At 47.0% G+C, this 144179-nt stretch overlaps 4 protein-coding genes and 1 long non-coding RNA gene across 8 annotated transcripts; 3 read left to right on the plus strand and 2 right to left on the minus strand.

Annotated features, from left to right (window-relative positions):
- Positions 1-1680: 1680 nt before the first annotated feature.
- On the minus strand, positions 1681-12036 carry UCP2 (uncoupling protein 2). Of its 2 annotated transcripts, none has more exons than XM_061564060.1 (8): positions 11767-12036; positions 9211-9354; positions 7945-8266; positions 7158-7377; positions 5571-5768; positions 5105-5206; positions 4236-4416; positions 1681-3096 (listed from the first exon to the last, which is right to left on the minus strand). In XM_061564060.1, the coding sequence occupies exons 3-8, from the start codon at positions 8068-8070 to the stop codon at positions 2982-2984; spliced, it is 942 nt and encodes a 313-aa protein (XP_061420044.1). In that variant the 5' UTR covers positions 8071-8266; positions 9211-9354; positions 11767-12036; the 3' UTR covers positions 1681-2981. The 2 variants fall into 2 exon arrangements, with proteins under 2 accessions (XP_061420044.1, XP_061420043.1); XM_061564059.1 differs by having other exon boundaries at positions 9211-9390.
- On the plus strand, positions 11832-18093 carry LOC133350069 (uncharacterized). Of its 2 annotated transcripts, XR_009756008.1 has the most exons (4): positions 11832-11971; positions 13938-14017; positions 14622-14819; positions 16160-18093. It is a non-coding gene; the product is annotated as an uncharacterized LOC133350069 (long non-coding RNA). The 2 variants fall into 2 exon arrangements; XR_009756007.1 differs by lacking the exon at positions 13938-14017 and having other exon boundaries at positions 11833-11971; positions 16160-18092.
- Positions 18094-18340: 247 nt separating this feature from the next.
- On the minus strand, positions 18341-65716 carry C2CD3 (C2 domain containing 3 centriole elongation regulator). The gene is given in 36 exon segments (XM_061564047.1): positions 18341-21364; positions 31721-31838; positions 32381-33479; positions 34849-35081; positions 36762-36992; positions 38720-38844; positions 44112-44302; positions 45155-45219; positions 46363-46501; positions 47224-47598; positions 47789-48239; positions 49621-49826; positions 50266-50361; positions 51125-51387; positions 51776-51911; positions 52525-52697; positions 53139-53331; positions 53900-54065; positions 54679-54928; positions 55417-55568; positions 56103-56458; positions 56961-57099; positions 57268-57402; positions 58015-58133; positions 58872-58987; positions 59355-59576; positions 59925-60067; positions 60166-60325; positions 61102-61199; positions 61202-61301; positions 61824-61947; positions 62056-62267; positions 62823-63058; positions 63563-63720; positions 64405-64689; positions 65583-65716. Coding segments are annotated over 36 exon segments (7434 nt in total). The 5' UTR covers positions 65614-65716; the 3' UTR covers positions 18341-21226.
- Positions 65717-67848: 2132 nt separating this feature from the next.
- On the plus strand, positions 67849-82050 carry PPME1 (protein phosphatase methylesterase 1). 2 transcript variants are annotated; one of them, XM_061564056.1, is made up of 14 exons: positions 67849-67995; positions 69906-70005; positions 70514-70606; positions 71003-71060; positions 71279-71330; positions 72035-72189; positions 72589-72679; positions 73263-73328; positions 73804-73933; positions 75406-75535; positions 75954-75998; positions 76718-76782; positions 77134-77201; positions 80200-82050. In XM_061564056.1, exons 1-14 carry the CDS (start codon positions 67901-67903, stop codon positions 80216-80218), a joined length of 1167 nt encoding a protein of 388 aa, XP_061420040.1. In that variant the 5' UTR covers positions 67849-67900; the 3' UTR covers positions 80219-82050. The 2 variants fall into 2 exon arrangements, with proteins under 2 accessions (XP_061420040.1, XP_061420042.1); XM_061564058.1 differs by having other exon boundaries at positions 73804-73927; positions 75403-75535.
- Positions 82051-84496: 2446 nt separating this feature from the next.
- Positions 84497-119416, plus strand: PDGFC (platelet derived growth factor C). Its single transcript, XM_061564052.1, has 6 exons — positions 84497-85915; positions 100958-101141; positions 103661-103847; positions 108569-110681; positions 111824-112044; positions 119157-119416. Exons 1-6 carry the CDS (start codon positions 85774-85776, stop codon positions 119265-119267), a joined length of 2958 nt encoding a protein of 985 aa, XP_061420036.1. The 5' UTR covers positions 84497-85773; the 3' UTR covers positions 119268-119416.
- Positions 119417-144179: the final 24763 nt, after the last annotated feature.

Raw genomic sequence — 144179 nt, forward strand, 5'->3', positions numbered from 1 at the left:
CCTCCCAATCAAGTCGCACGTGGAAGCGTGCCACGTGGAAGCATTTAAACGTCGTGGAGTTGTCGCGCTTGAGGTCGTTTCTGTTCACGGCATCGCCGTGCGCCGTCACCGAAACGCACCAAGGGTGGCACAGTCGGGTTTTTTTACAATCGGGTTTAATTGTCTTTTTATATTAAACCCGATCAACTGAGATTGGGAGAAATCCGGTTTAATTGGTTCTAATTGCGGCATCCGAGCAGAACTTCTCAACGATGGGCTTCATCCATTCCAAGCGAAGGAACTCACTGGCGGTGCCCACGATTGTGGAGGAGAAGCTCGTGTTCATCACCAACCTGCCCGCCGCATTCTACGACTACCCCGTGCCCGACGGCCCCCCGAGTACGATAGCAGCACCGACGAGGAAGCAGCCTAAGCCTTGGATCAGAGTTTCGTATTCATTACACCAGGTTTTAATTCCCCGAAATCGGGTTTAATTGTATTAAAGAAAAAACCCGATGCCTGCTGCTGGAAAAAATCTGTTTTTTTCACCCATGAAACGCACAATGTTCGTGAACGTTCCACCATCGCGGTTCGAACTCAGGGTCCGCCGCGTCGAAGGTTGTGCACCGCTGGGTTATGGGGGGGTTCGGTTTTTACTTTGTTAATAACTCTTTGACGAGGCTGGAGTCGGGAACGGGTTTTGAAGGCTCTCCCAGTCGCAGAGAAGCATTTGGTTAAACAAAGACATCGATAAGGCTCCAGCGAGTGTGAAGACGCGCGCAGAATCTGCATTTGATGTCACTTTGGTCGCACTTTGCATCGTTCACATCGAGGCCTCGACCCATTTGGACCGGCAGGCACATCGGCCAAGGCCCAGCTTCGTGACAACGATTGCAACTCCAGCGGTTCAACAAACTCACGCAACATCTTTTACATTTGTGGCAATGAAGATTCGGCCGACTTGTACATCTCCTCTGCATCTACATGACGAAGCTCAACATCCACGGGTGACCTCTGGTCCCTCGGTTCCGTGCCACTGGGACTGTGGTGGTCTCTGACGAAGGCTGCCAACGGAATCCGGCTCCGTTCGAAGCCTTCAAGTTCCACCGAAAATAATTTCTCATTTGTAAGTCTTTTACCATGTTAACTTAAGCCACTTCTTACCCCACCCCCCGTTGTCATGTAAAAGCGCCTTAGTTCATGAAAGGCGCTATAAAAGTTGCAATTATCATTGGCACACATCTCAAGGACTGGCGAAGCACCACCGATGCGCCATGTTTCGGCATTGCTTTAAATCGCAAACTTCATGCGAGATACAAACCATCTGCAATCGTTGGAGCAGGCCGGACAATAGAGTTCCACACAGCTGCAAGCAACGGATATCGGTAGCCTTTGTAAATCACACAAGGTGGGGGAGAAGAGCAATACGCACCGTTTGGTGTGTGTTTTAAAGTGTTCTTAGCACGAGACGCGTGGCACCCACCCCCCTCCCAAATACAATTGAACTTCTCGCTCGGGGCAGACCAACACACTGGGGAGGCCTTCAAAAGTAGTTTGACAAAAGGTCTGGCTGGACACCATGCAGTCAGGTTTTCCTCGTTACTCTTCATCATTAAATTACATGTCACGTTTGCGCGTGAAGGTGTATCACGTTGTAGTTGTGTTTGTGTGTGGCCGAAATAAGACAAGGAGCACGATCAATTGTACATTTTAAAACATGCAAGTTTCTTTAATTAAACCAACATTTTCAAAACGCCCACAGCAAGCTGTGTTGGTAAACTGAAGATGTGCGCGCACGTGTGTGTGCATAGTTTCAAAAACGTGTCAAAGCACCCAGTTAGTTTTCACGTACCATCGCAGAGAAATGAACCACAGAGAAGCACAACTCAGGCATGCACCAGGAGATAAAACACATCAGCATTCAGAACCACCACGATAAGTTATTAATGTGGAATTAAAATATCCTTCAACCCTGTCGTTTGTGGGGCCTAATGTGAACCATCCATAGAAAACACGCGCTAGTTTGAAATGTAAACGTTAAATTATAGTCGTATACCCCCCCACACGCGCGCACGCAAATAAATCAGCCATTCGAGAAAGACGTCCACCACTCTAATTGTACCAGCAGCTGTCGCCTTAAGAAAAACACATTAATTATTGCTCACTTAACCGAGCGTCCGAAATTCAGCAATCTTACAGTTTTGGTCTACTTACAATTGTGCATAAGTGATGCGGTTAGTTAAACAATGCTGTCGCAAGGTCAAAAAAACCCGGAAAAATGCTGGTCAACACATGGTTGTAAGTTCATTAAAAAGGTTGAAGCTGCTGCAAATGTGATAAAAGGCAAATTAAAATCCTCGTATGGTTAATGCCCAAAGTTTAAGCACAAAGATTCCTCAGCTGTGCAAATATCACCAGAAGACATCCTCCTAAAGTCATTTAAATAATCAATGTACTAGAACAGTTGTACTACTTACAACTGCCACTAATAAAAAAAAAGTAAATTTCGACCAGCGATCAAAGGCACAACAATTTAATAATAAAAACTCAAAGTACAGACTAAAAAAAAATAGGAAAAATAATTATTTTTGCCTGCGAAACATCCTGGAATATGCGGCAAAAGGCGTAAACGATAAAGGCAGAGCATTGGTGGAATAGGACCCTGACCTGGTCTGGGGTTTAACTCGTGAATTCTTCCTTCCACCGCAAGTCAACTTAAACTTGGCCACTTACGAGAATTAAAGAGTTTCAAAGCAAGTGTTTCACATCGACGAGCAACACAGGCAAAAAAAAACTTAATATTTGGGGAAAACATAGATCAGGGGCAGTAACGGCTGGAGCAATGAGCCCTATGAAGAAGAAGAATAATTATTGAGCAAAATTTTGCTGTGCGTAATGTTGTTCTGTCCGACGACACGTCTTGCACCACTTGGCCGCCGTTCGCGTGCTTGGTCACGTGCACGGAACGACGGACCGTTGGGGGAGCCGCACACAACCTCCTTCTAGAAGGGCATCTCCCACGACTGCTTGGCCATCATGATGCCGCGCTTGAGCTGCTCGTACGTGACGAACATCACCACGTTCCAGGAGCCCAGGCGCAGGAACGACGGCACAAACCTGCAAGCGGCGCACGCACGGAAAACGCGAGCGTCAAGCAACGCGAACCCACAGCCATGCGAGAGGAAAGGGTGAGTCGCTGCCAGATGAAGATCCAATCCCCCCCCCCCCGCCGCCGCTCCCTCCAATCATTGTGAGCCAAGAGGATCACGTGACGTGTTAAACCAATGCAAGACAAGGTGCGATCAAGAAGCAATTTGTTGATCATCATGTAGGCGATTTCTGTTAGAATATGAAAATAAAATGTTTAAGGACTAATGCTTTCATAATAAAAAAAAAAACACCTTATTCATTTGAAACACAGACCTCAACATTGGGTGTGTACATGTAATGTAAACGATGACATTTTACGAGACATATCCGAGGGTGCATCTCTCCATCCACTTTCATCGTGCTCGTAGCGGAGTATCTGACATGGAGGTCCTGCGCCCTCTTAAAATTGGTACGAAGCTTATTTAACAAGAGTGGAATTGGCATTAATGATTTAGCATCCCCCATCCCAATAAATTACATTATCTAAATACAAAGCATCAAATCTTTGTTTGTTTTGCATTGGAAAGTTTGGCTTTCTCCAGACTAAATTGAGATTGATTTATTGTTTGTTCCCAAGCCAACGTCGCACCAAATCATTTGCGCAAATTGTAAATAAATTGTTCTGTACGCACTCAATTTCATACAAGTACAATACAGCAACACCTTGGATTGCGAGCAACTTGGTCTGCGAGTGTTTTGCAAGACGAGCAATTTTTTTAAATAAATATTAATTTGATAAACGAGCGAGGTCTTGCAATACGAGTAGTACGTGTACACGCTTTGTCTGCCGAGCGTCACGTGATCACAACTGATATACGAGTGCTTTGGATTACAAAACACGTGTCCGGAACGAATTATGCTCGCAATCCAAAGTTTTACTGTAATGTGTACTTAAGAATCTAACGTGAATATTTAAGAAGTACGTGCCAACTACCTACCACTACGCCAAACGGACAAGCAATACACACAAGTGGAGACGATGGGCATACACAGGGGGCAGCCGCGCAAGCTGCGAGTTTAAGGATCACGTCACGCTACCATCGCGGCGAGGGGGCAGGTGCTGCCGATGACCCGAGACGAACCAAAAGTCCACTTGACGCTCTTACCCTTTGTAAAAAGCCATGGCTCCTTCTTTAGTCAGCATGAGGTAGGCACAGTTGAAGGCACTGGGATACCGGCCGGGGGCAGAGTTCATGTACCGCGTCTTCACCACATCCACAGGAGACGCCACAACGGTGGTGCAGAAGCCCGCTCCGAAGGCGGACACGAAGTGGCAGGGCAGGTTGTCTGCGAGAGACGGAGGAGAGGGAATCGGATTGAGATTGGCCAGGGCAGCCCGGGTGAGTGGCGCGCTTGACAAGTCAACCGGCAGGCTAAACAATAATCAAATGCAGACATGCACCTGCAAATCGGGTGTACAAAATGTGTTGGGTGCATCCTGCCGTGGACTGGGGTGTGTCCAAAAATAATAACAGAGGGTCCCGAGTCGCTCGTGTAAACATGCGAACTAACACAACGCTCGCAATACGTGCATGTGAGATTTGACAGACGATTAAATTAAAGTCACATGTCTCAGGTTAGGTTTCATGCAAACAAAATCGTACGAATAAGCTAAAAATAGATATGAATAACACATGAAGCATCAGAAGATATTCAATTGATCATTCATATCGAAATTGCAACTGCCTAAATGAGCAAATTGCATAAAATGTTTTGCCGCGTGGGAGGGGGGGGTGAAAAAAAAGAATTACACATGCTTGGCATTAATGTTCCCTTCGTGTTAAAATACGGGGATTCGGAAAATTTTAAGGGTGGCAGTTTTTTCACGGTTATGGGAGTAGTGCCCCGTCAAAACAAAAACCGGGTTGGAAGAATTAACCCTGCCCAGACCTAAGGGACGCACTGCACTGCTAGGCGTGCAACCTCTTGCGCTAGTTGGTGCATGTGTGCGTAGGTGCGTGTGGGGGGGCCTCACCAGTCAGCAGTTTGTACTTGAGGATGGTGTCCTTGATGATGTCATAGGTCACGAGCTCCGCGCAGTTCACGATGGCGTTGCGCGTGATGTTGGGGCCAGTGCCTACACGGTCACAATAAGAATAATTACACGACCGTCACGCATGGTTCGACTTAATACGACCATCTCGTTGACGAGTGCATGGGAACGTACGACGTCGTTTTTAAAAGTATTTAAACAAGGCAGATTGAACAATATTTGTTAACATTAAGAAGTCCCCGTGAAAAACCTAAGGCTTCCCCACTCCCCCAGAAGCCATCGAGGCTGAAGGGGAACGCTGCAACACGAGATTTCTCAACGGATTCTCCATCTCGCAACACGACACCGACAGCACGACTGCAAGATATTGGGAATGGAGAGACAAAGAGAGAGAGCGGGGGATGCGTTTTGTAAAGAGACGGAAGGCTGCACACGGCCGTGTATTTACCTTTCCAGAGGCCACGGACGCCCTCCTCCCGTGCGATGGTCTTGTAGGCATTGATGGTTCCGCTGTAGCGCTTGGAGGTGCCCAGCATGTTCACCTGCGCCTGGAATCGAACCTTCACCACATCGGTGGGCTGCGCAAAGGTCACGGCCATCGCGCCGGTGGTGCAGCCGGCCAGTAAGCGGCAGCCAATCCCCGCGTCTGCGATGCGCACGGAAAAAAAAAATGGAAAAAAATAAGTCAACTATGCAAAAATCACATTACAATTCAACATCAGTTTTCAAATTCCTCATTTCGAGCCAAGGTGACCTCGTCCTATCTCCAAGAACAACAGTGACCAATCTGAGATTCACATATCTATACTCAGCAGAATTCCCTAACGTATTGCATAATGTACATTTGTGTGCCAGGCAGTAATACTGTATACCCTTGCGGTATTATAAACTACTTAAACTCATTCGCGCTTTGGCAAGAGATACCTGGCAAAATGTAAAAAAAATCGTTTACAGTCTGTCAATCCACTGCTGGATGAAGGCCTCCCCACACCATATCGGTTGTAGGGCATCTCAGTCGTGGGGGTTATTTGACCATACTTCACAGCGCTGGGCAGTGCAGGTTGGCAAAGGGAACACTCGGCACCAGTTTATAAAAAAAAAATCGTTCATCGCCAATGTTAGCTACGAGCAATAATGGAACTCAGGTCACCGGGTTCATAGTGCGGTGCTTGAACAACTGCATGATCACTCCCAGTAATACAGTACAGTTATTAAAATAGACTTTAAGTGGATTATAACTATTCACAGAGTACAGTCTGAATTAGTGGTTAATGCTTACAAATGTCATATTGAATCCACGAAGACTATACAATTACATTACTTTCTCTGTAACCAGGATCGTGTCAACAAGCCTTGAAAACAGCTTACGAAGACTGTTTTTTTCCCCCAAACCGTCATGTTCCTGGAGAAAACCCATCCACACAAGGGGATATCACTCAAGCCTGCACCGATAAGCTGCTAAAAATCTACTTTCCGGTGACCACAAACTTAACATTTTCACAAGCAGGTGACCCCGTTCCATTGCCATTAATATTGAATACCAGATTATTATTTAAAACTTGTGTGTTTTTGTTTACATTGTGGTGAATGTCACACCTCGAGATACACAAATCGAAAACAATCTCCAGATTTGCGGACCAAAATAACACGGCCACAAATTTGACTCGTTTTAAGCTGGCGATCCGAAACAAGGCCGTGTGCAATTTACACGCAGGATGGTGACGATACGCGACATGCAATGCACATATTCTTCGGTTCTTTCGGTAAAGTCATGTAGATGCAGTCATGAACGTCAAGTCAAAATGCAATGCATAATTGGAGGACACCTATCTTACAGGTCACAAGCGCACCTTTTTCCGTTGACAAGTCAACCTTTGCAGGCATTGTTAATCTCATTTCCAGCCTGTTCAACGAGTTCATAATCATTTGTAGAAGGCGTTAAAGTTGCTTTAACCCATCCTTACAAATTCATTCGCGGCCACCGCCGTCCCGCAAACGATAAAAAAACCACGCAAAAGCAGCGGCGGCAGCTCACGTTCAGCGCCGTTGGTGTAGAAGTTCTTGACGGAGTCGTAGAGGCCGATGCGGACCGAGGCGAAGCTCATCTGCCGCTGCAGCCCGGCGACGAGGCCGCTGTAGAGGCTGCGCGGGCCCTCCGTGCGCACCATGGCCGCGATGGTGCCGAACACACCGCGGTATTGTACGCCAGCAGAGCGCGCCGCCCCCTCTCCGCCGCGCTGGCACTCGCCCTGGACCTGACGGCACAAACGCGGGAGATGAAGAGCCGGTCGACGTCGGAAAGACTTTATTTCGTTGACCCTGCGAGCGATTTGCCACGCGCCCAAGTGGACCGCTGGGTAATATAAAATAGAGTTGCCTCTCCTGATTCTCTCGACCAGCAGATGTTCGGCCAATCGACTTAATTTTGGCAGCACAAATTAGGATTGGTAACACGTGCATTTTAGGTATTAGGCAAATAAAGGTTTTAGGAAACCCAGTATTTACTCTACAAGCGATGGGTAAATACACCACGTAATACGAGGTTGGGGATTAAAAACCCTTCGTTCACCATGCGTCAAACCAAGTCGCCCCATAATCCAATCCCCTCGGCTGCAGTGCCTCCTGACAGACGATGCCGCTCTACCATCGTGATACTAACAACAACAACCACATTTGTTTTTCCAGTGCCATAATTTCAGACCGCGTAACGATGCCGAGGCCTCTGGCGACGGCTCAAGCGTAGGAGGCGCACGGCGACTCTCGGTTTAAGTCGACACTCCAGCAGTGCATCTGCGGTGGTGCCACAGCAGCGCACTCCGTACCTGCAGGCGGACTTTAGCCGTGTCCAGAGGGAACGTGATGAGGTCGGCAATGCACGCCGCGGTGCCGGCGCCAATGAACTTCACAGCCGCGGTCGGCGGAACATCCGTGGGCCGAAGACCAACCATTTTCCCCTCTGTGCGAGCGTGTTATGTTGACTTGCGGCGGATATTTCCAAAACGTTTTTTTCCACAAACGTGAAAAAAGCCTAATTCTGAATGTATTTTATAGCACGAAATGAGCGGAGGGTTGGTAGAGGTGGTAGTGGTGGTGGTAGCGGGACTGATGTAATGAAGATGCAGGTAGGTGTACTCTGCCCGAAATCTGGGGACAACAAAAGAAATATAGAAATAGAGTTTAATAACAATGATTTTGAAATTACGAATTCCTATATAAAAATTCTTCATTTGGAATATATTTACTCAAGAAAGCTCAATAACATTTATGACTCCACTTCAGATGAAGACAATCCCTGCTCTGGTCATATTTGTAGTAAACTCATTTTAGTTTAAGCAGCAGCCATTCAATGTAATAAAAGTTTGGGGGGGGGGGGGAAATCACAGGATTTACAAAACCTGAGAGAAAACCCGACCCTAAATCACTAAAATTTGACGTTGAAATAGGTTCCAGTAACGAGCAATAACCAAACCAGCCTTGGTCTGCAACTCCTGAAAAAGCCCGCACTGACCAGCATAGGTGAAGTATGGTCAAATGAGCCCAACGATCAACATGAAGTGGAGAGGGCTTCATCCAGCCGAGGATTTACAAAGGACAGAATCATTATATTAAACAATCGGGATAACCCTGTACATAACTACATTAACCACAAGAATCCCATTTTGGAAAACCGTAACCTACCAAGCTTATTTCGGATAAAAGCTTGGTTTTATTTATCTCTTAATTTCTCAATGGCCATGAAAAATGTTTATCCATAGAGGTGTTTTGGGCTAGATCGCGATCCAAACCAAAAACACTATTATGGACGATATTGGTCGCGAAAGCCTACGTGTTAAAATGTCTACCATTACATAACACACACACACACCACATGCTTAGTGGCTCGGGCAATTATGATACTCGCCACAAGATGACGCTAGAGCATTCGTGACTTCGCCCATGCCACAAATTAAAAGTGCTTTTCACCAAGACGCCCCGAGTACGTTGAATTGATCACGTTGCGGCAGCGACAACAGCAGCCAAGACTTGAGCCTCAAACGAAAACCACGTGGAGGAGGAGGGGTTTGGTGGTGGTGGTGGCAAGTCCTCACCTTGATGGGAAAAGGGTTCTCAGCTCATCAAGACTCCCGAAACGCGTCCCTTTCACTGTAGTGGACCGTTTGGCAGAATTCTTGGACCAGGGCTTCTTCCATAAGAGTGGTGGGGACGCGACTCTTTAAGCGCATAATACGATCCTGTTGCAGTCCGCGAAACACAGCCAGTCCGCTCCCCTGCACAAGGGGGGGGGGGGGGCGCGAAACAAGACGAAAGTTTGCGACACGCGTACAAAGTGGTGACACGCGTACACAGTGGTGACATGCAAAGCCCTTTCGCGAACCCGCTGCTGGAAGAGGGCCGCCTTTCGCATTCAGCAGTGAGGCCGATATCATAAATTGACAATGCATTAAAGTTAAAGCACAAACACATTGCCTTCATGGTCAATTCCACAGTACCCGTCAAAAATAATACATACGGTCGTATCACCGTCATCAGTTGCTCTCAGTGTGCTTTTAACGGTCAACCGAAATAAAGGTTTAGAAAAAAGAAAACCCAGGCCTTCATCCGGCAGTGGATTATAACAGTCTCGTTATAAAGCCACGTGCCATCATTTACGGTAGTTTCCACTTCGGCCAGCAACTATGGGGAGAGAGCGGTGGTCGCAGCGGTTAAACCGCACCACGCTACGATCCAAGGCCACGGCTAACATCAGTGGCGAGCGACGGATTACACGAGCCCCCCACCCCCCCCTCTGATGAATCAGCGCGGTGAAGCAAGAGATCCGAGATGAACGCCCACGACCCAACACCGTTGGTGGCGAGGCCAGGAGGAAGATCCCTCCTCCAACTTCGCAGCCACACACACACACAAATGTTTTTACCGCTGCAATATTTCATTAATTATTCCGTTCATTTGCCCGGGTGAACTTTGCGCAGTTGGGCAACAAAAACAGGCAACAACGACGACGTTGCCCAACAGCTGTTTCCATTGTGGCAGGGGCCGGCATCCAACATAACAACGAGGAGCCGTTGTGTTTTTCTCCTCTCTCATGCGGTAAAAAACCCTAAATATTTTAAGAGCCCCCAATGCACACGTGGTGAACACGAGACGGTGGTGCTTAATAAATAACACCACGAAAAAAGTCCTTAAAACAATGAGCGCACATTGACCCCTGAACTTTAGCAAGGAGGCGGTGCGTGTGGTGTGTGCGGGGAGCGGTAGTGCAGCGGTTAGCGCACTGCGCCACGAACCCGGCGACCCGAGTTCGACCAACACCCAGTGACGATTGTCTGAACCGGTCCTGGGCCTCCCCTAGGTCGACTCAGCCTCAAATGAGTACTTGGTGCGGTGTTTAAATCATCGCCACTGGGAGAGACAAAGGCGGCCGGGCGTAGTCCTGGCCACCCACCCCCTCGTGTGCCGTGCCGGCCTTTATAGGCACTGCTGCTCGCTAACAGCACTTGCCCCTACAGTCCGTGACAGGCTACACGGGGGATCTTTGTCTTTGTCTCCGTGGCGTGGCACGTTGACGACTCACGCCGGGGAGTGGCCATGCAAGTCGCGGCTCCAAGCCGGTTCCGCATTAAACAATGCGCGTGTCGAGAGATCGATAGCCAACCACACACACACACCAGTGCCCATATACAAACAAAGACCCCCAGTGTAGCCTTAACAGACTGTAGGGGAAAGTGCTGTTAGCGAGCAGCACCTATAAAGGCTGGAACGGTACACGAGGGGGGGGGGGGTGGCCAGCACCACGCCCGACCGCCTTTGTCTCTCCCAGTGGCGATGATTTAAACACCGCACCAGGTGCTCATTGGAGGCCGGGTCGACCTAGGGGAGGCCCGGTTCAGACAATCGCCAACACCGCGAGCTGGGAACCCGGGTCGCCGGGTGCGCAGCGCAGCGCGCTAAGCGCATCACCACCGCTCCCCACTCACAATCACTCGCTCGCTTGCTCCCCACTCACTATTCGAGCAGGTCTGGCAGGTCTGGCAATACGCGTACCTCTCACACAGCCCTTCGTCTTAATCCACTGCCTGTGTGTGTATACGATAGCCTCGCCATGGTGCGCGTTATCCAAGAGAGAGCGAGAGATAAAACTTCGTTCTTCGTTCCACGTGGGCTCTCCGCCTCGACACGAAGCTCACCGCGCACAGCGAGCGAGCGATACGCAAAGTCGCCAACATCGTGAACGGCGAGTTCGCGGTCACAGCACTACAGTGGCCACGTGGGCGAGCGAGCACGTGGACAACGCAAGACGAGTACAGTGCACACGACCCGGCACATTGTACTTTCAGACGTTCAGCCAACGTCGTACCAACGTCTGCACTAGGAAGAGGAGTTGGCATTGTTAGTACAACGGTCCCCATGTCCCCAGCCCCCCAGCCCACGTGTCTCCAGCCTCCCAGCCCCCCAGCCCACGTGTCCCCAGCCCCCCATGTCCCCAGCCCCCCATGTCCCCAGCCCCCCATGTCCCCAGCCCCCCATGTCCCCAGCCCCCCATGTCCCCAGCCCCCCAGCGCGTTTCTAACCCGAGCCTTGGCCAAGCCGTCCCCAACCATCGCGATCACACGCGGAGACGCCGGGCGGGCTTGGTGGTTACTCACCCGACTCGAGTTGCTGGGCGAGAAGTCCTCCTCCAGCAGGGCGCCGCTTGTGCCTGGAGACCAGCCCGGCCTATGCGAGCTGCTGCTGCTGCTGTGATGGTGGTGGTGGAAGAAGCGAGATGCCAGTGGGAAGTGTGGGAGTGCTTGACGACTTCGTCCTGTGGGGTCCTTCAGCGCAGCCGTCGCTTTTAAAGGCCGGGAAGAGGTGACGACATGGTCCCAGGTCTCCTCCCTCCGCTCACTCCCCTCCCCTCCCTCCTCTACCTCCCTCCCCTCCCTCCTCGACTTCCCTCCCCTCCACTCATCTCCACTCCTCCAGCCTCCGCACCAACCCCATCCATGCCCGTTCCTCCACGTGCCGACTTCACCGTTGACGATTCAACTGACAACGAATTCACTTTTGCGTCTTGGAATAGTAAAAGTGATGTTCCGATTTAAAGCTTTCGTGACTGCAGGGATTCATCTTCTTGGTTCTTTCGGTAAAGTCACGTAGAAGGGAAGGAATAAAATAATAAAAATAAAACTTAATAAAGCAGCCGTCTTCACCTGAAGACGGCTGCTTGCGTTGTAGCCGAAACGTCGTGAGAATTATTATATTTTATTATGTTTTATTTGTATTATTTTATTACTTCCCTTCTACGTGAATTTACCGAAAGAACCAAGAAGAAAAACGTGATGTTGTTTATTAGATTGTAAGTCGCAGGGGAGAAGATTTGGCTTTGCGTTTCTGCCGTATCGCACTCACCCGTGTTTAATGCAGGTCTCTCTTTAGTCGAAATGATTTCTCCCGTAACTTATCATTAAAAAAGATGTGTATATCTGTTAGGCGCAATGATTTATTGGACTGATCACGGCTTGAGTGAGTGGCTAGTGATATCTGAAACGCGTCTGAGCTCACCCACTCTCAACTACAAGGGTGGTGAAGTATGGTCATACAACCCCGATAATTGACCTGGCGTGGGGAGCCCTTCATCCAGCAGTGGATTGACGCAGTGGCCGTGAATTAGTATTGCATGTTTCACACAAACACGTTTCCTCCAGTGAGATTGCAACGTCTTTTCATTTTACTCAAGACCTTACACGCAATTTGATGGCCTTATGGTTTAAATATCCAAATGCAGAAATTGACGCAGGGTGTGATTGCTTAAATGAAGAATCAAGAATGATTCAAGTCAAATGTATTTGTTAATTAGCGATGTGAAATAGTCTCACCGAGCAGAGATACGTTCCTGGGTTTAATATTTAACAAGGCAAATCAAAGTCATGAACCCATACATTACCTCGCTGGTGAGACATTGACCAGCAACGTGGACATTCCAAAATGCACAAATGCGTTGCATTGTCCTGTTGTGATGATGTTTCGTGACTGCAGGGATTCATCTTCTTGGTTCTTTCGGTAAAGTCACGTAGAAGGGAAATAATAAAATAATTAAAATAAAGCATAATAAAGTAAAAAAAAGTATTATGCTTTATTTTATTTATTTTATTATTTCCCTTCTACGTGACTTTACCGAAAGAACCAAGAAGATTAGAGAGCGTTCGCAAGCTAAGGGCATCATTTGTATTACTCTTTGGTTCTTTCGGTAAAGTCACGTAGGTATAAAAAAATAAAAATCACATGTCATAAAAATTAAGCCAGAGAGAAAATTGTTCAGTGTCTCTTGCAGAACTCTTGTTTTAGACTGGCTTCGGTTGGTCTCACAAAGCCTCTTGGTATAAAATACTTTATTATTTATTGAAAATCTCCGTTTAGTCTCCATAATATGTACAGGGCGCTTAAAAATTATCACACTTCTGAGAATTGGCAACAATACCACGATGAATGTGGCCTCCGGGCTCTGGAGACCACCTGGAGAAGATTCCAGGCACGTGTTGACAACGATGACTTTTTGAAGCTATTAACATACATTTGTTTTCATGTTACAGTGTAGTATTATCCGTTAAAAATATATTTGAAGGAACCTCTATTGTGGGTGAATCAGTGGCGCGGTGGTAAGCTCACTTTCCCTATCATCCCGTCCTACTCGGCTCGATGCACGTACGGTGATTTTTAAAAATATATATAACTGATGATATCAACCGATGTATCGTTATACATCAGATGTTATGCTTCTCTCCGTCGGTAGTGTCTTCCTGGAGAGGCAGGGGTGTCATAAATATTCCATCCACAGCACCGCAGCCATCAGTGCCGCCGTCCCACATCAAAAGGCGGAGCAGAAAAGGTCCTTGCAAAGTGCGAAGCAAGCGGCAGGTTCGAAGCGATGAGTTCATCTGCGCCACGCGTGAGCCACACAGAGCTGAAACAAAACCGAACTTAGAACGGCGTCAACTACTGCGCCACCGTTCTCGCATCCCTTAACCAACTCGTGCTGACCAGCGCGGTGAAGTATATTCTTAGGTTTTTTTAGGTAAAGTCACGTAGGTAACACATTAAAATTAATACAGCTATCGTGCTGTGACGGTTCCACCTGAAGACGTAGGCTTGCGTTGCCTCCGAAACGTCGTGATTTTTATTTTATTTTTCATTTTACTTTTATAAATTTTGATTTAATTTTTTTTACCTACGTGACTTTACCGAAAAAACCTAAGAATATGAATCATTGCAGTCACGAAAGCTTCAAATCGGTGAAGTATAGTCAAGCAACGCCATGGCTGGCGCGGTGTGCGAACATCTTCATCTTAACAGTAGATTGACCAAGGGATGTACATTAGAACGACGTGGTAATTGCAGCTGTATAGTTTATCAAGTGACGCGTGCGTTTGTGTCGTTTTACAGCAATAAGCGATGGGATTTTTTAGACGATGCCTCGACCCTCCCAAGCTTTGATTCTCTGCTATTGTCCACGCATCGGCAGGCGAGAAGGCGTGGCGATGGCTTGCTGGTTGAAGACTTACGCCGGCGTGGGAACCAAAAGCAGGAGAAATGATGGAGCAAAAAAGCAATGATCGGGCACGTGTGCGTCTGCTCAGCGGATTTCGACATCACACGGCCGTGGTGGCATGGGAACGCATTCATCCAACAGTGGACCGATGATGGTGGAAAAATAACTGAGGTGTTCTTTTAAAAGCACACGTTAAGTAGAAAACAACCGAGACACGTGTGTATTGACTGCGGCGGGAGCGAGCGCGTCACGCCACGTGGCCCCCCGCATGTATTTTTGTACAAACCTCCACAGCACCGTCACGCGTGTGTCTTGCGTGCCTGTTCAAGGGGCAGTCAACAGTGTGACACTTGAATGGACAACACACACGGCTCGCTCAGGCCGCTGGAACTTGAGAATTTCTTCAAAGTAAATGTTTCTCCCGATTTTCATTTTGTGCAACTGAAACATGGCATCAGAGTGTTTGCGTGGCTTAAGACGCGCACGTGTAGAGGCTGCATGTGCCACGAGGGTTCTGTTAACTCGACTATGACGGCACTTGCAAGATCCGACCATGTCCATCCAAGGCGCTTGGCACAAATGAACCACAACACTTCGCTGATCTCGCCATAAACCATCATCACGCTCAATCCGCTCATACTCGCAGCAGCAGCAGCGGCAGCGGCGGCTTTTAGCGAAGCCATCGAGCAAAGACAAAGACGGCGGTCACCGCTTTCAGATGCGCGTCCGTCGCCGTCTGGAACGCTCTTCCTCCCGATATTCGCAAGCCATTAGAGCTATGCACTTTTTAATCTAGTTTGAAAACTCGAATTAAAACTGCGTTGTGTGTTTAGTTTGTCGTCCTCCTCCCGCACCTCCGATTAGCGCGGTTGGCTACGTACACTGTGCAAGAAGTTCAACACACATGTATACATATGAATGTCCTTTGAACATCAGTGGCAAGGACAACGATAGTGATTGCATGTGCATAAGCTAATTGGCATGCGTTACAATAAATGCACTTTAAGTTGAGGTCGTTATTCTAAAGTTAATCTCTCTGAAGACAAAGTGTTGCCATGTCAATGATGTTCTTTACGATGTAGGAGCAATATCGTTTCGCTGGAAGGGGGCTATTATGAACAGAAGTACAAAGAGACAACATTATACTGTATCACTAAATTCTTACTATGGGCCTATCCAGACAGTAACGCTTATACTGCATTATATATATAATTATGTATTTGTTAATATTGAATCATCTCCTGACAGATGTTTTACTCAAATCCCTCATTCACTTCATTTACATTGGTAACTTATGATGGTTCTTCTTGGTTCTTTCGGTAAAGTCACGTAGAAGGGAAGTAATAAAATAATAAAAATAAAACATAATAAAATAATTCTCACGACGTTCCCTTCTACGTGACTTTACCGAAAGAACCAAGAAGATGAATCCCTGCAGTCACGAAAGCTTTACATCGAAACTTATGATGGATTTGTGTTCTTCCCCTGCCCCTACTTTGTTTGTTATCCAGATTCTCCCTGGACTCGCTCTCTCATCCGGTGCCGATGACGAACTCGTTGATGTATGGAATTGAAGCCCCCACCACCCATCCCGGTTTGCTGTGGTCTTCTTGGGGCGGGCATGTTGACGGGTGAGGGCTGACCCATCATGGCTAGCTATTGGAATGTGGGAAACAACTTATGCCGACGTAAACACGTGGGCGAAACAGAACACTTAATAAAGGTGTTTATTATTTTTTATTTGGGGAGGCTGGGGGTTAGATCGCGTAAATATAAATGTCGGTTAAACCCGACACCACCCGACATAGCCAATTCGTAAGATTTGCCACGTAAACAATGTGCCAATTAGTTTACTAGTTCAGCTCACCGGTGTGTGGGAGAGTAAACCCGCATCACTTACAATTAGCAAACCAAACAGAGCACACAGATCACGGTGGAAGTTGGCCATTATAGAAACGACGCTCGGTGCATTTAGTTTAAAACTCTTTTTTTTAAACGCTGTACAACAACAAAAACACACGCAAGAGGCCATTCTCATTCAAATGCCGCCCGCCTATCACGGTCGCTCACGACTTTGCATGCCGCGAATATCCACATGAAACGGCACTGCGCGGCTATTTAAATGTAAATACTAAAAAGCGATTAGTGGCTCACTTGCAAAGAGTGTAATGTACGTAGCCAACCGTGCTAATCGGAGGTGCGCGGGAAGGACAACACATTTGAAACTCAATAACAATTTAATGATCATCAATTAGCATTTAACGATGTACTTTAACGTTGGGTTGAATGAAATATAAAATGGCTCGTCACGAATGTGCAGATTTGATGATGGCCCTGAATTAGCTCTACCCTAATGTGCAAATTGTCTGTAATCTAAGGAGGCTTGGTGGCACCGTTAACCACGGAGTCAGTTTACACACTCGACGATTTGATTAATACTACAGCTGCATTAGGGAATTCAAATCTAATAAAATACCACGTGATCATTACCAATGGCTATTGTGTGCCCCTGCCAGTGCACAACACGAACCACACATTTGGAAATACTCTTACGACAGTATTGTGTAACCACGGTACAGCAGTAATGCACTTGCCCAGAACAAAATCCCGCTGCACCTCGACTCATGTTTCAGCCAGGTTCATGCTTGGAATGTTGATTTTGTGTCGAACAAATTGGAGGGCTAAGAGGAAACCCACGCTTAGCAGGGGGGGAACAAGCGACTATAAAACTATCCAGATAGTTAACGTCTCAATGCTAATTGGCTGAGTGATGAGTCGCACAAAATAATATCTATTTTAACATTACAGAGCGTGGGGTCATGCGATTAGCCCAGCCGTCTGTGTCCCCAGTCGCCGATGCTTACACATCACACCCGGGTACTCGTTTATGGTGGAGTCTTGCCACGGGATGGTGTTACTCGTGTCGCGTCGAGTCGTAGCATGGTGAGCGAAACACCGATTCAACACGCCACGCAAACTACCCCCACATTCACGCGCATCGTGACGATGATGTGGCAACCAGCAAGCACAAGACGCGTTTGCGTGCAGTCGGGAAGGTGTGTCCACTCCCCACCAAATGGTGAAGGGCGCGGGACGTGGGTTGTTCGCTCACGACCCGCCTCATTTGAGACGCAAGCTCGGAGCTCTGGCACAAGCACGGTTCTTGAGAATGATTTCTTGCGAGACAACACGAACGAAAACATTTAGACGGGGCATTTTGACGTCAGGGCCAAAACCACTCGAACCAGATTTTCCAAACAAAAGCCACTCGGTACCAAACTTGTTTTTCTCTAAATGTTTGCGTTTCTATTTAATGTGTGTAATAGAACCTCATGGCGGGACCCCGGGGTCCCGAATAAAATCTTTAAAATGTATTTCTTTTTGGCGACTCCGTCCCACCGCGCACACAAACGCCGCGACCCGCCTGGCGCGGATCATTCTGTTGTCATGTCACGCCCAAGCGCAGCAGCGAGGACGAATGCGCAGAAGAAACACAACTTTAACACTCCGATTAGCGCGTCGTGTCGAGCTCGCCGTGATGAATATATCGCCGTGTCGTTCGCCTTCAGCAGACATACAATGACGTCGCAATGCAATTGATGCGAGAGCCGGGGGCTTATGGGACCCCGGGGTCCCGCCAGAAGGTTTAATGACGTACGTCAGTAGAATGGAACCGCTTTTAGAGATGGAATAGCTATCAGAGATGGAATGAACTACTCAGAGTAGCCATATGATTTAAACGAGTACTGTATTATCCCGAGTTTGTGAAGCAATCTGTACCGATTACATAATGCTGAAAACAGTCTGCTTAATTGGAAACAGCTGGTTAAACTGACTTTCGCCAGGTTAAATCAAGTTTCAATATCTCCCAATAACATACAGCACCTGCATTAAATGTAAAATTGAGAATTTTATTTGTTTTCAGTGCAATCACGTTTTATCCAGGACTGGATACAAAACATTTACTTTATAAATATCTGTAGGGATACTATTACATACAATGTACATCTCTGGGTACGTGAAGGAATGTGTGCTTCTAAAGCAATCAATAGATACATTTAATTTCTATTGTATTCAACTTATATAAGTATATAATTCAACTGTATAAAATATACACACAGCATAATGAATCTGGAAGATAAGAACCTATTTGGTGCAGTCTATACAATCAACAGCCACTGTTAATGCTGCCCAAAATATGTGTGCAGTTCGGCTAGATTCCAAAACATGTTTAGGGTTAAAAGTTGGCTCATGAAGGTGACATAAAACAACTTCATGGTGACATCATGCTTCAACAACTATCTTGAGAAGGAGGTTACTCTGCAGGCTGTAACATTTTGCATCTGTAGCTTTGGAGGCTTTGTACTTCTGGCCCTTAGTTTCACTCCTACAGCTTTTCTGTCCATCTACTGCTGGATGAAGGCCTCTTCATGCAGTGCAGGGAAATTTCGACCAGACTTCATCATCACGGTCAGTGCGGCTTGATGGAGGCTGGGAGTACATAGATGCGGGAGCATAGACGTACAGTCCAACAAAGGATTGTGTTGCATCCTTATCTGCTCCTAGTTTCAAGACAGGTGGCATAATTCCAGTGACTGGAATGCGGTGAAGGTGTCTCATGCCAAGCTCAAACCGATCTTGGCCAAACGATCGCCTCTCAAAACGACCGTTCCAGTGGAGCAGTGGTTGACACAACCACTGCGAAACTCATTCCGACCAATTCACTAATTTATGATTTCCTTTTATTATGCATGGTTCAGCTGCACGCGTTTAAACTGGAAAACAAGGAACAGGGTCCCAAAGGCCTCCGCCCTCGGGTTAACTTCGTTTGCATAATACACACTCATGTTTGAAAACACGACAAAAACATCGCACACAACTGAAACAAACACAAAAAAATCACTCTTAATTACAAGTGCACTTATTAATCACAAACTAGATTCGAAGCTTTCATGACTGTAAGGACTAATATTTTTGGGTTTTTTCGGTAGTCACGTAGGTAAATTTTTTTAATAAAATTAAATAAAAATCACGACGTTTCGGAGGCTTGTGTTGCCTCCGAAACGTCGTGATTTTTATTTTATTTAAAATTTTACCTACGTGACTTTACCGAAAACACCCAAGAATATAATCACAAACTCCAGCGCATTCGCGTGCTACTGCCGTCGTACACAAGTGTGGGGGGAACTGTGTTCACTCACATGTCAGGGCCGAAAAGCCCTGCCTGCCCATGTTTGGAAGTCTAATTTGTAGGTGTTGACAGGACAAAGTGCGCCATGCTCTATTTGACAGTGTTCCAGTGTATATTTTAAATGTCGATTTTTTTTCCCCATAATTCTTTAGCAGCTATATTCTTGGTTCTTTCGGTAAAGTCACGTAGAAGTGAAATAATAAAATAATATTATTATAAAAAAAATTATTTTTTTGTTTTATATTCATATTCTTTTGTTATTTCACTTCTACGTGACTTTACCGAAAGAACCAGGAATATGAATCCCTGCAGTCACGAAAGCTTTAAATCTTTAGCAGCTGATAATATTATGGACAAATATTAATCGGTGTAATCGGCTTCAAACAGAAGCATGAACCTTGTTCAAATACATCTAAATGGAAGAGAAATATTGTAAGAAAATTGCACCATATAACCGAAGGTTACGATTGGCTCAAAGGTTGTGGTTGAAACTATTCTATTTTTACATTTGGTCCCATACGTTGGAAGGTGTGGCTTTAACAAGTTCAACTATCCAGCATTGAGTTATACGTGTCTATAATGTATATAAATAGGCGCATTGCCAAGCACTGCAATACTCATGTGTATAGCAAGAGCAGGATTGTGATACCATGTATGTTAAGAATATAAACTAACATCCTGCTAGGAGGTACAGTGGTCAGAGTGCATGCGAGTTCTTATTCCTGTCAAGGGTGGATTCGGCCCTCTATCCCTGCTTGGTCAATACAATTAATTTGTGTGAAGTTAAACACTGGTTGTCCTTATGTATGTAATGTTGAACTTCTTTCACACCGTACGTAGCCAACCGTGCTGCGGAAGGACAACGAACTAAACACAAAAAGCACTTCTAAAGAATTGAGTTTTCAATTTAGGTTTAACCCGCTCTCGCCACGAGCTGTAAACACAAGATCACTCTCCATGCCCATTTTAGTGGGAAACCACTGACCATCAATTCCAATTTCTCAGTATTATCTGGAGATTGTCTATATCGCAAGATATTGCTAAAGGTATGCAAAAGTTGATAAATAATTACTCAAGTTTTTTTTTACCAGTACTGAGGACACGAGGAAAAGAGAGCTATTGCTTTTCAAGGGACATCCGATATCAGGGTGATACCTGCAATATCAATAGGCATCACGTCGGCAGACCGCCATCGAGAGAAGGGCGATCCGATACCAGCATTGCCTGCACGGCCCCAGCACCACAACCGTAATGCACGTTTAAAGTTGGCCAGACTCTCCCACAGATTTAGCTCACTGTCGAGACATCGAGACCTTTCAGCGCGACGCTGGCACGCATGTCCACTCGCAAGCACGCAGGCACGTGTGCGCACGTACGCACGCACGCACTATTCTGGCTTGGAGTAGCGGCTGGAAAAGATCTTCGCGATGCGTTGGGTTTGGTCTGGGGGAAGTGACGGTGCCAGGTGGGCTTGGAGTCGCGGAGTGCGGCGCGCGTTTGCCCCGCTTGTGCCAATCTCGCCCTCCTGTCACGCACGGGCAAGGGCAAGATCACATGGCAGACAATGCGGTTATTGATGTTGATGGCTTCGAAGTGCACATTAACGAGACGCGCGTTGCAGATGGACATTCAAAATGTCATCTGCAGCACATACTTCCGACAATATCATCAGTGACAAAGGGGCATCTCTACTCACAACTGTACTAATCAAATTGTTGAAAGTCCATCAAGACAACAAGTATCCTTCAAGCGAGACCTGTATAAATATAAACTGCCGGATAATACATCAGCAATATTGGCTCAAACAAAGCAGTAGGACAAAAACAATGCACCAACTGTAAATTGACGTAAAACTAAATGACGTTCCAAAGGAACGTTGGAAGCGAAAAACAGGACAGGGTTATAAGAGGTCAAAGTCCTCCGTCGGGCCGGGAACATTGCTGCTCTCAGCAGGCGTTGTTTGTGCAGCGCACACCCACCTACGTCTTGGGGGAGAGGGGTAGGGAGAGGGGTAGGGAGAGATGGGGCGAGGGGCCCCACTGAACGGGTGTCCCAAGTGGAATGTCCAGAGGCCCCAGGATTAGCATCTCACGAGCAGCAGTCGCGTGAATGCGGGGCCAAGACAACCAATCAGAGCACTGGGATAGGACGGGCCCCTGCTTGTCCAGTGCAAGATTTAGAAGGAAAAACAATCTCACTTGGGTGGGTGGCTGGTGGTGGTGGTGGGGAGGGGGAATTTATGGCACGGCGCTCAATTCGCGAGCAGGATTGTGTGATGAGGCCAACTGCAAGTGTCCTCCAGTTGCAGTTAATCTCTTCTGCCGTGTGAACTGCAGCGAGTGTAAAGGTGGTCATTTCCATATCTATAGCGATGCCGGGATATGGTAAATATAGTACGTAACGTGATATTTTCCGCAAAAACGTGTTCAGTCTGTTGCTACGCATATACCCTTTTGCATTATCAATGAGTCTATAATCAATGTTTTATCTCTCCAAAACAAATGTGTTACTAACCTGGAGAAAATTGCAAGAAGATTAAATAATGTTGAAGACGCAGCGTGTATATTGCACACTCTATTCATACAGTTCTATATCTGTATAACGCAAGATGAAATACACATCGGAGTCTATGTTTAGTACGTTTTCCTTTCATGCAGAAGCTGCTGCTGCTGCACAGTCTGCCCTTTGTCGGCAAATTTTCTTGACCAAGTTAGGTTTGCATAGTGGTGTGGCACAGGTGATGTTCACATTATCCGCTGTTGCCCAATAGCTGGTCACGCTATACCCATCGCACAGTAATTTTGGAAATGCATTCTTCCCATTGCGTCAGTCGTGCAAAAACCAGCCAGAGCCAGTCAGCGCCACTGGGCAGTTCGCTGTGCGGTTATAGTAGAGCCCCCCCCCCACCCGCCACAATCTGTTGGAAACCGGAACAAAGAAAATCGCAAAGTCTAAGCAGTGCCGGGCAGCTTGAAACAACAACAGGAAATGTTTCCACTTATTACGTAACATTGGACCTGTAAAGGAGACGTACATTAATTATCATGAGCGGTAAAAAAAGCTATCAGACACATTGGGCTTTTACAAGTTCTGCTTCTATATCTTGATTTGAAGCTTTCGTGACTGCAGGAATCCATACTCTTTGGTTCGTTCGGTAAAGTCGCGTAGGTAGACAAATAGAATGAAACTAAAAATGTCACGACGTTTCGATAGCAACACAAGCGGTCGTCCTCAGGCGGAAAAAATAATCTGCTTCTATATGTTTAGACTTTCCAAATAAACACATTGTGTGCCAACCAACGATACTTTGGACAACTTTGAATAATTGCAAAACATTATTGTTGCATTTTAAAAAAAATCAGTTACCATCCCGTAATTCATGTTTCAGCACCGTTACAACCACGCCCTCGAACGCTTGAGCCGTCCTGGCTTCAAGTAACACATGAAACACTCGGCGTGAAGGACTTTGACAATCACCGAACGATGCCCGTGCAAAAGTGCTCGAGGACACACATCGGGGTCAAAATATTCGAACCCGGTGGTGCATGGTCCAGCATTAATGTCAGCATCAAGTGCTTCTTGTGGGGTTTTTTTTCTCTCTCCCCCCTTGTCCTGTAATGACCTGTCTAAAACCTCGAGCCAAAAAACAAGTTCAGCCCACTCCACCGCCCCCCTCCATCACCGTTGCTTGAGGTTATATATTTATTATGTGTTCCAACAGAGCATGCAGGAAGTGCCAAGACACCCGAAGCTTCGCATCATTTACAGTGTGCAAAAACAGTAAGATTTGGTATCTTTTTTTGCGAGCTCCCCAAAAAAATATTCCAATATTGTTTTATTTTGCACGTGCTGTGTTGAATGCAGTTGTCAAACTTTATGCGGACTTCGTTCTAAATGAGCTTCGTTCCCAGAGGATTCGTTCACCGAGGTAATTACTATCTTTTGAATCGTAGATTCCTGTGAACATGCGTGGAAGGCAATATGATTTGAATGCAATTTGTATTCATCACGGCTTTAATTAAATTTGAGAATTATATGAAAGGGTCTTTCATGTCTGTTCTATCTTGGGTCACGTGCTTCGATAGTCATCTATTACAACAGCCACTAGAAAAGTTTCCACTTTACTACGCAATTAGTTTGAATGTAATTTTGTGCGTTTGCATATTTATGTACTTGTACGTTTGGAGTGTGCTGTATGTTTAATAAAATATTGCATTTTTTATTCATCAATATTGCTTTTTTCTTCTTGGTTCTTTCGGTAAAGTCACGTAGAAGGGAAGTAATAAAATAATACAAATAAAACATAATAAAATAATTCTCACGACGTTTCGGCTACAACGCAAGCAGCCGTCTTCAGGTGAAGAATGAGACACTACCATTCTTCACCTGAAGACGGCTGCTTGCGTTGTAGCCGAAACGTCGTGAGAATTATTTTATTTTATTATGTTTTATTTTTATTATTTTATTACTTCCCTTCTACGTGACTTTACCGAAAGAACCAAGAAGATGAATCCCTGCAGTCACGAAAGCTTTAAATCGAAATTTAATATTGCTTTTGATAAAAAAAAAGTTCCATCTTAGTTTCAAGTTCTCATGCCTGCTCTTTTATCATTTCACTTCCACATTTCTGTACAATGGTGCTGGGCTTGACTGTTCCAGACTGAACCTGTCTGTGCGCATCACCCAAAAAAATGCATAAGCAGCTTTACAACCGCAGCACCTCTCATCAGCACGGTTGGTTAATACCCCCAAATATATTCCGACCTGGTACTACTACATAGTAGAAATGTAAAGCATTGAAGGACATTGTTTAGGACATGATCACCATAATGAACAAACAGGGATCAATTACGGGCTCCTTTACAACTATGCTTGCTTTTCAGTTTGTGTCAATGTGCTGTTATATATGTCTGAGATACTCAAACAAATGCTTTCTATCGCTTTCAACATTCGCAGAGAATGGATAGTTGGCAGCCTGAAGGACCGTGACTATGCCAAATGCACCAGATAGCAGTTTCTCATTATTTAAGGGTACAAAGCACAACACGAGTCTCTACAAAATCAAGGATCAAATATGTTGGCTCAAGCTGCACTTGTTATTGTATTTGCATGGAAGCAACATGAGTAATGGATACTTGTGAGAACATATTGTAAAAGTACAGCATTCTATTTGCATGCACATAATGCTCACGGATGACGCGATGTACATGTTTGCATTATATATCTAAAACCATTTCAATCACAATGGTAAAGTACACCAACTAAACATGCTTTACAAAAGCATGTCTATTCCAGTATTTGCAACACACTGCACAACCCTTACATTCGGGAATCACAATAGGGAATGTTCCAGGTACTCTAGGCCACAAAAATAGCACACAATGACCTCTTATACGAAACTTTATCTCCAGTCGATTAAATAGAGTATGGTTCTATCAGCGTAACGCTGCCTTGTGTTAAAGCTGATAGGAGGGAGCTGGACAAGGTATTACGATGTGCAGCTATAAGGGGGGGGGACCCCGACCCTGCAAGTCAATGCCATGGCAATACCCCATGTACACTGAATGAAACAGTCCATGAGATGATAAAGAGATTAACAGCAAATTACAGCTGCTGAAACCATACATCAGCGCAGATGTTCTTCTCGGCAATTAAGAAGAACATCACCTAATGCAATTATGTGTATTGCGCTGTGATAAGCTCAAACTTTTAAACAACACTCCCCACACAAGAGCCTTGAATGTCCGGTAAACACATAATATGTAATTAATGAACCAAGTAGCTTTTGCTATTTTCTTTTTATACGTTACTTAAAAATGTATCCAATGGGGAAAACAGTTGGTTTTTCATTTGCTCTCGAAAATGAATGCAATGGCACTGTATAGATCCACGTATGCAAGCACTAACGTCTCATCGAAAGCACAACTTTCACAATATTGTAACTAGAGTACATTTACAACAGGGAGGCACATGGTTAACGATTAATACTGTACCCACACAGACATTATGATGATAATGAGCGTTGGGGATTCAGGAGTTCTACATTGACGAGTGTGCAACAAAGAACAGCTCATGTTTTATTTAAGCTCGAGTGCTCACACACGAAACAGGACACAGAGGGCTTGGCCGACCCCCTTCATGAAGCTGAAAGGCAAATGCTAGGTGGGTGAGACAACAAGCCGCTCTTCTGCCGGCTGGGAAACAGAGATCCCTTTTGAAAAACAACGAGTAGGCGCGGTGGTGGCGGCAGCAGCTTGCCCCTTTCAGCGATTGGTGTGCAAGGGAGGAGAGTCAAATGACGCTTGTTTTTCAGCTCTCTCGTCATGCGGGCGGATTGGGAAGGAGGGCTTCCGAAAGGGCAACGTGACGCTACAGCCCAGCCAATGGTTCTTAACCTAGTCCGGAGCAAGCAATTCTGTTGCTGGGGCAGTGTGTTAAATACACCGGTTCAAAACAGCTCCCGATGCTCACGGATAAAGGGATGTTTTTCTCTCCCGTAATGCTGCTGCCCCCCTCCCCCAAAAAACCCACAAAAGCCGTGGCAGGAGTTGGCGTTCGGGATGGGGGCATCTCTCTACACGAGTTGAATTATAGCACCAACAAGGATGAAAACATTTAATGAGGGCTCACCATAAATATACATTCGGGAAAGTCGAGTTGAAAAAAAAGCAGGTTCTTGGCCTAAAGTGACATTCCTGAACAAGCATGTAGAGTGCGATGGGGTTTAATGTTAAATGTCAGCAGCTTAAGTTGAAACAAAATTAGAATCGTACAGTAGCCGACTGGCACGGTTAAAACATTTTTGTTGCATCACCTTCCTCGTCAACGCAGGAAACCACAGCGATTCAACTGTAGAATTGTGATACAACTGCAAAGCTACATTTAAAAAAGACTGCAGCTGGGATATCCGAGTGCTTCATGAAAATGGCTTGATGGAAAAGCCACACGCAGTTATCGTAACGGGGCTCAGCTGGGGACCTTTGTGCCAACTGTTAGCGGGCAACCTTTCACCCGCATTCTCTTTGTTCAAGTGTCCACATGGACCAGCAACGTACAAGGAGCCTTGCAGGCATCTCTCGCAGCACCTATACTCGTAAACACGCTCGCAAATTTGGTGGCCTCCAGCGAACACTTCACGCTGCTCGATACTGAATGATCCGCCAGTCACTTGCGTAAATGACATGCACACACCCACATCCACACAGAGATGTGCAATTCAATGGCAGTACGAATAAGTGGCAATGATTTTAATAGGTCAATGTTTGCAGTTAACATTTCGTCAAGTGTGCATGCAGTGAAACCCCGGCAAGCTAGATTTTACACATAGACGCACCAGGTCAGCAATAAAATGTTGTTTTCTTCTTTTAAAATACAGATGAAATGCTGTAATAGAATATATAAGAAATAGTAATAGAATAGAATTGAATGCACATGCTATGTACTTCAAATGTGATGCAATGTATAACGTATAATATAAATCCACGAGAACATGTTACATTGTTCAGAATGTTTAAAATAAGTAAAGTGTAACAAATGTACTTAACAATACGTCGTTAGTGGTGGGTGATGGTGGGGAGGTGATAGGCTAAGGGTGCCTGGGGATGGGTGGGTACAATAACACACACCGTAATACATTTACAGCAACACAGATATGTATACAATGACATGTATGTATACAGTAACAGGGTAGTTTTTACATTGATAATAAATTAGTTTAGCAGCTCGCCAAACTCTTTGGTTTGCACCCAATAAGTCTGGCGACCCAAGGATTTGCTATCCAGTATTCGCGTTTATGTTTGGAACAGTTAAGCCTGTGCCCGCTATGGTGCCTTCATACTGAGAAACACTGGCTTGCAATGTGATAGGTGCATAGGTCAACAGAAAGTGGAGACCAAGTAAATTCACGTTTCTCTCCAACACTGCTTGCTACAGGAAGCTCAGATAATGACACAGTATTTGACCACATTAGGAATGGCTTTGTGACACGTGCACACATACGTGAATCCACTCACAGTATGATGCCGTGCATCATTATAATTAGTGGGGGGTTGTTGGTAATCTAATGGGGTATATCAATGTTCACGTGACAACTTTCCTCTAGGCCGCATCCGTTTTACTGGATTATTTCACAAAAATCTGATGATGCCTGCTGCGGTAACGAACGTATATTTTGATCATGATGAACACAAAGCTGCCTTGATCTTCGATTATCCAGCTACTTCCAACATTATCTTGCTGCGGTCCCGGGCCGATCCGGCAAAACCGCTCCAGATGCTGTAACCAGTCCGGCGATCGGCACGATGTGCGAGACTAGAAAAGTAGCTCAGCTTGATTTCAGTGTTCTATAATTATATACATTACATGATACACTACGTACAACTTAAACAATTAAAATACTGTACGTATATACATCACCCCACTCAGAGTCTTCGAGAAAGGAGTGGTAAGTACGGTACAGTAAATACAATAACATTTTAAAGTATAATTTGTATCTGTCTATTTGTATGTTTATTTATGGCAATTGCATACAGTAAACACATTTAAAACATACAAAAAACAACACCTAAAAAGCATGTCATACAAGAATGTGCAAAAATAAGCAATTTTAAATAATGATTATCGATTATCTAGTGTTTTTTAAAATCCGCCATGCCCCGAAGCAACCGGATAATCAATGATCTACTGTATATCGATGGTCTACTGTATATCGATGATCTATTGTATATCGATGATCTCCTGTATTTAAGTAAAATAGCGGTGAGGGTGATTCACACAGCCACATTCAGCACTCAACAAGGAGAAAAAAATAAACCGTTGCAGTAAAACCACAATATTCTGCAAAACCTTCAGTGTGGCCATAAACGAAGATTAAAGAAACGTATTATTTGGGTCTTTCGGTAAAGCCACGTAGAGAGCACAAATAAACAAAAATCACGACGTTTCGATCGCAACACAAGCAATCGTCATCAGGTGAAACATATAGCGGGAGAGCTGCTGAGAATATATTATATTGCTTGTGTTGCAATCGAAACGTTGTGATATTGTTATTATTTTTAGTATTTCTTCTATCTACATGGCTTTTACCGAAAGACCCAAAGAATATGAATTCCTGCAGTTACGAAAGCTTTAAGTCCAGATTAAACAAACGAGCCGCCAAACCCTGAATTAGATCCTTTGTCTGATGTTAATAACGTATCCAGGAGAGCCTCAATGGGTCCTTGTGGGATTTTTTTTTTCCATATATGTTTTCAGGAGGGTGCCACACTAGGATTTGTGACTATTTTGCTTAGTTGTTTGGCATGTGGGAGAAAACTGGAACACTTGGAGAGAAAACAAACTATGCATATTAGGGGTAAGACACAATGCTAACAGGTGCACCTCCTATTAGCACGGTTGGCTACGTACGATGCGAAATAAGTTCAATATACATACATGATGGCTACTGCTGTACGGTAATGTGCCGGTACCCGTGCAGTCTGAGTTGACACCACCAGGTCTTCCCAAGCAGGTCTCCCCATCCCACACACAGCCAGGCTTACGTTTACTTAACTTTTTAGGTCTGACAAAAATGTTTCACTTTCAGGGTGACTTGGTTATACTGATCCCTGAACAAAGTGAGATTTGTTTTAATTCGGGCTAAGAATAAACACGACTTTGAACGGCGAGCCAACAAGTCACGGGGAAGTATACTGGGGATACAGGATGAATGTGTTAACTTGAAATTAATTATTCGTCCCCAGCGACATCCTCTCAATGGGGCTTTCACTTGTGTTGGGACAGGAGACGCACTTCCAGAGAATCTATCACTCGTTGAAAATGTGTCTTTTACGGCAACCGCAATGTTCACATAACAGGCTCAGATGTTTCATTTCTGAACATTAATAATACAAACTTAGGATCAATTATATGGGAACTTTACAAATCACACGGGGGGGGGGGGGCGGGGGGGCAATATGTTGAATACAGGAAGGACAAGGCAGTGTGAGCATACCAAAAGTTCGTGAATATAAACAGCTGGAGTATCCATGGGGGGTCTTCAATGAATGGCCTGTGAATGTGACTACCTACCAGAATGACGAAAACTCGTTTCCAGAGCTTGGATAGGTCCCTTACAAAGATCACCGGTTGAGGGTCGCTCCTCAATTTTAAACTGTCAATGTGAATGCCCAAACTGTGTTATGTTCCCAGTAAAGGGCAGCAGAAACTGACCGCGATTATTTTATTCATGAAGGGAGCACTGTAGGCTTAAGTATGAGTTATTATGACTTAGAAATAACCCTACAGAGTAAATGTGATGCATTGTTGCCATTTGGCAGGATGAGCTATTCATAGTGTGTGTTGCTAAAGTACGAGGTTCTTGGTTGTACTCTTAATACAAACATAAGCAGTGGATTTACAAGAGTTTTTTTATTTATCGTTTGGTAGAGCGTTGACCCTGTGGTTAGCGAACTGAACCTGGTTACCTGGGTTCGAGTTTCAGCCACGGCTCACAACAGTGGCAAGTGGTATAACGACCAGCACTAACGAATCCGGTAAACTATGGTCAAACAATCCTCATGACTAATATAGTATGGGAAGGCGATCATCCAGCAGTGGATTGACTAAAAAACTTTGAATTATGATTTTCTATTCGAAGGTTAAAAAGTACAGTGTTCATATGTACAAATGTTTCAAGTTAATGTCGTCTAAGGGCCGTCAAAAATCATCCAGTGAGATGTCTGTAATTCGAGTCTAAGGGCCTTTTAAAAATCATCCAGTGAGATGTCTGTAATTCGATATCCGTGGGGTCTGGCCGATCAATGATTCATAACTTTAACCTGTGCCTTGGACTCCTAAGTCCATGACTTAAAAAAAAACGTGCAAAAGCAGCCCCCCAGATGGGCACCAAATATATCTTATCTGCAGAATTCACGGCCAAAAGCAAATCCGTGGACAGTAAGGCACGAAATTCATTATACATTTTTTTTTAGTTATGCAAATGTCAAAGAAGACTTATGATTATGATGACAAAGGTAATGGATGAAGATAAATATGCTTGTTGTCCCCCTGTCTTTGTGACCCATAATTGCCGCCGCTGTCATCACCATCGTATTCATTAATTCTCGTCTTTACCAATGGCGATTATGATGATCGACGTCTCTTTCACGACCACCAGTTACCGTTGCTGAGACAGCTTCCTAGGAAGGGCATTAGTGCGGCAGCTTTGCGGCCATGTTGTCGCATACGGTACAAACATATCTATTCTCAAACTAATGCGGGACATTTGTTTGCGGATAAACCTATCTATAGGACAGTCTGTCCACAGGAGGAAAACCACTGTTCACATCCCACATGAGTAGTAGTTATCTTGTGAACCCATGAGCGATGATAAGCCAAGCTCATACCAGTTAGGAATTTTAGCTCAACTTTTGCCCTTGAGCCGAGCTCTAACCAGTGCTCCAAATAGTTGGGAGACATGGATGTATTGGCAGCACACCGGTGCAGCATAACACACCGGTCCTTATAAAACAGCCTAAAATAAACATTTGAACTGACATTCGTCTTCCGAATGCTTCGACATCACGAGAACTGATTTTGACGCACCATTTTCTGACCGGGGTTGCGAATTGCAGTAAAATAAATAATTATTGTGAAAAGTTATATTTTTTTTATATACCGCGCATTGGTATACCGCCAATACATTCATATGTATATGTATGTTAAACACAGACTTTGGCATTTTAAAAGACATTTTATAGATTTTGAATGAACAACCCGGTTATAGAATTGGGAGACAGAAGAGAAATGAGAAAATCGGACTTGCACAAAATCATCTCTCGTACAGTCGGTAGTTTTATAACTTGCAGAGGGAGATGCGGGCGTGAGTGCCAGTCTCTCTCACCTTCCGTGCGGAGAATGCAGGGAATGCAGGGAATGCAGGGGCCAGCCTCAGTGCCCTCATTGAAGCCTCCAAGTCACGAGGTGGCAGGAAGAAGTTGGGCAGAGGCTCTGGTCCAGGGCTAGTGGCATGGCATCAAGTTAAGATAATTACTCACTTCATAGAAACTTTGGATTCTAAAGACTTGGTGGAAACAGCCAAAGCTCAAAATAGCAAACAAACTCGGCATTTCAAATGGAAAATGTTACATTACAATAGGTCAATTTTACCATTCACTTCAAAACATCAACAGTAATATTCCGATTACATTTATTACATTTCGATTTAAAGCTTTCGTGACTGCAGGGATTCATATTCTTGGTTCTTTTGGTAAAGTCACGTAGAAGGGAAATAATAAATAAAAATAAAACATTATAAAATTCTCGCGACGTTTCGATTGCAACACAAGCAATCATCACCAGGTGTGGTTTTTCTATGTGACTTTACCGAAAGAACCAAGAATACATTTATTATACTTAATACGCGAAGAACCCAATTATATTCCATTCAAATAATTAACTACGGAATAATAAAAACGGATGTCTCTTATATTGTTATGATGGTAGCGACTGATAATGGTGGAACGATGCTCTTTTAAAGATTTCTTAGCGCAATTAAGGATACACATTCAAGTCCCTTTCCTTCACTTCTTCAATTCCTTGCGCCTCCTGCTCCTCATCGGATGAGTGCTCATCACTTGCTGCTGCTCTGCGTTCTTCCCGAGAGGCTCTCTCACCGACACGTTTCTCAGTGGTTTGCTCTTGATCGCTGTGACTCGAAGAAGAACCGTGGCTCTCACGCGTGCCTTCAGATTCCCTGTGATCCGTCTCCTCATTTTCAGAAAGGGTGTTCTCAGTCTGTCGCTCCGAAATAACCGATGCAGCAGCACTCACCGAGGAGGCTGCAACATCAGCATCTGCATCAGCCCTCGCGTCATCAAACTGTTCATCGTTGATGTCCACTTCTAGCAACGCGCAGTGGTCATTGTTTTGTGAATGCATACCCTGTGATGGGATGGGCGTGTTATCATTTTCTGAACTTTCAGGCCCCAGCTCTTCCAAGCCAACAGATGCAAGTCTACTTATTTCACCATCGTCCATCACAGCAGGATCTGTGTCTATCTGTTCAAAGTCGGGCGCGGCAGTAAGAGTGGGCTGCTCAGGACTGCTTGTGTTCCTCTGCGTGCCTTCTTCCAACGGGATGAGTGAAGTGAGACTGTACTCTGCTCTGGGTCTGCCATGAGCGTGGGACTCGGGGTCGGACACGACGCTGGACCAGGGGCTCGTCTTGTCCGTGATCACCGAGATGTCGTTCAGTGTTCGTGGCTCCACGACGTGCTCGTCAAAGTCACCGTCACCGTAATCGCTTGCGCTCCCGATGACAAAATCTCTGACGCCAGTGCCAATGATGTCATCAAATCCGTCGATTTGGTGCGCGTAGTGTTCACCTCGACGGAAGTCGTCATCCTCGGCTGACAGGCTGCCAGATGCGAGCTCGGCAGCGTTTGTAAACATGCGCGCGGACATAGGTGTTTCCGCATCAAACGAGATGGGCAGCAGGTGGTCACCAATGCCCACTGGATCCCATGAATCAGCCGGCTCGTGTTCCCTGGCGGTCGTTGATCGATCAGACAGGAGGGCCGGCTCCATGCTGTCAGCATTCTCCTCGAACGCAGGCTCTTGTGCCGAAGGTGGCAGCGCCGTGCCTGCTGCACCACGCAAACCTGATTATCCATGCATGGATTAGCCTATCTAGCATTAACACACAGGCCATCTTTTTCAGTACAGCAATCGGTAATCGTACGCAAATAGGCAATGCTATTAAAATTACAAGGATGATTTACATTTTTTGGAAGTTAGCGATGACTCTAACCTATTATGACTTGTTTATGCTTACGTCTCAGGCATACAACGTCATACGTGAATGGCCTACAATAATTGGCGAGCAGCTGTGGGAATCGAAATGTCAACTCCTTGCCAACTGGCTCATGGCAAAATTTAAATCGGCAATATTCAAACTCCACCCGTCATCTTGCAATTAAGTGCAGAATGCCATTACTAATCATCAGATGCATGTAATGCAAAATGCCTTCAAGTGCACTTGAATTTAATATCAGTGAATGTTAAAAGTTAGAGCATGGTGCGGCACAATGAATGTCATTTGAAAATCCTTATTTTAACCTAAAATGTTACGCACGTCGAAAACGTCCTCAATTGGAAGTACGACTATTCGTGCTGTTGTAAACAGTCCATTTTAGGCCGCTATCCATCAACACTATCCATTGAGGCCGCTCATGCAATCACCACATTAGTACAAGTCAATTAAGAACAGTGCACCGAATGGTCATCTCACAGTGTTTGTGGAGGTCTCTTACCTGTAATGCAAGGCAACCCTGGACAATTTCTTTAATGGTCCGAACACTTGCTAAACTAAACAAATGGTACTCTAAACCAGTCCAAATTTCCCTCGCAGAAATAAACGTTGATATGCAAGTACTGGACTAGACGGCTCATTGGGTAATGGACTGCTATTTTATGTTGGTGACTAAACAGTCAATTGGCCACGGATTTGCATGTTTTCTGATCAATATGCTCTTTTATAGATATCGGTGTACTTGCAAAAATACATTTTACCCATGCCTCTTTGCGTTGACTGTTAATAAACATGAGTGCGTTTGGAGAGGGCATATCACTGGAAGGAATAATGGCTGAAGGGTCAAAGCCAGATGATGGAATGAACGCTTGCCACCATGTCGAGGAGTCCATGAGAGCGACTCATGTGCACGCATCGGATGGATCGTGGATTGTGATTTAGGACCCTTGAGAGATGGTGATGGCGTGGTGTGAACGCTGTAAACCAGCGGTAGAAAGATTATAGAAAATATGGTGATGAATATAATTGGTGTTGGTTGTGGTGATAGTCATTAACTATAATTTCAATTATATTGTCAATATGATGGTTGTTCAATGATTGGTGGTAGTATGATGTTATAAATAATGACATGTAACACATGGTAATGGTTTGAGTTACAAATGAGAATGGCGACAATTATTTATATTTGCTTATTCCTCGTAAGTAAACTAATTACTGACCGCACATGAGGCTGTTGACCTCTGACACCAGGCGACTGGACTTCTCCAGCAGCTCGTCATGCATCTCACCGCCCGTGCCCGTTGGCTCTGTGCCACCCGTGCACAGCGGGTGGCTCTGTTCCCCGACTGTTTCCTTACGGGGCCCCTCCGACTGCCTCTGCCAAGGATCCGGCACGACCGACAGCCTTTTGGTGAAGAAGCGTTGCATGTCGTCCAGCTCCCTTAGGTTCTTCCTGTAGGAAAACATGCGAGGGCGTCTTCGTTGAGGTGGGTGGCATGGTCACAGTAGTAGTTCTGGAGACACAGTGGAGAACCTAAAACTATTCATTTTTTTCATTTTACCAGGTAAGGCCCACTGGGCTATATAGCTCTTTTTCAGAAGCGACCTGGCCACAAATGATTGCTTAATGAAGTGGCTTATCATGTGGAAATTTACAGCAGCCAAATACTCTAAATGCGTGATGTTGATTCTAAATGTGAAGGGAAAAACCAAAGGACCTGGAGTAAAATCCACGTGACCACGGGGAGAACATGCAAATTCCGAATATACTGGTGTCAAGGGTCAGGATCGAAACCACGACCTGTATACCAGACCAAGTAGTGAACATCTCGCCACCGTGATGCCAACCTAAGCAAGCACTTAATTTCTGAACCCACAGAAAAACCTTGCAGTTTCAATTTGCCACAAAAAAAATGGTCGGCGTTGAATTAAATTAAAACGTCGCACGGCAGATGCAGCTACCTCCTATCAACGACGGAAATGTAATGAGAGGTCCACACTGCATACCGTGGCCACAAATCTCAAACCGTGGACCACCGTGTAACGCCACTGCCCGCTTCGATCCATTGCCCGGCAGCATTTTCAGATATTCACTAGGCTGCTCCTGAAGCCATCAACTCATTCATCCATCTCCTATTGAACATAGCAGCGTTGCTGATCAGCTCCCCACCATACGAAAAAGGAATAGAGCAGCAGCAACTCATAGTGACAAAGGTTCTGTTTGGACAAGGCAGCCTTGGCAAGAGACCGGTTCACCGCATAATGGACCGCATGAAACGTCACCACTTTGTGTAATTGGTCGCGATTTAACGAGACAGCCCCAAAACCCCTACCATACCCTCGCAATGCGATGAAATGTTGCTGGTCACGGTCGCAATTTGATTCAATATATCCTGTTATAACATTGATCAGGGGTTGTAAACAAGACATGAACACCTCCCACTCTCATTTGAGGGCTGTGATTAAAGACAACATATCCGGGGGCTGCAGGGATCATGTGAACCCACTAAATACAACAAAATGGTATGCAAGCGATTTTATAGACGAGTCATTATTGATTGATGAATCGATGGAATTACCCAGTCATTAATTGATACAGTCATCTGGCATTTTCTCTAAACAGCTGACAAAATAAATATATATGGACTGCTTGTAACCTTTCATGCAAAAACCTGATTGGTATTAAATAAATGAATAGAGCACATTACAATAAAAACTGGCAGCCTAATAAAAACCTGTTTCTTGTAACAGAACATCAATACTGTACATTTCTAAAAGGCTCATTATATATGGAAATAGGGACGAAAGGCGTTTTATATATTTTTGGTCTGGCCAAGTCACCAAAGCTCATTATTAATTACACCTGCCCAATCCTACAAGTGCTGCACATTCACTTACAGTGGTCATCTCGATTAATCCCCAATGAAAATAAGGTTCACATCCTCCACTGCGCAGATCGTGTCAGACCGTGCGGCTATTGAAAAGTGGGTGGTGCCAACCGAACAAGGGACACCCAGATCACCCGGTGCCTCGGGCAAACCTCGCAGAAATGTGACAGCCTTAAACAAACTTCCTTTCAAGCTGCCACCTTCTGCACACAAGCTTGGGCTACTGCCCTTTAGCCCGCTGCTACCTGAGGCTCTTCAGGAGGGTGGATTTCGCGGGCTCACTGGAGTCTCCACTTCCATCGCTGACGCTGCCACCGCTGCTGCCGTTGCTGCCCACGGACTCTGCATGCGTGGGACCGGATGCCTCCCCGGGCGCGCTCCCCTCTGGCTGTTGCAGAGACTGGTGGAAGCGGCGCACGTTGTCGCGGTGCTCCCGGAAGCGCGAGCGGCTTGTGCCGACGCCCGCCGCCGTTGCCCTGTGCCGCCACAGCAGCAAACAGCGCCGGCGTCGATGAGCAAATGTTTCATGAATTTACAAACAGCAATATAATGACGGTGCTCAAGCCTGTCATTCAGAAAATCGGATACAGGGCTGTTTCAGCGACACCGCTTAAATAAATAAAGAGCCATATACCAATGTGCCCAAAGAAGAGAGTTTTCAATCTGAGCTTATTACCTGCTCTGACATATGAATAATAAATATGGACACTGGCAAAGAAAATGAAATGAAAAATTAAAGTTAAAAAGTGCACAGATAAGCATGGAGAGACAGGAAGAAGAACACACGTATCACGGACAAAAATTTACATTCGAGACACCAGAATAACTATTCTGAAGGGACAAGTGGGCTTGGGCAGGAAGACACTGCTCTTGACGGGATGATGGCCCGTGGTCGAGACTGACCATGGAGCAGCAGCCAAAAAAGCACGAACAGCACACGGAGAGGGAGAGATGAGATCGGCTCGTGTGTTGGAGCTCGGTGGATGGTTGCATCATGAGACCACGAGGAATGGCTACGACTCGGGGACATCTTCATTCAGCAGTGGATGCAGCATGGCTGGCGGCGAGCGTGCCTGTGATCCAGAACTTTAGATGTGAGGGTTGGTAGATTGCACACACACTCGTGAAATACCCGACCCGTCAGCCATTATCCCTTCTTGCTAAGCGCTTTGCCCAATGCTTTTTTTTACGGTGAATAAGGTGCATAATGCTACTGGTTAGCATTTGAAATCTATCAATATATAATTTTATTTAACGTGACTGTACAGTGCCAAATATGTATTCAACGCTATGAAGCTATTAAGAACTTTAAACGCATTATTTACTACAAAGACACCATGTGTATAGCCTTTGACAGACTGTGAAGGCAAGTGCTGTTAGCGAGCACCTATGAAGGCCAGCACAGTACACGAGGGGGTGGGTGGCCAGGACCAAGCCCGACCACCTTTATCTCCCCAGTAGTGATGTTTGCACACCGCACCAAGTACTAATTTGAGGCTGAGTCGACCTATATGCTACATAACACTCCTGTACAGCATTTAACGTGTATTATACACAATACCGCTATTATATAACATTTAATCTAAATTATGAATAATTTACTATTAAACAGAATTTCAAATGTAAATCAAATAGTACGCTCCGAATGATATCCCAGCATTATGCGTTGATGTATTGGGAGTTGCTACCACGTGCTACTACTGCACACGAGTTCTCCACGCCACGCCACACACTCTCTGCACAAATTCGGCCCTGGATTCGGCACGTAGATGACTTTGATTCGTCGAATGCTTGATAGGTGCCGAAACTAAATCAAATGTTAATCTGTATTTGTCCCATTCGAAATAAACACTGATTATTGGGGTTGGGTTAGGGTTACTTATAGGACCACAGAGATTGGGAAATTGTTTCCACCGGTTCTGGTTGCTTAGCTGTTTGTCTTTGGTTTCAGACTTCTCTGAATCACTCTCTTGAGAGTGGACGAAAACCGTTGAGCATTACAAATTCTACTTTATTAGAACGTATTATTTCAAATTAAATAGAGAGAAATTGCAATGTGTCACCTTCCTCCACAAACTGGATCAATTATCTGCCACTGGCAAGATCCCAAGGTCAGTAACACAAGGGCTTAGCTCAGGGCTCAGGCAATGTCGTATTATGCAGCGCTGGGATCGTTGGCATTACATAACCACGATTTCCACACCTGTCATTGAGCGTAGCGTTTGTACTGATGTGCTGCTCAGGGAATCTGCTGATATGGCTTGGAAAGATGCTGTAGACGGCAGTTGTTTGATAATGCGGTCCTCGGGACTTTGGCTGCACTGGGACCTTGGGACACAGTGGTGCACGAAACACAACACACAATTAAACATCGGGGCAAGAAACTTAGCGAATGTTATATTCTTGGTTCTTTCGGTAAAGTCACGTAGAAGGGAAATAATAAAATAATATAAATATAAAGCAATAAAAATTATCACGACGTTTCGAGTGCAACAAAAGCAATCATCATCAGGTGTGAAATCCACAGCAAGATGACGATTGCTTGTGTTGCAGTCGAAACGTCGTGAGAATTTGTATCGTTTTATATTTATATTATTTTATTATTTCCCTTCTACCTGACTTTACCGAAAGAACCAAGAATATGAATCCCTGCAGTCACGAAAGCTTTAAATCAAAATTTAGCGCATGTTGTCGTGAATTCCATGTCCTTTGCAGAAGACAGTTTTCAATTGCATTTTTTAATTCATACTTAATGTTCGGTTGCAGGTAGATGGTTCATAAAAATGACACGTATTGTTAATTCACAGCCCTTTTGTCAAATCATTGTTGTATGGAGGCCTCCCCACACTATGTAGATAGTGGATTTTTTTTCTAGCATACTTCACCACGCTGGTTCAATGTGAGTTGGAGAAATGGGCTGTCCCACCAACGTCTTGTTCGAATATCACTCACCATTAATGTTAACCATGATCAGCGTAGGAAAATAAGTTATTGGGTTTGTAGTGTAGTGGGTGGACCACTATATTGTAATTGTATCTTATTCTGTATTATGCAACACATAATTGTGCAATGGTATGTGACGTTAATTCTAGACTGTGACGTGTTCACGTGATAACCTGCAGACTATTGCATTCACGTTTTAGAGTTTTTATTATTGCGACTTTTGCTTCCAAGATTTTAACCAAAACATTTGAAATTCACATACGGTCAAGGTACTTAAGACCTTTTTAATGCTGCAAATAACATGGCTAAACAGCTGCATATTTACATTTCAGCACTGTGGAATTACATAAAAAGCCTCAATGGATAATGCACAAAACATGAAGATACTCGAGATAAAATGAGTTTCTTTTCCCAATGAGCTAGTGCGTCCAATAGCAGGAAGATATTTGAGAAAGTTTTTCAGTCTCTTTAAAACTGCCCACAGATGACCTTGTCGTCAGCTCTTTTTGTAGGTTGCTGCCTGCTACACGCTGCCATATCAAGTCACGCTTGGTCACATTCACTTAGATGAAATAAAAGTGCTCACATATTTTAAATATATTTCATTTGGGGGGAGGGGAGACTACATTTTCAAATACTATAGAATGGGACTCAAATGTTTTGTTACGATCTAATGTTCCAATGTTTCATTCATTTTAATGGTTGTCAGTCGATGACCAAATCACCCGGAATGCTCCCCAACATCATTATTTTACAAGCTACGCAGAAATGAGCCTGGATAGTACTTGGATGGGTAACCAATGACCACAATGCACAAAGAGGTTGGCGCTTGGCAGCTCAACATGGTGGGCAGTATAGGGCAGTCCGGCAAAATCCCTGGTTGGACTTGTACTTCTGTGCTGCCACACCACCGCTCCCCACCTTCACCAACAGCACTGACCAGATAAGAGCCTTATCAAATGCATTTCTGAAAAGTATTTACGAGATGGTGGGGAAAAAGACTACCAAAAAACACTTGTTCCAAAAGCTGTTGCTCTAAATTTAGAACACTTGAAAATATGTTCTATAAATAAGAACCTCCTGTGCACAGCTTACACCTCGCTAATCTTAAGCACAGCGACCATAATCTGGATTTCCCCTCTTTTCATTCCAGCGTTCAGAATGTCATTTTATTCTATAGTGTTCAGAGTGTTGTTTATTTTCATTACAACACGGGTTTGCATGAAAGTTCCCCCCCATTGGCACTCAAGCTATTATGAACACAAATTCTCCCCTCAAACTTGCCTACAAGCGCTTCCCCAGACAGTGAAATTAAGTTCCTACCAATGCCACAAAGCCCATCTCAACACACCCTCCATGCATTAATATAACCCATTACATACGTTCTAATCATTCTCCTGAGGTACTTGGTATCTGGCGACCGTTTACACATATTAATACAACTCAAATCAGTACACCAGGTATTTACCTAAGATAGGGCCCATGCGATACACTCTTGTAATTGTTAATTATATGCTTTTGGCTAGCCATCAAACAACGAAGGTCACTGCATTGCACGCTTTCAGATGCGCTTCTGTGGCCGTCTGGAACGCTCTTTCTTCCGATATTAGGAAGCAACTGGAGCTATGCATTTTGAACTCTAGATTAAAAACGAATTTCTTTAGAACTGCTTTTGGTGTTTAGTTTGTTGTCCTTCCCCCTGTACCTCTGGTTAGCACGGTTGGCTATGAACAGTGTGAAAGAAGTTCAACATACACACATACCTACGTGCGAGTTCATAAAACACAGCTATAAATATAGGCACCTGTATCACAAGTTCCATCATGCAACATGGGCCGGCGTTGGCACATCTCTTGGAAGGATTGGAGCCATGTTGACGCAAGTACCAGCGTCACATTTCAAATGTCGAGCACGCGGTTTTTAAATGCCCTGTCTTGCCCCCTGGGCAAGCATCTGCCTCAAAGCTATCGCCAAATATGCCAAAAGTGTCCTGTGTGCAACATGATCTTTCCCCCAGTTTACCAATCAGCCTTGTCCAGATAATAGAAACACTGAATACACTTACAATTATTAAAAGGCATTACACGCATATGCGGTTTTTAGATAGCCAGCAAAAAAAGTCACCAACAGCCCTCCATAATTAGCTAAAGTTCCATATTTCCTAAAAATATAAACAATGAGAAGAGTTTAAATTATTTACAGGAGACACTGCTCTTGTAAATTAATGTTGTGGTTTTCCAAGTATATTGAAAAGGAAAAGAAAAGCCTTAACAAAATACAGTAATGGGAATAGCATCATAAACTATTTCCGATGAAAATATAATAAAACCATAATGCAACAATTAATGTCTGTTCCAATGGATTCCACCATAAAAAAATATTCTCGAGAAAATATCCGGCAAACTTACAATCAAGCGCCATATTTTGGAGCGACATGAAAGCAACGGGACTTTGTGTTATGTTCACGACAGTCAACTAACAAGTTGATGCATTTATTCCGAATTGATTTTTGTTTACATTTCAAAGCAATGGAAAATTATCCAGACTGCCTGATTTTGCTGTACATTGTGGCATATAATTAGATCTGGAATCGTTAATCAATTCTATCTGGGCTGCTACTAGTTTCCATGTACACAGTAGAGTGCTCCATCATTATATATCTGGACTGTTGCCAAGCCACTCAACCGTCCAAATCTGCTAAATGACCATGGAAAAACATGTGGCATCAACATGTATGCTCGTGTTCTACCCAAGACCACTCCTGTCCCCTTCCAGAATTAAACGGCATAATGTGCTGCGTGAAAAACAGACTACCCGCTGTTGAATTGTCATCTGTAAATATTACCCTAGTTCTGTGTTTGTATGCGGAGAGTAGGACACCGCATCTATGGAGACATATGATAGCGTGAATTAAGAGATGCAAACAAAGCATACAACTGCTCGTAAAGGTTTGCTGTCAACAACATAATTGGCCCTCTATTAAGCTTCCTTTACCAGTTTCTAAACATAAATAAATCAGGACGATGACGGTAATGAATTTACTGTGTAATAATGAACTGTGGGTATCGTGACATTTACAATGGAAGATTATCACATCAGCATGTACTACAATGGCTTACACTACTTAATGAATTGGCCCGAACACAATCATCAGTGTAAACACGTTCCTTCGGAGTGGGCAGGTAGGAACTTGGTTGGACAGCGCATTCGTGCACGACAGACACATATGCACGACAGACAGACAAATAATCCCTGGTGGGCAGTGTGGAACCTGTTGTTCCTACTTGTATAATGGAGACACATAATACTTATACACGTCATGTTAAGGCTAACCAATCTCTTTGAATAGAATCGTTTGCCTATGCATCTTGGGAATTTAACATGCAAGCACTTGCTGACCCCTATGACAATGGTCGACAGGTTTAGCTTGCATGCTAGCAAGTGTCGCCACTGCCATGGTGTGGACAGTCACAGTATCTAAAAAGATATGCCATCTGTGCTAAAGAATAACACTGCTCCAACATACAAGAACTCAGATGCAATCTATACTTTACAATGGGGCCCACCGTAGCCGTGTTTACACGAACGGCTTAGCAGTCGGACCAACTTAATCGGGTGGATGGACTCTATTGATGCAGCCAGCACACATCCCATCTGCATTGTCAACCGTCCAGGTGATGCATTTGCAGAGGAAGTTCATCACAGCAAAGCGTGATATGACCATAGCAGCTGGCATGTTCTTAGCTTTTGCAAGCAATCAAAACTATGCCAGTAAGACTGCCATATGTGGCATGGAGACATCGCAGACGTCACCAGTCTAGAAATAGTCCCTGCCCAAGTGACTACGGACGTGGTCTGGTGGGATAGTTAAGCAGGTATGGGTGTTTCACGCCGGTGAGTTTTCGTGACCTTTTCTGATATTTGTGGGTCATATAAACAAGGTTCATATGAAAAACAAATATGCTTGTTTCAAGAGTCAGTTGTAAATGACGTAAAAAATATGTATTGATAAACTGCTATAAGTAGGGTAACTGATTAAGTAATTCGGTGTAAAACACTTACTACTGTCACACTTTCTGTAAATCTCAAGGAACAGAATTGTGGGCAGTGGTTCTCAATCACAGCCAAACACTGTCGACTTTAAGAGACTTCAGAATATACTGCCAATCACTTCTGTTCAAGTCCAGCCACATGAAGTTTACACTCAGAACACATGTACGTAAAAAAACATTATTTACACACTTCGATTTAAAGCTTTCGTGACTGCAGGGATTCATCTTCTTGGTTCTTTCGGTAAGTCGCGTAGAATGGAAATAATAAAATAATAAAAATAAAACATAAACATAATAAATATTTTATAATAAATATTTTATTATGTTTTATTACTTCCATTCTACGTGACTTTACCGAAAGAACCAAGAAGATTATTTACACAATTATGCAAATAAAAAAAATATGCCAATGTTACATTTCGGCAAAGGGAGTGAACACCATTTGTACAAACGACACAAAAAACGAAACACGAACATCAATCTCGAACTGCAGGCGTGACTGTGAATTTGACACTTCATCAAATCTCGAGGAGGACGACTTATTGCACTGCCTACTATTTCTGTCAACCGCGGTGCCGCAGCGGGCAGCGCGAGGCTTACGGTATCGGCGTGCTGCCAGCGTGCAGCCCGGAGGTGAACCACGCCCTCGGTGGGCGTGACGGCCACCTTGATCTGGCCCCGGCACTGCCCATTAACGTCCACGACGTTGTACCAACCGCAAACGCTCTGAAAGCCCGAGAGCAGCGCGCTGAGGTCCACAGACGCGAATCCCAGCGCACGCTCCCCTTGACCTATGGGGACGCGTGGACAAGAGTGCGAAATTTCGACAACCGCTTAAGGGGACGGAAAACACAGAGGCCGATGTCACTACTCAAACAGCATAGCTCGCCGAAAGATTCCAAGTGCAGCAAAACTCTGAATAAATGGCCGTATGTTTACACACGAAGACAAAATGATGGAATATCATATGCATAAACAAATACAGAGTCATAGCAACACACTAAAGGTGAGCTCATTTGAAAGGAGGTGGAAGAGCCAGAGGCAACAACAACAGCCGCCATTCACCACTAAGTGGCTGTGACGTTAGCATAGCTCGTGTGCTAAACTTGGTGCACTTTGAAGCCACGTAAAGTGTTGGAGGCTCGCTGGCAAGAGGTCATGGGGCAAACCCAGGTGTTATGGGTTAAATGACTGAGAAGAGTGATAAAATGCACCACCTGTGCTCCCCACAGAGAGGGAAACACGCAGTAAGAAAGACAGAATGACAGAGACACACACAGCTGGATACGTAAACAAATAGAGGCAGAGGATGGGATGAGACACAGGGAAAGAAACACGCAGACATATTTTTTGAGGGGCCTAAAGTGGGAGCCATGTACATGTACACATGTCGCACATATCGCACATGTGTAAAAATGGCGCTGCCTTTGTCTGGTGAATGTACCGATGACTGCGCAAAATAATTTAGGGGAACACAAAGCGTGTTGGCAAAGGACATCAATACAGGCACACAGGTCGATAAGAAGGCAAGGAGTCAGATACAAAATTGAACAGGCAAGTAAATATTAATAATATAATAATATGCATTATTACACACAACACACCTTATGTTTGTTGCTAAAAACAACTCTTGATTGCCATACCTGTGCTGTGCCACACTTTGAAGACCAGACTTTGCCTGGGGTCAAGGAGAAGCTGTGTTGAGAGGCTGTCGCAACGCAGTGCAAGGAGTCGATGTTTTGGGCACAAAGGAGACATCAGACGCACAAACATTAACGCCTTAAGTGACGGAGGCAAAGCGAAACTTATTAAACTATAACGCCTGTCCCCCCCTCCACCTCGTCCCCTCCCCTTCTCTCTCCCACCTCCCTTCTCCCCTTGTATGTTAGCTATCTTCTCGCTTATCTTCCCACCCCGTATAAACTTTCACTTCTCTGCTAGAGGCTTCCCACCTGGGTGGAGCAGAGCCCCCAATCCACCCGTCTTCATCAAGCCCTGCCGTGTGGATCTCTGCCTTTAGCTTGCGGGATTTCGCCCCCCCCCCCTTCTTGTTTTGTGATCGGTGCTCTGTATCGGGTTCACGTCGAGTTGAAATGAAAGAAATTTAAAGAATTATAACTACCGCGTAGAGTTCAAGTGATGCGTGATAAATATAAAAAAATGGTGTTGATATCAGAACATGACACCATCCAGCCAAGTGGTTAGAGAGCGCCACTCACAGTGGGAAGTTTGCGAGTTAAACATTCCAGTCAGGCGTTAGTAAATTCAGCCCTTCCTTACTCTGGCGTCGGTAAAAACGAGTTCCATTTTGTGGGAAGTTAAAGACGGTCACCTTACAGACAAAATTTGCCGCAACATAAATGGGTGGATTTTCTACCACCGATTCAGGGCCGTAAACAGAAGATGAGCATCATCCTATGTTTGATGAACATGAAGATCATTTATTTTAATTACACACATAAACTATTGTTCATTCATCTCCCAGAGTATGTAGAAAAATGCATGCCACACATTATGATATCAGCAGATGCCCATGTAAAGCCCACAACACAACTGATTGACACTGTTTCTAAAAATTAATTCAAGTGACGTGCTTGGGTGCAACCATGAATTACGTATTGTTACAAATGCCCATGACTGGCCAATTCTTAAGAGTACATTGTCGTAACCTGCAATCACGTGCTGGTATGCAGGTGCGCAAGTCATCACGGGCATCATTGAGCTGTGCCAAAAGTGTGACGTAAAATAATATATTTGTAATACTTCACGTCGATTTATTTACCTTGGAAAGCCTCAACGTGCCACTTAGGCTCTGTGTACACACGAGTGTTCTCACAGCGTGGTGAGCTACCGTGTCTGAAGGTGGTGCTCCCAGACGGGCGAGCTGGAGGTGCCGACGGCTTCGGTGAACACGGGCTCCGCAGCGCCGCAAACTGCATAGGAGACGCGGAAGCTGAGCGGCGGTGCCCCCTGGCGACTCCGTGGGCTCCCTGCGAGGCATGTTCACAAAGACGAACAACACCGTCTCCGTTGAGCCACGTCACACCACATGGTTGATGGCAACTACCGACCAGCAACAACCGCCATTCGCCACTAAATGGCCGTGACGTTACCACGGCGCTTGTGCCAGGCTATGTGCACTTTAAAGCCAGCACACACACATACTTTCGTTCACTCATCTTTAACTAAGGCTAAGTCGACCTACGGATAGCCCAGGTCAGAATCGTATAGCAATCATCACCGGTATTTTGCATGGCCAGTCATTTAATCGTGATGAATAGGATTGTTACAGTACAAAAACAAGGCCCCAAGTAGAGCCTACATTGACTAAAGTGTTGTTAGCGAGCCCATTAAGGCTGGAACAGCGCACGAGCGGGTGGTGTAGCCAGCAGTGCCTGGGTTCCTCTGGCTCCTCAGTGCTCATTTTACACACCGCAAAGAATACTCATCTCAGTCTGGCCAAGCCAAGGGGTGGCCTAGGACAGGCTCAGATATTATTAGACGTGGCCAGAAATAAAACTCGGGTCACTGGGTTTGTAGCACACACAGTTTTAGACAGCCGTCACCTATCATCGTCCAACTGCACGAACGCTGAATAATTGTCACAATCATTGCACGCACAGCCAGAAAAGGCCATCATTTTAACTCCATTAAGCCAGCTGCTCTCAGTCACCCCCGTGCCTTAACTTCGCCTCCGAAAGTGTCTCCTCACCCACACAGGACAGGTGCATGGCCCGCTCGACCATGACGAGTGCCGGGAAGCTGTCGGCCGCCTCGTCCTCACTCGGAGCCGTCGTTCCACACTTTCCGATGTCTCTCTTCGCTCCGCGGCTCCTCCCTTCGCCGTCTAATTCATTGTCCCCCCGCAGATGCTTCCAGCCTGATTCGTTCGTCGCATCCCTGTCATTGTAGCCATCGTCGTCGTCCTCCTCCTCCTCGTCATCGGTGGCTTCACCGTCGGATGGGAGGGCGGCGTGACTGGTGGCATCACCCGAGACGTGTCGCCCGTCGAGGGAGCGTGTCACATGCACGCGCAGCGCCGCACCGGCCAAGTCATCGGCGCCGTACTTGAACAGCGGGTACACACCTAGGACAGCGGCAAGCCACAGGGCGGAGATGCAAGTATGCTCCTTCAATCGCGACGGCCCTCATACATGGAACATCGTCTTTTACTCCACACCTATTTCTCACTGAACCCATCGCCCACTGCTCATTCCGCGCCTCACCCACTGGCTGTGTGTTTATGCGAATTATCAGTTGCCTGGCGTCCCACTCACCGCTCACTGTGCATTTATTCTGAGTGTGCCGTTGCGGCCGCGGCGGCACAAGAGACGACAGGTCGACAAAAGCCGAACCGATCAACCGGTCCGTGTCGTGCGGACGCCGGGAGCGAGAGCCGATCTTCTGCCCGGCGCCAGATGCCCACAGCTGCAGCTCGAGCCGCTCCTCCCGCATGTACCAGCGCAGTGGGCGAGCGAGCGGCAGGCGGAACGTGCGAGCGTGGTGCAGGTCTAGAGCCGCCCCGTCTTCGCAGGAGCGCTGGGGCCTGCGTGGCCGCGAGCACACTGCCTCTGCATCGTACAGCCGGTAGCGGAGATAGCAGTGGATGTCCTCCGGGGCGGGGCGGGACGGGGCGTTGAAGTCGGGAAGGCATCTTTCTGGGAGCCAGGCCTTGGGCACGGCCACTTTGAGAGCAACGGTAGCTTCAATGAAGGCCTCCTCTGACATCTGGACATCGGACGGTATGCACAGATATAATTTGATCAGTATAGGCATGTTAACGCTTTGAATCAGCGATTAAAAGCAATCGTTATGTGAACGATGCATTGAATCGTGTGTTTAATTGAATGAGGTAGGACAAGAGAACAAAAAATAAACAATACAAACAAGACATGAAAAGTGAGAAAAACATACATTGAGCCTTCAATCAAATAATCACCCAAATTGTAGAAATTGCAATATCCCGGCATCTTCAAACTAAGCTGTATCTGCGGCAGCAGTTACATTGGAGAAACTAAGCGACATGTCTCGGACCGTGTTTGTGAATATAAGGCAGATGTGAAACACGGTAGGACCAATACTTTTGCCGAAGCTGATCATTATTTTAATGTGGCTGACTCACAGGAAATTGATTTCTCTAAGACGATGGTACTTTGCAAGCCTACTGGCTATCAACAAAGATTCGTTCATGAAGCCATCCATATACACAGACACAGAGACAATTTCAACTGAGAGGAAGGTTATAGACTCAGCAATCATTGGAAAGATGTCATCAACCACTTTGGGTCATGACTTGACTTGTGTTTTCTTGTCAATCTACCTCCACCGTCAGCAGTGTGGTGTGTGGAGCGGGGTGCAGGGATTTCTTGGCGGCCCTTTGCTGCATTGGCATTGCTGCTGCATTGGCATTGCTGCTGCATTGGCACTCGTCCACCGCCCATGCTCCTGGTGCTACGCCCATCCGCAAGCCTTTATAAACAAGTTGCCTTTAGAGACTGAATCCTTTGTCTGATGACGACCGCTTGTGTTTTGATCGAAACGTCGTGATATTTTTACTTTATTTTTATTATTTTTTATATCTACGTGGTGACTTTACCGAAATATTCATAGAATATGTAGCAATTCGTCTTATTGCTGAATGGGTTGACGTGTCGCACATGCCTTGGTTCTGGACGCAAAAATTACTGGACTCAAGGTTGTTTTTTGCTAAATTATTAGTTTTGGAGCGGCTCTCAAATATAACAAGGAATTTGACGATGAAAATATCTTAATGAGAAATTATTGAATATTGTTTCATTACTTTTATAATGCATCAAATAAAAGCAAAACCAAGTTAGAAAATATTTAGTTGTAGCTTCGCTGTATAGTACTTCAATAATGCACATGTGTTTTATACTAGTCATTTATAGTAGGTAGGTCTTTAAATCACATTGCATGGGTATGTTGCCTTTTTGGGATATAACTGGTTTATTCTGCCACAGTGGATATTTCCCATGAATTAATGAATGCTGCATGGCAATGCAGAGGAAAGAGATTCTTTAATCAAAATAAATTCTTGCACTCACTGATACCCACGTCGAATCGTGCTCGTACACAATTAATTCCTTACCGCATCACCCTCCTCCTCCTGCTCCAAGCAATGATGCTTCCATCCCAGGTACCGAGCAGCCTGGAGCACTTTCTCTCGGTCGCCTGCATGTGCAAAGGCGACGGAGAGCTCCAGGCCACCGACACACTGGTTTAGAGGGTCAGGTGCCTCCCCTCCTCCTCCATGGCCGACTCCCGCCGGGCTCACCGGGAACCAGCCATGGATTCCTACAATTCAGGAAAAAATATATAAACATTATGGAGGAAAAGTATCTTCAAGTGTGCCCAGAACAAGTTATGAGGTAACATCATCTGAGGCCATTCCATAAAGTGGCGTGATGCTCTTTGTCCATGCCATTATTGAAAGCACCAAGAGGGATTATTACACCAAAGACGATGGGCATGCAGCAAGGGTAGGGGATAGTTATATAAAGTTCTGATAAGCGTACGGAGTGCGAATAGCTAAGGGATCGGAGGGCATCAGAAGAGTGCCAAGCGTGTGCGGGGACGCGAGGGTCAGCACACAACAGACTATGCATTTGTACAGCTCTTTTTTCAATTCACTGAGGGACGAGGGCAATCCCCACGCCTTGCTTGCTGGGTCAACAACCGCTAGCTCGTTAGGTTTTTTTGCAGAAGGGAAGGGTGACGTCAGGCGGCTCCTCGCCTGAGGTGCGGGACAGGAGCGCGGCGAGAGGCACTCGCGTCACTCCCAGGACGGCTCCTCTTGCTCGGGCCGCGTCACTGGAGCGGCCGCGCGAGTCTGACACAAACACAGGCGGCGGCGGCTGCAATCAGTTACGGTGGACCCAGGCCGAGGTGTTGTGACAGGTGGATCGGCCTGCTGGACGTGAACATGGTGCCTGTAAGAAAGGCATGCACAGCGAGTAGGTTTTTCGGCAAACCCGTGCGGAGTTTTAATGTTATACGCCTATATGGAAGAATTTACTCCAGGCACCGCAGCTTTCTGTCATGACAATTACAATAAAAAGCAACTAGACTCAGCGAGGCTCTCCTGGGTAAACAAAAACAATGATAATATAGTTTTTTATCGGGAGTAATGAGGGGGAAGGGTGGCCTGGATAAAACCAAAACATAGATCGTGCAAAACATGTAAACCAGGCTATAAAAACACGTATTATTTACCGACATAATAAGGGGTGAAAACTTTTAGTCTATTTTAATTGCACCTTAAAGTAATCGCTATATTTGCCTACATGTTTGGGGACTGAACCAGACCCGTGCCGAGTGAGGAGCAGCAAATAATTAAACCAGAGCATGTGTAAATATATTTATTTATTCGCAAGCACAGAACCTGGTTAACCCACCCACGTATAATCGATAACTAACTGCTTACAACACTCAGATTCAAAGTGTTGCTGTCATTGGTAAGAGTGAAGAGCTTGAAATTCCAACTAAAAGTCAAGCACTCTAACCAGAGAAGCAACCGGCCAGATCAAAGTACCCCCCCCCTCAACCCTTTTGTCTGCCATCAAACGTAACTCTGTTCAGAAACACACAAGTACTTTGGTGCACGACGGTGAAGATGGCGTGCGCGGAGCAGAGCGTCTCGGCGAGGCTGCGGCTCTCCCCGGCCGTGCCGCGTGACACCACGTGGCACGCCACCTCGGCCCCGTGCTCAAACTCCGGGGAGAAGGAGCGCGCCACGGCACGCGTCACGTTCTCGCGACCAGCGGCCGCCACCGCGAACGACAGGCCCAGCGACACGCACGCGTTCACGCCCGCCTCCGCCGGGTAGTGCATGGACGGGTCGCGTTCCGCCGCGAGCCTGGTTTGACACGACGGGCAGACGCAGCGTCACGATCGTCGTGTGAATGCAACCAATAATTTTAAAGTTAAAATAAAAATTCAATTGACATACTACAACACGTCTTAATGTAAAGTAACTGAAAACAATGTCCGCTACGATGTGTTGAAACGGTGGAATGGCAGCCAAAGGAGAAATCATGTGCCCGAAGGGATCACCGACGGTGATGATGGATTGTGGCATCAAGTCACAGAAATATCAGAGGATAGCAATAACATGGGAGGGCCATCATGAGCCACCTGGTCACCTCCTGATGGTAGGTTTTTGATACTGCTGGGCTAAGGGTTAATGATGATTAATTTGTACCGATTTGCCTGAAGCAGATGAGGGGCTGCGTGCATCTGGTTACCTGGCGGCCGCTTGCAGGCCCATGGCTCGATGGACAGTCAGAGCGAGCGTCACAAGGTGAGGGCTCGCCCCGGGCTCGGCATGTGTGGGGCCTGTGATGGGCCTGTGTTTGTACGCCACGCTCAGCTCCAGCAAACCTGCAGGGGCAGTAGCTCTGCGTTACGCCGGACATGCCAGGCGTGTTGGTGACGCACGCTATCATTAAAGCGCTTAGCAAGCAAGGGATTTGTGGATCACGCTGATGGACAAAAATCCCAAACCCGCGGGGTGCCGAAGTCGCCAGTATATTGAGTTTTTTCTGCAGGTACACCCATTTAATTCTACGTGACTTTACCGAAAGACCCAAAGAATAACTCGTAAGATAATTTAGGCAAATGTCGCAATGCAGACCGGCCTGAAGAAGAGTCTTGAGACTCAGTGAGGCTTCCCTGTATAATATGCACATCATTATTAAACGGTACAATGCGAGCCTCTGTGCTTCTTCATTTCACACTTCAAACTAAACTAAACTTTTTATTTTACCAGGTAAGGCCCACTGAACTATACAGCTCTTTTTCAGAAGTGACCTGGCCACAAATGATAGCTCAATGAAGTGGCTTATCACGTGGAAATGTATCGCAGAAATATAACATTGGATTGATAAAAGGTGTGTACCTGCATGTTGCATATACCACATGTTAAATGAGTGCCCGTTTCTATCTACTACAGTTTTTTTTTAAGAAAAAAAAATACTCTAAAGAGTGATCTCACCCGCCGATGGATGTGGAGGGTGATGCCCGGGGGCCGTTTGTGCTTTGAGAGGCAGGGAGAAGGCCTGCGCGCCCGCCTCCCCACGCCGTTGCAGCGTCACCATGGCGCACAGCTTGGCTAGCGGCAGAGTGCCCCTAGCCACCAGCTGCTCGCGCACATTCGGGTAGTAGTACCTGCAAGGGAAGCAGAAACATGGATGCATGGCCAGACAGAACGACAAATACATGGAAAGAGATCAAAATATAGACAGGCAGCCAGTAAATCAGCCAAAAGGGTATGAGAGTGAACACGATTTCAAGAGAGTTATTAACCTGTCGTTGCCTCTTCTTTACCCTACTTTTGGCAAGCCGATCTACAGAATTGTCTCATGTATATTCACGCATACATGTGTTTTGTAAAAACGACCTTAGATTATATTGAATTCACCTGTACACAATATATATTCAAAGATAACCAGTTTAATCAGCAGCTGTAGAAAATCAAAGATCTTGGTGATGTCGCCTTAGTTCCTCGACGCATTAGCCTGACGAGCGATCCGGCTACATCACAGACCTTCCTCTCAATGCCCACATGTGAACGAAGCAAGGGGAGTCGAGGTGCAGCGCTTGTCGTACCTGCACCAGACTTCGAAGTGGATGCCCCCACCGCCCGGCGAGTCCGGGCCGCCCTGGCGCGAGCACGCTTCCAGCAGCAGCCTCTGCACAGGTTCCCCGGGCGAGGCCACCAGCGCGTGCGTCTGCGTGTCCCGGAAGACGGGGTCCGGGACGCACAGCGTTGTGGCCGTGCGGTACGCACACATGGACAGGCCTGTGCGGCGACGCAAAGGGGCAGGTGGGAACGGAACTCAAAAAGACTGCAGACAACTCTTGAGAATGTGCGTTACAATCGCGAAGCAGCATCACCCATGACACCGGCAACATTGTCACTCGATGCAAACACCGTTAATCGTTCGCTTACAACGTTATACAACGATAACATCATTACGGTTACCGTAAATTAGTGGCACCATTGCTAGTTGCCACTATTGGTACGATCATCAATTACCACTTAAGTCATCATAATTTATTACTAACATCAATTGTATTTACAATACGGCATAATCATTCGTAATATTTTGTTACCATGCCCAGTGCAAATAATTTAAAAGTAATTTTTTTACAAATTATATCAGTTTATCTCTGCTAAATGTACAGGACCATTAATTCCATCCACAAACAATATATACCATCATCAGAATCACAAACCTTTAATAATTATCATCGAATATCGACAACTTCCCAAATGGTACTCCTAATCATTATTTTTTACGACAAAAACTAGGTACGCTTTAGGCCCATGCCTGTGAAAAGAACCTTTAATGGCTAGAGTGCTTCACCTGGCTCGTCCGCGTTGGGCTGTGCAGGGAAGTGGTACTGCACGTAGCAGTCAGCCTCGCCCCACACTCCGGACTGCAGTGGGACCAGACCCCGCACGGAGCCCACGTGCACCTCAAACATGTGCTCCTCCCGCAGACCGAACTGCTCCGGCTCTTGCAACGGAACCTGGGAGTGACATTCGTATTGGGGACAGAAAATAGTCCAAGTGTAGGTCTAGTGGTGTAGCTGTCGAGTGTGCAGGCAGCACAATTGTACCGGAATGCAGGGGCCAGTGAGGGGCCCATACGCCCGACCACAAATATTGAGTAAATTGGACACAGGGTCCCAATTCATTCCTTGGCATCTGGGCCCATGCAAACCACACTACACCATAGTGCTGGTACGTACTGAACGGAACCCACAACTTGCAGGTGGTGGCATAAAAAATGCCAATATACTAAAAACTCCTGGCCAAATCCCAGTATAGTGGATTTGAAACCCTTCCAGTGTCAAATGTCATAACCTAATAAGAATACAACATACAGTGAAATTATGTCGTAGAACACTTGACATGCAACCACTGATACGCTTAAAATTATGTAAGAATATTTACGATTCCTGTATGTTGAAAAAACAATAAAGCCTATAGATGATTTAACACCATAGATTCTACATGGAACAATAAAAAGTCAGGATCTTGAATCGAACCTCACCCTGCAGTCATGAAAAGCATCAATTCTTGCGGGGAATGAGTTATTACACCGCTACTATAAACACATGAATTCGCACTGCAGCTGACCTGGGAAGAAGAAGGCTGTACTGCAGAGTCGCCCATCGAACGGGCGGCACGATAGAAAGTGGGTACGGACGTCACCTCCTCTCCCTTCAGCCGCTGCAGTGCCAACACCTGATTGGAGGAGCCCATAGCGAGCAGCGCCCGGAGCTCGCCAACACGACTCCCTGAAAACACGTCCACCACGGGCATGTACCCGTCCACGGCCACCACGGGGTACTGCGCCTCCAGCAGCAGACGCGACACGTTTGGGTCTCTGAGAGAATAGAGCAGATCAGAAAAAATGTAATCAACAAATATAAGTATGTATGTACGTATGTATGTTGAACTTATTTCGCACTGTACATAGCCAACTGTGCTAATTGGAGGTGTGGGGAAGGATAACAAACTAAACACAAAAAGCAGATCTAAGCAATTAGTTTCCAATCTAGGTTTAAAAGTGCATAACTCCAGCGGCTTCATAATATTGGAAGGAAGAGCATTCCAGACGGCCGCAGAAATGCATCTCAAAGCACGCTATGCGATGCCCGGTGCCCGTCTATGTTCGATGGCCAGACAAAAGCCACTGCGAAGATGACCAGAGTTCACGTGATGGTTTATGCAAAATCGATGTACGCCATGGAAACAGAATTCTTATTTGCGTACATGTACAGCGTCATTTTTTAGTCCACTGCTAGATGAGGATTTCTCCATGTCGTGTGGGTCGTGAGGGTTGACGTTCCAGGCGATGGCTCCGATTCTCACCTGAAAGACATGTGGAAATGATGAAGTGGAAGCTTGGCCAGACCAATGAGCTGGTCCGGTCCAGGTCCGGCCTCCTTGTTCCACACCTCGATCACCATCACGTTGTTGTTCATCCTTTCTAGCAGCTGAGGGGTCACCTGAACAGGCGATACCTGCAGCAAGACACAAACCAGCATGCAATGGCCTACTATATGATTTATAATTTAATTAAAAAAAGCCCACATTTTGTATTTAAAAAAATATATCTTAGCCACTATAAATTTCGGAACTGTATACGTTGACACACGTTAACTTCACCATGGGCTTTCACAAGGACTATAACAGGATTCTTACGTTTTCCAACCCAGCTACTAATTAAACTAGCGTGCGATTGTGGCCACATGACATGTCATACGATGCTTTAAACTCATAGTATTATGCTGTCACAGAGTGACCTTACGCCATGACATCTGCAAATGCGGCCCCTACTTTGTACCCCCTGACTCTACGGCTCTTATCTAGTGTTCATACAGCTGGCTAATATTTATTCCTTTTCTATAGCACTCGAATCTCTACCTCGTCTAGCTCACTGCACAGGCTACTTACTACAAGATCCCCCCGCCATGGGCCAAATGTGACACATGAGCTGCAGCCTGCCAGTTGCGGAGCCCTGGTCTCGAGTGAAGGATCGGGATGAAAGCACAAACCTGGGAGTAGTTAAAGAGAGGAGTGGCGCTGCTCCAGCACACGGCCGAGCGAGTCACCTCCTGGCTGCTGAACAGCTTGCACACGAGGTACGCACTGCTGGGCTCCTGCTGGGCGCTGCCCCCAGACAGCCGTGACGAGGGGCTGTACAGCCTCTTCCCATCGGCCACCAGGAGCAGGGCATGCAACAACAGAGGTGGCAAGGGCCCCTGGACATTTTCTGGTTCTTCGTAGACGTGTTCATTGTTATTGTTGTTGCTGCTCCTGCCACCGGGCTGCATGGGCTTTGTCGAAGAGTCAAACTCTGCCAACAGGCTTCGCACTGGCCCGCCTGCATCCAGGCGTTTTGCCAATGGTGCTGCAAAAAAACACCATAACAAGAAAACAGAAAATGTAACATTCAATGTGATCGTAAGTACGCTGCAATCCATAAAAGTTATTATTATGTAGATACACACCTAGGCTGGGTGTTCTAGGGCTTGCGGATTTTAGTTTGAAGTGTCGTTAATGAGAAAAAAAACTTAAATGCTTGGTAAGGTCCTCTGTCACATTATTTTGAGTGAGCATTTATATTTAAAATCAAGGGAGTGACACCACAGTGACATCACCAGTGTGCCACAAAAGCTTGCTTGAATGTGATTTTAAGTGTAAACCTCATGTCTGACAGCATGGGATACACTCAGAAGAGCTAAGCATCTACAAACGATATCTGTTTACGAGATTGCATCTTCCTTTCATGTAAATTCTATTCCAAGTGTAGGACTCAAAGAATGCACGCTTGATCTTTCATGATGACCAAAGTGTAAGCTGGGGCTGCTCATATATACAATAAGAACGCCCAATTGAACACTGGAACTGACCCTGGTGAGGCGTTGCGTCAGCAGGGCGGGCACTGGGGCCAGGGCTGCTCACAGTGTAAGCCACGTGCTTGTTTCCTCCGGCCGGTTTGCTCATCGACTGAGTGAAGTCCTTGCTGTCTGCAGCCAGTTCAATGGATACCTACAGCACACCCACCAAACAGAGGGCTTTTCAGAAGTATGACCCACGTGAGAAGGAGGGGCACAGAATAGCAAGGTGCTGCAACAAAGCGGTATTGTTCAATTAAAAGCGAGTTGGTCATATAATTGACATGCATATATGATAACGTTGAGTGCCCAAGAGCCTTACCTTTAGGGGTCCAAGGTTCAGCTCAGCCCCATCCTCACTGGGAATGGATTCCACCCCCAGGGAAGCACTCACGCTCAACTGTTCTGACTGCATGACGGTACGCAGGGGCAGGTGGGCCGTGCCTACCAGGGCCGCCTGCCAAACACGACAACAGCACACCCATTAGCACAACACATAACTGTAAGAAACTAACATTTTAGCATATCTACATGACCACGTTGTGCCAGTAGCTACAAATTTGAAGGCACACAGCGCTTTGTGCAGTCGCATGACTTCACGAAGTCTAGCATATATTATCCTAACAGCTGATTTTTTTCTTCATATTAAGATTCAAATGAGTATGTGGACATCACCAGTTATTGCACATATGTGTACACAATTGTGGCATAGCACATAGGGAGACTAATTCTTATGTTTAAATGGTATTCCCCGAGGTGCGCTCATGGAGAGATGCACGCTTTGAGATACAGGAAGAGAAGGGCATGGATTAGACAGCATTATGAAATCAAGAGATATATTGACCGTTAAGAAAAGTAAGCGTACTTGGGCAATACCCGTCGCTAGAAGAGATGATGGCCATCGAAGTGGCAGCCATTCTGAGGAATGTGTACAATAAGGATATCCACCGTGGAGATGGAGCAGTGAAATCGGCTCACGTGTAGGTGCTAGATGGATTGCTTCATACTAAGTATGCATCCTAAATAACGCTGCAAAGTCCAGAGCTCACTCCGCCGGTTGTGTCCCCACCTTTCTCTGAGTGGCGCGGCGTGCGTACACTCTGAAGAGCAGCTCCGTGTTCCACCAGTGGCGCAGCATCTCCCCGCCAAAGAACACGGGGAACACGGAGCGCTGCTGGAACCTGACCGCTGCCCCATGCGGAGAGAGCAGCACAGACAGCACGGTCGGCAACAACCACAATGCGTCACAAAAACTCCACATGAACCACCCACGGTGGGGTACATTTTGCACGTTTTCCATTTTGCATTTAATTTACAACAATGCATCACTCTAACTGAAAACGAGACACCCGCAGAGGCGTACACTAGAATATGATGCATTTTTGCATCACGTTCTATCATTTACGTAAACACCACTTGGCATTTGTTCCTAATAAAAAACACATGCTCAACAATAAGAGCCATGGCCTGAATCATAACTCGACTATATGAATGTGAAGTTTTTTTTTTGGGGGGGGAGCGGTCCGGGAATGTGTACCATTACACCTGGTACTACTACTATTGAGAAAATCTATTAACCTGTTTTTGCTTAAAGAAGGCAAATAGAAAGTATCATACAATGTGCATATCATTTACATATACACCATTTCCATACAATTAGCTCAAAACACATGTTTTAAACACAGCATTTGATGAAGAGCCCTTCGTAGAGCCCTTTGTCAATCCATTGCTGGATGAACGCCTCCCCCCCCCAGGACTGGTTCAGATATCACTCGCCACCAATGTTCGTTGTGGCCAGTAATAGAATGTGCCAGATATATAGCACAGTGCACTAGAAACTGTGCCACTGCTCCACCCCTGAGGTGAAAAATGATGATGATGAGAATAATAAAGGTATGGATGATGTTTAGTTTGCATTTCACTTACCTCCTCCAATGATTTTGCTGGATGCAACACGAGTGACCTCTGTCATCAGTGCCGTCTGCCCTGAAGCGTCCTTCACGTTTGTCGGCACCGGGAAGTGGTACTCCACAAAATATGTGCTTCAGAAAAAAGACAACAATAATTATGTTTACTTAATCATAGATGAAAACAAATGAATGGCGCATCAGCTATAATTTACAGCCTCTTGTCAATCCACGATTGGATAAAGGCCTAACCATGCCGTGTTGGTCATTGGGGTTGTTTGACCATACTTCACCCCGCTTGACAATGCGGGTAGGTGAAGGGGGAGTAGGGGGCAGAACTGGTTTCCATTTCACTCGGCAATTACACCTTTAGGCTAATTTACAGAAAATAAGAAAAAACACAAAAATTACATTATTGAATCGTGACCCTGAATCGTAACAATTCATGGAATTACGCGAGGGGGAGGGGTGTGAAATGTTCCATGCTTAAAACTTGACGAACCATTTTTTCCCAGCGGCAATGCGAGGGCGAGGGGGCTTCCCTGAGCTGCGGCCCTCAGCGTGGCGCGTGGGCGACACCGCTGCCGCCTCTCCGGGCAGGTGCAACGCTCCGACGACGACGCGGGCCAGGTGCACGCGTCCCAGTAGCGCCAGCCTGCCCGCTTCCAAATCCAAAGCCAGCTGCTGCTGCGACGGAGGCGGCTGCCGCCGGGCACCGTCGGTCCTGAGTGCGCGAACGGTGATCAGCGTTGGGAGTGGGCGGACCCGTCAGTCCGTTCAAACTGTGTTACGAGCGTCGCATCATCATGAGATGATGCAAAATATTATCCCCGACAGGGCATTATTATTGAACCACTTGGCCGGTGTTTCTTTTTCAAGGACAAGTGTAACACAAGTGAGTTATCCCTCCTAGTTGCAGCCAATTGTAAAAAATGTAAGTTAAAGATTAACTGTGGTGGTGCGAGTGCTCTTTAAATATAATGGGCCTAAATTTATGTGTTTGTGGAAAAATCACCAGTTTACTGCTATTTAATATTATCGTTAGCCTCTCATGTGCAAATGTCCCACCTACCTGGATTGCCGGAGTGATGATGGGTGGATGGGCTCCGGGGGTGGTACATCCCGGTCCACATCCCCCTGTGGGCCCTTTCCACCCAGACGCCGTGACCTGGTCTCCTCTCCAGATCCCGCTTCACTCTGGCTGCCCGAAGATCCCTGTTACAAGCACAGCCAAAGTGATGGTGAAGAGATCAATCTTTATTTCTTCTCCACAGGAAGCTGTACGAGTGTGAAGGTGTGTGTAAGAGACTTGCCAGCCCCCTGTAGAAGAGGTCTTCCAGGAGGCTCTGGTCATGCAGTGGCCCGTTGATATCACTCTCGTCCATGGGGCCTCCGCGCTCCGACAGCGGTGTGTCCGGCATCGAGCCCGTCCCGTCCCAGTAGCCCAGCGCCGATAGGTCACCCATGTCCGAGCTGGTGCACCACAAAACATCAAGCCGATCGCATTCCGGCAACACTAGCATCCATGGCTCAGCCTGGTGTGATTATATGATCCGTCGTAGAGTAGGGTTGGCAAGGGTCCTGCTGCAAGGAATTAAATGGGGCCCCACTGTCAATCGTCCCTCCTCTTTGTAGTCTGGCACTTGGGCCCCTTGAGCCTGTGGGCCCCCATTCAGTTGAACTTCCTGCACACTCAATAACTATGCCGCTGTAGGTGATCAAGCATCTCTTGTATTGCTTTACGGATCAGAAGCATCACTTAAGCAGCCACAATTGCATTTAGCAGATACATTTGTGAGGTAGACAGGTGGCTCTCTCATGTCTGAGCACTGAACCAGCACTGATACAATTCTAGGTTCGAATCTGGTTTGTCAAGTGTAATTAATTGAATGGTCTCAGCATGGTCACTGCAGAAAACTGTCACTTAATTCAGATAATCCAGCTGAGGACTAAACATTTTGATTTGATTGCCACGAAACACTTAGTATAAATAACAGGTTGCTTACGGAAGGAGCTTCGAAAGTAGTCGTGATGTAATTTTGTCTGACACGAGGTGGTGCATTGCTCATTGTGAGAGTTCAGAATTTATATGCATCTGTCTCATAATACCAATAAAATGATGGTAATGTAACTGGTAGAAAACAGAAAAAAAATTAAGTACAAAAAGACATATGTATGCATGACAGTGAGTTCATTGTGAATTTCATTCGGCATTCCCTGCTGCTTCTCTCCAGGGGGACTCCGGTTACCTTCCAAGGAGCAGCTCCACAGCTCGCATCTCCGTGTCTGCGATGGGCTCACTACGGAGCTCCGTGTCGGGTCCAACCGTAGCCCCATGACAGAGGCAGTCCTGAGAGACGGAGGTGGGAAGCCCTTGCCGCCATGTGCATGGAAGTCATCAGCATTCAACAGGTTCCTTAGCAGCTTCACTGATGGGGTAGGGGACGGCCTGTTGTCAATGACACAAAATAACGGATCAGTTTTAGTTTTTTTTAACCTATCCACGTGACTTTACCGAAAGACCCAAGCATAACAGAACAGTGTTAAGACATCATGATGATGTTATACTGTTCTATGAAAACACTGGGCAGCAAGGTTAATTCTCAAATAGACATTCAAAAGCTTTCAAAAGGGGCAGTAAAGAGGTGGACTGAGCATTAATGGGATTGCAGTTTTTTCAAGTTAATTAAATCAATGGCTACAACTACTTAGAAAACTATGTTGAAACATTATATTGCCGAAAGCACATGAAGTTCATATGTTTATGTAATGGTTCTTCCTTAAAAAAAAAATCCCAAAAATATTATCAGCTTATTGTAAACGAAGTCAACTTTTTGCATAAATGTAACTATTTCAACGTACCTTTAAAAAATAAACAATCAATATTTTTTTTGTAGTGGTGTTCGGTTCACTAAACAAAAGTTAACCAAAGTGACATTCTGATTCGTGTTTAACACTGTTGCATCTTTACCCGGAGTTGCCCGTATGTGAAAACGTCTCAGTAGGTCCCGCGTTCATAGTGGAATGGGGAGGGTCAATGTGCATGGACGACACCACCATGGCGTCCCTCAAACGTCTGCCCCGGTCCAGAAGCACTGCAGCAGAGCACAAAACAAGGATGAGCGTACTAGGGCTAACTGAACAAAGAGTGATTTGGTCATCGGCATGAATTAATTATCAGTCTATAAATTTATTGTTGTTACCAGAGATAACATCTGCTGTGTTCTGGGTCCCACCAAACTCTTCTGCCTGTTGATCCTGGTTGTAACCAAGTTGTTGATTGGCTTCGGTTGAAGAAGGCTGCTCTTTGTTGGGTGACACGAGCAGACCACTGTGCGACACTTGCTCCAAGTTGAAAGCGTCATTTCCCGTGGTGCCTTTGTGTCCACTCTGGAAGTACAGGTGGTCCTTTCCTCTGCAAACGACATGATGATGTGCGAACAATTATATTATTAGTGTCACACTCAAAAATAAACTGGATTCAACTCTACTTTACACGACGTTTTAAGTATTGTATTATAAGCTAAAGCATTACGCATTACAGTCACCATAAGCCATGTTATATTCACTGCTGAATAAAAGCCTCCCCTTGCCTCCCTATACGGTCCTTGGTACCAAAATGCTTCGCATTTTTGCGATGAGATGATCTTATCACTCTTGTCTCTGCAACGGTTGGCCTACTGGGCCTGTTCCCTGCTTTGACTGCCATTCTCACACCAGTCTCCTCCATCAGTCGTCATCCCATCTACCGATGCATCCAACCAAAATGCACTTACATTCCTTAAGAATTAATACATCTCTCGTTTGTGTTGGTTCCTTGCTCCATGCGTTTGTCTGAAATTCCAAGCATGGGTATCATGAGGGGAACGATTTTTTTTTTAAATCAAAATCAATGCATCATTGCATGGCTAATTATTACTGTTAGGCAAAGAGTGGCCCATTTTCTGATGACTACACTCAATGCGTTTACCTGGGGGTGTTTGGCAGGCTGCTTCCTGCGGACTCATGTCCACTGCTCGACTGCAACGAGAGCCTACGGGTGGATGGATCCATCTCCACGCTTGCTAAGCCGCCCTCCACGGAGGCGTGGACCAAGGAGAGAGGAGCAGACGCGTCCCCATGGTGGCCATTCACACTCATGTCCGTCGTGGGGACCGAGTTTCTGCCGTCGGATGTGTCCGCCAGAGCCTCCAGAGTCATAGAGACCTGCATGGTGACAAGCGTTGCAGAACAACAGCTGCATCACACGATTTCGTCAAGTAAAGCACTTTGGCAATATACTGCTAAGCAACAGCTTCCCCATTCCATGTGCTATGTGGGGGTTATTTGACGATACTCTGCAACGCTGGTCAGTGCAGGTGGGTGAAGGTAAAATAAGTATAACCCGTAAAAACAAAGTTTATCACTATAAATGCTTTATATGCGTGGCGGCTAGAATCCTCTCGTCCTCTGGCTTGAGATGGCTGCCACCTATGGGTCAGATGATTGCATTGCACCATTAAGCAATTGGTAATTAAATATAATATTTTTGTCCTAAAAAGTGTAAAATTTTGGGGAAAAAATTTCACGAACATTAATTGTCACGCACAACGAGTGTGGAAAATGTCAGCTCGATTGGATCACGGGAAGTGGGTTAAAAAACGACCGAAAGATTTGCACGGTCCTAAGCAAGCAAGCGAACTTAATATAAAGGATTTAAAAAAGAGATACCTGCAGCTCTCCGAGCTTATGCGACGTGGAGGAGAGGATGGGGAAGGAGCCGGAGATCGGCTGCGTGGCCGACAGCCGGGAGATGTGATTGATGTGCACGCGCCCGACAGGAAGGTGCTCCAGCTTGGCAAGCACTTCCAGTACCAGATTTCCCATGTCTGGCAAAGCCCACAGGCAGCAGGAGTCAAGAGGTTCAACAGTCAACATTCCAATAGACCAACAGAATTTTCACGGTTTCCATTTACCCTTAAAAGAGGTGTTGTTCTAGTGGCAACATCATTTTCAACCACTACCACTTCACAGCCAATAATTGATAAAAGTGACAATTTCACATAAATGACAGTATTTGATTTTTTTTGGAGTCATTTCACATACACTGCAGGTGACAGGGCATCAATTGGTACCAAGAAGGCAAATAACAATGCAACACTCTACACCCAACCACCCTGCCTCCTAAAATTCAACACATTTCCGTTATTTCACATCACTATTCAATTGTTTTCTTGTTGTAATGGCTTAATTTGTATTGCCACTAATCTCAAAAACACAAATGTGTTTTTTTCCATCCAAGGCAGAACTGGCAGGTGAACTATCTGGTCTAGGATTACATTGTAAAATGTATTACAATGTACATTTTAGATGACATGACAACACCACAGAGGCACACCTGTCCAAATTTAATTTTGACTACAGAGACATCACAGTCACCATTTGCAACCATTGAAATGTGGCTTTAGATTATTTCTTAAAAAATTATATTGCATGATAATAGACCAATCTGTGTGGGAAACTGTCCTGGCCAAATCATGCCCTCTGGTAGCATCTGACCCCACGACTCTCACCTGACAGGTAGGAAGAGAACTGCTTTGGTCCGCAGCACACGGAAAAGCGGGCGAAGCTCTGCGGCGAACGAGTGCCTCCAGCCAAGTGGGGTCTGAAGATGGTGCCGCCTGAACCCTCCCCCCACCAGCGCAAACGCACAAGCGGAGTGTGGAGCAGCGTGGAGACCCGAGGACCCGCTCCACCTGACGACCACACCAGGGCACCCACCCTGATGCGTAGGAAACATCGTGGTTGCCCTTCCACCAGCGGAGGCAGGCTGGTCGACGGGGTCACCTCGCTGGGCACTGTGGCATGGTTGGTGGTGGGGGGGGGAATACACACATTGTGCATGTTGGAAGTCTGTTGAAAGTGTTGTGGAACGTTTATGTCACTGGTTTGAAACACGCTAGATTTCGCAATTTGTGAAAATTTTGGTCAGGGAGACACCATGCGAATGTTGCCGAATTCGGGTAAAAAAAAACTTCATTTCCAGCTTGTTAATCGGCCCCAAAGCCCTGCTTTGCAAACCACTGCTTTGCAAACCACAGCGGTGTTGGCAGAATTACAGTGGTGGTGCAGTGGTTTGCACACCGCGTGGTTAACCCCCTTCATACAATTACTTCACAAAGTTACCCGAATGTGATTCCCAGCCATCCGCATTGACCAGCATGGTGAAGTATGTTCAAGCAACCCCCCCGTGACCGACACGGTGTGAGGAAGCCATCAATCCACCTCCGATTAGCGTGGTTGGCTACGTACGGTGCGAAAGAAGTCCAACACACATACATCCAGCAATTGACAAATGGCCATGAAAAATGATGACACGTCCTAGAAATGCTCATGACACACACTGCTATAATGTGTAGCCTACGTGAGGTCTACAGAATGTGCACTTTATCTACCGAAGCGCTGTAATAGATACAAGTTGACGGAAATTAACAAACAAAAAACACATTAAGACTCGTAAACGCAGCAGCTGTCTGGCGAATGACAGAAGCAATATTTAAGACGAGCGTTGCTTAAGCGCAGACACAATGGAAATACTATATACTGTAATATAACAGAGAACCACATTGCGTGCCGTAATGTGTTGCGATCGCCACCGACAACGATCACGAACGGGACCGCGAGAATGGCCTCAGCGTCTGGGGCCCGTAGCTCGGCAACGAGCGAACACACGCGGCCATCTCGACCTTACACTTCTTCGTCTTGCCCCTCTTCGTCTTCATGCTCGCAGCAACAATGAGAATAAACAACAATTAATGCGCTGAGGGTGACGAGGTTGCCTCGACTAACACACACACGCACGGCGACAACGCGTTCACATTTCCCACTGCACACGCGCGCGCCGTCGCCGTTGTTGACGGTGACCACGTGGGAGCGGCGACTCGTCAACCAATCGCACGCGACGTCGCCGTTGTTAACGGTGACCACGTGGGAGCGGCGACTCGTCAGCCAATCGCACGCGACGTCGCCGCAGAGCCCCAGCCAATGGGAGGGCTCGCACGCGTAGCACCCACGCCTATGCGTTGTAGGGATTTGAAAGAGTGTTTCGCGCCTGGGATTCGCGCGCGCAGCTTTCTGCTCCTCGTTGTTGTTGTTGTTGGCTGCGGTCGATGCAGCAACAACAACAACTATAGGTTATAGATGTGAAGCTTTCGTGACTGCAAGGATTCATACTCTTGGGTTTTTTTCGGTAAAGTCATGTAGGTAAAAAATAAAAATAATAGAAAAAAGAATAAAAATTCAATAATAACAAATAATTAAAATAATAGAAATAAAATCATAAAGCAATATTTCTATTATTTCGTAAATTTTGTCTATTTATTTAAGTATTCCCCCCTATATTGTTGCTTTATTATATTATTTATATTATTTATTATTATTTTTTATTTGTATTATCATTTATTTTTTATTATTTAAGTATTCCCCCCTATATTGTTGCTTTATTATATTATTTATATTATTTTTTATTTTTTGTATTATCATTTCTTTTTTACCTGTGTGACTTTACCGAAAAAACCTAAGAGTCACAACTATAGGGTTAGGGGCCGCCCATAAATGACGTCACACACCTGGGGGGGAGGTCAGACATTTGTGACGATGTGTAACGAGGGGGAGGGGGGTTTGAGAAATGTGACGTCACATCAAAATGCGCAACTTTAAATAAATATAGACAACACGTTCTACTTAATTAAATAGACGTTTTAATACATGTTTTCTCCTACAACATCAGAGTGCAGCGCCACATTAAATACGCACTACAATGACAATAGTTTAAAGCGATTTGAAGCATGTTTTATTTTCAAAATGGAAATATGGTTTTGGGGGGGGGGGCAAAGCTTTGTGACGTCATATTTGAGGGGGGGAGGTCTGACTTTTTATGACGCCACGTGACGAGGGGGGGGGTCAAAAATTGGCCAAAATCGCGTGACGTCATTTATGGACGGCCCTTTATAGTAACTAGGTTATTTTTTTTATTTAAAGCTTTCGTGGCTGCAGGGATTCATATTCTTGGTTCTTTCGGTAAAGTAACGTAGAAAGGAAATAATAAAAGAATAAAAATATAAAAAATACAAATTCTCACGACGTTTCGACTGCAACACAAGCAATCATCGTCAGGTGTGAAATCCACAGAAACGTGAGAATTTTGTTTTGTTTTATATTTTTACTAGCTGTACTACCCGGCTTCGCCCGGGACTTGTATCCACCACGGCCGGCCGCCTTTGTCTCCCCAGTGGCGATGTTAATACGCCACACCAGTTACTCGTTTGAGGCTGAGTCGACCTATGTGAGGTTCAAATAATCTTGATCGGTGGTGGCCATGAGCGGGAATCTAACTCGGTTCGCCGGGTTGGTAGCGCAGCGTAGCGTTAACCACTACACCCACCGCTCCTCACACACACAGACGCACACACACACAGACACACGCAGAAACACACAGACAGACACAGACAGACACAAAGACAGCACGCTAACCACTACACTACCGCTCCCCACACACCACACACGCAGACACACACACAGAACACACACACAGACAGACACACACACACAGACACACACACAGACACACACACACAGACACACACACACACAGACACACAGACATGAACGATTTTATATATATAGATTATTTTATTATTTCCCTTCCACGTGACTTTACCGAAAGAACCAAGAATACAGTCAAGTTATTATTAGTTTTTGTTTAACCCCAATAATAAGGCTTTTGTGTTGTTTTTGTTTAAGATTATTAAACACTGTCAACGTTTAAGCGTTCACGAATCCGCATCTGGTTAATTATTTAAACAGATTTAACAACGCCCACCACCAACACCACCACCATTACATTTCCCAGCACGTACAAGCGCGCCCAGCAAACGCTCGCTCGCGATTGGTCGACGGTGCGGGAGCCGTGCACCAATCAGCGCCGCCGCCGCCGCCAAAGCGCGCTGGGAAATGTAAAGAGGAGTGTACAGTGCGCAGTGGTAGGTACAGTGCGAGTGATAGGTGAAGATGTCATCCCTGCAGAAGAAGGTGCAGCTGAACCGTCTACCGCCCAGACCTCACGTCCCTGGCAGCTCTTCCTCGGCCTCGGCCGCCTCCAAGAGGTCGCTTTGCACGAGCCGCGCATCTAAAAGGAAGAGATTCAATAATAACAACATGTACTGTATACACGCGATTGTTCTAGGGGTTCTGTGGCTGGAGACGCACGGGTTGTTGACGCTTTGTTAATGCGAAAGAGGAGTCTCAGAGTCGGCGTCGTGCCACCGTAAAGGCATTTCGCACTCACGTGAGGGGTTGCACTAGAGGGCAATGATGATATGGAGCGTTGTGGGCGAAACTTTAATAAGTGTGCCTTCATTAATACTACTGCAAGTGTGCCTTCGTTCTCGTGACGAGCGTTCAAATAGTCGTATGTGACGGCCCGGCAACACTCTCTGCAAGACAAAGAGATATTTAGTTTCCCCGGGTTCCGTCTTAACGTTTGGTAGACAACACAAAGTCGTCCTGCAAGCGACGCGATCGCGTCCCTCGCTCGCTCCATGTTGTCAGTGCGTGAGATTCGGTGATTTTATCAAGCGAATGGTGCCGCTTGTTATACACTCGTGCCGGAATAACATAGACATTTAACACGTAGGCTTGTGCGAACAATTTCATCCGTAGTATAGTTTTTTTTGGGGTAAATTTACAGCGATCTAACCCCAAAAAACTTTTATGAACATTAATTCTAGATTTGAAGCTTTCGTGACTGCAAGGATTCATATTCTTAGGATTTTTCGGTAAAGTCACGTAGGTAAAAATAAAATTAATAAAAGTAAAATAAAAATAAAATTTAAATTAATAAAAGTTAAATAAAAATAAAATCTTTTTTATTTTACTTTTATTAATTTTTTACCTACGTGACTTTACCGAAAAAACCTAAGAATATTTATGAACATTGCCATTCCTCGCAAGTTGCCAGTAAACCTCACCGCCACACGCTTGCGACTCCTGCAATAACCACATCACAATTTGCGGTTGTAGACCTGGAAAGTAATCTGCAGTGCAGATGTCATTTAAAGCCCTTTTTCTAACCACTGCTGGATGAAGGACTCCCACGCCTTTGCGGGTCGTGGGGTCAATTCACCTTATCTCGTACGTTAAAGATTATGGCATGCATTTCAGCCATTCCGAGATTGGGTCTGTTGATAATGGGTTGTTGGTTGGTCACCTAGACATTGGGAGTCCCCGAATCGCTCTTCCATGCAAGAGCCATCGCGATGATGAATGATGGGAGACATGGGGGAGATTGCCACGTCTTGAGCCGCGAGACAAAAACCTGGATGAACAGCACGTTCTCAGTTTAACACGTAGTAAGTAGGCTTTCGCAACCAATATATCCATAATAAATGTTTTTTTGGGTTAGATCACGTAAATATGTAAATGTGTCACTAGACCCACCGCCACCACCCGACACAGCCAATTAGTAAGATGTCATAACATCTACCCCTCTATTTAAGGAACAAAACAGGAGGATTTATCCACAAATCTGACTGTCGCCTAATGACGCTAGTTGTAATTACTGGCGAAACGTCGTACTCGGATTGTAAATGTTGTGGTTTTGCTCTCCCAACACACCGGTGGGATGCACTAGTAACGAATTGACATGTTCTGTTTACGTGATAAAACTTACCAATTGGCTTTGTCGAGTGGTGGCGGGTTTAACGACACATTTACGCGATCTAACCCCAAAAAAACCTGTGTGATGGAGCACGTTTTCACTCGCGTGCCTGTAGAAGGCAGTATGGACATCATTGTTTTTCATGACGTGTGACGTTTGACAGTGCAGTATTATGACTTGTGTGATGTTTGAGAGTTATGTTTTCAAGGATTTTCTCCGAAAACTGAATTGTCCCAACTTGACACGCAAAGCCCATTAACCTATCCTCTGACAAGCAGGGCACGTGCTACACAAAGACCTTAGCAATGAAAGCGGGCAGGAAAATACATGGGCACGGTGTGTTGTGTGTCATTTCAGCCATGGGTTCGGCCGCAGAAGAGACTTTTCCCCGGTGTCATGGAACCTCTACTTCGAATCCATGGATGATGTGGAGGTCGGGGAAGGGGATGATAAGGGAATATCCTTTTCAATTTGCAAATTAATGAAGCCACCGACGCTTGATATTAGTTTTACATATATTTTGTTCGCGATTATTTAAATCGCTTTGGTTGAAATGATAGCATTTTGAATTGTAAGTCTTCTAACTGAAACTTAACCAAACAAAAAAAAACCCCTGTAATTCTACATGTCCTCAGCTGCCACTTCTGCCAGTTGCGGACGTTATTAATCAATTTGATAAAAAAAAAACAATCTGATGCAGATGCATTATCCATTACAATGTCACCATTTTATGGCCCCATACACTTGGATCACAATGTGTCTAATGGTTTAATGTAAGCCACTCTTTACAAGAAAGATATTGTACACCAGTGGCTTGATTAGAATTCCAGTACTATAATTGAAAAAACCAAAGTGTCTATTTTCTGTCAAAAGAGAGTGAAACAGGAACCTTTAGAGATGAGCTGCATAAACATGCTAACTATGTGTACACGTTGTTCACCTGGTATTTCCTGACCTTGCCAAACACCTTCCGAGTATACCGAAGTGGATCAGAGGGCCCTGTGCTCTTACTCTTGCACGGAGGGGGACACTCGGCACTCTCCTGGGCTGTTTTTACGGTATTACATGTGCAAGCGTGACACAGTACGGTATTTAGATAATATCTTGTACTACTAACCCTATAGCTATAACTAGACATGTAAAAATTATTGTTGATAAGCAATTCCTATGCTCACAATATAAACATGTAATAGTGCGTCTCAAATATTGTATGCTCATGCACCTTTTGGCTAATAGAATTTACAATACAATAAGAGACAAGCAATGCAAACTAGACAAATATAATGGTTTCTTGAGTTCAATCATGACCGTGAATCAAAGTAATTCTTTTTTTTCGCCAAAGCGGGTGAATTGTTGCATGCCTATTGACTACTTATGATTTTTTTTTTTATGATTACCGAGTAAAGAAAATGTCTCCTGTAAGTGCATTTAGCTGTTGAATTTGTCACCACCAGGCAGCTATTAGCAGCAACATTGAGTGCCGTGTGGTGGCTGTCGACCTTCGTGGACACGGTGAGAGCCGAAACCGCTTTCGTCACTTTTTTAGTTTCGAAATTAGCTTCTTGAAACCATTATCAAGGATCGTATATTGTGCCTTCCGACAAAATAACACTCCGTTTGCCTAACAACATCCAGTACAGAATTCATATTCTTACAACAATGTACTGGTTTTAAGTGTGAATCAAAGACGATTTGATGACGAACACAATCCGTGTGTGTGTATTTGACAGGGGACACACACGTGAACAATCCTGAGGACTTGTCAGCAGAGACGATGGCCAAGTGAGTCGAGAGCAATGCTGAGCTATACATTCCATTTATTTTTACTTATCCACAAGACAGGATTATATTAAAATATATACATTTGACCTGGCACTGCTTTGTTAAAATATGGGTAAGCTACCTGTAATTAAACCAGGTTCTGAAGTGTGATGGGTTTATGGTTTCAGCCTGGTTACGAATTAATGCACAAAAGATCATCACATTAAGTATTCACTTAATTTGCCCAAAAAATGAATTGCATGTTAGGGCAGTAAAAAAAAGGTTCTTCTCTCTTGTGCATTCCCACCAGCCATCGTACCTTCAAGCAACATGTCCTGCTCAAGCCAATTTTTCTTAAGTCAATATACTTGACTTAAAGCTACCCTAACTGCAGGAATTCATGCTAATAAATAATTTTTATATATTTTTTCTATTTACGTGACTTTACCGAAAGACCCAAATAGTCGTCAATATACTGTGTGTAACTTTATGGATTTTCTCTAATCCATACGTTACTCTGTTTCTCATTGCAATTGTGTGCAGGGTCACCATGCATATTTCCACAATATTAAGTTTTTGTTCCATTTTCTTCTGTCAATGCCCATGTTTCTGACCCATGCTATAGTACTGCAATATGCGCTTACTGAAGTGAACGACTTATCGTGAATACAGATGATGCTTACGATGAGTGTAACGTGCCGACCCGCGTGCATTCATGCTTGCAGGGATGTGGGTGCCGTGGTGGAGGCCCTGTACGGGGAGAATCCCCTCCCCGTTATCATGGTTGGGCACAGCATGGGCGGAGCCATCGCCGTCCACGCGGCCACGGCCAATGTCATCCCCACGCTTGTCGGCCTCATCGTCATTGACGTGGTGGAAGGTGGCCGCCAAACACATTGAGATCTTCTTTAATAAGGAGTTTCGGCATTATAAACATCTGTGCCATGCTTCCTTTGTGCGTGGTTTTGCTACGTGATTTGTGTTGGGATGCTCGTGGATACAACAACTTTGGTGGCTTTTGGAATCTCTCATATTTGCATGTGTTTGTTCCCATCTCCCAAAGATCTTGACTAAAAATGAAAAGCTTAACATACTTTGAAATATTGCTATTCCTCCATGCGCAATCATCATCATCATCAACATTTGTTAAAACATAATAAAGCATATCTGCTGTCGGCACAGCAAGCAGACACTACCCAAAGGTGTCTTTGAGTTGATGACCCACCATCTTAAAGGACCAGACGTTGAGAGCCTTGTGGTGTCCTCTGCTGTCAAACAGGAACGGCGATGGATGCCTTAAACAGCATGCAAAACTTTCTGCGTGGTCGACCAAAGACATTCAAGTCTGTTGAGAATGCCATTGAGTGGAGGTAAATACTCAATTTGTGCATTAACAAAAAATAGCTCAAGATATCAAATTGGGTGACCGGTGTTACTGTTGAACAAACAAGAGAGCAACCTGATTTTGGCAACAACTAGAGTTAAACTGTAACCGAAAGTTATATGTAAAGGATGTGAACAGAGGAAGAAAGTTGTTTAATGGTGTCAGTCACAATATAGTTGAGTTTATCTGCGTCTATGAACTATGTGTTTCGGAATTGTACGTAAAATATTCTCACCTAGTACTATCTTGAAATAAGCATAAGTAGGACTACTATAGAAACTATAAATGCATCTTAACTGTTTAACAATGATGAGACTAGAATATAGCTCAATGAAAACAATAACTATAATTGACAAATTCTGGAATTATAGCTCAAATGATGCTTCAATTAATAACTAGAATTAAATCGGTACACACAGCATAGAATAAGAACTCACATTCATTATTATGGAACTGGATTAACACTGCGTGCCATTGATTTTTCACACTGCTCACCCAAAGCAATCCGAATTAGCCTTGGTGTTGTATTGATGTGATGCTGATTATGATGCTTGTGCTGCTGTATGCAGTGTCAAGAGTGGCCAAATCAGGAACCTGGAGTCTGCGCGAGTCTCTATGGGTGGGCAGGTGAAAAGGTAATGGCTGTCTCCCTTTGTGTTAACTACATTCGCTGCCAAGCCCAACTCGGGAATTCCATACTTTAAGGCTCCTTAAAACACTTGTCAGAAATGTTGATGAAATTGTGTTTCACTGTACACTATCATAGTTTGAGTACCGGATATAAAATGTTTCAATTAAGATTTAGATTTTATAAACATTGTTTATTGTTAGCATTATGTTACATGTAGTTTATCAAGAAAAGGAAGGGATTTTTTTACTGGGAGCCTTTTCTTCACATCTTAAGAGAATTTATGACTTGTGGGGTTGTTCATAAGCTTGAGTCTTGTTTTACGTTATGCTGAATGGTAGTGCCTTAAGTGGTTATAGCAGTGACGTTTATTCATTACTTACAACATGGATGAATTACACAAATAGTGTGCTTAAGACTTGATATTAATCGATGCATTGCTCCACCCTTTTTACCAACTTGCTCATGTTGGTTGCTCACAGATGCGAGAGTGGGAACGCGAGTCCGTCCAAAGGAAACGGTTCGTTCTGCGAGGGCATTCGAGAGGAGGATGAGGAGGGAGACAAGGAAGAGTCCAATCACACCACACAGCCAGCATCACCACCACCACAGGTTGGCATTCAATTAAAATGATGTAATTACTCTCTGCCAAACAGTTATCTTAAATAAACCGTTCAACTGTAAGTTTGCTTTTGGAGAAAATAGTCAATTTCTCACCCATGGAACGAATTCCCTTGCTACTATATTTGTTGATTAAATATGGTTTAATTAGAATATTGGTTGACTAAAATGGAAAGTATCATTACAATAGAAATATTTATATTCAGCTCTCGTACAGGATGTGTGCAGATTTGCCGCAATTCCATGACGTGCTTTTGCTGTCTTAAACATCTTTTGCATGTCATATGCTTTTGGATTCTGGCCGGCACACAATTTCATGGCTGATTGGATTTCTCATAAAATGCAAAGAGTACTTCAAATTACAATATATATTGGCCTCAGCATTGAAATATAGTCACTTTGCAAAGCAAAAAAACAGTTTTTTTACATTTCGTGTTTTGAGACAGTCTTGCTGAAAGGTAAGATTTTCATCAGTAAATATTGTGAAATACCTTTAATGGCAAACTAGCCTAACCACTCACCTCAAAGCAGTGGGGAAATATGATCTCCGTCGGTAACTAAACCCCAACCCCTGAAAAACAACGGTGACAGCCATCCATTACAACGGCAAGGTCACAAAAGAGCCACTTGACATCACCTATTCTGGCTGGCAGGTAAAAAAAAAACAAGGCCAACCCGAAATTCAAGGGGCATAACCTTCAACCGTGTGGAAAAGACGTGCGAAAAGGTCAAAGCCAGGATCAGCTTCATACAACATGGGGGGCCAGCACTCGGACGCAATGTGCAGCAGCACTGGTGCTGATATTTTACTTGGCGAATGAATTCTGTGGCTTCAGCTTGGTCCAGCAGTACCCGCACCAAAGCTCAAAAAATGTTGAAGCCAAAGCCGCCCGAATGACTGCCAGTTTTGTTCCCACATACCTCCTCCAGAATATTTTAAGAGACACGCAACCATCTTGCCCGTACGCCCGCATCGTAGCCAACCTGAACCTACTGATTCAAAAGGACCTTCGGAACTTCCCAGTGTCAGCGGCTCCTGAGGCCATCCACTGGCTTGGCAATATCGATGTGAACATACTAACATTGCCGATCAACCCCCCACTATACGAAACAAGAAGAACATCCAATCTTTGTTTTAAAATGTATGCAACGTTAAGTCAACTTTGCCATATCGTTAAACTCAAAGGATGTTCAATACGTTTATTGTTTCGGTATAACCATGCATGTTGAGTTGTGTTTTGTGGATTTGTTTATTTTAAACACACCCAGGCTTATTAGAACGATACATCGAAATCATCGCCCCTTTCTTGCAGAATCATTCCCCAGGTTATTCTTGCAACCGAGACTATCCTGGTCTCTTTTGAGTTCTTGCCCGGTTAAGCAAAATCAACTTGGCAGTTGAACTTCAGACCTACAGATGACACCATGTTTAACCTGTGCTAATGAAACGTGTGCGTGCGCAGTCAGAGGAGGGCGCCCTGTACACGTGGCGAATTGACCTCTCGACCACGGAGCGCTTCTGGGAAGGCTGGTTCCGGGGCCTCTCCATGCTCTTCCTCTCCTGCCCGGTGCCCAAGATGCTTCTGTTGGCCGGTGCTCCTCCCATTCCAAACTTGGCAACAATCACTTAGCACAGAGGTCCTGTGGATAACTTGATTTATAGATCATTTTGAAACTTCTCACTGCTGAAATGGCCCACACCAATGAAGAATGTTAATAAACCAATTTATTCGTTAAATTAACGGTTTTGGTTCAGTAATTGAGAGCTGAGTTGGAATGAAATCTATATGACACCATGACTTCTGAGGACCAGAATTGTGTATCTCTGACTTGTATTTATTGAAAAGGCTGCTTGTACATAAATTCACAAATGTTATGATAATTTATTCTTGTGTTGTATTGCTATTCGAGTGTAACTACCAGCATCTTTAATTGGAAATGTTATTTCAGATTTTTTTTTTATTTTACCAATACATTTATTACATTTGCTACCTCCTCTACTCAAGTGCAGGTGTTGACCGCTTGGATAAAGACTTAACCATTGGGCAAATGCAAGGTAAGCACTTCATTACATACAAAATATAAACCATGAAGATAGAATTACGCAACCCAGCTTCATGCTAACTTTTACATATTAACTTTTAAGTTTTTGTTTTTAATGTGCATGAATAAGGTAATGGAATTGTCCTTTGTTCATATCTACCTAAACTTTCCTCGCCCTCTCACGATATGTTTACATCCCTCTTATTGGGAACGTGATATCTTAATAAGCAACTCAAACTCTCAAGTTGTCTCGATGACACATCTGTAACGGCACTCTCTGAAAAAAAATACTTCAATGTGAGCTTCATTTGAGGATGTTCAGTTAACACGTAATACAGTAGTCCCTCGGTTAACAGTGACATTGGTTCACGGCTTTTCGGTTAACCCTACGCCTCTCACAGTACGCCATGGTTTGGACTAACGTTGACATTTTTATTAATCGGTATGTTTACGATATGCACGCGGGTGCCAATTTCGGCCAATTCGAGCGCTCGTTAGTGGAACGGATGAACGCTTTTAACACGTAATAATTCCTATATTCCATTAACAGTTATTTTGGCTAACAGTTTTTGTGGAACGGATTAGAAAACGTTCACCGAGGGACTACTGTACGGCAACTTTACCTATCGTTTCCATCCATTGCTGGGTAAGAGCCTTGTATTTCGTGTGTCTGCCATGGCCTCACTGCTGTTACGTGCGCTGCCCTTTTTGTGACCCCAACCGTTCACGCAGGCAAGTTTCAGATGCAGGTGCTGCCGCAGTGTGGGCACGCGGTGCACGAGGACGCTCCGGACAAAGTAGGCAGAGTTTTTTCTTTTCCTCTATTCACTTTGTTTTAATTTCGTACTCAATTCAACACATTCGTCAATAGCATCGCCCTTAAAAATGGGCACGGTGTTTAATAAAAGAGACGTTTTGGGCGTTGGCCCTTCTTCATAGTACATTATGTGCAATTGTCAAGAACGTTATAGGCAGTTTTACATTGACGATTGTGTTGAGTTTTTTTCCCGTTAATTGTGCACCACTGCAAACGCAGCCGTTTCATGAAATAATTTGTTCATATTATTATTGGTTAAATAGCAAAGTATAATTTTGTAACGAGTTATTTTATATATCCACCTCTTTATTTTCTTTTTTTCCCCTTGCAGGTTGCTGATGCAATTTCAACGTTTATGCTCCGTCACCGTGTCGTGGAATCCAAAGGAGATTTTAAAGTGTAAGAACGAGCTGCATAGCTGCTGCCTCTATATCATGAGTTCTTATTTTATCATTGCTTTTGGCAACCTCTTGAATGAGCGTGTCATGTTCACCCCTCACTGTCAGATGAATAAAGACATTTTCGTAATACTGGGCCTCCTCGACTTAGCAACATTCGATTTACAAACTTTCACAGATATGAACAAACCTGCCCATATGTCCAGTTGCCTGTTCGGACCGAGATTTGTAAGTTCAACCGCTGTGCAATAGATGGCGGTGGTGGCATCTACATCTGCAGAACATGAAGAACCAGTGGCATCTCCACCGACAGGAGATTATACAACTTTTAAATCCATTCCCCGTGTTTTGAGTACATGGCGTACAACGTGTTTGGAATCGATAGTAAAGTTGAACTTACAAACAAATTGACTTACGAACAGACGTCTGGAACCTAACTTGTTCGTAAGTCGAGGATTCCATGTATGGGGTCATGTCCTAAATTCTACCATCACGTTTGTGTGCGGTTTTTTGTTCTATCTCGCTTATACAGTTATGTTCGCTAAGTGCAGCATTAGAATATTATTTGCATAAACTGCGTTTTCCATTCTCACAGGTATGATTCGATGCATGTACCATATGTGTAAGACTAGATTTTCTTTGTTGTATCATTGTTTATCCACTGATTACGTCAACTCCGATGAAGGTAGGTGCTCACCTCAAACATAAAAAGAATGCAAAATTTCTGACTACACCCATTGCACAGCAGCAGTTTTTATAAAGCTGCACCGAAATGGAATAGATCATTTCGAGTAGATGGATGAATTCTGGTTAGATGGTACTTTGCATCCAATCGGACCCAGAATCTGATCACATGGTTCTGTTCTCAAACCGAACTTACTCCCGCACGCTTAAGCCTTACTGTAGAAAGTAACAAAAAAGTCGTGCCCATAAAATTATTGATGGTTTATTGTTATGTATGTAACTTTAACTTCGAATGAATAAAAGTTTTGCTAAGTATATGTAAAAAAGGAAAAGCTGTTGTGCCCCATTGTGGCTTAATTGTCAGATGTTACGGGTGGGTGGCATGTTAATATGCATGACAAGTGAAGAATGTTGATCTTTTGAAAACATTTCCCACTGAGCCCTTATAACAGGGGAATATAAATCCCTACATTTAAATCAATCTGGAAAGCCCGGTGCTGTTTATCTGATTTACAATCACCAGGCCTATGACACAAGGCCATATTCAAAATCGTACAACGGATAGATGTGCCCCGTTGGGGATGTTCTTTGTGCGGAGGTGGAATGAGCTCACGGCGGTTTTCCAGAACGATCGGTCAACTCTCGCCAATACCCGGCAAGCGACCGTCACCCACGGACAAGCGCGCCTTGCCTGTCAATGCATGCGGTGGCGTCATCGCGCATGCCTGTGCCATCCCTAAGCAAACTATTTAACGAATGCAGTTTCAGGTGGTGGTCAACGATGCGTCATGTCCTCCTGTGCCAGACAGGAATCGGGCGTAAAAAGTCAGGGAAAAATTGATACGATTCCAAAAGCGTTCCACGGAAATGTGTTCAAAGGGATGTTCTACTTTGATCGATGAGAGGCTAACTGCTTAAATCTACGTGTAAACTAATTCTAGATTTGAAGCTTTCGTGACTGCAATGATTCATATTCTTAGGTTTTTTCGGTAAAGTCACGTAGGTAAAAAACATAAAAAAGTAATATAAAATAAAAATCACGACGTTTCGGAGGCAACGCAAGCTTCCGTCTTCAGGTGGTACCGTCACAGCCACGACAGCTGTATCAAGTAAATGAGAGATTGCAGGAGCTACCACTCCGTTTATATAATCCTTACCCCACCACCTTCTCCAACCATTATATAAACGGAGTGGTAGCTCCTGCAATCTCTCATTTACTTGATACAGCTGTCGTGGCTGTGACGGTACCACCTGAAGACGGAAGCTTGCGTTGCCTCCGAAACGTCGTGATTTTTATTTTACTTTATGTTTTTTACCTACGTGTAAACGTTTGTGTTTTTTTGGTAAATACATTTCGTAAGAGGGACGCATTTTGTGTAAGGAGGAATTTGTATGTACGTATATTTATCCACTACGTAACTCGCCAAAATGTGTTTCCGCCTATAACACTGTACCATTGTTGGTTGCAAATAAAGTTTACAAAAAATAGTGAGAAAATATTATTTGTAGACAAACACTACATTTTGGCAGAAAACGCCCCTTAAAAGGAATTATTGCTAAGCCTACGCGGACATCCCGCTAGTGTCTACATGATGTAGTATTCGTGGTTTTCACCAAAGGCACTGCAGTATATAAATTATGGTTTTAAGATTTTACAGCCCCTTCTCAATGCACTGTTGGATGAAGGCCTATAAATACATTTTCAGTCATGGGGGTTGAGACCACACACACCGAGTTGGTCCGTCCAGCTCTGCGAAGCGGTGGTTCCCAGGATCAGTTGCGCCCTGACTCCTCACTGATGTTAGCCACGGCTGGAAACGGAACTTGGGTCATGAAGTGCTGCCACCACGTATCGATTTACATTGTATTGGCAACTGCTGAAATTCCATTATTTTGACTTTTGTGGATAAAATGGTTTACAATGAGTGTGATTTGTCTTGTTAGTTTTTACGTGAGTTTTGAAGCTATTGTAAGAGGTTTCATAACTTATTTGAAATTGACATGCTACTCCAACAAGTCACAATGTAATAGTTAACAAGGCATTGTGATATTGCACGTTTAGAATTACAATGATATAAAGGGGACCACTTGGATGAGAGAACGTACCCTGGTTAAATACTTCATTTGAACTTTGAAGAAAATTAAGTTGGCTTGGGCAGAACGCATTGTTAGAAGTAATAATTGCGGCAATAGAGAACAACAATGGATTGACAGCCAAAGCAGGGAACACATTCACGTGTGAGGTGACGATAGCTTGTGGATCGGCCTTCATCCAGCAGCAGAATGATCGTGACTGTGGATGTGTTATCTTGCAGATTTTTACCGGTGTGCTGAAGCATGCGCTGCACCTTGTGCACCGAGGTTGTGTCCGGTCACCGCATCGGTTCGAGTAACTTGACTTGGTGTCGTGGCGGACGATCTTCGCATGCAGTTCTCTAAAGTCGTGTCGCTCGCCTTGCACTCACGCGCACTGCACCCCCCCCCCCCCACCCTGTGTACGTAGCTTCGTGTAATAAAAAACACACATGATCGAAGTTTAAAACTCTCGATTATTTCTGCTCACGTCGTTTAGGTTCACTTTAGGTCGTTGCTTGAGTGGTGCATACCTTTATTTGAGCACTTTGGAATGCAAGGGTTGGTGGGTCACAGATTTGTAAAACTCAGAGGTTGTGAGATGACCAAGCGAGTGGGTTCATGCTGCACCTGTTTTGCAGACATTTGAGCTTTATGCCCTCCTGTGCAGGTCTTATCCAGGTGATCACATTTCCTCCGCACAACGCATGCCCCGCCTCAAAGAGAGTAATTGACACTCGGTGAGGCAATCCTAGTTAAATGACTCATACGTTACTCTTTAGTGTATATGTTGTTATTTATTTAATCTCTTCGCCTGCTGATAGATCTGAATGTATTGTGTAAAAAAGGTGCAGTGTTCTAATGGCAAGCACCAAATCACATTTGTCCTTAATATTGTAAAGGAACCGCTTAGTGCTCAGTACTGTCGAGAGAACATCGCTACACGTGAACTCAACTTATCAACCCACCTCGTGTTTTCATCCGAGCATACTGTTTTTGTTTACGTATTGGAACATGTCCAGAAACAGGCCGTGGCAAAGTTTGACATGCAAGGAGGGACATCTGTACACCAGCGAGGGCATTAGGGTGCACATTCGTGCAGAGGCATCTGTCCCACTTGTGAAAACCAAAGCACTTGTAGCCTAAGTGCACGTCGGAAAATAGGGACGGCTTGTAAGAAGAGCAAAACGGTAACAACGGGGCATTAAGTCACAAGCAGAGGCAGGAACACAAAGCACACTTATGGGCCCCAAGGATGATATATGTGGAGGGCGTTTGTCGAGATGAAGCGCTGCTAGGCTCAAGGGCAGGCAGCCATCCCTCATTAACGGTCTTCATTTCAAGCATTCCTGCACAGTAAATCTATTATCTGCTTGTCGAGAGTGTTGCGAGATGGTGAAATGGGTGTTACATTTCAACAGCCGTTAACCTCGCAGTTCGGGCGTTCTATTTTTTCGCAGTAAGTTTAATCACTTATGTAACACCACCGTTTGTTAAGCATACCTTCTTATACATCGCCTTCGTGTGTATAGCTGCGATCACTTTACAGATGCTCTGCACGCGTTCCTCGGTAAAACATTTTATGTAGGCGTACGTTGACACTTCCATACGCGTGAATATTTTTTTTCGGTTGCAGCTGCTGTAACATTCTTCCGCGTGTTTTTCTTGGATACATTGCCCTGTCGCCTTCTGGTCAAGAATGAAATCAAGAATAGAGAAGTCAGGAAGCGTGCCGGCCTTTCCTTGGCAAAGGTGTTTGTTTTCTGTATTGCCGCTGCCTTTGTCACTGCGAGGATGTTTAGTCGACAGAGGCTGCCCGCAGAAACCTGGGAACGAAAATCTTTGTAAGGAATCCGTGAGCTGCGGTGACTTTTCTCTCGGCAATGTTTACGTGTAACGCAATCTGAAAGATGCAGTCACGCGTTTTGTTGTACAACAACGTTTTGTTTGCGTAGCGAAGCCTCTGTGTCGTACTTGGCTGACAATTAGGCTGCGGAGTAACGAGCAAGACCTAAGATGGTTTAATAAAATAAGTGTACGTGCCAACTTGTGCGCATTGTTACAAATTTGAAAATAAAGCCACATTTAAGCCATTTGTAATGTGCCTGTTGCTTGTGTGTTATAAGTAAACTGAGCGTTATATTAGGTGGAATACGTTACAACAAACACATTCCTGCGGAAGGAGCTGGTAGGAACGTTTGGTTACTCGGTCAATGGCCAGGGTCAACGGCGGCGTGGTGTATTCTGCAAATATGGCCGGCTGTGAGGGCGGGCACAAGCCGGCGTGAGTAGGTTAAACGTTGAGTTTTATAAGGGCACCACGGGGTGACCAGCCCCTCTCCACCCAGCCCCACCCAGCCCCTCCCACCGCCCACCCAGCCCCTCCCCACCCTCCCCGTCCAGCCCCTCCCCACCCCCCCTCCCCACCCAGCCCCTCCCTCCCCACTCAGCCCCTCCCTGCACGACGGACATAATAATCCCCTGTGGGCTGGTGTAACCAGGAGGTTCCTACCAGTATTGTCGCTGTTCATGAACGCTGTTCACGCCGCTTGCGTTGATCCGATTTGTATTAAGATTGAGATCTCGATGTGAGCGCACGCGTGTCACGTGGGACGTTTAACAATCATCGGGCGCGTGCAGCGTGGAACGAGTTGATTTGTGTTTGAATGGAGAGTAAATCGTTAAACACGGGGGGGGAGGGGGGGATTAAAAGAACGTAGCGGGGTTGGGAATGGGTTCGTGCGGACTGAAGTTTTCGAAATCCCTACTCTACAAATCAATGAGGAGCGGACGAAGCCAAGATCCACGACACCACAGGCGTGACCCCGACCCTCCAACCATTCAGGGGCCCTGCCCGCGTTGTAAATCTCATCAAGATCAAGAGCCTCGTCATTATTATCGGCATCAGCGACAGGCAAGCGTCCAGTCCGCGAAAGGGCAGAGCGAGCGGTGATGCGTCTAGTGGTGACGTCTCAGGTCAAGGGGCGCACAGTGACCCACACCAAGAGCTGATAATGCCAGCAGACAAGAGAAACGGCCTAACAACTGAAACGACCACCGTCATCGTCATACGTGGCTATGGGAAAAGAGGCAGTTTGGGGTCGGAGCACAGGGGTCAAATGCACGCGTTGCCCTACCGCTTAATCCTATGACCGCGAACGAACCCGGCGGCTACTGCGAGCCAAGCGAGACTTTCACTTGTGGAGTATTCACTATTCACTCTGCAGTCGTGAATATGATAATACTCCGCTAAGTGGCGCTGCTGCTGCTGATGGTTGTATTGCTGGCGATGGTTTAAATTGTAGGTGACTGAAAAAACCAAGGCCGTATGACCTTATCACAATGAACGTGCCCGGTTCCGTCAGATACAGGGAACTAAGTTTAACACGGAGGCTTTCGCGACTAATATCATCCATAATACAGGTTTTTTTGGGGGTTATATCGCGTAAATTTGTGTCGTGGTGGGCTGGTGGCGGGTTTAACGATTTTATATATATGTATTTACGCGATCTATATAAAAACAAACTTACAGGGAACTCGGCTAAGCAGGGCTTGAGTCTGAATAGCCTTGGATGGGCGACCGCCATGCCGCTACTTACAGGTGCTATAGGCTGCTTCGGGGCTGCGTTGTGAGCAGTCGAGGGCAGGACATCACAATATATTGTACTGTGATGTACATGGTGGTCCAGATGTGTCGTGGGACCCCCCCCCCTGCCCCCAATTATCTAAAGCTTAATGTTTTAAAGTAATGTTTATTTAGAACAGAAATGAATATTGAAAGTGGAAAAAAAAATTAAAGGGTCACAAGACTTGTGGACCACTCTGTAATCCCACATCCATGCGTTCCACTTTCACCCGCCCGCGCCAGCACGATGGAGGATTCTAATCAAACTACCCCGTGACCCGTACAGGCGCGCAGATGCCCTCCCTCATCCAGCAGTGGATTGATAAACAAGGGCGCTGTCCACAACAACCCTGGCCGCGATTTAAAAAAGAAGCACCGATGTCCTCAACGCCTTTGCCTGGGTTCTCATTTCTCTTGTGCCGAAGTCAACAGTCGGAGTGTATCATCTATCTCTACGCTCAAACGAGCCGACTTGGCAATAACCTGCTTACGACCCTGCTATATATGCATCGCATTCGCCTTATAGACTTCAGACAGCGCGGCGTGACGGGGGCGCGGGGGGGTGGTGATGAAGATTTATGATCTGCTCACTCCTGGGCCTCTTTGCCTACGCAGGAGACCCGCTCAGATCTGGCAAACGCGTCGGAAAATACACAGACTCGCAACACCTGTACGGACAACTCCCCCTTCAGTTCTTGTGGGGAGAAAGGGGGAAAAAAAACCCGACCCCGTCGCTGTGAGACACGGCAGTCCTGCTGCCCCATATACCCAGTCCGTCTGTGCCCTAGGGAAATGTGCCACTCATAATTGTCGCCTCCTCCATTCCATCCCACACCACCCCCGCATGCTTCCCTTCCCTCCCTCCCTCCCCTGCCTCCCCTGCAAACATCTGAAACGCCACTGCACCCCAACCATTCTCAGCTGGCGATCGGCGCTCGCCTTGCCAGAGGACTTAAAATAAGCCACAGCCGCGGCTACGGTCTAAGCTGCTGCGTCGCTTCCAAAGGGCTTGAGCTCATTTCCTTGGCCTGAGGCCAGTATATTCTTTCTGGTACGTGCGCGTGTATGTGTGCGTGAGAGAGAGAGGGGCGGAGGTTGCTCTACACAAGTCGGTCTTATTAAACTGCGGGGCCAGCACGCAGCACCGAGCATAGACCCCCAGACTGCCTTCCCCGGCTGCGTGCCTGCGAGCGACACGCTCAGGAAGGGGGCCAGACTCGACACATCGAACCGCGCGCGCGCGCACAGGGGACCAGACGGACAGACGGCACCGACCGACCGACCGATAAGCAGCCAGACGAGCAGGCGCGCTGCTCGCGGACAGCCATCTCGACACGTCGACAGAGCCGCGTGTGCAGTGGAAGGGCACAGAGAGCGCGGCGAGAGAGTCTGCAGTCGAAGCGCAGTCATCGGCGTTGTGCTTCCGCACGCACGCATCGTCTCGCTGCTCCCTCGAGCGGCCAGGGAGGGAGAGGCGGGTAGCGTTGCTCCGTATTCGCTTTTGGTTTTAACTGATCGAGTAAGGGAAAGGGGACTCGATGCGAGACAGCCACTCGGCAAAGAACAACAACGACGCTCCGTGGGTTTGAAACAACGCGCGCGCTACAGGCGGACGGAGTGGACGGGAGAGCGACAAACTTGCAGCAGCAGTAGCAGCAGTAAGCCTAGCGTCACGCAATCACAGCTCAAGCAACAACAACAGCAGTAACAACTAACGCAGCTATAACAGCAGCAGCGACGACAGCGGAGAGACGTAATTCAACGGCGATCCGCGACACTGCTGCAGGACTTTGTACGGCAACAGCAGCAGCAGAAGCAGCAGTAGCAGAAGCAGCAGCAGCAGAAGCAGCAGCAGAAGCAGCAGCAGGAGCAGCAGCAGCAGAAACAGCAGAAGCAGCAGCAGCAGAATCAGCAGCAGCAGCAAAAGCAGCAGCAGCAGCGAACGGCAGGTGTCTCCTCCCTTCAACTCGCGCGCCGCTCCGGCTGTAGCCAAGAGTGGGTCGCGCGTAAAGAGCGCAGGCACCACGTGCAGTAGCGGCTGCTGCAACAAGGACGGACTCTAAGGGGCTGTCAGAGCCCGTGGTGACGAGTCTCACTCGCCTCCAGCGCTGCCCATCGACCGTGGCGGTGTCTGCCCGCTTTGGTTGTACCCTGGTTTAGTTTCGTTCACTGTCGGTGCTCGCTGCGAGCTATGCGGAGCGGAATGTCGTCGCTTCTTTGCGCGCCACTGTTCCTGCTGCTGCTGCTCAGCCAGGGAGCGCGCCCCGGGAGTGCCGTGGGAGCTCAGTCGGAGATGCTGAAGGCGTCACGCAACGCGCCTAAGACAAGGAACGGTGAGTGGGAGCGGAGTGACACCACAGGGACACGGGGGGGGGGGGGGCACGGTGCTTCTCGCCTAGAACTACCAGGTGCGGTGTCAACAGCAGGAGCATCATGCGCACGGTTAGTAGCGGCAGGTAGCAGCAGTACCATAGTAATTCTAGTACTATGCACCATCAATATTATAATCAGGAGCAGCGGAATCACCATCGTCACAAGGCAAGATCATCGAGGGCAGTAGCAGCAGCGCCGGCATCACTCATTATGATGCAGTGCATCGTCGTCAGTGTCATCATCAGCGACGGTAGGATCACAATCACCATCGTTAGTACACGCAGAAGAGAAACATCAGCATCGGCAGCATCATCATCACTAACACCAGCACTCTCATCATACGATATATCGCCATCAGCAGGAGCAGACGCGTCTTCATTGGACAGCAACTCCATCTGCAACAGCAGCAGCAGCAGGAGTATAATCAGCGGCAGCAGTAGGTTCATCATGAAAATCATCGGTATCAGCACTATCATCATCGCCAGCGGTCAGCACGACCATCAGCTCGCAGTATGATAACGTCGCAAACTCGTCGCCTTTTTACCTGCACGGCATTTCGGATTTAGTACGGACCACGTTTAGCCTGGCGAGTCAATATGCATCGGTGCCTTGCTCAGAAAGTCAACAAGACATGGCACATGCCACGGCCTTTGACCGCTGCTGTCTGTGCGGCGTTTCCGCGATTGCGTCAAGAGCCTCCGAACTCCACGTGCATTCTCTTACGACTCTGTTGTCATCGCCTTTGCTATGCCGCTTGCTGATCATCGCCTCGCCCACACGAGTACCGATCGCTCTTCAAGGCGTGTAAGTCACCTTGTATCACCTCTACGCTGCCCAACCGCAGAATGACGGCACGCGTATCACATCCTACATGATAAAGTTCGCCGACAAACCGTCGAGACCGATGGGAGCAGTTATTGAGCCGTGCGACGGGAGTGGCGTAGCCGGAATCACGTCCGGCCGCCTTTGTCTCCCCGGTGCTGATGTTTTACACATCGCACCATGCAGTGCGGGGAACCAGAGGACGGGTTCGGACAATCGCCACTGCTACACGCGCGCAGTTGAAGTCAGCAAAGCGTTTAAGTTGCCTGCAGCAGCCCGAGGGAAATGCCTAACATTTTGCGCAATTTCACCCTCTTACAATACCCCCTTATTAAACGCAAAACCTGTTGGTCAGACTACACACACGCACTCACGTGCGTGTAGCATAACCTACACAATGCCTGGGGAAGCCTTCAGCCAGTAACAGATGGACAAAGGGCAGGACATTATGACAATATATATTTTTCTCGAGCCACGACTAATAACTGAATCTGTCTGGACCCCTCGTCTTTTGTCTTCATCAACCTGCACTGACCAGCACGGTGAAGTATGATAAAAAAACACATCCAGCAGTGGATTGATAAAGGCCTGTCAACTGCTATAATTATACGCAGTATGCAAGCTATGCTGCAGTTCCATGGGCGACAGTAGAATCAGGCAGCCAATGTGGTAGATGCCTCGCTAAACTTGTGCATGAAGTAACGGCGAATTGCATTGCACAAGACCCGCATCACCCAACCTACTAATCTGCATCATCACGAACCCCCACCGCGTCACCATCTACGACCTCGCTGTCAAGACGTTTCCTGCTTGTAGGCCTCCCCAATCCATCTCGCGCCTGCACGTGAGCCCACTTCATCGCTCCATCTCCACAGTGGGCATCTTGCTTGGGCTGTTCTCTCCCCTGGCTGACATTCTAGCACTCGTCTCGTCACCTGGCCATCGTGTCTTCTTCTAGCCACGTGTTCTGCCCAATCCCATTGACTGCTCTGAACAGATATCTCTTGCAATATAATTGACTAAGTTGTTCTTTTACACACCTTAGTATTTAGTGAAGAAAGCCAAGAGGCTCAAACGTTGAGATATCCCTTCTATTTGACTGCCGATAAAAAAACCTGTTACTATAAAAAATGTAAGCCGTCCCTTTAAGTAATTTGGCATTCATAAACACTACACAAAGGTACGGATACGTACAACTTAACATATCAAGTATGTCTTTACCGGTGATGATGCTGAAACCGGATCCCAGTTCCGTTCATTTGAGTCTATTTGGGTAAGATCCCAAAAGTATCACTTAAATATAGAGTCTATGTATGTTCACGTTAGTGCGTTTAGATAGATCATAACGGTCCTCAGTGTTACACACAATATTTCTTACTTCTCATTCAACCATTCATTTGTTTATTGGTGCTTTCACTGTGTACGAGGAAACAGCTTCTGAATGCATTCGCGACCTCGTCAGTCCTCGGTAGCTAAGCAGGTGTGAGCCTGGTTAGTACTTGGCAAGCAGATCACCAAGGCTTTCCAGCTGGCGTAGAACTCGGGGCTGTGAGGAGGTGACCATCAGATGGCAGTGCTGCGTGCCACCAGTCTTGGGCGGCTCGTGGGCTTTGTTCTGGGCTCTTCAGTTTCCTCTCATCTAAAGCCAAACACCCACGAGTGGAATTGGCTAAACATCCCAATGCAGGACCCCACCTGAAAAGTCATATTGAGTTACATTGTTTACCGATGAAACAAATAATGTCTTTTGGTTGCAATGTCACGCACATACACACACACACCTAATTTGCTATCAGAGTATCTTTTCACATTTTCCAAGTAAATGCAGTGCAGAAACTATTTATAAGAAAATGTGACCTTGCGTAATCTATTTACATACACACTGTGCAGCGCCGAGGAAACTATTTACGGTACATTATATATATACACACACGGTGAAGATGGTCACTTCCAAGGTAATGTAATTTTACAGCAATACACAAAGGACCTGCCAGTCACCGAATGTAACATCGTTAGAATGTGCGATTGTACAGCGCGTAAAGTTTATCTCCGTGAGTCGGCAATTCAGAAAATATTTTCGCACCGTGCGTGTCGCGCCGAGTCTCAACTACGGCTACAGGCTAACTCGCCACGTGCCTTTCACCGGTCTACCGATGAGCCAGAATATATTGAGTGAGAAGAAGAATCCCCGATTCTAGGAACGAAATGCCATTGGGGGTCATTCTCGTCCACAAAGCCATCAGACAGCGCTGCGGATTGACTGACACGTACACCATCACCTGATGCCTGCAGGGTGCAGGGGGCCGCCGAGTAGGGAGAGTGGTTACAGACTGGGTGGGGATTCCTCCCTCCCCAAGTGTCAGCTACCAAGACTGGGACTGGTGGTGTGGGGGGTGGTGGTGAGGAGGGCGGGTGAAGAACCTGAGAGAATGAGTCTCCAGGAACCCTCAACTGTCTCATTTAACGTCAGCAGCGCTGTAAAAAAAATCCAAAAGTAAAACAAATGCAGCCTCCCATCAGTTCATTGTAACGAACACGACGACGGGAAATATGAGAATCACATTGCAAGGGAAGTGTTGTGGAGGGGGCTCGCTGGAATAACAACGTGCGACTGAAACGTGATGCAGCAACAGCAGCAGCACTTGCTAGCACACAATGCTTCTCGGATCGTGCTCATGTTGCGTGCGTGACCGTTTAACAATGCATTTTAACAACCTTAACCCTACACCCCCCCCCCCCCCCCCCTCCCAAAGAACATGTGTATATAGATATACCATGATGAAGGTCGTGGGTTGTAGTTGCTGTATATATTTTTTTTCACTTATTTTATCCAGGACAGCCACACCGAGTCGTGCGACCCATTTTCAGGAAAGGTCTTGGTCTTTATTTTTGAGATCTTTTTTCAGCAAATTTCACGAGTGTTCATACGAGTGGGAGGAAACGGGGTCACCCCGAGACAATCCTCGCACGCGAGGAGGCAGCAATGTATCGCCGTGCCGCCTTCTCGTTTCGAGCCAGGGTATGGTACCTCGACGCCCATGGGAAGGGAGTTTCACAACGTTTGTAGCGATCCAACAATCATCGCTGCCTCCAAAGCGCTCGGTTACAGGACACGTGTGTTTAGACACGACTGCCCGGCTATTGGCCGATGTAGGTCACGTAAACTCGTCATGTGCAATACATGTGAATCGAATGAACATAGCATAGTGATTCGGTTACTATTCTCACTGCTTGGCATACAAGCAAGGCCTGCATCAGCGGTACAGCTAGCAATTAGCAGGCAGTGCAGTTGAACCGGGGCCCACAGGCCAGAGCTGTCCAGCCATTGGGTACCTGGAGAGAGCGGAAATTATTTTCGTGCGTCAGGGCCCATGCCAGCCCCGGCTACACCAATGCCCGTCCCCCAACTGAAAACAACCACCGCGTTTGTAATTTTCACACCATGTCACAATGACACACACAAAAGCCAAAGATACACAGTGAGAGAGAAAAAAGGCGTACAGATTCTGGCAGCAGCAGCAGCACATTCTCATTCTATTCTTTATTGCATTCCATAAACAACATTTTTATAGATGAACGTATGTGCCTGTTCTCACATAGGAATTTTAACAGCGTAGCTTAATGGTTAAGTTGAGTGCCTTCACGTTGGTAAAATACATGCGCTGAACACTTTTATCATCGTTCGCTCGCTATTTTGTTTTTGTTGACGCAAGTTCGCCTCCCAGCTATAAATTCTTGGTTGTGACTTAATAGCGCTTAGGGTCTTCCTCCTCCCCCCTCCCTCTTTTCCCGAGCAAGTTCATGCTGCGATTCCAAGCTCTGCCCCTTCACCCGTCACCCCTCCCCATCCCTCTTCATCTCTTCCTTCCGATATTAGGAATCCTCCGAAGCTATGCACTTTTAAATCGAGATTAAGAACTCATTTTTTTAGAGCTGCTTTTTTTGTTGTTGAGTTTGTTGTCCTTCCCCCACGCCTCTGATTAGCACAGTTGGCTACGTACGGGGCAAAATAAGTTCAACATACATAAGTACATACAGACGCAGGCTACAGCAATATCAGCGATGTAACTTTCGAGTGTGCAGGCGGTGCAACTGCGCCAGGGCCCACAGGCCAGGAGGCCCAGGTGCCAGGTTATGAAGAAGAGGAGATCTTCTTGGTTCTTTCGGTAAAGTCACGTAGAAGGGAGATAATCAACTAATGAAAATAAAACATAATAAAATAATACAATTCTCATTATGTTTTATATTTTAATTATTTTATTATTGCCCTTCCTACGTGACTTTACCGAAAGAACCAAGAAGATGAATCCCTGCAGTCACGAAAGCTTTACATCGAAAAAAGAAGGGGAGAATTACACAGGGGGCTCCATTTCATTCCTCGCACCAGGGCCAATGGTTACCACGCCGTGTCACTGAGCAATGTGTGTGTACTTATCGTAGACATTACTTATATCCGTTATCAATATACGTAGACAGATGCGACTGAGTTATTGTGTGGAAATTCTAGTAACGTTCCAGAAGGGTAATACTGATTAAATTTGGCTCAGATTTATAAACAAATATACGCTCATAATTAAATATATCCCAAAAGCAAGATTTACTCATTTGTACCTCCCCCAAAAATATGGCCCTCAAGCTGATTGGTTTCACTGATATGGGGCGAGATCAGCCGAAAGAAACACGACACGTGGACGAAACTGATCACTGGTGAATCAAGTAATTCGCCTGCCCCGCAGAGTGGCGCTTATATAATTCGACATAAAGGCAAAGCACCGCAACCCGGGTGCTCTAACGGATGTATGGCTCGCCCGATGGCAAAGCCATTTAGCAAAGGGCACACACGCACGCTGCTTTGTTGGGAAGAGGCCACAATGCGTGGCCAAAGAATGCAACTTGGACAGATGGATGCACGCTGTACAGTGTGTATGTGTGTGTGTGCACAGAACCATGCCACCATGACCATTGGAGTAGCTATTGAGAGTGTAGGTCATGCAACTGGATCAGGGCCCACAGGCTGGAGAGGCCTAAGGGTCTTCCATTGTATTCCTTGCACCAGGGCACATGCCAATCACGCTGCACCACACTAGCACACCACATCTCAATTCTATTGCATGTGGATGTAATGCTGGTCACCGGTAAGGGTAGTTTTGCCTGATTTCCATTGGCTTCAGGGTCATAACAATTGCAACAAAAGTATCAGAGAAATCGAGTGATCATATTTCTGATGTCACATTTTGATTCGGCATCCTTCCAAACCTCCAATAGCAAAGCTCCGCAGGGCCAAGTTCAAAAATGAAACAGTAAAACTTTTAGGAAATATGTTGGCTTTTGAATTTCTCGAGTCATAAGCAAAGGCTCAACTACATGAGGAATGTTTGGCTTTCTAAGCCCTTCCAGAACATCGTTAGAGTGTCTATCAGTCACAACAACCACCACGCAAGAGCACGAAGACTGTCAGTGAGGCTTTGGGTTCAATTCCCAGCCAAGGTGGATTTAGCTTCTGAATAAAATGATATCATCATCATGAGCAGGGAGATCAACGATAGCATCAATCGTCAGACTACCATCATCACCACCCGGGGCAGCATCAGAGACAGCCGAAGAATAATCCAGCATCATCAGTAGCAGTATCACCATGTCATTGTGGTTACTATTTGAGCACCAATTTGTGAAACGACACTGCCTGGCTTGCAGTCAGCAGTTGCTTGTTCCATGGATATACAGCATTGCCTCCCCCGCCAAAGGAATGTGGAATTTCTACCAGTGGTTGAAGACCAGCAAGAGATGATCATCGCTGGACGTGAGTTTGAGCATAAGGTGACTCGCTAATCTTATAGACCCATGACATTAGCAAAGGCGTATCATTGATAATAGTGGTTTTTTTCAGCCTGCGCCTTAACAATGCTGAGTTATAAGAATAGGTTATAAAAATGTTCCCTGCTGAGTTAGCATTGCCTAACCATTTCATTCAACCTTAATCCGTTCTGCAATGACAGTGCTGATCGTCTGAAGTTTATTTTCAACCGAAACCTTTGTCCCATTACACGGTGGCATTTCATTGGCACCATTAAGTAATGCTAAGTAATGCCCTCGCTATCAATATACTGCGCTGTTGTACAACAAAGTGTGCTCATGCCCACGTGAACTGCGAGGACAGAGGTTGTGGTCTATTGCCATTGGCTTAGCCCTTGCACACACACATGCAGTATTCTCGTCTGCTTATACCCACTCACAGGTAAAGCTTTACTATACACAGGCATAGTCGTCGTAGCTCTACTGTAGACACGGAAAGATCGTATATGTAACCATTTAGACTGTTATGTCATCAGAATCGGCTAATAATGAGCACACCAGAACGGATACTAAGTTGAGGCTGAGTCGACCCACGCGAGGCTTATGCCAAATACAGATACCGGTGTTGAACAATATGCAGAGCCTGGGTCAGACTTGGTTGGCTGGGATCTTAACCAGACTGCACCACATAATGCACATCTATAAATACATATGTACACCATACAGAGATGTATTTAGTCTGTATTTGCTTAACAACATCCACGTTCACACAAAACACGTGTACTTACACGCACGGCATTTCTTTTGTGTTCTTAATTGGCAAGTGTTTCCACTTGCAGAAATGTATGCTGCACCGTGCACATGCTTGTGGTCGCATATAAATAGCCCAACGTTGTTATTGCCCAACGCTTTGGGTTGTGGATGCTGCCGGTGCTATGTAGTTCATTAAACCCCTGGCTGATGTGCGCTAAAATAAACAGAGACAAAAGGTCTGCACCTCCACATTAAGATTACATTTAAACGTAGCCTATCAGCCTTATGGACCAGTGTTTTCCAGCAGCAGCAGCAGCAAAAACCCTCATCAGCAGTGTTGCTAATTGCACAAATACTGCTCGGTTGCCTGATGTTATAAGGAAAAAGCCCTCCACGAACACCGGATGGAGCAATCAAAACAAAACTTTGTCTTTCAGTTATTTTTTTTCAGTTGAGAGATTGTAGCTAAATAATCCGTGGATGTTTTAGCATTTCGGTGTCAAAGTGCTTCCCCATACAAATGCACTTATTTCCCAGTCATAGCCCGAAGCCACCGGTGGAAATGCCACATTTCTTTGCTGTGGCCGAGGCTTTGCATAAGATAAGTGCCCGTCAAGTGACAGGTGGTAATGGTGCATCATGAAGTCAAGAGGGGGGGGGGGGTTGCTTGGACATTCATTCCATTTGTTGGGAGGGGGGAGGGATTTATACATCTAGAAAATACACTTTAATTCCACTGTGTAATCTGAAGAAGTTACACATTATTTAACAAAACTTGACTTGTCTAAAATAAAAACTTACACTGCCAAAGCAAAACTTTTGTTTCGCTCCTTTGCAGAACGTGATTAACAGGCAATTCACACCAATGCTTATGGACCATATTCATTTGACACTTGTTGCCGTCTCAAAGACACGGTTCCATGGAAACCCGGATTTCTAATTGGCTTCACGAATTAAAGGGGCACTCTAGCACGAGGAGGACACTGCTTTATAAAAGCCGAGAGCTACGGACGCGCGCATAGCGGAGTGTCAAATTTAGAAGGACACAATATGCGGTGCCACATTACAGGCGGTGGGTTGCAGTGAGAGATGGGGGGTGTGGGGGTGGCAGCCGCTGGTGGCAGATGCTCTGGCACAGGAGCTGTCAAAACTTTGACCCCCCCCCCCCCCCCCGCAGGGCAAAACGACGAAGCCTCTAATGATTGTGTAATGGACACCCAAGAGCCGTGGTGGCAGCCGCCCTCCTTATTTTATCTGCGGGTGCCCTGTCCACACGTGGCCAGGCAGCGTGTGTTTTCGACGCCTCGGTGTTGCACGCGAGCAGGAGGGGGAGAAGGCTCAACACTGCTTATATTTAGTATCTGATTGCGAGCGAGTGTCTGTCCAGGCGCTAATTCTAACCGTCTTCCCGATGGGCTACAGCCACAAAACGTTCAGTTCAGATTTGTTTTGGAGGGTGCGCCTGAGTCCAAAAGATGCCACCGTTTCTGAATTGAACTCATGCAGGGGGTCACCGAAAAAGTTAAATTCTACATTTCAAAAAAGCATCACGTTACTTTAGCCGATAGAAATATGACTGCGCTTGTCCCGACATCGCTATCGGAAGACGATCTGGAATAAAGGCCCTTGTAGCCACTAAGTCAGTTTATTTTATTTACATTTTCAGTGATTCAACAATTACTTTAACTCTTCAGGAAATATACACACGAGTTTGTGAACAATAATGAACAAATACAGTGATTAAAATGTCGTTTGAAAGGAGGAGTCCATTTTCGGACCTTAATTCATAGCATCCCATTGAAGAATCTCCTTTTGAGAGAGATCGCACAAATCCATTCTCGGCATGCTGCCAGAGTGTAATGATTGGCACACCGCACTCACAATCCAGAGGTCACCAGTTTGGTCCCTCAATGCAGCAAACATCGGGCAAGTTTCTCAAATCTCCCAGCCTATGTCCAGCCAGCGGTACAACTGGGACACCACGGTTGGTCTATCGGCAGGTTGCGTATAGTGGGGTGAAGTGTGGGTACTCCCTACCTCTTGCAAAATGTCTGGCCAGTAGTATAGAAGAGTAGGCCAAACACACCCTCGAGTGAAGGCCCTTCTGCCAGCAGCGGTGTGAGTAAAGCAATTGCAAAGATGCGCCTTTACACCCAACCTTGATTCTGCATAGTTTCTACAACAATAAAAACAACGGCACTTTTGTTGACAATGTTCCCTGCAGTCTTTCAAGTGCTCTGCGTATGTGCTGCAACATCGCTAAAGGAAATGCTACAAAACAATATTTATTGCATGATTATGCGCTAAAATAATAACAAGAATGATAAACAGGGAAAGGTTTATTTAATTGTCAAACAAAATAACATTCACATCCATCAACCAATGGGCCTGCTTCTAGCTAAATGTTATATTTATATTTACCACGAGGTTTGCCTGCCTTATTTACGTTTCATAAATTACATCGTAATAACTATAGTGATAAGTATAACTAATAGTATTAACTTCTTAAGTCTGCAAGCATTGGTATAGGGACAAGTGCCGTTTCCGTAATCATTAAGCAATGTCTGCGGAAATTCACCACAACACAGGGAATTCAAGACGCGATGACTTCACCACTCTGGAGTAAGCCATTGCATGCCAGTATCATAGTTCAGTGGGACTCTTTCAAATTCCCTGCCACTACAAAGCGAGAAGAATGGTTTTTACATAGTAATCACAATCCTGCGAATGAATCGGTGATTTTAATGGACTTTCACCTGGGAAAGTGATACAAATACAATGAATATTCGTTTTTTGCATGACATCAAAATGCAGCCGCACCTAAAGACGCAACCGCATCTCGGGGCATATCAATCAGGCGAATAAAGTCAGCAATGTGGGAACAGTACTTGACTATTCAAGCATTAAAGTATCATTTTGTATTACACGGTTGGAATGACTGCGGGCAGTGTCAATGTCAAGTTCTTGTGGTTGGAAATTTCACTGAGCACGAGTTTCCAAAATGTGTCTCGACTCGTGGTCAACTGCAATGGAATTATTTTTTTTGTGTGTTCAGTTCTGGGCGTTGTAAGGCGGCACGACAGACGGGGGGGAGGAGGAGGAGGAGGGGGCGGCGGGGAGCCCCCAGGGGGAGGTGAGCGGGGAAGTTGGGGGGTGGGGTGGTGAAGGGGGCTCACAGAAATAACAAAACGCGATGGTTTTTTTAGTTTAAAGTTAGAAATAAAATGTGATTTTTAACTGCGCATAGCCTAACGGTGTAACACCCCCAATTCACTCTTCAACCTCGCGTACAAGGGACCGGCCCACACGATTGGGAAAGCAGGCTCTTCTTTTTGTTTAAAACTTCACTTCTCTCTACTCCTATTTTCTATTTGTTCTTGAGGAAATGCGACAAAAAGCTTAAAAGTGCACACAGAATCAGAGACACAATGAACACTGTACTTGAATTTACGCCGCGAGACGGGGAGCGGAAAACACGTGGCAACGCGAATCGGAGAGCGCACACGCACAGCGCGTATTGGACTCGATGGGCAGCGAGCGGGCTTTGGGCACGACAATTGGATGCAATGGGTGGGGGGGGGGTTACGGCCAGTGGGCGAGACTGGCGACAGATTAGCAGGGAAATGCGACCCGACTACCATCAAGACAACCACCACGACGACAGAGTTGACACTGATGAACCGTGCAATCGATGGACCGTGGCATCGCAGGGGCGTGACGGATGCAAGCGGCGTGGCGATATCTTCATCCGGCAACGGATAGACGATGTCTGATGACAATGGCTGTTGTATGATCAGCACGGTGCATGCGTTTGTAGCTCTCGAATAACCAAACTGCGTGTCGGCGCTGGGGCTTTCAGTGCCTCGTTCTCAATCACACAGACAAAAAGTTCACCTACCTACCTGCTGCTCGTTTAAGTGAGGAGGAGGAGTAGGAGGCGTCAAAGTGTTAAGTGAGAAGGAGGAGGCGTCAGAGTGTTTAAGTGCAGTTTCCTCAAGGAACCGAGCGTCTGGGGCGGCTCCCCAGCGTACAGACGACAGCTTCAAGTGGCAACATCCACACCCACATCGCGAATTGAGGATTCCCATTAATCGCGAGCCACCCATCGAGGCGGGAGGGGGGGCCTCATCAATCAGCAGCTGGAAGCAACAACGCCGAGTCGATAATAATAGGGGGTTTTCCCCCTTTTTCTGGCAACAAAACTGAAACCTTTTTACAAGGATTCATGTCTGCCTTAACCACAATACTTGTTTGCATTTGACTGCAAGTATTGTGGTTAATGTAGACACGAATTCTTGTTAGAATGTTTCAGTTTTGTTGCCAGAAAAAAGGGGAAAAAAAGCATATCATTATATTTTGGTACTGGCAAAGGGGGTCTCACGCCGCGTCGATCGAGGGGGCACCAAATGCTTGCTGCTGCTGCCGCCGCTGAGTGCCACCGCGTTCCTGATCCCGCGGATCTCGGAGCCGCGGCCGAGTCGGTCCGCCTGCCTGCAGCGTGCCAAGCCGTCAGTGGCGCCTCGCTCGACACGTGCCAAACACAGGGCAGAGTCTCTGCGCAGCCAGCCTCCACCGTGTGGGGGGGGTGGAGTGACGGAGTCTTCGTGATGAGACCCGCACCGCTGCGGACGCCGCGCGTTTGTCGACGACCGGATAAGTTCAGCGGACGTCTCTGTGAATATGTGAGCACGCCTGTTGGACTTCTTTCGCGCCGTACGGAGCCAGCCGTGCTCGTCGGAGTTGTGCGGGGGGGGGGGGACAACAAACTAAGAATTTAAAGAGACAGAGAGATAAAAAAAGCAGTTTTTAAGGAAATGCGTTTTCAATTTAGAATGTTCGAGGACTACACGTGGCCACTGGGGATGCTATCGCTGATTGAATGAAAACGCAACTGCGGCCGCCCACCGCAGAGAAAACATCGACGGAACATTCGTGACTTGGACGTTGTCAAATATGAGCGTTACATGAGCATACGGCACGCGTGGCGCACTCACGAGGCTGGCCGGCCCCGAGACGCCGCCGGCACCGTCCCACGCCGCGTTGGGGCACTCCGGTTTGCTCGGGGAGAAAGGCGCGGCTGAAAGTGCGTCTGTTTGCATGCTTGCTGTGTACCCAAGTGATTTTACAGCCTCTTTGTTCATCCACTGCTGGATGAAGGTTTTCCCCACGCTATGACGGTCACGGGGGGGGGGGGGGGGGAGGTCCACAGGGCTATTTGATGATATTTCACCGGACGAGTTTGTGTTGGGGGGGGGGGGGCTCAGGATCGGTGAAGATGGCACAAACGACCGCAGCTTACCGAGTTCTGAGTGCAGCGTGCCAGCCACCGTGCCACTGCTCCATCAGTTCATTCCCACACGGTTCATTTTATCACACGCTACGATTTTGTTGTTATCTTAACGATTGCGTTGGGTGTTTTTTTACACCTAAGTTACAATGTGCTTTGTCTGTTTTACAAGCCTGGTGGACCTATCAAAAGAGACTTTTGTCTCAAACGGCTTTCACCTGGTAGTGAAGTCCCCTTGTGCACTGGACGCGTTCCTTCTCAGCTTGTCGAGGCTTCAGGGAACATCGGTGCCGTGTTTCGCGATCTTTAAACAAAAATCCTCATTCCAATTGCGTTCGGAGTCCACTGCTGCCCGATACACATGGCGCACTCAGCTGCGCTGCCGTCCCAAGGCAGGGCCGCTACATCTGCGCAGGTGTGCAATGATTTAATTTGAGACGTTTTTGTGGCTGTTAAAGGGGCGACACGCTGAATGTTCCTCATTCCTTTACGCCGAGATTTTGCCAGCAGCCCCAATAATGTTTGTAGATGCAATATTCCTCGTCGCTGTTGTGGCCGTTTAAATTATTCTTGTATCACCGACATGCCCGGGTTGTTATTAAACTGATCTTCTCGACTTTCTTTTCGATTTAAAGCTTTCGTGACTGCAGGGATTCATCTTCTTGGTTCTTTCGGTAAAGTCACGTGGAAGGGAAATAATAAAATAATAAAAATAAACATTATAAAATAATTCTCACGACGTTTCGGCCACAACGCAAGCAGCCATCCTCAGGCTAAGGGGGGGGGGGGTTGTGATAGACAGACCTGTTCTTCACCCGAGGACGGCTGCTTGCGTTGTGGCCGAAACGTCGTGAGAATTATTTTATGATGTTTTATTTTTATTATTTTAGTTTTTCCCTTCTCGACTTTCCTTTTATCGTTTTTCCTTCGCACGGTGTGCGAAATCCAACTTCGCTTCGCTTGACAGGGAAGGCAGCGTGGAAGAAGGAGCAGGAGTAAAAGAAGTAGACGAAGAAAATCAACCCCCCCCACACACAATTTTTTCAACAACATAAAAAAATCACTAAAGACATGCAGGGATTTCATTTGAACCAAACAGGCACGATGCCAGCAGACTTGTGTGGTATGCGCGTGTGTATAGTCTTGTCTTCGAACGTGGCATCACTATAAGTGCTGGGAATCTTGAGGGACTTAAGCCATATTTAATTTCAAGTAAGTGAATGTGGCAGCAGCGACGGAGAAAATATGTGGCGCCCCGGAATTAATTGGCGAATGTGGTTTTATCATCGGTTTAGTAACAGAGTTTGGTAGAGTACCACAAATCTCCCCCCCCCTTTAGTCAGTTCATTTTGACGGTCTCCCAGTTTTAAAGGGATACGGCACAAAATCAAAAAGACAAATAGGCCCTCATGCTGTCGATACCAACCTTTGCTGTGGAGCCTCGGGATGTCCGACTTGAGTTTGAAGTTTCGATAAATGGGACGGGGTTTTAAAATCTCGCGTCAGACCCTCTCTCAAAGTGCCATCATGATGGCACCGCATTAACTAGATAGAAACCCTCAGCGATTGCATGAATTGTCACAATTCAGTATTGTGGTTCGATTAAAGTATTTATTTTCGTAAAATTGTTACTGTCTTTTTGTATAGTTTCTCAGTTTCTATATCCCACCTGTACAATTGTATTTGCTGCATTACCCTTCATATATAAAACATTAGCATATCATTCGTTTCTCTGTTATGCATTGCAAATAATGGATTTCTTGCACGCAAAATTCGATGCGCGTATCCCAAGCGTGATAAGCAATTTTAGTCGATGGATTGATTCGTTATCACACACCTAGAACTAACATTGTTGAAATGCATGGTGGTTGGGGATCACAGGAGAGTGCCACAATATGACTCTTGACCTTAACTTTAAAGCCTTTTTTTCTAATAATCTCGGCTTCAAACACGGGTCAGAGAGTCTGGGACACACAGCCTAGGGACGTATTGATAAGATAACACATTTATTGTGGTGGAGTGGTTAGCACACACTGCACTATAAACCGAGAGACCTTGGTTCATTCCCCGCAACAAGGATAACATCGGCGTTGAGCAACATCTATGCGGGCCCTGAGGCCATTTCTTCGCCAACCCGCACAGAGGAGCAGCGTGGCAAAGCATGGCCAAACCAAACCCCCACGGCCGACACGGGCGCGGGCTTCGTCCATCGGTGGATTGACGAGGGCGCTGTGAACACGTTGCCTTGCTGTAGATCTTTAAGCCCTCTCTGTTGTCTGCGCTGCGTCTCCCTTTTAAGTGACGCGCTGTTTTGTTGTTGTTGTTGTTGTTTGTGCCGTCGCTACAGATGGTGTAGCCGAGGAGACGGTGTACGTGCTGGGCGACGGATTCCTGCAGAGCCCTCGCTTCCCGTTGGGCTACCCGCGCGGCTTGGCCCTGCAGTGGCGGCTCCTGGCCAAGGCTGGCGCACGAATTCAGCTCGGATTCGACGAGAGATTCGGTCTGGAGGAGCCCGAGCACGGCGTGTGCAAGTACGGACGGCGCCGGAGATCCCAAGGGGGCGGCCTTCTCTGTCGCCTCTTCATGCCCTCTCATTGTTTAGGGAGCCGATGGGATACTCAGTGCAATGCCCAAGGAGTGTTATGTTCATCCTGACGTCTGTCAGTCTGTTTGTTTGCTCGTCAATCCATCTGTCGGTGAACACCCCATACGTTTTCACTAAAACTACAAACCCCCTAAAACATTCGCTGCAACATTCAATACAGTTCGCCAAGAAACGGTGCTCATGTCTGTGAGGTTTATGGGCAACATTGGCTTTGAAATTGAATTAAGAAAATATGTAAACATTTCACGTTATGCTGCATGCCAGTGCCATTTGTATTCACGTGTTAGAGGGCATTTGCCAGTGCGTGCACTGCTATTAATTGGTGCAAGCGCACGAGAAATGCATTGCGAAACGAAGGCTCCCTTAACTCCCTGGCTCGCCAGTTTGTTGCAGAACAGATTGTGTGGCTCAGTCGCTAGTGCCGAGCCTGGGACCGCCGCTCTGAGTATGGAGGTAGCTGCAGGTGCTCTGCACTGTGTCTAGTGGCCTGCAGCATCGAACAATTAAAGCGTAAATATCTACGTCTTAGTTTATCGTTTAAAAGCAAATCAGCCAAGGCACACAAAAAAACAACTCGATGTTTTTGAGGCACCCGGCCAGGGGTGCCTTGCCAGAGAGAGGGTCTCAGAATGACACTGCCCCCCCCCCCCCCACTATTTAACAATACGTAACATTGTTGACATCTGAATTGTGGCATCGCAAAAGAGCCCCCCAGCCCCCGCTCTCCTCTCCAGTGTTCGTTGTCACGTGCTTAAGCAGAGTGCCCTCTCGCTCCGTCCCAGCTGCCCCTCTGGAGGCGAACTGGGCCTCAGGGCAGAATTCGGAAGTGGGCCCTATGCCAATTGGCAGGATCTTTTGCCTCCATTCAGCAGTGGCGGGAGAATGGCAGATGGATAATCCGGCAATACGTTGTTTTTATTTTTGCGTCGTGTGTTTTGACTGCACGCTGAGTGCCACGAGTGACTTTCGTCACCACCGTGGCCGCACAGCTCGCTCTGCCCATCCGCCAGTCATCGCCATCGCCACGACAATGGGGAACGGCAGCTGGCGGCAAACAAACTGTAAAGCCCCAGTTGTCGCGTTGGCGTTCGGGGACAAGGCGTGGGTTCGGGTCGGCAACCGGTGTCGTATTGGGACAGCGAGCGGGAGGAGCTCGGAGGGTGGCAACGGGGAGAGTAATGGGATCAGGGCCGAGGTATAGTGTGGGGAACGAACGGCATCAGATGCAGTCCTCCGATTACAGGGGGGTGGGGGGGGCTTCACTCCGTGCCTCTATATGGCCCTAAGTGCGCATGCCAGGGCAAAGGGCAACAAGGGGCACTCGCAAAAAAACACCGCCGGGGGCAGGTGGGACAGAGAGCACGGGAGCCGGGTGCACGCCATCTGTAGCGGACGTGCGGCCGCACGGGCGTGGTTCACGAGGGTCCCACGGCTCGCTCGTTTGTTTTGTCAGCGTAAAGCAAAGGGGGGTCCCTCCCCCCCACCCCGTCCCGAACCACTCACCCTGCCCGGGATCGAGCGACGGGAGCTCAGTCCGCGCCACGGCCGAGCGACTCGCCGAGGAGGGATATCATCCCCCCCGGCCGCGCAGCATGGAGCCCCGTGGGCCAGATTTGGCAACGCAGAGATTTTGTTGGAGGATCTGGCAAACCATTGGGTTACCCACCGCTAAAATTTTCTTAGAGCAAACAGCAACAAATGTAGCGACTTTCAAGGACGATGGCATTATGTACACTTAGGAGCAATTCCTGCCATATTCTGCATCAAGAGTCCTGTACCAATTTACTGTATGTGTTTAATACGTGATGCATTGTCGAGTGACAGTTTTGAAGACTTCAGAAGATTTATCGAGCAACACCTAGTGGCTTGGTTGGGTCCAATTTAAGGAGTTTGCATCACTGGCAGTCGCGTAGCTATCCAGAGTGCAGATGGTGCAACTGTGCCTGGGCCCATGGGTCAGAGGTGTCGAGGAGCTAAGCCACAAAAAGAATTGGGCAAAATTGGACAGGGAGCTCCATGTTATTCCTAGCACTTCATCCCAACCACACTACCCCACTGCATGACACCCAGTGTGTTTTTTTATTATTTTCACACGGCATTTGCAAACCAAAACGAACGAGTTTCTAAAAACACACGTTGAGTTTCTAACGCTATTCTGTGGTGTCTGGGGTCGTCCGATGGATTCCATTCCGAAAGAAGTGAGCATCGGGCACCAATGATCAGTGATGCAAGCGGTGTAACGCACTTTAGCGTAGTCACAGTCAGGCGACTCCTCGATTCGCCGCTGGCGGGAGGCAGCCGCACCATCCCACGTGCAGCCCTAACACGGCTAGCGTGCAGTCCCCGGCTCACACGGTGGAGTGAATGTACGCACGTATTGTGGAACTTATCACGCACCGTACGGAGCCAACCGTGCTAAATGTTGTGGGCGTGCCGGGCGCGCAGGTACGACTACGTGGAGGTGGAGGACGTGGCGGACGGCGCCAGCAGCGTGCGGGGCCGGTGGTGCGGGGCCAAGGCGCCCAGCGGCAAGCAGATCTCCAAGTCGAACCAGTTGCTCGTGCGCTTTCGCTCCGACGAGTACTTCCCCGCCAAGCCGGGATTCCGCCTCTACTACTCGTCCGTGGACACGGTGGGTGCGCCGCTCGCTAAGCCGCTGCCGCCACCACTCGCTCGCCGAAGAGACGGAACGTTTGGCTGGGGGGGTGGGGGGTGGGGGGGTGAGCGTTACATTTCTCACGTGAATATTTTTTGCGGCCCACCGGTAGACGGGAGTAGGCACGTGACTTGTAGCCGCAAGTGGAGCGAGTGGTACATCTGATGTGGTGTTCTGTGTGCGGGAGTAGAACAAAAACTATTCTGGATCACCGACTTGGACAGAAGTCCTGGTGACGGCACTCAAGGAAGGAGCTCGTGGATGGCGTAGGAAGCCACTTTTAGTCATCGATATCGAAGCCATACACAAAAGTATGGTGATGTCATGTGACATGCATGGTATGATGATGATGATGATAAGATCACGTCTATCTTATCCTAATGAGATTTATATAGAGTCTTTACAAAGGTGCTTTACAGAAATGATAAAATTGTACATAGCAAGATAATAATTCGAAATTAAGAATTGAGTCATTGTAAGTGGTGGTGTATTTGTTATACAGTAAAACTAGAGGGATTGATAAGGAGGTGTTGGTATAGGCCTGGTCGGAGTTGGGGAGCGACAGAAAGCCGGGGGGGGGGGTCATGATCACACCCTTTTGCCACCTAGAAATGCCCCCTTGCATGTATGATCATTGTTAATCATACAGGGTGTCCACGAGGTGTGGACCAATGCGTCCATCAATCATCGATTGTCTGGCAAGAACCGGCGTTTCTCGACACGTGTGCGTCTTCTCTGTAACGGGGTTCGCGTGAACCCCCCCTGCAGCTAACGGAGGCACCAGAGCTCACCACGTGCCCGCCGCAATAGTTACATTTTAATCGAATTGTAAAAAAAAAAAAAATGCGGCTCACCGTTATTGGCGGCAGCATCACCCTCGTGGATTGGGTCGAGTGCGAGCCATGCTTTGTGTCCGAGGAGGTGCGGGTGGCCGATTGTCTCTCTGTTTGACGGTCCGGCATGGCTGGCCAGCGGCACGCGAAGCTGTCAGAACATCCGTGGGCTAATTTAATAACAGCGCTTGGGCCGCTGTGGTTTAATTCGGTCCAGGAGGTAGAGCCAGCTTAGATTTTATGATCATACTCTAGGGTACGGCTATGCAAAAGGCCCTTTTTCATAATAAGTATGTAAATATATAATGAATGACCTCAGCCTTTTTTCGGAATGCCTTCATATTTATAACCACGATTTACAGCCTTTGTAAATACACTTGCTCGTCAAACAACCCGCCGTATCGGTCACAGGTGTTGTTTGGCCAGAGCTCACCATGCTGGCGAGTCCGGGTCGGTGAAGGAGGTAACCAGGTTCGGTTCACTCTGCCAGTGGTGTTAGCCGTGGCCACGAATCAAACTCGGGCGGCAGGGTCAACAGCGCCAGGTATACCAATGGTACATTTCTTTACCCAAAACACTGACCATGAATATTAATGAACGTTACTATACGTTAATCTTACTACCAAACGTTACTATTTTTCAAATGTTATCCTGTGCGGTGTTGCAGTGGTTGGAAGGAATTACTCATCACCCCTCTAGGGTTTTTAAATAAATAGCAATTCGTGGGACGTCAGCTACATTTTCCCCGTTGATGCGCTTACCGCCACTATAGGAATGGGAAGTTATCCCCACTGGCTCAACGCCGTAAACACGAGAGGAGTTCTGCCCCCATGCTTATTTGAGAGGCTGGATTTTACTGGCAGGAACCTCCTGGTTACACCAGCCCACAGGGGATTATTGTGTCCGTCGTGCAGGGAGGGGCTGGGTGGGGAGGATGGGGAGGGGCTGGGTGGGGAGGGTGGGGCTGGGTGGGGAGGGGCTGGGTGGGAGGGGTGGGGGTGGGAGGGGAGGGGCTGGTCACCCCGTGGTGCCCTTATAAAACTCAACGTTTAACCTACTCACGCTGGCTTGTGCCCGCCCTCACAGTCGGACATATTTGCAGAATACACCACGCCGCCGTTGACCCTGGCCATTGACCGAGCAACCCAACGTTCCTACCAGCTCCCTCCGCAGGAATGTGTTTAACTTGGAACAGTTCTTGAATTTAAACGGTCAGGAATTATTATCATCATCATCCTTAGCCACGATCTGTCCACCGTTGTATAAAGGCATCTCCATATTGTCACTTCGCAGAGTCCTGCAATACTTTTTGTGTTTAGTTTGTTGTCCTTTCCCCGCACCTCTGATTAGCGCGGTTGACTACGTACGGTGCGAAAGAAGTTCAACACACATACATTCCATAATCCATCTCACTGCAGCACATGAACCGATGTCATCACCCCTTGCGGAGATCATCCTCAAAGGTGTGCTCCCTTTATTGACTGCCATCCCATCACCGGCCATCATCCATCGGCCATCATCCGTGCTAGCCATGATGTGTCCTGCCCAGGATCACTCAACTTTTATGAACGCTCAGTGTGATCTAACCAATCTGTGCTTGTCCTCTGACGCTCGTCTTCCTATCTCCGTCCCAAAAATGCAATTCCCAGCATGCATGTCTGTCCACGCACCTTTCGACTTCTGTTCCACCTCCCGCAGTGCCTGTGCTTCCGACCACCCATCCCCGGCGACACGCAGATTATAAACGCCGAAGGTTACGTTCGCCACGCGGAATGCTTATTCGTCGTTAAAACGCAATTCACCAACGCGGCCGGGCACGGATGGACCCCCGACGTGTACACTTGCGTGCGCACGACGTCTATATTTGATGCTGCGGCACACTTCGGATGCCTTTCCAAATAGGCACTGAGCGCAGTTTTTGCACTGTTCAGCGTTATTGCTGTTGCACAGTTCCCTTGGCAGGGGACGTGGCGCCGAATAACCCACCGTATAATTAGTCACGACGAGGAAGCTCAGGCCACTTGTTGCCGCAGAGGCCATTTAAAAAAAATCAATATGGTCTGACGCCGTCGACTTAACATTAAATGATGATAATAATCGCAATGAACGATGATGCGTTGGCTGGAGTTGTAACGATTTGGAGGCGAGCCGCGTAGAGCATGGCCTCCGCGGAAACGCCTCCGTGTTGTTTTGATTTATTTCGCCTAATGAGTACTGACAAGAAAGCGTGGCTACCGGTTGGTTGGCGGACCAAACAAAGCCCTGAATGGAATCACCGAGGAGAGGCAAAACATTTGTGTTGGCCATTCCTCAGAACGTTCCCCCCTTCCGTCTTTTTTAACGGCGGCTCTCAACGGAAGCGCAACGGCGCACTCGGCTAAAATGAATTCCGGTCGAGGGGTGACTCAGAGGCTGCCCGAGCACCTGTGTCAGAGCAGTCGCAACTCGCTCCGACGGAGAGAGCATGGCCTCCGAAGGCGGTCGGATCATCCACGATTAAAAGCGACTTGTCAACTGGACAGAGTCGTTTTTCGCATTTCGTGACGTGGTCATCGTGAAACCTGGCAAAAGAAAATCACGTTCATACTCCTAATTATATCCAGACCCTGATGAACAACATGTATTAAATAGATGAATATCATGCAATGCGTGCACATTTATACATGTAAATAAAAAAAAAAGGACTGAAACGCAGCGGATATTCCTTAGAGCTGTCGAGCAGAGAGTACGTGACGATGCTTTTGAGTCGTTGATGAGAGTCAATTCGTATTATGATACACGCGTAGAGTCCGCCGCGTGGTGGAATCGATTGTTTACCACTTACGCAAATTGCACGGCACGATAATGTTACTTGGGACGGTGCAGTAAAAAATGAGACCCAAAATAAATTACACGCAAATCAAATTGTAACTCTATATCGTGGGGAGAGGGTAGCGTGTGAAATCCAATGTTGCACATGAGGCACCCATTGAACAGAGTCCAGAAGTAGTTCTGTGATGTCATCATCTGGGGGCTGTTCCCTGACACAGAGTAATGCTCAGCTGGCTGTTGTTATCATCCCAGAGGGGTGTTTCTTCATTTCATGGCTTGACTCCATTGCACGCAATTTGGATACCATCCAATCTGGATATAGCTAATGACAAAGCCAATAAAAACACGTATGCAAGTTAGAGACATCGTATTGACCATTAATGAAGGCAAGTGAGGCTTCGGCAGGACACGCCCGCTGGAATCAGAATCCGAATATTGATTCATACTGGAGGAATACTATGAGCTTTAAAGCTCTGTTTCACAGATGTTCAGTCAGAGCAGGGTCTGAAAGTTGCAACAGCAAACAGTATGAACACACGCTAGGAGTGCAAAGTATACGAAAAGAAAGCAAATCACTAAAAAGCCCACAGAGCTATTAGATTATTTATCAGAAGCGACCAGGCCACAAGTGATAGCTCAACGAAGTGGCTTATCATGTGGAAATATATCGCAGCCAAATAATCTAATTGATCTAAATGCATGTTTCTAAATGTGGAGGGGAAAAAACAGAGGACCTGGAGAAAAAATCCACGCAACCAAATATACAGCAGGCATCAGGGCCGGGATCGAACCCACACCCTCCTGCATGGCTGGTGGTCGAGATGATCGACGGAATGAAAGCCAAAATCAAGAACATGCCCATAAGAACGCCCACTGCAGAGATGAATTGATGAAATACGCTTGCATGCAGGTGCCAGATGGATTGTATTTCATCGTAGGGCAGCGCAAGATCGCGGCGTCTGGGAGAGGCCCTTATCCAGCCGCGGATAGATCACAACCGACGCTGATGATAACGACGAAAGCTCACACAACGTACAAATCGGTTTCCTGCAGGAGCTGTCTGGCGGCACAGGCCTGGCGGTGGGGACCCTACACAGAGGACCCGTCGGCACCGGCACGGCCTCCGACTCCGCCACCGGCGCCATGCTGCCGATCGGCACCGCGCCGCTAACCGGGGTCCGCGGCGCGGCCCTGCCTCCGGACGCCGGTGCCGCCGCGGCGGCGACGGGGACGCTGGCGGCGAGGGGCGCGGTGCTCGCCGCTCACCACGCGGGGCAGACGCAATTGGGCGCCGGCAGCCCCTTGGCCGCGGCGGCGTCGGCGCCGTCCGGAGGAGGGGCCGCCGGCACGGGTTCGCAGCGGCGTCTCGCCGACAAGCCGGCCGAACCGCCGGCGGGCACGGGTTCCCACCCACAGCAGACGCTCGGAGCGAGGGTCCCCGCGGGGATGCTCTCCGGCGGCACGGTCGGCACGGTTCTGCCGCAGCGAGCGGTCGACAGGCCGGAAGAGGCGACGGGAGTTACGGGGACGCAGTCGCATCATCAGCGTACGCCAACGCACGCAGCGAGGGTTCCCGTGGGAACGCACGCCGGTGGCACCGGCGCCCACCGCGCCGCCGATAGGCCGGAAGATGCAACGGGAGGCACGGGAGGGCACTCGCATCGCCAGGGCTCGCAGACGCAAGGCGCCGGGGTGCCGGTGGGAACCCACCTCGGCGGCACCTTCGCCGTCGGTTCCCACCGTCACGTCGAGAAGTCGGCAGAAACTCCCACCGGGAGCACGGCGGTGCAGGCGCACGGAGCGAGGCTCCCCGTGGGCACACACTCGGCGTGGTCCGCGGGTTCCCACCGCGTCGCCGACAAGCCAGAAGACGCGTTGGGAAGCGCAGGGTCGCAGTCGCATCCGATGAGGCAGAGGCTTGTCGTGGGCACGCACGCGGCCGGCACGGCCGGCACCGGCTCGCACGCTGCCGGCTCGCACGCGGCCGGCACGACCGGCACCGGCTCGCACGCGGCCGGCTCACACGCTCCCATCGACAAGGCGGTGGTGGCGGAAGTGCCGCCAGAAAGCACGGGCACGCAGCCGCACCACAGCACGTACACGTACCGGGCCAGGCACCCGGCGGGAACGCACGTGAGCGGCGTCAGCAGCAGCAGCGTCAGCCGCGGCGTCGGCTCAGAATCCGAGAAGTCGGCTGGCACCGGCGCTGGCTTGCCGGTGCATGGGATGGCGAAACTGCCCGTGGCCACGCTCGCGAGTGGGACGCAGCACCGTGTCGCGGATCGGCCGGCCGAGGCGACGCCAGGAACTCACGGCGGGGACGCTCACCACACCGCCGTGGGCGCCAGGCAGCCCGGCGGCGGCGCGGGCCTGCAGAACGTGAGCAAGCACCTCGCCGACATGCACGCCCAGAAGCGCGCGCACGAGCACGGCAAGCTCGGCACCGGCAGCGTCGCGGGCGGGGACAAGCACACGGCGGAAGCGGCCAAGCACCCCATGAGCACCCTGGAGGAGGAGAAGCCCCACGTGGGCAGCAAGCAGCACGGTGCCGACGCCGCTCTGGCGGTTGGAACGCGAGCCAAGGAGCTGGCCGTTTCTGCCAGCACGCACCAGGATGGGGAGCACCAGCACCAGCAGCATCACCAGCATCACCAGCAGCACCAGCAGCACCAGCAGCACCAGCAGCAGCAGCACCAGCAGCAGTATCAACACCAACACAAGTCGCACCAGTCGCAACAGCATCAGCAGCATCACCAGCAGCATCATCACCAGCAGCAGCAGCAGCAACCACAGACGGCGCTCAGCAGGGTTCCCGTCGGGACGTCGCTAAGTGCGGAGACGCACGTCCCGGCGCGACACGGGCACCAGGCGGACGCGCTCCCTGCCGCCACCGCGTACTCCCTGGGCACGCACGGCGGGGCCGGTGCCGCCGGTGGGGCCGCTGGTGCCGCGGGCTCAGCGGCGCCCGGGGCACCGGGGACCCTGGGCCCTCCGCTGGCGAGCTCCGCCATGGAGGTGCTTTCGCACACGCTGTCCGCGTTCGAGACGCTGGAGGACATGGTGAAGTTCCTGGAGCCCGAGTCGTGGCAGGTGGAGCTCGACAGGCTGGCCTTCTCGGTCCCGCAGGCTCGCGGGAGGAGCTCGGCTCACGGCCGCCGCTGGAACGGTAAGGATGGCGAAGCTGCCCCCACACCCCCTACCCCCTACTGATATCATCCAACTTGTGACAGAGTGTTTGGTGCCCAGTGGAGTGCCGAGGCCCCCCCCCCCCCCCCCCCCCGACACTGGCTCTGATACCAAACCCGACCGCATCTGCGCCGACGGTTTAAATTGACTGCAAAAGCTTTGGGTGCTTCGGTTGTTTGCATTCACGAGGCTCAAATATCGATGGTCGGGCACAAATTGTTTGCGGCCTACATGCAACACATTCCAGTGCCACGTTAGTAACGGGCGAAGGGACTTTGTTTTCTGTCGCCTTTAGGGTCACACACTCCACAGGAGGGACATTGCTTGGCTCACTGATGATAGGGATCGTGTATTTGTGAGTGTTCAGCATACAAATTTGGGGACCAAATTTAAACATTTACATTTTAGGAATCTTTCGGTGATCATAATACACGCCACTATATACCGAGTACTTTATTCCCTTCAAGAACGTCATTTAATCTGACATCAGCCCATTACGAGGTTTATTTTTCCGTGTGTGTTGCACCCAAACTAGCAGAAATAAAAAAAAGCATCTCTAAGTACTCGGACAGCTTTGGTGGTGTCCTCAGTTTATCTCGACTCGAGACAGAATGGACAACGTGTACGACCGCTCGCAGAGATGAGACAAAGGCACCGTGTGACTAATCAAAGGCCTGAGGGAATTCACAAACTTGCGATTGCCGTCTTGGTACACGCCAGCCGCGATTTATTTAATACTCTAAACCACATTCACATCTCGCTGAAAAGGCCGAAACACGGCAAATATTTATACAAATTTACCAAAACGTAAATCATACCCATGGTCTGTCAACCAAACCAGCGACCGTGCCCGAGCTTTTGCGGCCGTCTGGAACGCTCTTTCTTCCGCTATTAGGAAGCCACTTGGAGTTGTGCACTTTTCAATCTTCGCTGATAACCAATATCTTTAGGACTGCTTTTTGTGCGTTAGTTGGTCATCCTTCTCCCCGGCACCTCCGATTAGTGCGGTTGGCTACGTACGGCGCGAAACAAGTTCAAGCACATACATAACTGCGTCGGCACACACGTGCGCCGGCCACCGTGCACTGACACCGCCTCGACGCGGGGCGACTGCTCTCGCAGGGGAACTCAACCTGAACCGCCTGCGGGAGGAGGTGCGCCTCTACAGCTGCACGCCGCGCAACTACTCGGTGTCGCTGCGCGAGGAGCTGGGCCGCACCGACACCGTCTTCTGGCCGAGCTGCGTGCTCGTGCGCCGCTGCGGAGGGAACTGCGCCTGCTGCGCCCACAACTGCACGCAGTGCCGCTGCAAGGCCACGCGCACGGCACGCAAGGTGCACGAGGTAACCAGCGCCCGGTGGTGCGCGCGGGTTGTGGGGGCTCTGAGGTTGCAGGGGTCGGGGGGAGGGCACGCGCAGATGACCGGTTTGTTTTGCTGCGTTTGGCCACACGGATATATTATACTCGTTACGTACACATAGTAAAACTAAATTAAAACTACTTTACTATGGGAACCTCATTTGCCATCATCTGGTCCAACTCATGTGAGACTAGGCTCTAAGGAAAGCTGTTTCAGGTGTGGACCAATCAACTTCAAGGACAGTGCACATTATCAGAGTTATGTCTTTTGTTTGTATTTATGACTGCAGGTATTGCGGTCTATGCAAACATGACTCCTTGTAAAAAAGGTGTCAGTTTTGTTGCCAGATAGAAGGGTAAACAACCGAAAACTACTTTATTTATATTTTTTTAGTAGGTAAGGCCCACTGAGCTATGTAGCTCTTTTTCAGAAGCGACCTGGCCACAAATGATAGCTCAACGAAGTGGCTTGTCACGTGGAAACTTATAGCAGCTAAATACTCTAAACGCGTGATGTTGAATCCAAATGTGGAGGGAAAACCCGGAGAACCTGGAGAAAAATCCACTTTGACCACAGGGAGAGAGGCATGCAAACTCCAAATATACAGGTGCCAGGGTTGTGGTCGAACCCACGACCTCCTGCCCCCAAGTAAGTTAATGAATTGTCATGAATAGGGCTTGCTGTCCTGTGTTGTTCAGCAACCCACGTGCCAGGCAGTCGCTTTACCACCAAGCGTTGTTCTCCTCACTATATCCTGAACCACGGGGGAGCTGCTCGCTGGTGACCCGATTGGGATTCCCCTTCATGGCCAACATCAGCAGCACGTGATATCGGAACCGGTCTTGGGCACACCCCCCCCCCTCCCCCCACCAAAATGACCATCGTGGTGAAGCGTGGTCGACTACTCCCATGACGAACACGAACAGGGCCTGGGGAGATCTTCTTCCAGCAGCGAACCGAAACCTTAAATATTTGCGTGTCTGCCGAGTCTAAATATAACCTTCTCTAAGAATCGCTGCATTTGAGGGTCAAGTGTTCTAGGAATTATCCAAAAATGATTTTCCTCGCCGTGCAGCTTCCCCGTGCCGTGTTGAATTTTGCTGTCAAGGCTGGCCTCATGTTAAGCTCTTATCTTCCACGCGACTAATCCGTTGCAGAGTGGACTGGCGTTACAAAGCCAACCGTTCCCAGCCAAATATTTAGGGTCATTTCACAAGCCTCGGGAAAAACAAAACAAGCTAACCCTGGAGAGTGCCGCCGCATGCAGAGCCACAGCTGAAACTTTAATTGGTCAAGGCCAGCTTGCACCGTGCGGATTTAGACAGAAGAGAAAAAAAGATACATTTAAAATAACAAGCACGCGATGTGAAAGGGCCGGCTGCAAGAATTTGTGTTTTCAAGTGCACGGGTGACTCCAATTGGTACAAAAGCTGAACGTGGCATACGGCCAAATCACACGGGTTGACGTGTGTAACAAACACTGACAGCTACACAAACATGGAGAAATGCACGCTTAGTTCATACCAAGACATGGTAAGAGGAACAATTTCATACATAGACTTTCAGGACCGATATTATAATTCATAACTAATTTCTTTGGGTGAGATCATGTCGATATAATGTGGATGTATGTATATGTATGTTGAACTTCTTTAGCAAGGTACGTAGCCAACCGTGTTAATCAGAGGTGCGAAATATAAAATGATAAAACACATATGAGCAAATGTATAAGTATATATAAATATAGATACATTTGAAAAATTACAAACCGACACCATTTAACCCAAAATTAAGTAATTATGGACCTGTGAGCGGAACGCACGACTTCGAGAAGTGGTTCACAACCTGCAGCCTGCAGGCCACACGTGACCACCTGCAGGCCACACGTGACCACCTGCAGGCCACACGTGACCACCTGCCGTGCCGTGGGGGGGAGGGGAGCGGAGAGTGGAATTGTGGCAGATTCCATTTCGTTCTTGCGCAAAACGACGTTATTTTGTTTTAGATTTGAAGCTTTCGTGACTGCAAGGATTCATATTCTTAAGGTTTTTTCGGTAAAGTCACGTAGGTAAAACATTAAAATGAATAAAAGTAAAAAAAAAATAACGACGTTTCGGAGGCAACACAAGCTTCCGTCTTCAGGTGGAACCGTCACAGCCACGACAGCTGTATCAAGTAAATGAGAGATTGCAGGAGCTACCACTCCGTTTATATAATGGTTGGAGAGGGGGGGGGGGGAAAGGGCCAAGTAAAGCACACTTTACTATTTTGCACTCCGCGACGTTTCCACAGATTATTTTCCGGGCATCGAGAAGACGGTTGGGAACCCACTGGCTTAGAGAACGTACGCGCAGATTTTAAAGTCATCGATGAAATCTGTTAGGAGAAGTAAAGAGGGATTCGGCAGGACACGCCGCTCCGTGAGATGATGGGCGATGGTCAAGGGCTAAATGACGGTGGCATCCGAACGGAGGGAACGCACCCAAGAGGGCGTCCAACGGGGGCGGTGAATCTTCAGAATCGGCTCGCGTGCAGGCTTTTGGGTCGCTTGGCAAATGGTCGGATTCAGGGATTATGGCACCGTCTTGAGGGCGCCTTCGTCCAACAGCGGATTGATCAAAGCCGACGGTGGCGATGTTGGATTTTGCGGTGGGTGGCTGGGTGGGTAGGTGGGGGGGGGAGGGAGTCTGATGGGAAAAGCCGCGTGCCGTTCGGCCTCGTTGGGCCGATCACCTGGGGGGTTAGAGCTATGCGAGGCGTGTGCAGCTGCTTGTTGTATAACCGCGAGAGGCAACGGAATGTGTAGCCCTGCAACTGCAAAAAAAATTTTGATGGAAAAAAAAGAGAGACGGAGGGAGGGGAGGGAGGGGAGGGCGGGGAGGGAGGGAGTGAGAGTTCGGAGCAAGTGAAAAGGAGAACAAACATGTTGTAAAATATCTGCGTGTGTGTGTGTGCGCGCGAGTGCGTGCCTGTAGGTAAGGTGCAGAGGTTGGGAGCAATGGGAGACAGGGCCAATACAATTTAAGTCTCTTCCAAATTGCTGTAAAAAAATATTTCTAACGCGTTATTTATAGCAAGATAATCACAGCCACAATAAAAAACTGTCCGAAAACATTGCCTCGTTTTTACGTGGCGCATTTTGTGTGTGGGGGCGGGGGGTCACATAATTTGTTTTGGGAAATCCCTGAAACTAAACAAACAGCTGACTTCACAAGTGAACTCACGCCACTGCTATAAGTGTAATATTAATATAACTACCTGAACCGATTATAACATGGGCCAAACATCACGACACATTAAATACGTCAATTGAGGATTAAACAATTAGCTTGTTACAGCTGTTGAGGGGTGGAACTGTATAGGTGTGGAGGGTGAGGAGTGTGGGAGAAAATCCCAAGCAACTGGAGCCTCGGGGACAAAGCATCGCAGACGATGCCCGTGTCGCGATCAAGTTTGAGTGGCTGTGAATTCCGATGGAGAAAGTCCATTGTCTGGCACAGACATCACTGACGCCACCTTGATGGAGCTGCCGTAGACGACTGCTCGGTACCCTCGAAGTACATTGCACTTGGACCGTGATCATCATCACCATCGATGTCCATGATCATTGATTGATTATTGATGTCGATCATCATCATCATCATCATCGATGTCCATGATCATCATCATCGATGTCCATGATCATCATCATCATCATCGATGACCATGATCATTGATTGATTGATCATTGATGTCGATCATCATCATCATCATCATTGATGTCCATGATGATCATCATCATCATTGATGTCCATGATGATCATCATCGATGTCCATGATCATTGATTGATTGATCATTGATGTCGAATTATCATCATCGTCCATGTCCATCATCATCGATGTCCCCCAAGGCTTAAATCGTCACCTAGGAGAGCTCTGTGTGTCTTGCCACTCGGATCACTTGTTCACATCTCACGTTGTTTGGCCTTCACGAAAATAAAATCATCGCTCTCCTCTGCAAATGATTATTCCACATGCGGAAGGCACTGCGAGCCAAGGCAGGGCAGGATGGGGGTTTTACCATATTCCTCTGGAATGTTTTAACTGTAAGCATCCTTCAGTTGTATCACAAACAAGAGGATTTTAAAAAAATGTGAATGAATAACAAAGCTAATCTACCGATGTGAAATGTGTGATCCTTCTTAAAGAGCTACAAGGTGGACAGCTCATTGCCCTACTGGATCATTGAATGCATCTGTGTGGCGCGATGAAATGTTACCTCCCCCCACACGCTCGGTGGGTTTCTCCAGCTTTTCTGCTTTCATTCCACATGCCAAACACCTAGAAATGGATTTGGCCCAACATCCCAAATGCAGGCGTGCAGGAAGAAGAGTTAACGAGACTCAGCGAGGCGACTATCTTAGGTGAATAGTCAACGTTGCAGATGCGGCCCTGCACATTTTTTCCCCACGCCACTGCTGGGAGAAGGTCCTCTTGAAGATTCGTTGCCCTACTTCTCCTCCACACCTGGCCAGACGTTTTCGGAAAAGACCGGCAATACCCACAATTTACCAACACACACACACACACCACCTGCAAATCAACTGCGGCGGTAACCCGTTTACACCGCTGCGCAGAGGCAGAGGGCTTCAGGGAAACTTGGCCAGTTGTTTTTAAGCGGCACGCCGGCAGATCGGACCGGCGACCTCTCTCGTTGCAATGTCCAGCGTGGCAACCGTTCCACCAGGGAAGCATCCCTCGCGGGTAAATTAATTGGCCTCGAGAGAACGATTGTTTACCCGCCGTATCGTAGCGCCGCTGCATCGACGCCAGCCGATGGAATCTGCAAACACCCTCGTGGGGGGGCGAGCGAAATCTGTTGGGGTCCAAGATGCTAAAAGTGTCACAGCGACCAAGCATCGGCGTTATCTTACCGCATCAACCTTGAGCGTCTTGTCAGTGTCTTTGGATCGAAACGAGGCATACGTGGGTCGCTGTGCACCTTTAATATCCTGTCCACAAAAGTGCACTATTCAACCCTCTACTGTAAACAGAAATGTATTATCCCAAGATGAAAGATGAAGAATACCCCCCCCCCCCACACGCAACAGTTTGGATAGTTTGGGGCAAGTGCTGTTGGTGAGCATATATTAGTGCTGGAATGGTTGCGTGCATGAGCGGTGTGTGGGCCTGCACCACGCACACCCAGACACCGTTTGTTTACTCAACGCTCCTGGTGACCACACCACCGCACCAGCTACTCAGCTGACACCAGCTGGGGGAAGGTAGGCTGGATGATTCGGGAACCACGTGCTCCTGATACTGCACATGGCCAAGAACAAAAACCTCGGTCTCCAGGGTCGAGGCACGACTGGGAGCGAGCCGCAATTCAGGCCACAACACACCAGCCAATGTTGTCTCCCCAGTGCTGATGTTTCCACGATGTGCCCGGTACTTATTTGAAACTCAGCTGACTTAGAGGGGAAGGCCCAGGGATCGGTTCAGATGTCACGCGCCACGTAAGTTGGCAGTAGCTGCGAATCAAGACTTGGGCGGCAGTGTCCGTCATGCATCGCATTCGGCAATGCACTCCTGTCCCCCATGCACACGGACACACACACACATAAAACATAATGTTCGTGCAGAAACAATAAATCCTACTACGCACCCTCTTTGGAAAACACATTTCGAGGGCTGACTTCGGTTTCACATATTTCATCCAACCACATTTGTTCCACCGCAGTATGCTGAATTGGAATAGGCGGCTAGACGGTGGAGATTTAATATCGAACTTATGCGCAGATGAAACGGAGAAATTTAATCTGTTCCTGTCAATAAAGTTGGTGTGGGAAGGCTTTAGATTAAGGCCGTTTTAGCGCTGCACACAAAGTGTGACCAAAGGTGTTATTTCATGTGTGCGCGCGCGTGTGCGTGTGTATGTGCGTGTGCACGTGCGTGTGCGTGAGGAGTGATGGTGCATAAGCTCATGCTACGTCCTACAATTCCGGTGCTGCGAGTTCGATTCCTGGCCATGGATAAACATGAACGGAAAGTGGCATCTTCATCTGCTTGAAGCATGTCCTAGGCCCACTCGGCCTTCTATGATAATTAATCTGGTGCAGCGAGTGAAGATCAGCGCAAGGGAGGCATCGGCATTTTGTCGTAGCGCTGGCCATGACAACTTCCCCGGGTACCACGTCAACCTTGATAGGTGCTTGTTAACAGCGCTTTTCACCACATTCTTGATGGCTAAACAGAAGGGATTTGATGGTGTAGCTCAGTGGTCATTGTTTGCTTCCTCTGTATCAGCATCCTAGAATCGATTCCTGGCTATGCATAACATTTTTCCTGAACGAATAATAACGAAAAAATATATAAAACATGAGGCCTGAACATTCTCAGGAGCTTGCATAGGGTAACTTACCCAGGTTAACCTTGCCTAGGTTAACTCAGCCTAAAGGTAAATGGGAGTGAATTGTTTTGGCCAGACCCCTTTGCGTGCAGTGCTGACCAAAGTGGAATAATGTTCTCACGAACAGCAGAGGCTAAAAGCAGATCTTTATTTTTGTGCTTATGTGTGTGCGAGTTTGTATGTGTGCTTATACGTGGATTGTGTTGTTATTGGGAGCAGTGGCCCAGTTGGCAGTGAACTGTGCTACAAATCCAGCCACCTGAGTTTTATTGCCGGCCATGGATAACAGCATTGGCACGTCAGGGTGTATGAAGCGGTCATGGGTCTCCCCTAGGTCTACTCAGGCCTAGCCGATTACCTTGGACAGAGTGTAGACGTCAAGACTGCCGAGACAACAGTGGCCAGGCCAAGTGCTGGGTCATGTCACCGCCTCGAGCACGATACGAGCCTTAGCTGATGTTCTCTAATTACTCCGGTGGTCTCGGAGGCGAGACACGTGACACCTCTGTTGGAGACCCGCCCGTCTACTGTGTGGCAGCTGTGCGATCTGGCAGAGGGTAGAACATGTTGGCGAGGCGTGGTGGCATCAACGGCTTTTGTCTTGATGACATCTTGATCTTGAAGGAATATTTAACTGTGTCCATGTGTGTTGCACGTGCGTGCGTGTGTGTGTGCACGTGGTGGTGGTGGTGGTGCCGTCGTAGGTCTTGCAGATAAAGGCGTGGAGAGGAAGCTTCCACAAGAACCTGACGGACGTGCACCTGGAGCACCACGAGGCGTGCCAGTGCACCTGTGCCAACGGGGTCAACGGATAAATCGTGACCAAGTCACCCACAAACGAATAATAATCGCACTTATGGCTGCACCACAACCAACAGCGACAACAGCAGCGACGACGACGACAGCAGCAGCAGCAGCGCAATCCAGCAGTCACAGCCTCAATGCCAAAGACAATTTGTCAGCAATTTCCCCACGTGCATCGAGCAGCAGCCTTCAAACAATACAAACAGCAGCAGCACCGCCACTGACAGCAACGCCACTGCGCTTCTCGTGCAAAGCACAACAGCCCAGACCAACCACGACCCACCCCTGCCCTCACCCCCGACAAGCACAAGCAACCCAATCAGGACTGAATCTAGTGCCGACAACGGCACGAACAACAAGTCGTGGTATCCAAGAGTGGGAGCCGTGGGGCTGGGGAGGGGGCACGCGCCGCCAGCCGCGTCTACCGGCGCCCTGCCAAATTGGTCACGCAGACCCAGGCCACTTAGCTGGGGCTACGACGACAAAAGGACCTGTTTAAGGACAAGAAACTGCGGCGGCTCCCCACCCACCTCTTCCTCCTCCACCCCACAATTTCCCCCCTGCCCCCTCAACACCGCTGTTCCTCTCCCACCACAGGGCACGGCTGCTCAGAAAAGACTCAAGTCAGCAGCAATTGATTGCACAAACTCGGCGAACTTTTACTTGCCAAAGGAATGGCGCGCGTCACGCAACGGAGAGGGCCTGAAAAGGAAAAAAAGCCCCAAGGGCATCGTCGTTTTATCATGTTAAAGGGCTCCTCTGGACGGTTAACGGCGATGCCGTTCAAGGCAGAGCTTTCCAGCAGGACACGCAAAGCCCCTCCTGGGGGGGGGGGGGGTGAAGGGTGGTGCTGGGGGTTGAGAGTGGTTGAGAGAGAGAGACGCGTGCGGATTGGTGGTCGTGCCGCAGAAAAGCGCAGAAGTGGCACAGATATATTAAATAACCGCTCCCCCACCCACCACCACCAACCAAACATACAAAATTAAATCCTTAAAACAATTTCTACGCGTGCCTGAAGGCCTCCCTGGCTGGGCCTGTGACCGACGCTGGAGGATTATGTTGTTTGGGATGAGTGCCCCATTCGCTGGAGCTACCCCTGGGCACCTGCCATGCCACATTTGTTATCTTTCGTTTTTCTCTCCTCCCTCCCACATCGCTCAAAATCGCACTTGAGGCTTCTCTCCGCGTTTACAAAATGTTTTGTTTCCTCGTCCTTCTCCCGGAACGGGCTGTGTGAATGGTCCAGAGAGAGGCAGGGAGGGAGAGAGGGAGAACAAAAAAAGGGGGGGGGGCGATTGAAGAGAATTGAAAAAGAAACAGAAAATGACACTAAAAAAATTGCGTGTTGAAAAGAGGGACGAGAAAGCTGCTGGTGTTTATATATTTTTTTTTTGTGTTTCTGGTTTATGAAAGCAATTCACGTTGGCCTATTTGCTCACTCCTGGCTTTTAAAGCACTGCTTTACAGAAGGCGATGCTTTAAAAGCCAAAGAGGAGAATTCTTTGCATCGCCAAGGCGCTTCCTCCTCTTTGCCGTGCGCCGATGCTACGCTCGGTCGAAAGACGCAACAGCAAGGAAGCGAAACAAAACGTCAAAGCACTTAAATATGTTCCTTGCAATATACCACGATACCCGTGCAGTACACGAGAGTAGTCAAGGGCAAATTTAGGTTTAAAAAAATGTGCAGTAAGGATACGTTAATTTTGGGGAGAGAGATATTGAGACTCATGGAAAAAAAAGGACATCACGGTAATAATTCCCAAACTTTATATAAAAAAGAATGTGCTTGTTTGAGATTTGTACCATTTCAAGACAACAAGTTTTGTAAAAAAAAATAAAGGTATGGTGCCCCACTACTGTCTTATTTTAAGACATTTTCACCGCCCGTAGAGTAATAATTCTTCGTCTATGTACTTAATTTATATGATGTAGGTGCTGTTTTCTTGTAAATATTACATAAATGATAGTGTTAAGGGCATTTATGCTGTTTTTGTATTATCGTAATTAATTATTTTGAATGGGCAAGGCTCTTGAAGGCCGATCGCCGTTCATTTTGGTTTCGATTGTGAGCGCAGCGAAAGACGCCTGGGATGAAAACATCGTTTTGCCCGCATTCTTTCTAGATGCCAGCAGTGCCATTTTCCCTTCAGGCCCGAGACTCTGGTTTATTGCAATATGTACGCGCTTCGTGAACGATAACAAAACCACACTGCACGCCATCCTCGAAACTCAAGAAAGCAAATTTAAGAGCAGCGATTCATCGCACTCTGCCCTCTAATTGTTCCAAGGGAACACGGTTCAAACGTCGGTGGCGGGCAATGCATTATGATTGTCTCAAGTTAATTGTACATTTTACTTTACGGTCCATTTAACGGTTAACTTTAGCCACGGAGGAACGAGCGGCGTAAGAAACCGAAGTGGTCTCCGAGTTTAAAACAAAACACATGCTCCTCAATCCACACAGGCGCGCAACAAAAGGAGCATTTTTTAAAGGAATTCTTGAGCGACCATACGAAAATTTTTGCAGTTTTTTATTTAAATAAAAGGCTGCCCAATGCCCGCTATTATCGTCGTTGGCTTCAGTTTGACTCCGCTTGACTCCTCGATTCCAATTTTATAAAGGAAACCAGGCAAGCCGCTGATGTTTTGTAACGGCCCTTGTGACTGAGAGTGATTGTTGGATGTTGGATGAGGGGGGGGGCAATGCCCATGGGTGCACCAGGGGGCATTGCGAGGGCAACAAGTGTCACAGTGAATATCTCACGCGATTACGAGTGACATTGGACGATGCCAGAAACAGGCTGTATCCCTCCGTGGGAAGCGCGCTGATGATCATTAACAGAGGGGGGGGGGGGTTATTTTGCTTTTCCACAGATTATCATCGATCCGTTGCGTAAGCCGATGTATTTTTTTTGACGTCGTCTTTTTAAATTAAACGCACACCTGTTTTTTGTACACCACTGCCCCGTATTTCTGCAACAAATAAACAACAACGAAAAAAAATACTTTCTTTTATGAAATTTTTTGTTGTTGTCCAGGAAAAGTGTAAAAGTTTGGCTCTCTGCGTTGGTTGGTTTTCTCCCGCTATTTTTTTTTGTTCCGTATTTAAACCAAGAAGCATTATGGAAAATAATAAAACGAAACGTTTTAAACACCGGCAAATGCGACCTTACCACGGTGTCATTCTTGTGTTTGATGCGCGAAGTCCCGTCGCGTCTACCCCCCCCCCCCCGCGCCAACATTTTTTCATTTTTTGACAAATCACACCAAAGTCCTTCCACAAATATTTATCTGGCAAATATCCAAGCTATTCCTAGAACGGCACTCTGGCATGAGGTGAGATTATAAATAAAGTACTCTTTGTTCTCCTAATTACCCTGATTGTTCTGAAAAGGAAGCCCTCAATTTACTGCGCGCAAACCCCCACGATCAATCCCCGCGCGTCTCTATTTTCTACTCCGAGGCCACGGGTGGCCCTTCACCGGCAGATCAAGCAAATCGGCACGTCCCGGGAGGGTCGGCCCCGCTACGTTCACGTTGAAAGCCCGTGCCAATTAGGCCCTCTTATTCTGCCGTTTCGCTCCCTGCCACGTTGGTAGTGCCCCCCGCCCCCCACGCCACTGTGAGCGTCCTCGACATCGAGCATCCCAGCCTCGCCCTTCCCTTGCAAGTTCAGTCCGAGCAACAAAGACCGGCACCGCCCAGTGAGGCGGAGGAGGGGGGTCCCCGTGTAAACGCGTCTCGGAAACACGCAGAACCGCATTCCGCGAGGCCTCAAGAAGCTTGGGACAAATGGAGCAGGGGCCCAGGGCTTTCAGACACTCCGGTCCTGACGCCCAAATTAATTCTTGCGCAGCTTTCTAGGTTTACCGTCGCCCGGGTCTCGATTTCGCTTGTAAGCCAGGTATAGTCAGTCAGAGGTAGGGACGGATGCACCGGGGGGCTGGGAATTTGAGAGTGGTTTGTTCGGCAGTCAAATTTTAAGTCGGTGGTGACGAGTGAGATTAATCCTATTGCCTTGCCGATGTCACATCGCGAGCGTTCATTGTTATTTGCAATTCGGTGATGGATCAATTGGCATCAAACAAAGGGAGTTCGATTTCTGTCTCTGTTCAAATGACTCAAATTGAGACCGATCTCAGATTACGGAAGCTCAGCAGGCCTGAGCCTTGCTTTTGAAGGGGCGACCACCTCTGCACAACGGGTGGCGACAGGCTGAGGGGCTCCCTGCGGGGCAATGCAGAACAAATCAACCGCCCTACTTTGTCTTCTTGGTTCTTTCAGTAAAGTCAAGTAGAATGGAAATAATAAAATTATAAAAATAAAACATAATAAAATAATTATCACGATGTTTCGGCCACAACGCAAGCAGCCGTCCTCAGGTGGAGAGCAGGTCTGTCGAGAAGACAGATTCTTCACCTGAGGACGGCTGCTTGCGTTGTGGCCGAAACGTCGTGAAATTTTATAATGTTTTATTTTTATTATTTTATTATTTCCATTCTACGTGACTTTACCGAAAGAACCAAGAAGATGAATCCCTGCAGTCAGGAAAGCTTTAAATCGTCCTACTTTGCTTCTAAGCTACAGCGTTTATGCTCCCCGCACTCACCAACTCGCACATTGACCATCGTAGTGAGGTGTGGTCATATACCGACCGTGGCCAGCACGCTGTGGGAGGCCCTCATCCCACGGACAATTTACATTCTACAACTACTACGACCATCACCAAGGAGACGAGTAAATGGGGACTGTCTCACCCTGATGTACTTTAACAGCTCTAATAATAACTCCTGATTGCCGCTGAAAAAACCAACAATGTAGACCCAGCTGGGCTCAATAATTACAAGTGTCAGCAGCTATGTTGGGGTGCAATGTTGGATAGCAGAACTCAGGCGGTGGCTTTCTTGGAGCAGCACTATTTGAGAGCTGTGAAAAGCAAACAAAGTCACAGATAAGAAGGAGTTATCACACTGCCAAATGCGTTTGATAGCACAACACTTCGCCACCACTTCCTTTCTCGTGCCTAATCTGTCAGCTGTTGCACCGTCGACCCGTCTTACAGGAAGAACGGTGGTTAGATGTCAACTGCCTCGCCTGTTATGCAGGAACTCATGGCTTTGATCCCGACCCTGGCGCCTATATATTTGGAGCTTGCATGTCTCTCTCCTCCCGTGGTCGCGTGGATTTCTCTCCGGGTCCTCTGGTTTTATCCTCCACATTTTAGAAACGTGCTTTCGGAGTATTTCGCTGCTACAAATGTTGTCCACACGATGATAAGCCACTTCGCTGAGCTATCATTTGTGGCCAGGTCGCTTCTGGAAAAGAGTCACATAATTCTTAGTGGGCCTTACCTGGTAAAATAAAACAAAATAGTGAGGTAGTCTCACCACCACCAGCACCACCTTCTGGCTCTGGGTCTTCCCTTCATCACTGGTATCAGGAAGCCACTCTCACAATGCCTACGTCATTCACCTGCCCTCTCCTCCATCAACGACCTCCTCTTATAGTCTTGGTTCTTTCGGTAAAGTCACGTAGAAGGGAAATAATAAAATAATAAAAATATAAAACAATAACATGTCTCACGACGTTTCGACTGCAACACAAGCAATCATCATCATCAGGTGTTTGATTGCTTGTGTTGCAGTCGAAACGTCGTGAGAATTTTTTAAAATATTTTTATTATTTCCCTTCTACGTGACTTTACCGAAAGAACCAAGAATACGAATCCCTGCAGTCACGAAAGCTTTAAATCGAAACCTCCTCTTCGTGATTACATCTGACTGGTTCTATTAAAAACAACATCCCAGTCGCTCATATTGAGAGGCCAGAAGCCTCTGTTCTGGCAACTTATTTAAAGTCGAGCTCTATGACCAACACCTTAACGGGCATCACTCCTACATCTGACAATAGCGGACGTGCAAATATAGTGAGCCGATAACGCAGGAGCCGCGGTGACACACGATCCTTGCGTCATCGCCAATTCGTCATAACTTTGCCTTTTTGACCAACTTTGGTCGAAACCCTGCAAGGGTAATGGGCCTGTGGCACCACTTCAGTCCGCTCTGGAAGCAGCGATACTCCACAATCCAGAGGGCGCAGCAGAGAATGCCTCTCTATTGTGATCGCGAGACAAAAGGTTAGGGGGTGGGTGCGGGCACTTGCCTTGCTGTGTGGGTTGTAATTACGCTTTTGCCAGGCACACAAAGGCCAGAGCCGGTGGTAACACGAAGCTCCTGCATGCAGGATTGTGAGAATCAACGTCTCGGAGAAATAGACGGGGGGGAGGGGGGGGGGAAGGTAATGATCTTAATTGTGCTCACCTGAAGAACATAATCCACTGCAGGTGCTGCCACTCCTCTAGTTATTGACATTTCTGCCATTTGTGCTTTTAGAGAGGAGTCTAAAGTTACGAGCACCTCCCAGTTCATAGCAGCATTCGTGAGCGGATACACCCTCCTGCCAGCGAGAATATTTGGAGCCCGGCTAGTGTGGAATACAGCGATGAATGTGCCCGATGTCAGAATCAATCGGAATCTTGAGCAGAATCTATATTTAGACTGGAAGAATCCGATGAGGTATGAAGCTCGTTTTCACAGATGTCGTCATGTTTTGGAAGTCAAGGTTTGGGTCCGGATATAGCTTGAATGGGCGACCACAATGCATAAATAAGTGGTGTTGTAAGAGTCAGGTTCGAGATTCAATTAAGTAATTATTCTTCAAAAGCGTGGTAAATATAACTACTTCTCATGGCTGGAAGAGACACTTGGTCCCTTCCACACACAAACTATTCGATGAACATATCGTGAGGTTGAAAAGAATCAATATTAATCGATGAATCGTCTAATTCCTAGAAAGTTACGTCCAAGTTTTCCTGGAGTGCTCTCGTCTTTAGCCCACATGCAAGAACGGTGCAAGAGGAATCAAACAAACTTTCCAAAGCAGAATCCGCACCTCCAATTAGCACGGTTGTCTACGTGGCGTGCGAAAGAAGTTCTACATACATACATCCTCACTGAAAGAGAGTCTTGAGACTTGGTTGAGAATTATATAAGAAGCGTGTTGGTGAAGTAATATCAAATTCGCACTTTATTTCCCTTACAGAATGAAGAAATAAAATATAATCATATGGAATGCACACCTGGTCTTTTTTCTATCACGGACAGTGAGGTGACCTTGGTCCAAGGGACGTGCTCTGTGTTCTATCGAAGTTCAGATGTTCACGTTGTTGTTGTTTCGTATTCTCTGTAGTTTTTGTTTCTTTAAGCAAAATCATCTGAGTTCATCTTCCAGGTATTGCAGCACTTTGCCATTTCCCCAATCAAGATTTGGTGCAACTGGGTACAATTCACTTAACTTACTCCTTTAAAATCAACACCGTCAAAACTGAAACTCGGAGTGCCCCCCTATCATGTAGAAATGCGACCGGATGGACTGTAACGTATTTACAAGTCCAAATATACTGACCGTTTTCTTTTTCTTAGACGAAAAAATATTCATTTTTTAAATAAAGTCTTCAAAATTTTTTAAATGCAGAGAATAAAAAAATAAATCCCTTGACTACGTAGGGAGTTACCTAGGACTTTGAAGGCGATGCTTGCATTTCTGATTCCTTCTGATTCCTTCTGTTGACGTGATGCCCTTCGGAAGAGAGACTGAGCTTCTCATGAACATCACAGCCTATTCAAATGAGTGACTTCAACTTAATACTTGTGGCAGCGATAGAACGACTCCTGATATCCATCCATATTACGCAGCAAGCCTGGCTCTGCTCAGAAACCAGTCCGGAAGCTTTCTCGCTTGAATAAATGCTGCTGGATACTTTTCACGTAGAAGGCCCATGACGAACGAAACATTCATTTACTTATTTGACATCTAGTCGGGTGGCACAGTTGCAGATGCTTGTGACTCACATTTGGGAAGTTCTAAGTTCAAATCCCGGTCAGGGGTGGTGGACTCCACCCATCACATATAGAGGGGCTATTAAAAATTGAAAACACTTTGTGCCAAGTCAACAGAATTTGCCCTCTAGACGTGCACATTACACCTGACTCTGGGCAGCCACAAGGGATGCGCCCTTTTGCAAGCTCGTGACAGCAGGAAACCACTTTTACTGCACCGACTGCTGGCTACGCCCAATATCCGTGGATAGTGAAATCTTAACCGGTCCTGGTTCCCCTCTTTTCACAACCCCGTATTAACCAGCGTGGTGAAATATGGTTAAACAACACCCATCGCAGACACGGAATGGTGTGGCGGCGGGGGGCAGGGAAGGGCCTTCATCCCAACATTGGATTTACAAAGGGTTGAGGATGAATTTTAATTATTGCAACTCTTGCCATAACTGTAACCACATTTTTCCAGCCTAATAATGGGATGAAGGACTCAAGCAGGTCGAGTGCTGAGGCAAGGGAGAAGCACCAATTGTCCTGCAGCGTACGAAAGTTCAGGCTGGCAACGGGTTAGATAACATTCCTGGCACAGCGATCGCAGGCAAAGAGAAGGAGTGCAAGAGCCATCGACGAAATGTGCTTTTAATAACCCCTTCTGGCAACCGCCGCCGCCTTTTAGAGAACATTATGCACCGTTTAAAGGCTGCGGTGTATTTTGAAGCATATACAGGGCCAATCAATGGACGTTGTGCATTTGTACTTTCAATGAAGTTAGCCAGCACCGCTCAATCGCAGGCTTCTAGTTCTGCGAAATAAATATTGAGAGATGATTGCTTTTGTTATTTCATCGCTTAGAACTGCTTTTTGTGTTCAGTTTGTTGACTTTTCTCCCGCACCGCCGTATCGGCGCGGTTGGCTACGTACGGTGCGAAAGAAGTTCAACGTGCACACGCGTACAATGCGAGTGGTGGGGAGAATGCGTCGATTGGTCAGTTAATATGTAGGTTGGATTTTGACGCGTGTAAGAATCGCGTCTTAATCTGATCTGTAAATGTAATGGACGTCAATGGGTTCGAGCAGCCCCTGCAGCCACTCGAGGCCGTTATATGTCGAACAATTCTTAAAATGAAAAAATAAATCCTTGAATCTAATCGCGATGAAGAATCGTGACCATTCATCAAATTGTCGGGGTGGGGGGGGGCATTTTCACACCCCAAATAATAATAATAATACTCGTTCTTCACTTATAGGAGGAAAAAAGCCTTTGACTGAGTCCTGCTTGGTAGGTTAGTCTCATCCTGCAGGGCTGTACCAGTGGGAGTTATCATGCTGGTAGGTTAGACTCATCCTGCAGGGCTGTACCAGTGGGAGTGATCATGCTGGTAGGTTAGACTCATCCTGCAGGGCTGTACCAGTGGGAGTGATCATGCTGGTAGGTTAGACTCATCCTGCAGGGCTGTATCAGTGGGAGTGATCATGCTGGTAGGTTAGACTCATCCTGCAGGGCTGTATCAGTGGAAGTGATCATGCTGGTAGGTTAGACTCATCCTGCAGGGCTGTATCAGTGGGAGTGATCATGCTGGTAGGTTAGACTCATCCTGCAGGGCTGTACCAGTGGGAGTGATCATGCTGGTAGGTTAGACTCATCCTGCAGGGCTGTATCAGTGGGAGTGATCATGCTGGTAGGTTAGACTCATCCTGCAGGGCTGTATCAGTGGGAGTGATCATGCTGGTAGGTTAGACTCATCCTGCAGGGCTGTATCAGTGGGAGTGATCATGTTGGTAGGTTAGTCTCATCCTGCAGGGCTGTATCAGTGGGAGTGATCATGCTGGTAGGTTAGACTCATCCTGCAGGGTTGTATCAGTGGAAGTGATCGTGCTGGCAGGTTAGTCTCATCCTGCAGGGCTGTACCAGTGGGAGTGATCATGCTGGTAGGTTAGACTCATCCTGCAGGGCTGTACCAGAGGGAGTGATCATGCTGGTAGGTTAGACTCATCCTGCAGGGCTGTATCAGTGGGAGTGATTATGCTGGTAGGTTAGACTCATCCTGCAGGGCTGTACCAGTGGGAGTGATCATGCTGGTAGGTTAGTCTCATCCTGCAGGGCTGTACCAGAGGGAGTGATCATGCTGGTAGGTTAGACTCATCCTGCAGAGCTGTATCAGTGGGAGTGATCATGCTGGTAGGTTAGACTCATCCTGCAGGGCTGTACCAGTGGGAGTGATCATGCTGGTAGGTTAGTCTCATCCTGCAGGGCTGTACCAGAGGGAGTGATCATGCTGGTAGGTTAGACTCATCCTGCAGAGCTGTATCAGTGGGAGTGACCATGCTGGTAGGTTAGACTCATCCTGCAGGGCTGTATCAGAGGGAGTGATCATGCTGGTAGGTTAGACTCATCCTGCAGGGCTGTATCAGTGGGAGTGATCATGCTGGTAGGTTAGACTCATCCTGCAGGGCTGTATCAGAGAAAGTGATCATGCTGGTAGGTTAGACTCATCCTGCAGGGCTGTATCAGAGGGAGTGATCATGCTGGTAGGTTAGACTCATCCTGCAGGGCTGTATCAGAGGGAGTGATCAAGCTGGTAGGTTAGTCTCATCCTGCAGGGCTGTACCAGAGGGAGTGATCATGCTGGTAGGTTAGACTCATCCTGCAGAGCTGTATCAGTGGGAGTGACCATGCTGGTAGGTTAGACTCATCCTGCAGGGCTGTATCAGAGGGAGTGATCATGCTGGTAGGTTAGACTCATCCTGCAGGGCTGTATCAGTGGGAGTGATCATGCTGGTAGGTTAGACTCATCCTGCAAGGCTGTATCAGAGAAAGTGATCATGCTGGTAGGTTAGACTCATCCTGCAGGGCTGTATCAGAGGGAGTGATCATGCTGGTAGGTTAGACTCATCCTGCAGGGCTGTATCAGAGGGAGTGATCAAGCTGGTAGGCTAGTCTCATCCTGCAGGGCTGTATCAGAGGGGGGAGGAGGCGCCCCCCCCCCATGTGGAGTGACGTCACCCGCTAATTATTATTAATGAGGTAGGGGGGTCCATTTGGAAGACGTCACCTCTTCATTATTATTAATGTGGGGGGCTGTTCGATGTGGAGTGACGTCACCCGCTCATGGTTATTAATGAGGGAGGGGGGGGGGGTCCATGTGGAGGACGTCACCTGTTCATGAGTATGAATGAGGGGGGCTGGCCGACGTGGAGTGACGTCACGCGCGGGACACACAGACATTCTTGGCTCATTAAAGTAGTAAATGTAAACAAAGTTTTGCTGGCTGGCTGGATGGAGAGATGGACAGACTGACAACGACGTCCGAATGATGCGCAAGTAAGGGGCCGTCCATAAATGACGTCACGCATCTAGGAGGGGGGGTTCAGACATTTGTGACGATGTGACGAAGGGGAGGGGGGGGGTGAGAAATGTGACGTCACATCAAAAATGCGCAACTTTAAATAAATATAAACACGTTCTACTTTATTAAATAGACTTTTTTTTAATAAATGTTTCTCCTACAACATCTGAGTGTAGCGCCACATTAAATACGCACTACAATGACAATAGTTTAAGGCGATTTGAAGCATGTTTTATTTGGGAGGACGGCAGAGCTTTGTGACGTCATATTTGAGGGGGGGGGTCTGACTTTTTGTGACGCCGTGTGACGAGGGTGGGGGGGGGGGGGTCAAAAATCGTCCAAAATCGCGTGACGTCATTTATGGACGGCTCCTAACGCTCAGTCACAGACTTTGTTTGGCCACGCAGTTCTTCTCGCTGGTCACCGCGAATGGATAAAATGGGGGTCCAGGACTGGTTTTTATAATCGCTCGCCACTGACTGTTTAGCCGTGGCTGGCAACTGAACTCGGGACGCCGGGTTTTGTTTTAGCACAATTTACACACTCACCACCGCTTCACCGCTCCATCCACATCTCCACTTCGACGATGCTAAATGAGAAGGCAAAGAACAAGATACCTGGCGTAGATGCACGCATGGAGTTTGGCGATTCAGCGAGCGCGGGCAGAGAACACCACATACCTTGCAGAATGTGTTTATTTTGGCACAGGCAGGGCACAGTCTGTGCCTGGCTCGCCCGAACCTTACGATGTTTTGTGGAGAAGGCTTCAAAGCCGGCAGACTGGCACCAAAAACAACAAAACAGCCATTTGAACCGACCGTGCCCTTGACCGGCAGAGCAAAAAAGGAAAAGAAACACCGACAAAAATAAATAAATACGGAGAGAGAACAACATTTGCTCAAAATTATATTACGGTTATTAAATGTGACTCTAATGAGATTGTACAATGAGATGTTTTTTTATGAACACATGGGCAATGTCTTTTACGGCCGATGATGTAATTGAGTAATGACTGGACCCAGAGAACATTGGCGGGCCTGACCGCGAGCCGAGGAGTCGGGCAGACCGGAGCTGGTTTGTGTTCCGTAGGAAAACTCGATCCGGGCGTTATTAGGGTTGCCCTGCTTGCAAGCGGGAACATCTTCAGGAGGGCAACGTCAAGCAATGGCCGGCTGATCGCAGCAACCAGCCCCCTGTGTCTCCTGGCAGTGGGGCAGCGATCACGTGCGCAGGCTGTGCAACTGCACCGGGGCCAACCGACTGCAGGAAAGCCCCCCCAGGCACCACCCCCCCCCCCCCCCCCCCCGGTTATTTCATTGCAGCAGCAGGGTCCATGTCGAACACGATATACGCCACCGTCTGCTGGCCTCCACAACCAGTTAGCAGCGCCGGATAAATGTTACGATGACGGACGGGACATTTTGTAATGTTCACCCAGAAGAAGCCTATGTCTTTGGAATTACATTTCAGAAAGAATATATACTATCGATGTTTTCCCTTTTAGTCAATTAAACGCTGGATGAAGGTCTCCCTAGTGCCCTGTTAAGTCGTGTGGGGGTTGTTTGGACACGCTTTCATTACGCCGGTGAGCAAGGGTTGGTGAAGGGGGTGCCCTGGACTGATTCAGATCTGATTCAGATATTCCAAGCCATGTTAGTCATGGCCTGGAACTGAACCTCGGCACAGAGTGCAGTGCGCTAACCATTGTGCCACCGCTCTCCTAGAATACGATTGTCCACTTCCTAATAAGGTACCAGTGTCAGCCCCACAATTATGATTTTCACGAAATGGGGTTGCGATTTGACTCAGGAGTTAATCTTGTTTTGCTGTTCTTGTAGTTTTAGTCCTGTTTGTAAAGTTTATCTTCACCCTATTAGCATAATTGTAACATTAGCATATCATTTGTAAGCACGTGATTCTCACGCACACACTTCAAAGCTTGTATCATGAGCGTAAGAATCAGTTTGATTGATTATTCAGTTAGTCGTGACATGCCTACCAAATTACTTTTCAGTGTTCTACTTGATAAATTTAATTGGGCTGCATGGAGAGCACCTCTGCACATGAAGAGAAAACATTCGTCAAAAAACTGTGCGCCGATAGCTCGGCAAACCTACTTGCTGTACTGCCCTTCTGCAGGCACCTCGTTGCCACAGCATATAGAAGTGTCGCACAAGAACAGGGCTTGATCTGCAAAATGTGCCGAGGAGGAGAACACCGGCCCTTGTGGTTAACTGCAGGTGAGACGAAGTATGGGGTGGTGGTGGGTGGAGGTTGGAGGTTGGAGGAGACAAATCTGTTGACCAGACTACGAAACTTGACAAACAAATGAACTCGAGGCCTTAACAATAGACACAAGCAAACACCGCCGTACAACTGATGGCCAAAGCCGTGCAGTTTTAAGCGCTAGCAGCATCGAGCACCTTTGAGCTCTGCGTGTTTGCAGAAGGAGACGTTTACTTTTATTTTATTTTCTTTGCCGATGTTGACCACGTGTGGTTTTCTTTGGCACTCACGGTCCCCGTGGCAGACAACACGCCTTCCCTCCTTCCCAGAAATCTGGCGTGAGTGCTCCTTATTTTTCGCATCAGTGGCTAAAGTATTTACAGCGACCTCTGCGCTGGTTGCAAGTCCTCTCCGCGTGCCCGCTTTAGGAATAGAATGCAAACTCAGGTGGGGATATGGATTTTTTTTGGTTGGGATTCGTTCCAGGGGAGAGAGTGCGACGTGGTGTCTGCTTGCCGCGAGGATTTTCCAGCTGTGCACTCAGCAGTGATGAAAGGGAAACACAAAAAGGCCACAGTTTTAACAGAAGACTTAAAATAACTACATTCAGCATCATGAGTATCTCTGATGCTGTTATTAAGGCTGGGAATGGCGAAAACAACGGGCGATGAGGCCAGGATCATACCTCCGATTAGCACGGTTGGCTACGTACGGTGCAAAAGAAGTTCAACGTAAAAAAACACCTGCTTTTGTTTTTGTTGTTGTTCCAATATTTAAATCAACGCAAGTTACACGTGCGATCAGGTACTCATCTAAGGCCGCGTTACCTTAGGAGAGGCACAGGGCCAAGAGCTGCTGTTGGATCTCCGGCTCGGAGACCTGGAACAGGCTACCGGCAGATGCTCGAGTCCTGTTCTTGATGTCCGAGCCAGTTTTGCAACAGACCCCGAAGAGTGGTGTTCCACAGAGCTCGCGATACGTGACCAGGGCGCATTCGTGATTGACAGGAATCTTAAGAGTGCACGACAACAAATGTCCACACTTAATTACTTAGAGGGCAGGTTCAGATCCCACTCGACAGTGATGGGAATGTGACTGGGAATGAAACCCAGGTTGCTGGCATAACAGCGCAGTGCAGAAACAATTGCACCGCCGTCTGCACTCAAAGATCTCCCCACGTAGCCCTGTAAACCGTTGAGGAAAGTGCTGTTGCAAGCCACCCTATGCAGCCAGAGCCACCTTTGTCTCCCCGGTGCTCATGTTTACACGACACGTCGGGTACTCATTTAATCGTGAGTGGGTAGGTGACCAGAACCAGTACAGATATACCTCGCCACCGCTGTTAGCCGTGGTTGGGAATGAAACCAGGTCACACCGGGGCTCAGAGCTCCCTTGCACGCACGCCCACGCAGTATGACGCGCGGTGTATTTTCTGGTAACATCAGACGGTATTATAGTCGTGTCTTTCACCGTACGCAAACCTATTTTGCCTGTCATCACATGTCACCACTATCGTCCTCGCAAAAAGATACTTCTGTGTCTTATCAGGAAGAGACCCGCTTCTCTCTTGTCATGTTTAACGGAAGATAGCCGTCGCAGGTGGGACCAACACTAAAAGTGTCTCCATCTAAAACCGAGTACAAAGGCTCGCTTTGTAATGCCGATGGAGACCTTGCAACCACAGCTGCTACACAAAAAAACCCGTGACCAGGGCCACGTAGAAATCTGCGGAAGGCAGTTTGCAACTCCGATGAGACTTCCAATACCTGTTGCACGCACGCACGCACACACGCACGCACACAAAAGAATGTTCTCGACTCGTATTTCAAAATTATTTCAGCACGCATTCATGTCGGTTGCTTCATTTTCATTTCCATGCTGAGAAGTGTCAGCGGACCAGCACCGGGAATAGAATGAGCATTGACACCGTCGAGTTGAGGTGAAAGCTGACGAGAATACAAATCAGTAGAAGTGCAACAATGCAATGGGTTCAAATCGATGAATATCGATTGGCAAGGCCCACGAAAACACCAATCGAATAGCTTGTGTAAGAATTGATGATTGTATATTTGTGTGTGTGCGTACGAATGAGACGTGAAAATTGTGCGAATGCTGAGACGGTTAAAAAAAAATCGACGTAAAAATAATCGATTGTTGAATCAAATTGGGGGACCCCCTAAAGTTGGACAATTAATCGAATCTGCCCGAGGTGGCGAGTGAACCCCCGACAAGTGACAGGCGGATCAACATTTCCTGTAAATAGCACAGCAGTTGAGAAACAAACCACACTTCATGAAAAGTGAGACGGAGGCTCATTGAGATGAAAAGTCATTTTTTTCTCTCTCCCAAAGGAGACCTCATGCGGTACAGAACACATGACATACAGAACCAACCGCACACGGAGATCGAGAACAAACACAAGTATGAAACATTAAGCAATAAAACCTGAATTAAGTGTAGAAGCTGATTATAAGGTGTATAACAGACCTAACAATTCAGAAAAACACATTTTAAAATTAGACAGAAGTTACGATTCAAACGATTCATATGCACAAGTGAGAAAGACGAAAATAGAACCAAAGGGCCGAATTGACAAATTAAATCACTGACTGGGAGGGAAATGGTGAGTGTTAATGTATAGTATGATGAAGCTCTTGGCACCGTACGTAGCCCACGGCGCTTATCGGAGGTACGGCGGAAGGACAACAAACTAAACACACCCAAGTAATGCCTCTTCATTCGTGTGCGACAGATGCAATGCTTTTCCACACATGGGAAACATTGTGGTAGAGGGAACCGACTACCAGGCAACACTGAATGTTATTATTTTCAGGGAATACAGTATCTGAAAAAGGGTAACTGCCTAAGTCTAGCCTGCTATAGATGACTTTATTCATATCGCGGTGGTAGTTCAACAATTGATGGTAAAGTGTTCTCGGATGGAGCAGTGGTTCAGTGGTTAGCGCACTGCACAACGAAGCTGGCTACCTAAGTTTGATTTCCAGCCCGTGGCTAACATCAGTGGCCAGTGATATCTTATCTGTACGAACAAAACATTTTGAAGTATGGTCAAACAATATTTCATGACCAATGCAGTGTGTGGGCGGAGGACTGGGGCGGGGGTGTTTACCCAGCAGGGGTTTTCCAACGCGCTGTACATTACGATGGTTATAATTCAAGTCTCTTCAGCCCGGACACTGAGGCCATTGCTGCTTCAACGTGCACCGCATTGCACAACCACGGCACGCTCCTCCGCTGCAGGTTGGTCACGCTTGGTGATCTGCCGCAGCTGCCGCAGCTGCCTTTAATGCGGTGCCACGCGTCGCTGGCGACGGCAACAAAGGTCTGCAGAAGCCGCAGATCACAGCGGATAGCGCCGGGGTGGAGTGCGGAGGAGGTGCCGTGCATGCCGAGAGGTCCTCGGTGACACCGTCTCTGGCTGCCAGAGAGTTTTTTCCCTCTTCTTTTTCTTCTTCTTCTGCTGTTGCTTCAGATCATTGAGATTACCGCCACGCGCGCTACAAAGCCACAATGGGAGGCCGCGTTGAGGCCACGAACCAGAAAAAAATCGAGAGAAGAAAGCCTTTGAACGGCAATCACGGCTGCAAAGCCAATTTTGAACGGTTCCAAAAAACAATCCTTTCCATTTACCACGAGGGGTTAAGTAAACTAAAACATTTTAATATTTTTTGTGGTTTGGAAATGTCATTTTGTTGAGTGTATCGTGCGAGGATTTTTCCTTCACATCACGCCGAAGCCTTTCTCCAACACTCAAGTATGATTCACTGCGGTCACGCGTTTCGTATGATGCAATGACTCTCAGGGGAGTAGCGCTGGCCCAGTGGGTTGGCACACATAGTACCACGAACCTTAGTTCCTTAGTTCAATTCCTGGCCATGGCTTACATCAGTGGTGAACAAATATCTGAAACCGTCCTGGACCTTAATTCTAGATTTGAAGTTTTCGTGACTGCAAAGGTCCATACTCTTTTGTTTTTTTCGGTAATGTCACGTAGGTAAAAAAGAGAAAATAAATTAAATCACGATGTTTTGGAAGCAACACATGATGACGGTTGCTTGTGTTGCTTCCGAAACGTCGTTATTTAATTTATTTTCTATTTTTTACCTACGTGACTTTACCGAAAAAACCAAGAGTACAGTCCTGGGCCCTCTCCCGTCACTGACCAGCGTGGCGAGGTTAAGATCAAACAACTCCCATAGCCAATACGGTATAGGGAGGCCTCCATCCAGCGGTGGATGGACAAAGGGTTGTAAATTATTGTTGTTATTATTTTAAATTGCACACATTTTAACATATACATTATATTAACAATACCTCTTTATTTGCCGAGTAAATCCTCAAGAGTCTCAATACTTTTTTTCCAGGAAAAGCTTGTTTTATAAGAACAATAATTTACGGGGTGTTTATAAATTAGAACATCTGCAAATGCTGTACAAGGCAACCGTGTAAACATAAATAGTGCACAGAAAGTAAAAACAAAAACACGAGCTGGGCAGTTTGAGCAGCAGGGTGACATCACGCACGGGGCAGTCTCAACCACCGCAACCCCCACGCACCACAAGTGACATCACCAGGGGTCTATGGTGGCTTTCCTGGTCCTGAATTACTACCCTTTCTACCTTTCACCAACGACGCTTGGGGGGGGATGTTTGGCCAATTCTTGAATATTTTTGTACAGGTGGACTGCACGATACTTGGCTCGAATGCCAAAGAAATATAAGCGCCTCGTGGCCCTAAAAAAATCCACTGCAGCTGGCACCACGTTGATTATAAACGTCAGTATCGCAGAGTTGTGTGGTTTGTGCTCATTCTGTGCCGTGTTTACCACATGGAGCATCGTCCCCCTGAATGCCACTTGCCCAGGTGTCGAGATGTTATCACCCTCGCCTGGTATGCAGGAGGTCGTGGATTCAATCCTGACCCCTGTATATTCGAATATTCCTTGCATAGGGTATCTATTTGGTGTTTGACCATCTTAAAATGTATTTTATTGTCAAAAATGGTCAAACCTATATAAATTGTTCATGCTGTATATTTGGAGTTTGCGTGTCTTTCTCCCCGTGGTTGAGTGGATTTTACTCCGGGTCCTCCGGTTTTCCCTCCACATTTAGAATCAACATCACACATTTAGAGTAATTCGGCTATTTTAAATTTCCACATCATAAGCCACTTCGTTGAGCTATCATTTGTGGCCAGGTTGCTTCTGCAAAAGAGCTATAACCACTCTGTGAGCCTTAACTCGTAAAATAAAAAAAAGTTTCGCTTTAGTTTGCCATGCTTCCAGCAGAATCCATCACCTGCCTAGGGACTATTTAGTGCAACGAACAAATCTCGGGCAACGGAGAGCAGCATGCCCCTTCATCTATCTACACGCACCAGAGCGAGCTGTCGCCACCAAATTAATGAATTAATTTGACAGGAAAATGCGCGTAATCCAACTGTGTAGTGTAGCAAGGTTTAAGGAAAGCGAAAAAAAAACCACCACCAATATTTATTGCATGTGCACTTGCCTCATGCTCGGTGCGTATTTTCTTAAAATGCATTTTTCTGGCTGCCGAACGACAGAGTTTCGCGTTTTTGTTGTTTTGTTTGCAACAATGGAAACGATTTGGCTCGTTCACGTTGTAATGCTGCCAATTAGAAGGAAATTAAGATGAGGCGCAGGCCTTGAAGTGGAAACTTGCCGCCGCTCGCTTACTTTTATTGTGCCGCCAATGCATATTTGGCCAAACGTTAAACCAATAAACAGTGCAAGCCCCATCGGTGAAAAGTTACAAAAAACATTTTTATTTTTTTATTTAGCGAAATTGTTTCTCTTTGGCGTCGTAAGGTGTGGCCCTTGTTTCTTCTGCGAGAAGCCAGAGGGAATGGAAAGAAGGTTTGTGCTTAAAAGCCCCGGGCAGACAAAGCCCAACAGGTCGCATCCTGAGCCACGCAGTCCAATGTGTGCCCTCGCAGACAGCGGAAAGGGATGTCTGAAATCCCCGTAAGACCCACGACTTTCATTTCACGCACAAAAAGCGCGACGGATGCTATTGTTTTTTGCACTTACACAGCGCATGGGTGCGGCTCCTTTCTGTTCTTTATTTATTTGTATCTTTCATAGGAATTTCCCATGGCTTCCACAGTATTCGCTGCCCACCCAAGGTTTTTTTCCTCTACTCCGCACGAGTGGCGGTATATTTTTTTCGGTTGTGTTTTTTTACGTACTTTTTTTTTTGCAGCAGCAGACGCTGTTGATGAATTGACTTTGGGTGCCAACGTGCACATTTTCCTGGCTTGTAAGTCCCCCCTCTGTGTGTTTTTACAGGAGGCCCGTGCCGCAATTAATCATGAGCAAGCCACCTTTCTCTCTCCCGTAAACCTCCGTGCCAATTTTCCGACGCGTGCAGGGTTCGTATCGCAAGAAAACGAGGAGGACGTCCTTTAGCCGAGCTCCAAATCAACGGTAAAGTTTTCCCTCGTAAAGCTAAGCTGCACTGACCGCTAAGCATAAACACACCTCCACACTTTGATGAAAAACAGACTCGACACGTGTTCAGTTCAAATATGTGGCCGCGCTTAACGTACACGTTTGCTTGTACAAGACGACGGGGCACTATCAAACAACTTGGATGCATCATATACAAACGTGTGCACATATCTACAATACAGCCGAAAACAAAATCCAGCAAAACAAATACCGTAACACAACGTAGATTTGCAATACGTCGAAATGCGACGTCATCTCAACAGCGAGATATGTGGGCAACAGCGGAGGCATATCTACTGTATTTATATATTGCATCTATGTATTTAGTTATTTTAAGACATAATTCAGAGCAGAAGCAGAATGACTTGGGCCTGGACTTGAACGGGGGCACAGAATGACAGCAACAGCAATGATTGCAATGGTGCATTCAATGAAGAACCTACTGGACTGCAATTACAGCGATCTTGTGGGAGAGTGATGCTGGTGGTCAGTGCGCACTGCACTATGGACCCCAGCTACCCGAGTTTGAATCCCAGCCATGGTTAAAATTGGTAGCGAGTGAAATCTGAAACGATCCTCGGGGCTTTCCGTTCACCAACCTGCATCTCTCAATGTAGTTCCACATTGTCAGGAAATGACCAACATGGCAAAAGGGAAGCCGTTATCCAGCAGTGGATCGACAAAGGACTGAAAATTGTTTGTATTATACAGCATAGATATATAATCATAAAAAAAAACAGTTGAGAAGCTGTATTTATCCTGTTCCAAATCACGTGTAGATTTGCAGGGTGCAGAATACTTGTGGGCATAGCCACTTACAATATATTCATTGAAGTAGGTACATCAATACAATGTCATTGCCGGTGGATGAAGGCCTCACCATGCCGTGTTGGTTTGGGTGGGGGCGTTTGATCACACAACTTCACCACGTTGGCCAGCGTGGGTTGGAATCATTGGGGGTTGGAGGCCATGATCGGTCCACCGATCACGTGCCACTAATATTATCCGTGGCCGGGAGTCAAACCCGGACGCGTGGCTTATCGCTACGTGATGGGGTACGGTACTGCACTCAGGTGCATACACACCGAGCACGTGCTGAAACACGCTCCGATGGGTTCCGCAAGGAGGGTGTCTGAGCGCGTCATTGCATCACGCGCGCGCGCGGTGCATCACTTGGTGGCGGGGTGACACGGCGCGTGATGGCGTGCAGCAAGCCTCGGGGTGGCCGCGTCTTCGCCGGGAAACGCGGTGATGAAACGCACAGCGGACACCGGGCGAGAGCGAGAGAAGAGAGAGCGCTGCTCTGACTGTGCGCACTCACGGAGCCGGAGTGGCTCAACCGCGCCGCTGTGCTGCCACAGACCAGCGTGCAGATATTAGTAGCGTGTGAAAGGTTAAGACGTGAAGACGTGAAGACAGAGCAGCAGCAGCAGCATCATCATCAGCCGCCGATGGATTCACTGCCGAATGAGGGCCTCCCCCGAGCGTTGTGTCAGTCGCTGGTCAGCGCAACAATGGTGAAGGGTAGAGTCTAAAGTCAGTTCAGATCTCATTCGCCACTGATGTTAGCCGTGGCCAGGAATCGAACTCAGGTCGCCGGGTTGATAAGTGTGGTGTGTGAACCGCTGTGCCGCCACTAAAACTGGACATGTACATAAACACGTGACAATGAATAGGATAGTAGTAGGTTTTTACCCTTTTAAACTGGTACAAAACTGACACCTTTATTTGTACCAATTTAAAAGGGTAAAAACCTACTACTATATTTTGCCACTGGTAAATGAGATATCATAGAATGAATAGGATCTCTGCAGTTTTGCTGCAATTGTTTTGGTCCAATTGTAAAATAGCCTTCTGGCTTTCAAGACAAGTTAGCGAGTCAGAGGGCCATTAAATTGCTGGAGATTTGTAGATAGTAATTCTCGAAATGCCACCGTGAAAATAAGTACTGTTACATTCACCGCACCCTTTAAATACACATTTGCCTTGAACCCTCATCCCCTAAAAATGCATCCTTGTTCTTCCAACTCACAGGCCAACACCCCCCCTCCAGAGAAATCTGGGCCCTCCCACGCCCTTCCACCCCCATCCCTAAAAAAGCCCCGAGGGCGATCCCGAGCCGTCCTCAAGCAGCCGCAGCCGCCGCACACACAGCTCCCATCGCAAGGTGCATTCAGGAGTCGTTCTCCATTCCACGATTGTGTTCCCAACTGAGTCTATCGGTGTCGGAGTTCTACTGCGGTGCCAATTACTGCCTCGACCTCCTCGCCCGTGAGCGTTTACGGGAAGTCACCAAGCCGCACCATGACACCGAGTCGGGGAGTGGCGGCCCTTAGCCGAAAGCTGCATCAGGGGCGCAGCTTTTTGGCGAACGCATCGGACAAAGACAGCGGTCACCGCGTCACGCGCTTGCAGATGAGCTTCTGTGGCCGTCTGGAACGCTCTTCCTTCTGATATTGGGAAGCCACTGGATCGAAGCACTTTTAAATCATATAGATTGACAAACTAATTTCTTTAGGACTACTTTTAGTTTATTTTGTTTGTTGTCCACCCCCCGCACCTCCAATTAGCATGGTGGGCTACGTACGGTGCGAAATAAGTTCAACATAGTACATGTAGCAAGCGAGTCGTTTTGACTACAACATAGAGTTTGTGGTCATCATCGTCGTCATCATCATCCTGATTTATTTTGTAATTTTTTCACCAATTTTTTTCGATTGCACTATCAATGAAACCCTTTGGATCCCTAGCAGGGCATAGCAATCCCGTTGCGTTCGAGAACAGCCCAAGGAAGTGAATATCACAGAGTTACTTCTGAGATTCCTTCATGTGGCCTCTGTTCAACATAAACACGGGTGACAACACCCTGCATGCCCACCTGCTCGGCCACTGAGAGTAAACGTCAAACGACACGCGAAAATCTGTATAAAAAACACCCAGCCTTGGTGCGTTATGCAAAAACCATCAACGGTTTCTGAAAGATTACACGTTAGTTATCTAATCTCAGGTCACCGTGTCAATACATTTCAGCAAATCTGACCATCTAAAGGGTGTGGGACATTCTCATAAATTACAGATTTAGTTACTGAGAGAAATGTGTGTCACATGACAATCAAACGAACAGTTTTGCTTCGCACAACTGGAATTTAGGCAAAATTGTTTTAGTTTAGTGTACAGCTTAGTTTAGCTTCGCCAAATTAAGTGCCTGAATCAAATTTAACGTGATTTTTTCCTATGCAGCCATTAGTGACCAAACTGAGACAATCATTAAACGCAACAATTTCAGAACCCGGTTTAATCACGGCTGCCTGCCAGGCTGTGAACCAGCTTCTCGGCAGTGCCATCTCGGCGCTCCGACCTCTGGTGGATTTTTAAAACGTGCAAGTTAGGTCTGGTACAAACCGCCTCGTAGCTAAACGCTAACCAACAAACCCAGACCGCGGCCGTCTATTGCCCTCTTACTATGGGGGGCATGGCAGAAGCTAATAGTGCAGAGGGAGGCTGAGTCACTTGGGGGGAGATTGAGCCTTTGCAATGCAGAAACTTGACCATGGTAGAGCATAGGTTCGATTGGAAGTCATTCGCTCGCCTCTGCTTGCGACGAGCATTGCATTGTCCCAACAGAATTGGATGGTTGCGAGTTCAAATCCCAGGTCTGGGAATGACTCGGACCTTTGTCGGGTGTCCGTCCTACGGTTATTCTTGTTCACACCGTATGAATGTGGAATTGTCATCATTGAGCCCAGCCCCGTAAGCGGAGGCGAGCTTCTGCCCACACTCGTTTGCGTGCACAAGCACTTCGACTCTATATATCCTTGTGCGGGCATGCAATGATGATTATTATTATTTTATATTTACTTTGTCGTCAATTGCATGCCTCTAGTGGCTGCAGGCAGGGGTGATGTGGGGGTCACACGAACAAAATCAACACAACACAGTCCTTTTTTTTTTAAATCATAAATGCTCGTGCACAAAGTCATCGTCGGCGTCAGACTCGACACATCTTTTACACACCTAATCATCAACCACGTAATTTCGCGGTCTGTTAGATGAAGTGCCTTTCCATGCCGACGTCGGCTGCGTAGGTGGTGAACAGCTGCGATCTATCCCACTCCTACGTGTGGCCCGTTCTCGTTTGGCCCGTGAACCTGACCGTGTAATTAATTTTTGGTTGTTATTTTTTAAAACACTCCTCTTAACTTACACGCGCCAATTAGTCACGGGCATTTTCATTTGCGGCACGGTTTTAAATGACACGATAAATATACAAACGGCTAGCAAGGTTTTTTGTTTTTCTATAGCCTCGCAATGGAAGTACAATAGTGCAAATTGTACCAAAGAACAACAGATTAAACGTTGATATGCGAACGATTATATTTCAACAAAATAAACTCACGTGTTTTTTTGAAGCCTTATTTGCTGGGGTCTGAGTGCTTGGAATGTGGTATCAGTCACTTACAGAGCGTCTTTAAATGTTTAAAATCTAACACGGTTTGCAGGCATGAAACATGGGCTGTCTGGGTTAAAATTACTCATTTTCAGATAAACAAACTTTTAGATGTAGTGCCAGGATACATCGGCTAAGTTGAAAAAGTTAACCAAAAAAAGTAAAATATTTAAATAATTTCTACTGCACAACAAAGTATTATTAGGATACCAAATATAAATATATATTTTTTTCGGAAATTTTCTAAATGTATTAACAACAGAAGAAGAGAGTATTTCTACCCAAAAAAAGTTTTCTTAAACAAGCAAACAAAAGCAAACAGCACAGCTCTTGCAAAGCACTTGCTTTGCCACCGAGACGCCAGGGTGCAGGGTGCGGTATAACCACTGGCTGTGCGCCCAACCCATCAGGGGCGCCACGGTGGCGAGGAGATGTCAACTACCTCGCCTGCTACACAGAAGGTCGTGGATTCCATCCAGACCATGCCGCCTATAGATTTCGACTTTGCGTGTCCCTCT

This window comes from Lethenteron reissneri, chromosome 32 (assembly GCF_015708825.2).
Source record: "Lethenteron reissneri isolate LAM-NWPU_2019-01 chromosome 32, ASM1570882v1, whole genome shotgun sequence".
Taxonomy (NCBI): Eukaryota; Metazoa; Chordata; class Hyperoartia; order Petromyzontiformes; family Petromyzontidae; genus Lethenteron; species Lethenteron reissneri.

Excerpts from the sequence above, each read along its gene's own strand:
- PDGFC (XM_061564052.1), top strand. The coding sequence starts at position 85,774 with ATGCGGAGCGGAATGTCGTCGCTTCTTTGCGCGCCACTGTTCCTGCTG. Across the intron at positions 85,916-100,957 it reads CGCGCCTAAGACAAGGAACG|ATGGTGTAGCCGAGGAGACG; the intron begins GTGAGTGGGAGC and ends CCGTCGCTACAG. Across the intron at positions 112,045-119,156 it reads CGGCACGCAAGGTGCACGAG|GTCTTGCAGATAAAGGCGTG; the intron begins GTAACCAGCGCC and ends GTGCCGTCGTAG.
- PPME1 (XM_061564056.1), top strand. The coding sequence starts at position 67,901 with ATGTCATCCCTGCAGAAGAAGGTGCAGCTGAACCGTCTACCGCCCAGA. Across the intron at positions 71,061-71,278 it reads TGTCGACCTTCGTGGACACG|GGGACACACACGTGAACAAT; the intron begins GTGAGAGCCGAA and ends TGTATTTGACAG. Across the intron at positions 73,934-75,405 it reads CAGCATCACCACCACCACAG|TCAGAGGAGGGCGCCCTGTA; the intron begins GTTGGCATTCAA and ends GTGCGTGCGCAG.
- UCP2 (XM_061564060.1), bottom strand. The coding sequence starts at position 8,070 with ATGGTTGGTCTTCGGCCCACGGATGTTCCGCCGACCGCGGCTGTGAAG. Across the intron at positions 7,378-7,944 it reads CGGCTAAAGTCCGCCTGCAG|GTCCAGGGCGAGTGCCAGCG; the intron begins GTACGGAGTGCG and ends TTGTGCCGTCAG. Across the intron at positions 3,097-4,235 it reads GCCATGGCTTTTTACAAAGG|GTTTGTGCCGTCGTTCCTGC; the intron begins GTAAGAGCGTCA and ends CGCCGCTTGCAG.